The sequence below is a fragment of the Schistocerca piceifrons genome, chromosome 7, assembly GCF_021461385.2.
Source record: "Schistocerca piceifrons isolate TAMUIC-IGC-003096 chromosome 7, iqSchPice1.1, whole genome shotgun sequence".
Taxonomy (NCBI): domain Eukaryota; kingdom Metazoa; phylum Arthropoda; class Insecta; order Orthoptera; family Acrididae; genus Schistocerca; species Schistocerca piceifrons.
In genome coordinates this window covers 67,285,218-67,429,396 of record NC_060144.1, presented here as the reverse complement: position 1 = coordinate 67,429,396, position 144,179 = coordinate 67,285,218, and the positions used below count along the sequence as shown (strand labels likewise).

Sequence of the window (144,179 nt, the reverse complement as noted above, 5' to 3'; positions counted from 1 at the left end):
ATTAATGCAATAAATGCTCAAAATGATGTCCGTCAACCTCAATGCATTTGGCAATACGTGTAACGACATTCCTCTCAACAGTGAGTAATTCGCCTTCCGTAATGTTCGCACATGCATTGACAATGACTGATGCATGTTGTCAGGCATTGTTGGTGGATCACGACAGCAAATATCCTTCAACTTTCGCCACAGAAGGAAATTTTACCAATTCAACTGCACGTGAGCTATGTGCCGGACATCCATCATGTTGGAAGTACATTGCCATTCTGTCAAGCAGTGAAACATCTTGTAGTAACATCGGTAGAACATTATGTAGGAAATCAGCATACATTGCACCATTTAGATTGCCATCGATAAAATGGGGGCGAATTATCCTTCCTCCCGTATTGCCGCACCATACATTAACCCGCCAAGGTCACTGACGTTCCACTTGTCACTGCCATCATGGTTTTTCTGTTTCCCAATAGTGCATATTATTGGTTTACATTACCGCTGTTGGTGAATGACGCTTCGTCACTAAATAGAACATGTGCAAAAAAATCTGTCATCATCCCGTAATTTTTGTTGTGCCCAGTGGCAGAACTGTACATGATGTTCAAAGTCGTCACCATGCAATTCCTGGTACATAGAAATATGGTACGGGTGCAATCGATGTTGATGTAGCATTCTCAACACCGACGTTTTTCAGATTCCCAATTCTCACGCAATTTGTCCGCTACTGAAGTGCGGATTAGCCGTGACAGCAGCTAAAACACCTACTTGGGCATCATCATTTATTGGAGGTCATGGTTGATGTTTCACATGTGGCTGAACACTTCCTATTTCCTTAAGTAACGTGACTATCTGGCGAACGGTCCGGACACTTGGATGATGTCGTCCAGGATACCGAGCAGCATACATACCACACGCCCGTTGGGCATTTTGATCACAATAGCCATACATCAACACAATATTGACCTTTTCCGCAACTGGTAAACGGTCCATTTTAACACAGGTAATGTATCACAAAGCAAATACCTTCCACACTGGCAGAATGTTACATGATACCACGTACTTATACGTTTGATTACAGCACCATCTATCACAAAGCGAAAAAAGTGGTCCAACTAAAACATTCATATTTCTTTATGTACTACATGAATATGTAATAAAAACATGGGGGTTCCTATTTAAAAAATGCAGCTGATATCCATTTGACCCATGGCAGTGCCATCTAGCGGGCCAACCATAGTGCCATCTGGTTTCCCCCTTCAAGCTAGATGAGTTTCGTTCTTTGTAGTTTTTTCGTTTGATGCTTATTTCATGAGATTTTTGGCCCGGTCACTATCAATGGACCACCCTGTATATATACACGATAGTTTCTTTCTCGTACCTAGGCAATGTAGAGCCATTATAGTGAATGACAGTGTGTGCATATTTCCCTAAAATGTCCCCATGTAACCACGTGTGTGATCTAGAACCATCACAGTAAACGACAGTGTGTGCATCCTTTCTCAATTTCATCCTTTCTCAATGTACACATTCCTTTCCCCCTACAACCCTTTACGGTTCTCTCCTTTTGATGTGTAAGATCATTGTTTGCGTAATTGTATTTTTTGTGTGTATGCATAAGTGTGTTTGTGTAGCCTGATTCTTCAGCCTACTTACTAAAATAAGTTGAATTGATTGGAAACCATGGAAAATGAGAAGGACTTCTGTGATAGAAGTACATGAATATATAAAGAGGGAAAGATAGACAGGTACTAAAATGAGAAGTAAGAAAGGAAAAAGTAGAAATGGTTGCTAGGATCAAAGAAGAGAAAGAATACAGCCCCATAGACAAGAAACCCTTCCCACCCCTCTTCCCCAGGATCCCTACCTCGCCAGTACTTGAGAGAAAGGCCAGAGGAGGTATGGTGTTAATCGTCTCCTACAGAACGGACATTCTCACCTTCACCCTTGAGGTCCCTGAAGAAAAATCTTAGCAACACCTATGGAACGGCAAATGGTGAAGAATCAGTCACACTTGTTTGCAAGGGTCGTTTGGAAGGTGTGGTGTGTGTTCTGTGTTAGCCATATTTGTACTTACACTACCGACCCCTCGAAAAACTAATTTAAACCCTCCCCTATACATCACATCTCATAAAAGGTAGAAGAACATTCTGCATTACATACAAAATTATGTATCATATTTTCTATTAATCTAATATTCTGTGCAGTTTATTAATCTGCACCCAGGTTTGCATAGAGCAACTGGATAAGGGATTACTTTCAAAGAATAGCTTAGGCAAAAATAAGACCTACCTATACGTGGATGGCAGGAGGGACTGGCTGGCTAGGCAAAAATAATACCTAACTATACATGGAGAGCATCAGCTGCTGTCAGAAATACAATCAAGACCACTACTGACTAGAGCGGAGCATGAAGGCGACTTAAATACATATCAGGTGCGGTCCTCTAACAACCGAGGATGACTTCTTCCAAATACTTAGTGGACACACTCCTCCAGTGTCGGCTGCTGTTGACATTACAATCAAGACCACTGCTGACTAGAGCGGAGTGTGAAGATGACTTAGCAGGCACATAAGAAGTAGGGGGATAGTTTAAGAAGTTGGGGGAATTCGATGCAGGAAAATTTTATTGCAGAAGAAACATCGAAAACAACTAGGGATCCGACGGTCATCACTCCGCTCATTAACACAGAATGTTAACATCGCTGGGAGATACACAACTTTATATCCTTAACATTGTATTTTCCTTTTTCTGATCCTGTTATAGGATTTACTAAAAATAAGGCCTTGGGATGTATTAGCGCTTGTACTCGGTAAGGTCCTTCATACTTTTGGAAAAATTTGTGTCTCCTTCTTCAGGGCAGAGCTTTGAGGATGCTGTTTTATGAGAACTAGGTCATCAACCTTGTACTGAGGTTTGATAGCCTTCTCATTATGTCTACTTAGTCGTTGTTGTGCTTTGTCAACTAGATTCTTTGAGACTATTTCCTGTTTAAGTTGGTAATCGTCAGTAAGTTGTTCAGGCCAAATGAAACATTCAATAAGATATTCTGCTATAAAAGGTTTGCCTATTACTACTAAAGGTGTAAATCCAGTTGATAAATGTGGTAGTTCATTTAAAATAAGTTCAATGTCTTTGATCTTCATTGCCCATAATGTATGTCTTTCATGTCAGAAAGTGCGGCATAATTTCCCAATCTCTTTCATTACTCATTCACATGGATTTGACAATGGGTTATAGTTGGATATTAATACTTGACAAATATCCTCCTATGCTAGAAATCTTTAAATTTGTTACTGACAAATTGTGGCCCATGGTCGGATAGAAATCGTTTTGGTTTGTCTACCTTGAGAAAGTATTGTTGCAGACAGTGTATCATGGTTGGTGTATTTGTTTTTCTTAATGGGCTACTACTTAACATACTTCGACCAACACTCTATGAGTACAAAAATGTATGATACTCCTCCCTTTCCTTTTGAAAGTGCTCCAAAGAAATCCACTGCTGTAAGATCGTGTAATGTCTTAGGAGTGATTGGATACATTTTGTATTTAATACGAGTGTTACTCTCTTTCACATTCTGACAGATTTCACAAGCCCTAATTACAGATTTCACAAGCCCTAATTAAAGATGCTACCTTATGTCCTAGTTTCTTAAAATAGTAGAACTTATTCATATGGGCAATACATTTTTTTATCCCAAAATGTCCATATCCAGTATGAACATACCACACAATCTCATCCTCCATTAACTTCAGGATGCATAAGCACCAACTTTGCGATGTTATACTGTCTCTCCAAAACAAATTATTCCCTATAACCTTCCATTTCTCTGCTTGATTAGGAAGTAAAGACTTTCTAATACACATAGCAAATATTTCTGTAAAGTAGTGATCATGATGGATGTTTTCGGTTATTCTTCGAGCCATTTCTTGTACACTGTTATGTGGACATTCTACTGTCAAAAAGTTAATCACAAAAATTACACCGGGCCCTTCTGTACGTTTTAACTCTTTGTGGCCTACAGGTAACCTAGACAAAGTGCCAGGTACAATATTTTCAGAACCTTCTATATACTGTTTTTTAATGTCATATTCCTGTAGGAACAACATCCACCACATTAATCTACTATGTAATAACCAACTACTCATTAAAAAGGATAGAGCTTGGTGATCCATATATATGTGTATTTCTGACCCCCAACTAGTGTTTGGAATTTTGTATACCCCATACTATAGCTAATAGTTCTTTTCTGTGGCTGTATAGTTTAATTCATGTTTGTTGAGACTCTGCTAGCAAAAGCTATAAATCTGTGATTTGTACTTTCCAGACCCCACTCTCCTTGGAAAAGTTCTGCTGCTATACCATAGTCGGATGCATCTGTTGAAATTTTGAATGGCTTGCCCATAACCAGATGGTGTAATATGGGTGATTCGACCCGTGACCTTTTTATATTTTCAAACGCTGGGTCGTTCAGCTCATGACTTCATATATATCATCTGTAGTATGCGACCATCCCAATAAATCCCTTCAACTGTCTCATGTTTTTACGGGGTGGACACTCCTTAATGGCCTTTATATGTTCCAGATCTGGTTCTAATTCCTTGCACTCCTACAATATGCCCTAAAAACTTAAGCTCTTGCCTCACAAAGTGTGATTCAGACAATTTTACCATAATAACTTTTTCTTTAAAGCTTTTCAGAGCTTTACTCAAGGTCAGGCAATGCTCCTCCCAGGTAGATGAGATTACTATTATATCATCTACATATATTATTAAATTCTTTAAGAATTCCTTTCCTAACGCCTCATCCAGTGCATGTATAAACACGGATACTGAGATATTTAGTCTGAATGGTAACACATTAAAATGATACGATTTCTCATCAAACAGAAACGCTGTATATTTCTTTGATTCCGGATGTAACCGAATTTGACAATATCCATCAGTGAGGTCCATCATGCTAAACTACTTTGCTTTCTCAAATTTGGACAATAATTCATCAATGTTGATGGATATGTCTCGTTCCGTCTCTATATGCTTATTTAAAGTACGCACATCTAGTACTAACCACACACTTCCTGTAGCCTTTTTTACTACTACCAAGGGGTTATTTGTGATGCTAGAGCTACGTTCTATTATGTTATTGTCAATCATTTTGTCAATTGCTTCCTTAACTGATTCTTTTAAACTTACTGGTATTGGATAAGGCTTACAGAAAAATGGAGTACTATCTTTGATTTTAAATCTACATACATAGTCACTAATACTACCCGGACAACCAGAAAATACCATTTCATATTCCAGTAGAATTATAGATAAATCTAATTTTTGGTCATTGGTTAATATTGGAGATTTGTTTACTTTGTTTTGTATGTCAGCATGGTGTGATACATGACTTACATTATTAATTGCTGGTGACAATCTTGCTGTAGCAGTTAATCTCAGACAACAACTCCCAGTTGTTTAATACCAGTACAGCTGTATGTCACAAACTTTACACAGTATTTGTAGTCATCTTTTCCAAAATAAAGAAAATTCTGCTCGAAATTTAATATGATATCAAATACTGATAGCCAGTCTAGGCCAAATAACACATCCCTATTGATATTTTCTACTACTAAAAGTGTCTGACAAAATGGGATATTCCCAATGTTGCAGTTCACCTGGGTCTCATGTTTTACAGCTTTGCTCTTTGTTCCAGTAATACCAACTATGTACACACCCATTACTGGTAATATTGGTAAATGATATTTCATTCGTAATGTGTTAAAGAAAGAGCTAGAAATAAGTAACACTTCACTCCCGGAATCTATAAATATGTTAACTTCAAAATCCTCCACTTTTCCTGTCATTATTGGCTGTGGATTAATGGTAGCTAAGCTTGGTTCTTCCAGTAACAACCATTCTTTGGCTGGTATTTTATGCATGAAATTAACATACCTATTATAAACCAGGCCTCCTAATGTATTTTAATGACCTGGGCCCCGGCTCTGGATCCAGATCACTCTATGTTTTCCTCATTATTGGTGATCACTGGTTGGTTACCAAATTGGGGTATTACGTTATCATTTTGTGCTCCTACTACCGGGTACAATTTCTTGTGAAGTAACTGGATCTAAATTCGAAGGTGGATGCTTCTTCTGATAATCTTCATTACCCTTATTCCGGTTACACTGGTATAATATAGCTAAGTTGGCCTCATGTTTCTTAAAATTGCTATTACTGTTATTACTACCTCTTCTGAAATTCTGATTTTCATTTTGATGTATGTTCCCATTGTGGTCTTTGATTAAGGCATCAAGTGCGTCTACAAAGGACAATAATTCTTCTACAGTTTTCCACCCGCTACGTAATATATCCTTCCTTATGCAAATGGGAAATGTCTTATTAAAACTTGCACCAACCCTTCTTGCTCCATGGGCTTATCTAAGTACTGCACTCTCATTAAATGCCAGTCGAAATACTTTTGCATCATACCCCACAAAGTGTTATAATATTTTGGGTCGCAAAAGTTGGATATTAGTTTTTCCTGGGCACTTGCTGACCAATACTTCTCCGTAAGCTTTTTCTGGAAGTCGGCCCTAGATGAAAAATTCTCTATGTTCACTCTGCCCCACTCTGAAGCTTCTCCTAAAAGGTACCCCACTGCAAATTCAATCTTTTTTGAGTCTTCCCAAGTCTTGGGCAAGGCTTGATTGAACCTTTTCAAAAAATGAGTAGGATGTACTTCCCCATCTGGCTTAAACTTAGGGAACTGTCTAGATAACCCTGAATTTGGTCCCCATTGTAAATCTGTCATTACTTTACAAGTTAATACTATGTTGGGAGAAGTCACTCTATTATCTATTTTGTCCTGCATCAGTTTGAATTCTTTCCACAGTTCTTCTACATTTCACTTGGTATTACTAAGTTCAGAAGATAAAATTGGAGACACGTTGTCAGAGGATACTCTCATGGCAACTTTTCTGTCTATCATCTCTTCTACTTGTTTCTCCAGACTGTTTATATTTAGTGTGTGTGATGTTGTAATCTCTGCTTTACCGCATCAAATGTAACATTACATATACTTTGAAATGATGCTAATTTTTCACTGAATTCAGATTCTACATTATTACATTTATCTTCAATATCAAATTCTAGTTTTTTAGCTAAGTCCTGAAATTGGTTACTCTGGGTCTGACTAAAGTCAGTGAACAGTTGGTTTACATGGATGGTCAGGGAATTACTTAATTCATTCTTTAAATCTAATTGCAAACTCTCCACTTTATCATTTAAGGCACTGAACTTAGCATTTAAAACCTCACCCTGTGCTTCTAGTTTTTCACTTAAAGAAGCACTTAGTTCCTTTCTTATAGCAGCTGAATCTGCCTTCCGTTCATCTAATCTGTCATTTAACTGCGTATTTACCGAATCTAACTTAAGACTTAGTTCTTTCTTAAAGTAGCTGAATTTGCACTCTGTACATCTAATTTTTCACTTAAAGTTGCAATTTCAGCATTTGCAGCAGCACTTTGGTCATCTAATCTAGCATTTAGTTGAGTATTCACTGAGTCTAATTTAAGACTTAGTGCTTTAATTAAATTTGCTACCTCAATCCAGTCTGGCATTTCTTTTGTCACTGTCATGGCCATGGCTGGTTCTGATGTTTCCCCAGTTTTTTGAGTATTATCCATATTTTTCTTATTTTTAGATCCATTTATCATTTTAGAAAAATTCACCTCTGAGTATAATAACTATACTAGCAGTCTATTATTGAACAGCGTCCTACACTTCACACTCAGTTAATTGTCTTTCACTCACCCAGCTTAGAGTTTTAGGCTGCATCGGTAAGCAGGTGTGGAATTAGCACCGGTCAACAGCACAGGTGCCAGCAGCATCAAAGGTTGGTTTCAGCGTTGGTGTTGGTGAATGGATTTGTAGTCAGCACCGGTGAGCAGCAGCTGGCGTCGTTGGCATAGGCTGCTGTTTATGGGGTCCATGCCCCCACGATGTGAGTGAGGGCTGCTTACTCTCCACACTGGATCTTCATTGTTGAATAGATCTCATCGTAACTCTTCTTAGTTTAAACTGTTTGAGATTTTCCTTGTGTCCTTTCTTGTATAGTATTTATTAATTTTCATGCCTTTTTACCGTTTATGCAGAATCCAACTCTGCGAAACATTTCCCTGTCTTGTTACCATTTGTTGCTATGGCAACTCACAACATTTTTTTATCTTGATTTCGTTTGAAAATTCCTCTTTCTTTGAATCCTGATCTCGTCAGCCACCATGTTCCAATGGTTTCTGACAATAGAACGTGTGGAGTAAATATACAAACTTTATGTTTTCACCAATTAATGATGTATTGGATTATGCAGAATAACATTCTTGCAATTTCACATGTAAATATTTCTGTCTTCTCGTATTTCGAGCTTTTAACCACCAGCAATTCAAAAACAACCAAATAATTCATAGACGTCCCCTGTGTCTTGCTTCGTTCAGAGATAAGACATGAAGTAAGTTAAAAGTCTATAGTCAAAAGGTCTCTTTTTTTTTTTTTTTTTCCAACAATCACATTCACTAACACAGCAAAGAATAGCATTTAATTACTCCGTGTCCTCTCACACTGTATCTGTGGCTCTTGTGGCAAACACTTGTTGGCGTCGTTCGACTGCCCCCGCTTATCGTCTTCTCATTACAAACTTACAACTTGCACACAGAAACCATTGGCCCAGTAGATATGTTTCCGCTCTTTTACTTACTTTTAAAATATCGGGTGTTCAAGGCGTTGGAAGGCCGATTGTCTCTAGAATTTACACTGAAATTCTCTAGTCACTACAAAACGTAGTATGAATTTTGCACTACAAAACGTGGTATGAATTTTGCCCTGAAACAATGCATCTCAAGTTTTTCACTCAAAATTTGATGGCATGATGCTATGCTGATGTCCACCTTCTCAGCAACTTCCCAAACAGTTAAACAATGTTTTCTGCAAATCACAGCATGAACACTATACATATGGCTATCATCTGTTGATGTGGAAAGATGTGCAGACTTGGACTCATCACAGACCAACATTCTGCCCTGTTGAAAATGTTTAATCCACTCATACCAATACATGAGACACATACAGTCTTCCCTGTATGCTTGGCTAAGCATTTGAAATGTCTCTGTGAAAGTTTTGCCAGGTTTGTAGCAGAATTACTCCACACACATTGTTATTCAAGCTCCTTCATTGCACTAATCCAATAAGCAGGTTGTACACGCGTTTACTTCAGTTGTTGTGGTTCACTTGCTAATTGTTTGAGCAACATGAGGGAAATCTGCTGCTAGATGTGCCCTGGAGCTGCAGTGCACTCTCTCTTCTGGTTGGTGTGCTATTTCAAAAGTTCAGTTTCTTTTTGAATCCACCTCATAAACCTGACAGTGTATTGAATAATACAGAAATAAATTAAAATGTACATTAAATGTGTTCTGTCTCAGAAACCATTCAGAATAGGGCATATGCCAATATGAAGTTTTTTGCTTCAAATGATTGTACCTGTCTTATCGCCAAATATTGGCTATTCCTCATGGGACACCCTACATAAAGACCCGTGCTTCATTTTACATTTATTGTGCACTAGTCTTTTTCTTTAAAAATGTCTTTACGGTGAATGTGTACTATGGAAGGTCCCTCCAATGATAAACTGTTCTGCTAGAGACATATCTATCTAGTGTATGGTCAACTATCCTTCGGCCACAGTTCTTCTACATTTTCTCTACAGCCCTAAATGTTATAGGGTCCTCCCTGAGATATTACAATATGACCTAGTGACATATGCTGCACAATAAAATCACAGGGTCACTTTTTTTAAACCCCATCATTTTCTCCCATTGTGACACAGAAGTTCAAAATGTGGCGCGAAGGTGTCTACATAAACTTGATCTAAAATAGTTCAGAAGTGTGGGATCCTATGATTTCACACTTGAGATCAGTGATGACTTGAATAACAAGGCATTGACATGTGCTAAAAAGACTAGAGCTTAATAGTTTGTGTGAAGTTACTGGGGGTTAATTAAGTGAAATTTGCACCATATTCCACCCAACACCACCATGGACGTGTCATACCATCTGATCCCTTCTCTTGCTGACCGTGTGATAGTGGTCAGAACCCGGATGCCCAGCTTTGAAATCATGTAGTTTTCTTATGCGAACTGAGGGAAACATTTTGGACACACCACTGCTCAGATTGACACGGAAGGCATCTGGAGGTGTCATAAAGGGCATGAATGAAATCACCCATTCCCTTGGGGTGTTCATTTTCACACAATTTGCAGTCAAAAATAACAGTTTACAGTGCAATGTGCAAAGGACATTGTTCTTGACAACTTTTGGCACTGCTCATACCCTCCCACTCTTTGGAGTAAAGGAGTGTAGCTTGGCCACAATTTTTGCTCTGAAACACTACAGGGACTGTTCAAAACCATATGATGAAATCTGAATGTGAAACAAAGCAGAAAAGGGTGTTTATGCATTTTCATACCTCCATGTTGGCACACATGTGAATAAAAAAATGCAAAGGGTTCCTGTAAAAAAGCACAGTTTGGCAACACTCACAATGCCACCCTCATGTCCCTAATGGTCACCTTAAAAATGTCTCTGTACAGCCATATGCATTCAACATTCCTAGATGATGATGAGGTAGGCAACCTTTTGGCACCTCTCAGGTATCTGGCATGTAGCCAGCAGGTACTGGAGCCACAGGTTAGTGCCATATAGCTGAGGGGTCTCGAAAGGGTTGCTTGTCCCACTGGGAGTGAGTGTGTCTGTCCAGAGACATGTTCAAATGCCAAACAAAGCTACATGGGCGTCACCAAGGGTGTTGCCAAACTAGGAGCCTTATGGGACACTTTGCCATTTTTTTTGTACGCACGTCAATGTCGCACCCTCCCATACACCTGCCAAAGGAGGTCATGAAAAAGGCGGGGTGAAGAAAGCATAAACACCATTTTTTACATCAGATAATGTTCAGATTTTGTCAAATGGCTTGTAGTGGTTCCACCATGTATACGTAACAATGGGCATACAGTTAATGAAAATCCATCTGTAAAATTCCTGTGCAGTAACGTGGGTAATAAAATGAGGTGCTAGTTGATAAATTTATTAAACCTAGTTCTGCCTGCCATGTACTTGTAAATCTTTTTCATTGAGTTGATCTGCACATCAGTTAGTTAACATACTTTTACAAAATATTATCTGATGACATAATCTTCCAGGACATGTACTTTCACTCATTTGTGTGGCTATGGCACCGTAGCAAAATATGACACAGTTATTCTACAAAAGGGTTAGAGGTAATGGCAGATATGCAGTTTATCTAAAATTTGCATGCAGTGAGCACTACTGTCAACCAACAAATGTAAGAGTAGAAATACAGATACTTTGCACTGACCTTTATATGTTCTACTTTCAAATATCCTTTATGTTTATAAGTTATCATATGTTGTGTGTACATTCCATTTCAGAAGTTGTATGATAATTTTACAATCCAATAATTTAATTTCTGTTTCAGCTGAAGATGATACTTTTCTGTCTGGATCCCTTTTCCACATATCAGATGCTATAAATGTGCATCCTTTGGCAGGTATAGCATTCCTTTTATTTTAATGCTGCTAAGAAAGCAATAAGATTTGTTGATTTCATTATAATCTACAGAATTTTGTTTCATTAGAGCAGAAGTGTAAAGTATTTAATAAGTAGTAAAAAACACTCTCCACATATTAGAAATATTGAGCAGTGGACAGATACGACCACAAAAAGTTCAAAAAATGTGCTGAAGTTCAAAAGCAGAGCTCTTTTGTGACTCCTAATTGATTTGTATACAGATTGTAGATTATTGAACTATTCCTGTACTTTATGTACATTCTTCTCACAGTTGTGTAACTTTATTTCGCCTCACTTTAAAGGTTCTGTTGGGTCCACAAATGTGAATTAATAGTTTCATAATGTGCATATCTAAATTATTGATACTGGTACAAAAGACACTTCAAAACTTTGTAATAAAACTACAGCACAAATAGACATCATAATGCAGTTCTGTTACAGAAAAAGTTACTAAAAGTAAAGTGGTTCTGTCAAATAATCAGTTCATCATCTTTCAGTCCATCTACCAAATAATACAATAATATGTAAAGCATGAGAAAGAAAACTGGTGTTCTACAGATCGGAGCGTGGAATGTCAGATCCCTTAATCGGGCAGGTAGGTTAGAAAATTTAAAAAGGGAAAGGGATAGGTTAAAGTTAGATATAGTGGGAATTAGCGAAGTTCGGTGGCAGGAGGAGCAAGACTTTTGGTCAGGCGAATACAGGGTTATAAATACAAAGACAAATAGGGGTAATGCAGGAGTAGGTTTAATAATGAATAAAAAAATAGGAGTACGGGTAAGCTACTACAAACAGCATAGTGAACACATTATTGTGGCCAAGATAGACACGAAGCCCATGCCTACTACAGTAGTACAAGTTTATATGCCAACTAGCTCTGCAGATGGTGAAGAAATTGATGAAATGTATGAGGAGATAAAAGAAATTATTCAAATAGTGAAGGGAGACAAAAATTTAATAGTCATTGGTGACTGGAATTCAAGCGTAGGAAAAGGGAAAGAAGGAAACATAGTAGGTGAATATGGATTGGGGCTAAGAAATGAAAGAGGAAGCCATCTGGTAGAATTTTGCATAGAGCATAAATTAATCATAGCTAACACTTGGTTCAAGAATCATGAAAGAAGGTTGTATACATGGAAGAACCCTGTAGATAATAAAAGGTATCAGATAGATTATATAATGGTAAGATAGAGATTTAGGAACCAGGTTTTAAATTGTAAGACATTTCCAGGGGCAGATGTGGACTCTGACCACAATCTATTGGTTATGAACTGTGGACTAAAACTGAAGAAACTGCAAAAAGGTGGGAATTTAAGGAGATCGGGCCTGGATAAACTGAAAGAACCAGAGGTTGTACAGAGTTTCAGGGAGAGCATAAGGGAACAACTGACAGGAATGGGGGAAAGAAATACAATAGAAGAAGAATGGGTAACTTTGAGGGATGAAATAGTGAAGGCAGCAGAGGATCAAATAGGTAAAAAGACGAGGGCTATTAGAAAACCTTGGGTAACAGAAGAAATATTGAAATTAATTGATGAAAGGAGAAAATATAAAAATGCAGTAAATGAAGCAGGCAAAAAGGAATACAAACGTCTCAAAAATGAGATCGACAGGAAGTGCAAAATGGCTAAGCAGGTATGGCTAGAGGACAAATGTAAGGATGCAGAGGCTTATCTCACTAGGGGTAAGATAGATACTGCATATAGGAAAATTAAAGAGACCTTTGGAGAAAGGAGAACCACTTGCATGAATATCAAGAGCTTTGATGGAAACCCAGTTCTAAGCAAATAAGGGAAAGCAGAAAGGTGGAAGGAGTATATAGAGGGTCTATACAAGGGCGATGTACTTGACGACAATATTATGGAAATGGAAGAGGATGTAGATGAAGATGAAATGGGAGCTATGATACTATGTGAAGAGTTTGACAGAGCACTGAAAGACCTGAGTCCAAACAAGCCCCCGGAGTAGACAACATTCCATTAGAACTACTGACAGCCTTGGGAGAGCCACTCCTGACAAAACTGTACCATCTGGTGAGCAAGATGTATGAGACAGGCGAAATACCCGCAGACTTCAAGAAGAATATAATAATTCCAATCCCAAAGAAAGCAGGTGTTGACAGATGTGAAAATTACCGAACTATCAGTTTAATAAGTCACAGCTGCAAAATACTAACTCGAATTCTTTACAGACGAATGGAAAAACTGATAGAAACCAACCACAGGGAAGATCAGTTTGGATTCCGTAGAAATGTTGGAACACATGAGGCAATTCTGACCCTACGACTTATCTTCGAAGAAAGATTGAGGAAAGGCAAACCTACATTTCTAGCATTTGTAGACTTAGAGAAAGCTTTTGACAATATTGATTGGAATACTCTCTTTCAAATTCTGAAGGTGGCAGGGGTAAAATACAGGGAGCGAAAGGCTATTTACAATTTGTACAGAAAGAAGATGGCAGCTATAAGAGTCGAGGGACATGAAAGGGAAGCAGTGGTTGGGAAGGGAGTGAGACAGGGTTGTAGCCTATCCCCGATGTTATTCAATCTGTATATTGAGCAAGCAATAAAGGAAACAAATGAAAAGTTCGGAGTAGGAATTAAAATCCATGGAGAAGAAATAAAAACTTTGAGGTTCGCCGATGACATTGTAATTCTGTCAGAGACAGCAAAGGACTTGGAAGAGCAGTTGAACGGAATGGACAGTGTCTTGAAAGGAGGATATAAGATGAAGATCAACAAAAGCAAAACAAAGATAATGGAATGTAGTCGAATTAAGTCGGGTGATACTGAGGGAATTAGATTAGAAAATGAGACACTTAAAGTAGTAAAGGAGTTTTGCTATTTGGGGAGCAAAATAACTGATGATGGTCGAAGTAGAGAGGATATAAAATGTAGACAGGCAACGGCAAGGAAAGCGTTTCTGAAGAAGAAAAATTTGTTAACATCGAGTGTAGATTTAAGTGTCAGGAAGTCGTTTATGAAAGTATTTGTATGGAGTGTAGCCATGTATGGAAGTGAAACGTGGACGATAAATAGTTTAGACAAGAAGAGAATAGAAGCTTTCGAAATGTGGTGCTACACAAGAATGCTGAAGATTAGATGGGTAGACCACATAACTAATGAGGAGGTATTGAATAGAATTGGGGAGAAGAGGAGCTTGTGGCACAACTTGACTAGAAGAAGGGATCGGTTGGTAGGACATGTTCTGAGACATCGAGGGATCACCATTTTAGTATTGGAGGGCAGCGTGGAGGGTAAAAATCGTAGAGGGAGACCAAGAGATGAATACACTAAGCAGATTCAGAAGGATGTAGGCTGCAGTAGGTACTGGGAGATGAAGAAGCTTGCACAGGATAGAGTAGCATGGAGAGCTGCATCAAACCAGTCTCAGGACTGAAGGTCACAACAACAACAACATGTAAAGCATAGATCACCATTCACCGTATTTTTATTGAGGAGGCATTGAGTCTCTCTCCTGTCTCTCTCTCTCTCTCTCTCTCTCTCTCTCTCTCTCTCTCTCACACACACACACACACACACACACACACACACACACACACACAAAAGCACGACCACTGTCTCCAAACGCTAAGACCCAACTCTGCATCAGACGTAAGCAGCAATCTAGCTGAGGTGGAGAGAGGGGGCAAGGAGGGGGTATGAGCTGGAGAAGGGGAGGGATAACAGGGAATTTCAAGTTTCAGTGTAGAATGGGAGATAATCAAAACCCTGACGCAGAATGCGATTCAGCTATTCCACTTCTGCATGGTTCTAAGTACCAAGAGGAGTGCTCCTTTGTGCCCAGACTGTGGGTCTGTGGGGTTGGTAGGTGTCTGGTGAGACAAAGCACAGGAGATCTATCTCTGGACACTGTTGGGAGGATAATTACACCCTGTGAAGGCCTCAATGAGACCCTTGGCATATTTGGAGCTTGTCACTACATATGTGGCAATTGTGGGTAACCAGGCTGTATGGGAGGGACTTCTTGCCGTAGAATGGATGGCAGCTGTTGAAGTGGAGGAAAGATGGTTAGTAGTTTTGATGTGGACAGAGGTAGTGATGTAGGTGTCTGGCAGCTTGAATCACCATCTCCAGACTTTGGCCAAGAGACAGCTGGACCACTCACTTGCTGAACATGCCATCCAACATGGATGTGCTTCACTTTAGTGACTGCTCACAACCTGTGCCATCTGAATGTTTTCCATCAATACCAGCTTTACCCAGTTGCACATATTGGAACTCTTCCTGCAATATATACCCTTTGTTCTTGTAACCAACTCGGTATCAGCCTTCTCTAATCCCTGTCCTCCACCTGCTTTTTCCCGTCCCTGCTCCCATTCCAGTACACACATGCCTTCCACCTCACTGCCAGTATAACTGCAGCCCCACCCTACCTCCTCCTTGTACTTACACATCCCGAACCCATCCCAGACCACAGCTTTCTGATACTGCACTTAGCAGTCCTTTCCTATCCTTACCATCTCCCTGCTGCACTCTCTCCACCAGCAGCATTAGCATTTTCCCTTACCCTGCTATCCCTCCCTTTCTTTCCCCATGCCTTCTCCTTACCCCACTATGCACGCCAGCTAGCTTGCAGCTCACATCAGACACAGTCGCAGTTGGGCATGGAGACAATGCCCAAGTGTGTGTGAGTTGGAGTAATTGTTGTTTGAATGTGTGGAAGTTCTGCTTCTGAAGAAGGGATTTGTCTGAAAGTTGAAAAGTTTCTAGTACCTTTTCTTTGTGCCTGTCTGCTACTCTACACCTCCTCTATTGATGAGTAGCAATCGGTCCTTTCCATATTATTGTTTTTCATCCTTGACTTTCTGCTGAGTGATAGAATTTCTGTTAGAGCATGACCTGTCACCTTATTTTTAAGCAGTCTGGCTTGATAGTGTATTATAAATTTTTATTCCCATATACTGTGGAGTTTGTGCATACAATTTCAGTTTGGTTGGGAAACATAAAATTACCTTTCATATCTTGTGTTGTAAGTGTGGCTAAGATGATTTTCTTCAGATAATATTAGTTTTCCATGTAGAATAATTATAATTACTTAAAAGATAGGGAGGGACTGTTAAGATATGCAATTTAACCCATACTGTGTCTAACAATATTCTTATGCAGTTTTTGTGAACATCTTCAGAACGTGGGTTGGTTGGTGTGGTCTTCAGTCCTGAGACTGGTTTGATGCAGCTCTCCATGCTACTCTATCCTGTGCAAGCTTTTTCATCTCCCAGTACTTACTGCAACCTACATCCTTCTGAACTCAGAACGTTATATCATACTAATGACACATTAAAAATCTTTATTATAAGGTGTTTCTCATGTACTGATCTTGGTATCAATGTAAAATAGCTTAATTTATCAATCAACATGTGTACTGCAGCTTAAATTCTCATACAGATTTAACCCTAGGTATTTGTCCATGTCATCCTCTTCCATAAGTTGATTTCTGCAACTGATTTTAACCTCCTGGCATTTCAAATGTTTAGTTTTGAATTTTTGTGATGTTCATTTTCCACTCACTAACTGGAGTCAGCTATCTAGGATATTCCGGGAGTTCACAGTAGTGTTCGGGATATTTTCTGTATTATCATTTTCAGTTAATGCAGGTAAATCATCTGCAAACAGAACTGATGGAGATAAATCTATTAGATTTGTACACTGATTTTTCTTTACAATTTGTTCCATTATAAAGCAGAATCTCTTCTTTAGTATTGTACCCTTCTCTGTAATGAAACTGATCTTCATTCAGTATCTCTCTGATTTTTCTTCTTGTGTTTGAGTGTATTATTCTGGCAGTTTATAAGCATTGCATATCAGACTGATCAATCAGTGGTTTTCACTTTTATCTCCTCTTACCTTCTACAATGATAATGCTATTTGGAGATCTAGTGATAAGTAATTTATTTCATTAGTTTTTTATACCAGCTTAGTAATCTCCATAGGAGGAGTATCTACTTCCTGTTGATGAGGTCATTAGAGATGGAGCACAACATCAGACTGGACATATCCAGAATGGAAATAAGCAGTGTTCTTCACAAAAGTATGTCCAAGAAAAGAAAGGACCCTGTTCTAGATGGTTGGTTGGGGATTTGAACCTCATCCTCACAACTGCAAGACCAGTTTAGGTCAGATGTTACAGTGCTCCATCAAACTCTGAATTCATTACTTGAATGCCTATTTCTCATACTTCTCCTGTCTCCACCTCTCTTACCCTTTAAGGCAGTTCTTCCAGTCATACGGGTCTGAGATGTACTCCTCTTCATACGTGTTCTTTCAAACAGTTGAAATCCAGGTTGAAATATCAACTTAATGAAGAGGATAAATTCCCAATCACTGTAAGAAAGACACACTGAGTTGTGGACAGATACAACGACAAGACTGTTATACATTGAGCTTTCTTTAGAAAGGAAAACATACACATTCACACAAGCAAGCACATCTCTCGCACAAATGACTGTTATCTCCAACAGCTCCAGCCAGAATGCAAAGGTGTCATATCGAACAGGAGCAGCAATCAGGATGGGGGTGAAGAAGGGGAAGGAATAGAAGGGTGTGGGGGAGGGGAGAGGAGTCAGCACAACCTGACGGAGTATGCAGGGTCTTGATCAGGGCTGGGCAAATACTGTTTTGTGAGTGCGAACACTTGCAGATGCCCTCAAGGCCTGCCTGCAGCTCTCCCTCACTCTGCCAACCAGGAGTAACCCCACCACGCCTAGCCACACGTGTTATTGCATGGCACGGAGCCACTTGGTCTGTTTACTTCCTGTCTTTTCTACTGTCTGTGTAGACATTGTGTTCAGTGTTCATGATAAAACAGAACTAGTGGTTGGAAAATGGCTGAGGAGGAATTAAAATCATTGAAACGAAAGTCCTTTGAACCTATACTCATTAATCCACAGTGGGAAGAAGAGTACATTTTATTGGAACACAAAGCGGAGCTCAGTGTTTGATTTGCAATGCAGCATTGTCTTCACAGAAGAAGTACAATGTGAAGCAACATCATCAACTGCTTCACGAGAAGGATATAGTCAATTTGAATAATCAAGAAAGAAAAGCCAAACTTACCAAACTGAAGCAGAAAGAGAAGAAAGACATACGTATACATGTAGATAATTATGACATTGATTCACATTATTACTGTTACAAATAATATGTAATGTGCATTTTCCATCACTTTTACCTTCTCCTGTGTTATTTGCAGGATGAAAACCTCATCATCCACAACGATGCAGTGATGACAGTAAACTATCGTGTAGCTCTTAAAATAGTTAAAACAGCATGGGCCTTCGGCAATGGAGAATTTGTGAAAGACTGTTTTGTTGTTGCAGCAACAATTTTGGGCCCAGAAAGTCTTTTCTGTTTTTGAAACCGTTATTCTTTCACTGAGGACCGTTTGCGGGGGCATTGAAGAAATGACACACGATGTTGAAGCTCAATTGAGAAATAGGATCAAAGATTTGGTTTTCTTTTCATTAGCATTGGATGAAAGCACTGATTATGTTACGACACCACTTATGACCAGTCATTGTAGGAGCCCCATCTGTTGCAATCAATGAAAGTTTTTCCCAACATAGCTCGTATTTCTCTATTATATGTTCTATGCAAGAAAAAATATCATCGGCCATTGTTGTGTAATGCATTGGCACTAAGCATGAAACCCCCTCGGACATATGTGTGTTCCACCTGCACTACGTACATTAGCTTGTCCATACTCAGCGGTGTGCACAAAGTGCTCTCACAGCAGCACAGTTGCCCTCCGTGCAGTGTGCATACCCAAGCAGCCAGTCACATCGCACAGCTGTGCTACCCACACTACGTGCCCTCACAGCTGCTCAGCGTTGCCCTCGCGGCTCACGTTGCTCGTGGGCAACCATGTGGGCAGCTCTTGTGCCCACCCCTGGGCCAAATGGTGGCCAGACAAAGCTGCCAGGTGCAGTGTCAGTAGGCTGGGGAAGGAGAGAATCAAAAAGACTGGTGGTTGCATTGACAGAAAGCAGACCACAATGAGTGTTAGGGGACGTGAATTGGGAGGAGATGACATGACAGAAGTGGTGGAAACTCTGGGGTGGAGGGTGTGTTGACAGAAGGTTACTGCAGGTTGAGGCTGGAATGAACCTGGAAGCGGAGAATGTGTTGTAAAAATAACTCCCATATGTGAAGTTCACAAAAGCTGGTGGTGGAGGGGAGGATACAGATGACCCGAGTTGTGAAGGCCAATGAAATCAAGCATGCTATGTTCAGCTGCATGTTGTGCCATAGGGTGGTCCAATTTGCTCTTGGTCACAGTTTGGTGATGGCCATTCATCCTACTGGACAACTGGTTGGTTGTCATACCAATATAAAAAGCTGTGCAATGATTGAAGTGGAGCTGTTATGTGACATGGCTGCTATCACAGGTGGCCCACCCTCTGATTGAGTAGTATAAGCTTGTGACAGGATGGGAATAGGTAGTGCTGGGTGGATGGATTGAGCGGGTCTTGCACCTGCATAACGCCACAGTGATTTGATTGCTGTGGCAAGGAGTTGGGATTAGTAGTGGCAATGGTATTGACTAGCGTGTTATGGAGGGTTTGTGGTGATGGAACACTACTTTAGGAGTTATGGAAAGCATCCTGGGTAGAATCTCTCTCATTTGAGGGCATCATAATAGTCACTCAAAGATCTGTCAAAGGATGTGGTTCAGTTGCTGCTGCCTGGGGTGTTATTGGGTGATGAATGGGGCATTCTTTTGTAACTGGCTCTTGGGGGTGTTGGGAAGATAGAGGGGTGGGGGGGGGGGGGGGGGGGGGAGATATGATATGAGAAATCTGTTTGCGGGTTAGGTCTCAGAGCTAGTGTAGGCCTGTGAAGGCCTTTGTGAGACTTTCAGCAAGGGAGTTATTGTCAATGTAAATATGATGTCCATGGGTGGCCAGGCTTCATAGAATGGATTTTTTTGTGTGAAAGGGATGGCAGCCACTGAAACGTAAGTACTATTGGTGGTGGATCGAATACGGACAGAGGTGTGGATGAACCCATCAGAGAGGAGGAGGTCAACGTCCAGGAAGGTGGCACACTAGGTTGAGGAGGACCAGGTGAAGCAGATGGGAAAAAAAGTAGTGAGGTTGTGAAGGAATGAGGCTAGAGTGTTTTGGCCCTGAGACTAGATTATGAAGATATCATCAGTGAACCTTAGCCAGACCAGAAGTTGTGGTTGTGGGAGGCTATGAAGGTTTCCTCTTGATGGCCCATAAACTTGTTGGCATGGGAGGGTGCCATGTGGATACCCATGGCTGTGCTGGGGATGTGTTTGTATACCTTCATTTCAGAGAAGTAGTTGTGCAGTAGGATAAAATTAGCAAGATGTATTAGGAACGTGGTGGTGGGTTCGGAGTCTGAAGGACACTGGGAGAGTTCGTGTTCACTAGCAGCAAGACCATGGGTATGAGGGATGTTGGTGTACATGGAAGTGGTGGCAACAGTGATGATTAGGGATCCAGGAGTTATGGGGTGGGGATGGTGGAGAGTTGGTGAAGAAAGTCGTGGTTGGTATCCTTGATGTATCTTCCATACCAAAAAATTTATCCCATACAACCTGGCCACCTGGGGCCAGATTATTTGCAGTGAAACAAACTTTCTTGGCCAGTATGCTACTGATCTCACAAAGGCCCTTGCAGACAGGCACTAGCCATGAGACATAGTCCGCAAATGGATTTATTGTGCCATATGCACACAAACCCCCAATTCTCCCCCCCCCCCCCCCCACTCCTAAGAGCCATTTATAATTGAGCACCCCCTTTGACACCCCCCGTACCATCCTGGACTAGAGCAACTGAACCACATCCTTCATCAGGGCTTTGATTATATATCATTGTGCACTGAAATGAGGGACATCTTACCCAAGATCCTTCCCACCCCTCCTGAAACATTGTTCCTTTGCCACCAACCTTCACACAATCCTAGCTAATTCCAAAGCCACTCCCAATCCCAAATCCTTGCCACAGGGATCAAATCCCTGTGGAAGACCCAGGCGCAAGACCTGCTCAATCTGCCCACTCAGCACTTCTTATTTCAGTTCAGTCAAAGGCTTATCGTACCCCATCAGAGGGAGGGGGTGGAGGCAGGGGGGTGGAGATATGATATGAGAAATGTGTTTGCGGGTTAGGTCTCAGAGCTAGTGTAGGCCTGTGAAGGCCTTTGTGAGACTTTCAGCAAGGGAGTTATTGTCAATGTAAATATGATGTCCATGGGTGGCCAGGCTTTATAGAATGGATTTTATTGTGTGAAAGGGATGGCAGCCACTGAAATGTAGGTACTATTGGTGGTGGATCGAATACGGACAGAGGTGCGGATGAACCCATCAGAGAGGAGGAGGTCAACGACCAGGAAGGTGGCACACTAGGTTGAGGAGGACCAGGTGAAGCAGATGGGAGAAAAAGTAGTGAGGTTGTGAAGGAATGAGGATAGAGTGTTTTGGCCCTGAGACTAGATTATGAAGATATACCTGTGAAAGCAGCCATGTCATATACCAGCTCTGCTACAGTCATTGCACAGCTTTTTATATTGGTATAATTACCAACCATTTGTCCACTAGGATGAATGGCCACTGCCAAACTGTGGCCAAGAGCAGGTTTGATCACACTGTGGCACAACATGCAGCAGGCCATAACATGCTTGCTCGATTTCAATGGCTGTTTCACAATCCAGGCCACCTGTATCCTCCCTCCAACACCAACTTTTCTGATCTATGCAGATGTGAGTTATCCTTGCAACACAGTCTCATCCTGTGGTAATATGCTGTCCCTTCAACCTCCAACCAAGAGTTTCCACCCCCTGTCCTATCACATCCTCCCAATTCATGTTCCCTGACCCTCATTGTGCTCTACTCTCTGCCAATGTATTCTCCACCCCTCCCAGCCCGGCCTTTTCTCCCTCTCTGTTCCTCTTCTTTTTCGCTCACTATTCCTCACCCCTTCCTCCTCCATAGCCTCTCAATGCTGCATTTTGTAGGCTTGTCCAGCCACAATCTAGCTGCTGCATGCTCTGCCAGGCATAGCAGACTGCTATACTCCACCCATACCCTGCTACCCCTACCCCTGGACTGCTGCTTTCATTCGATGTGATACCATTGCATTCTGATGAGACCAGCCAGATAGCAGTCATGTGCGCATGAGATGTGGTTACTTGTGTGAATACATGTGTATGTGTGTGTTTTCATTTCTGAAGAAGGCTTTGGCAGAAAACTCATTGTATAGCAGTCCTTTTCTTGTGCCTGTCTGCAACTCAGCATGTCATCTTTACAGTGAGCAGCAATCTATCCTTTCAATAATATTATCTGTTCCCTGCTTGCTTCTCTGCTCCTTTTCTAAGGTTAGAGTAAATGTTTCTATATGTTATATAGATTTTTACTACATTTATATATTTATACCTTTTTCAGAGAAAAATTAGGAGTAGGTATTAAAATTCATGGAGAAGAAATAAAAACTTCGAGGTTCGCCGATGACATTGTAATTCTGTCAGAGACAGCAAAGGACTTGGAAGAGCAGTTGAATGGAATGGACAGTGTCTTGAAAGGAGGATATAAGATGAACATCAACAAAAGCAAAACAAGGATAATGGAATGTAGTCTAATTAAGTCGGGTGATGCTGAGGGAATTAGATTAGGAAATGAGGCATTTAAAGTAGTAAAGGAGTTTTGCTATTTGGGGAGCAAAATAACTGATGATGGTCGAAGTAGAGAGGATATAAAATGTAGGCTGGCAATGGCAAGGAAAGCGTTTCTGAAGAAGAGAAATTTGTTAACATCCAGTATTGATTTAAGTGTCAGGAAGTCATTTCTGAAAGTATTCGTATGGAGTGTAGCCATGTATGGAAGTGAAACATGCACGATAAATAGTTTGGACAAGAAGAGAATAGAAGCTTTCGAAATGTGGTGCTACAGAAGAATGCTGAAGATTAGATGGGTAGATCACATAACTAATGAGGAAGTATTGAATAGGATTGGGGAGAAGAGAAGTTTGTGGCACAACTTGACAAGAAGAAGGGATCGGTTGGTAGGACATGTTCTGAGGCATCAAGGGATCACCAATTTAGTATTGGAGGGCAGCGTGGAGGGTAAAAATCGTAGAGGGAGACCAAGAGATGAATACACTAAGCAGATTCAGAATGATGTAGGTTGCAGTAGGTACTGGGAGATGAAAAAGCTTGCACAGGATAGAGTAGCATGGAGAGTTGCATCAAACCAGTCTCAGGACTGAAGACCACAACAACAACAACAACCTTTTTCAGTTTATATACATATCTCTCTCTCTCTCTCTCTCTCTCCTCCCCCCCCCCCCCTTGATTCTGATGTAGCCTGTTTATATGTCTTGTAAATTCCATTCCTAAGCAACATGTACTTCTGGCTTCCTATCTCTCTCTGAGTTTTCTGATATTCATGTTTTGTTGCTAAACTAAATTATATATTTTATATCTAAAAACAATGATGATGTAACTTATCACTTCCAGCTCCACTCCCCCCAAAACCTCAAAATTCTAATCAACACAATCTGGAACCACCGTTTGGTAAGTTACATCATCTTTGTGTTTAGATATATTTTTCCCACGTGGAATGTTTCCCTCCATTATATTCAAATTATATATTTTGTTATTCATGGCTTCTGTGCCTCTGCCATAATAGTACCTATGGTGTCCTGTGCTGCCTTAACTACTTCCTTCTGTATTACATTCCACTTACCTTCTGTTGAATTGTACTTGATGTTTGTCCTAAGTCATTGGCAACTAAATTATACAATTTGTTATTCATTGCTTCTGCGCCTCTGCCATAATAGTACCTATGGTGTCCTGTGCTGCCTTAACTACTTCCTTCTATGTTATGTTCCATTTACCTTCTGTTGAATTGTACTTGATGTTTCTCCTAAGTCATTGGCCACTGCCTCATATAGTTTTAATTTTGTCTTGTGTTGCCCTAAACTTCCTGTATTCGACTCCATCTTACGCAGCTATTCAGCTATTCATCACTATAGATCATCTGTGTCCATATTCATGCCAGAATATGCTTTGCAGTCCATTATTTCACTGATAAAACTTAGCCTGACCATGATTTTGGGATTTTTTGTTCACCTCAACCATATGAATCCTGTTACAAAACTCTAGTGTCTTACTATTTTACTATTTATAATGATATCGACGTCTGTTACATAATACACTGATGCTATGATTATAACACTGTAATCATGTGACAAGTAATCTTGGCTTGTATTTTCATTTATTCTTATTAATGTCCAACAAATCCAATTTCAACCCATCAATCTTTTTCAGATTTTACAGTTCCCTTACAACAGGCAAACTTTCAGACATTTCATACTCTGATCTATAGATTGTTAGCTTTATTTCTCCTTTTATTGGTCATCCTACCGTAGACCTATTTCATTGTTGTTACCCAGTAAGTCCAGTAATTTGTGTAACCAATCACAGCTCTTAATGTTCCATTAGTTTTATGTTATTTTTATGCTTTTACAAACAGGAATGAACACTCAGTTTTAAAAAAATTGAATTTTAGAATGAAGCAGAATGAGCATTCTATGCAGTTTTTGAATGACTTTGATTGTGTATGTCATAAAGATCACTGGAAAAGTTCATATGATTTAACGATAAGAATGTGCTGTTTGCTTTGTTAGATCACTCAACTACATAGAACAAAAATGTTTTGATACTAGAAGCAAATGAATGTGTAATACTAAGTCCAAAATAGGGGGCACTAACTATAGTGTTAATTAATATTAAATTATTATTATATTTATTCTTTCACAATTACAGTCAATTATCTTGATAGTTAAAATAGACTTTACAGCACATACAGCTCTGGGCAGAAATTATGTACTTAAAAATATTGTTTCCTGTTACTCGCTAATATTACAAAAGCGGATATGTTGAGTCACAGGCAGACACAACAAAAAGACTGTCAAACAAAGCTTTTGGCCAAACAGGCCTTCATCAGAACCAAACAAAACACACACACACACACACACACACACACACACACACACACACACACACACACACACGCTGGCCTTGGCAGCCAGACACTGTGGTCATGTGTGTGTGAGTGCATTTGTATGACTGTGTGTATGTTGTCTAAGTTTGATGAAGGCCTGTATGACCAAAAGTTTTGTTTATCAGTCTTTCTGTTGTGCCTATCTGCAACTCAGCATCTCTGCCATATAGTGAGTAGCAACTATCCTTTTCATAATATTGTCATTATGTCATACTGATTTTGCATTGTTTAATATTGCAAAACTTTCCACATATCTGTGGTGTCAATTAACATTTAATATTTGTTGTGACTTGTCAAGACAGCCAAGCCACTAGGAGGTAGCCGAAAGGCACGCGTTTAAGCTCACGCAGGATGGCGTGAGGTCCAGAAAATGACAAGGTCTTTATAGTAGCAAAAATAGTACGTAGCTTCTGGAATACTTAACTTTAATCCATAATTGGTGAACATCGGTCTGACGGTACATGCATCACAAGATAAATAGCAATTGATAATGGCGCCTTGCTAGGTCGTAGCAAATGACGGAGCTGAAGGCTATGCTAAATATCGTCTCGGCAAATGAGAGCGTAATTTGTCAGTGAACCATCGCTAGCAAAGTCGGCTGTAGAACTGGGGTTGAGTGCTAGGAAGTGTCTCTAGACCTGCCGTGTGGCGGCGCTCGGTCTGCAATCACTGACAGTGGCGACATGCGGATCCGACGTATACTAACGGACCGCGGCCGATTTAAAGGCTACCACCAAGCAAGTGTGGTGTCTGGCGGTGACACCACAATATTTTATTGTTCTAATTACAAATGCACATTATTGCTCTCTGGTGGAAATAATAAAACATAACACTCTGACCAAGGCCATATTGATCAGACACTGAAAAAAATTAAGTTTCATTTGTTTCACCTTAAAAGCTGTTCCTCACTGTAGTGACCACAAAATAAAACTACTATTGTTTCTGGCTTTCTCCTCTTCTTGCTGCTCCACATGTCCATACATATGTAAAGGTTTTATTTACAACATTTTATGAAATAAAAATGAGCAATGAAAGTGCTTTGTTGTGTTAATACTTATCTATACCTATGTAAAAAAATTATTTATTAAATTTTATGATATAAAAATGAGCAATGGAAGTGCTTTGTTGTGTTATTCTATACAGTCCTCAAGAGAAACCTAGAAATAAAGGCTGATTACAAATTATTAAATGATTTTGTATAGTTAAAACACCAAACTGCCACTCTTTTAGAGTGAATACAAGTTTGATGTTTGTGAAAACACAACCATATGAAATTTGCCAGTAGTCTGTAATTGTTTTGTTATGTTCCTTATTTCCATTGTTGCTCTCAGAGAGAGTGTTAAAAAAGTTTAAAATGGACTACAAAATATTTACAAAGCTTGGTACCCCAGATATCCACGCACAAGAACATAGTACCAAACTCTTTCAGCCTTAATCATTTTACTTTGTGTGAAGCCACAGTCATATAAAACTTTCTGAGAAACATAAGCACCATTTGACTGTACAACTGGTTTTATTCCACAATCTAGATTTTGGCTTTAGGCCATTATCAATTGTTAAAAGTATAAAAATCATCAGACTTGAGTAGAACACAAGTCATCGTCAAAATATATACCTTCGGTTGTATAAACCACTTTTGTCCAAAGTAAATGCAAGAACATTTGTGTAATACGCTAATTTACTGGCAATTAGCATGACCTCTTCACTTTATGACTGGGATAAAATAGACGACCAAATCACAAATTTTAAACTTCATTACACTGAGTGGCTGCTCAGACACAGTGTAGCAAAGTTTAAAATCTGTGATTTGGTCATCTATTTTATTCCACAACCATATCAAGTGAAGAAGTTGCGCTAATTTCCAGTAAATTAGTCTATTACGCAAATGTTCTTACATTTACTTTTGACAAAATAGGTTTGTATATCCGAAGGTTCATATTTTGATGATAACTTGTGTTCTACTCTTGTCTAATGGTTTTTAATACTTGTAACACTTGATAATGGCCTAAGACTACAATCTAGATTGTGGAATAAAACTAGTTATACAGTCAAATGGCGGTTATATCTTTCTAAAGCTTTAAGATTTACCAGTTCAAAAATTCCATTGCACTAGCATAACAAAGATAAACACAGATATGACATACATTTGTAATTTTTCTTTTCTTTGTTAACAGTTGATCCAAAGAAAAATGTGGATCTAATCTTCTGTACTCCAGTTCCCTTGTGAAGAATGTTGAGTCAGACCCTTTCCCGTGGCTTGGTCAGTAGATCAGCTAACTGGTTAGTCCTGTCAGTGTGTTCTAATCCAAGTTCCCCATTCAAAAATCTTTCCATGATGTAGAAGTGACAGACATCTATGTGATTCAATTTTTGATGATACATTGGATTTTTAGACAACTGCACTGTACTTTATTGTCAATTTAGAGTGTAGGATTTTCACTTGTTTCAGTCACTTTATACAGCATGCTTTTCAGCAAAACCATCTCCTTTGCTCCTTAATTTGCTGGTATTATTTCTGCTTCCACACTGGAAACTGCCACAGTCTTTTGAAATTGACTGGCCCATGATTCAGCTCTATGAGTGAGAGTTGAAACAACACTTGTTGTTGAACATCTCAGGCCATTGCCACAAGTTGATCCTTAAAGCGAACTTTCTCATTTTCTACAGTTTTCTTATGTCAGACCCATCAGTTCTGCAAAATCTTTGCACCACTGTCCACCTGCTTGGCTGAGTGTTAACGTGCTTGCCTACCATATGTTGGGCCCAGGTTCAATTCCTGACTTGGTTGGAGATTTTCGCCATCAGTGGGCTGGGTGTTGTGTTACCTTATCATTATCTCATCATCACCAACATGCAATTCATCCAGTGTGGTATAGCCTGAAATAAGACTTGCACAGGTCTGTTACAGAGATACGAGCCATAAGACAAGGGGTATGGAGCAGAGGTTCTGTAGAGATGGACAAGGATATTGTGTAGGTTGAGTGGGTGGGATAGATGGTAAGGATAATGGGTAGGAAATTTCAGGGCATGACAAGAGTTACTCAAAACCCTGGCACAGAATGTGATTTCGGTTGCTGCAGTCCTGGGTGGTATTGAGTCATGGGGGAATGCTCCACTCTGGCTATATGGTGAGACTGGGAGGTGGTGAGTGACTCGAGGGATAAAGCACGGGAGATATGTTTCTGCACAACGTTGGAAGGGTAATTACAGTCTGTGAAGGCCTCAATGAGACTCTTGATATATTTCAAGAGGGACAGCTCATCACTACAGAGGTGGTGGCCACAGGTGGCTAGGCTGTGTGCAAGGAATTTCCTGGTATTGAATTGTTGGCAACTGTCAAAGTGGAGGTATTGCTGGTGGTTGATAGGTTTGATATGGACGGATGTGCTGATGTAGCCATCTTTGAGGTGGAGGTCTATAATGAAGAAGATGGCTTGTTTGGTTGAGAAGGACCAGGTTAAGCAAGTGGGGGAGAAGGTGTTGAGGTTCTGGAGGAATGCGGATATGGTGTTGGAACCCTCAATACAAATCACGAAGGAGGCATCAACAATTCTGCATCAGGTGAGAGGTTTGGGATTCTGGGTGGGCATTGAATAGGTTGACATAGAATGGTACTACGCAGGTGCTCATTGCCATAACCTCGATTTATTTGTAGGTGATGCCTTAAAAGGGGAGGTAATTGTGCATGAGTAGTAGTTGGTCCTCATCACCAGGAATGAGATTATAGGTTTGGAATCTGTAAGACATTGGGAAAGGTAGTGTTCAAAAGTGGCTAGGACATGGGCATTATGAATTTTAGTGCACAGGGAGGTGGCATCAGTAGTGACGACCAGGGCACCATGTGGTAAAGGAACAAGAATTGTGGAGAGCCCATAGAGGAAATGGTTGTTATCTTTTACATAGGAGGGTAGGTTGCGGGTAATAGGCTCAAGGTGTTCTTCTAAAAAGGCAGAGATTCTCTCAGTGGGGAGACAGTAACCAGGCACAATGGGCCATCCTGGGTGGTTGGGTGTATGGACTTTAGGAAGCTTGTAGAAGGCAGGAATGTGGGGAATGGAAGGGGTGAGGGGAGAGAGAGAGCGAGAGAGAGAGAGAGAGAGAGAGAGAGAGAGAGAGAGAGAGACTGACTAGGGAAATGTTTGGGATGGGCCTATGGATTTGAAGAGAGACTGGAGATCCTGCTGGATTTTTGGAATGGGGTCACTGTGGCTGGATTTGTAGGTGGATGAATCTGAAAGCTGGTGAAATTCTTCTGCCAAGTAATCCTTGCAGTTCAAAACAAAAGAGGTGGAGCCTTTGTCAGCATGTAGGATAATAAGGTCAGGATCAGATTTTAGGTAGTAGTTTGCAGTTCTCACTCCGGATGTAGCATTAGCTTGCATGTTGAGGGATTTGGGGAATGATGGTGAGGTAACGTTTGAAGTTAAGAAATTCTGGAAAGTCAACAGGGGGTGATTTGAGGGCGGTAGGTATGAATCACAGTTGGAAGGAGGACTGAACTGAGTGAGGCAGAGTTCAATGTTGGTGTTAGGTTGAATCTGATTGGTTTGGTTGGATAAAAAGTGTTTCCACTGTAGGGACTGGTAGATGGAGAAAAGGTCTTTAACAAGTTCAGCATGACTGAATTTTGGAATGGGGCAAAATAAGACCTTTGGAAAGGAATGATACTTGTGTGGGGCTAAGACTTTTGGGGGAAAGGTTCATGACTGTTTCAGGTCTGTTTAGGTAAATGTAGTAGGCCTGCAAGCTATGGTTTGTCATCTAAGAGGGGATGTGTAGAAGGTTTGGAGGCTGTTGTAGAGGTGGTGGAAAGTGGTACTCCAAGGCAGGTGTAGGAAGTGAACAGGTTGGAGAGTTTTTGAGGTAGCATTGTGCATGCTGCTCTTGTTCTTGGAGGGCAAGAGTTTCTGATAAGAACTGGCAGAACCTGAACAGATGGAGGTCATATTAAGGAGAGGTTGCAGCTGTAAATGGGTAATTTGATGATAAGGCCATGTGGGCGGTGCCATGCGCCAAGCAACAATTCAGGAACAGTTTGTGGGACTAGGTTCTGGCTAGGGATAAGAAAACTTTTCTCAACTGACACAGCTGGAAGATGCAAAGATCCATGGTGAAGGATAAAAATGCATAAAATACGTAAATAGCATAGAAATATGTGCAAAAATATCCACAAAAATACACCAAAACATGTGTGAAAAACCACATAAAGCACTGAACAGATGTAGTATGTGGAAACAAGATTAACCCCAATATGGAAGGGTGAAAACACAAGATGAAAATAAATAAAAAAGATTGTAATGTTGGTTGCAGCTCTGTGGGTGGATATGTATGGAGAAGGGTAACAGCACATGTGTCTAGACCAGACTAATGCATGCAAAGTGGAATAAGAGAGGAGAAAGAGTGGGGGATGGAGAGAGATCGGTAGAATGAGGTAAAAGTTCGTGTGGCATGGGAAGGTAGGGAAAATAACATGTGAAAATATGCGAGAGTGACGCGGGAAGAGGACTCCACCAGCTGTCAGATTCATCCACCTACAAACCCTGCCACAGTGACCCTATTCCAAAAATTCAGCATAATCTCCAGTCACTCCCCAAATCCTTACACCAATCCCAGAACTCTACTAAGAATATCTTTCTCTCCTTACTCTTGCCACTCCATGCTCTCCTGCCTTCTACAGTCTTCCTAAAGCCCATAAACCCAACCACCCAAGATGCCCCATTGTGGCTGTTTACTATGCACTAACGAGGGTATCCTTGTTCTCATACACCGACATTGTCAGCCTATTACCTGCAACCTACCCTCCTCTATAAAAGATAACAACCATTTACTCCACTCCTGTCGCAAGCATCATTTATCCCGTCAAAGATAGGGCTACATGTGAAATCAGTCATGTCATCTACAAATTAAACTGCAACCACCATGCTTCATTCTACAGAGACATTACAACCAACAAGCTGTTTGTCCGCATGAATGGCCACTAACAAACTGTGGCCAAGGAAAAACTGGACATCCAGTTGCTGAGTACGCTGCCCAACACAGTGTTCTTCATTTTAATGACTGCTTCACAGCCTGTGCCAATTGGATGCTTCCTACCAACACCAGCTTTTCCAAATTGCATAGGCAGGAACTCTCCCTGCAATATATCCTACAGTCCTGTAAGTGTCGTGGCTTCAACATTATTAATCATTATCTTTCACCCATGTACCCCCTTTCCTGTTCCCTCTCCAACACTAAACAGCCCTCTGTCCCACCAATGCACTCACACTGTATTTACTTCTCTCCCCTTTTCTGTGCCCTTCATCTAGCCTCCTGATAGCACCTAGCTACCCTACCCTCTCTCCATTTCATCCTTGTATGCTCCCACAAACATCACTTTACCATCTCCAGCCCGACTCTCATCTCCCTCCCCCTCCCCATCCCAGCCTCCTCCTTACCCCCACCACACATCTTACTTCCCCCATCATGTGCAGTTGCTCACAGTCTGGCCCAGCAGCCAGAGACAGTGATCATGTGTGTGTGAGCTGTGTTTGCATGAATGTGTGTGTGTATGTTGTCTATTTCAGAAGAAGGCCTTCCGACCAAAGACTTACATGTTTAGCAGACTTTTTGAAGTGAAATTGAAAGAAAACAAGGATATCTGGTCACATGACTATAGGGTAATTTCAACAGCAGCAGAAAATGGTATAACAGGGTTAGGATTCATTATGAAATGGAAAGTAGAGCAGAGAGTGTACCACAGTAAACAGTTCAGTGATAGGGTTGTTCTTATCAGAATCAACAATGATAGTTCAGGTATACAAGCTGACATGCTAAACTGAAGATGAAGAGGTAGAGAATGTATATGAGAATATCAAATGGCTAATGGAGTACATAAAAGGAGATGACAGTGTAATAGTCATGGAGGACTGGAATGTGGTTGTAGGGGAAGGAGTTAAAGAAAGGGTTACGGGAGAATATGGGCTTGGTATTGGGAATGAGAGAGGAGAAAGTCTAATTGAGTTCTGTAATAAATTTCACCTGGTAATAGTGAATACTCTGGACAAGAATCACAAGAGGAGGAGGTGTACTTGGAAAAGGCCAGGAGATATGGGAAGATTTGAGTTATATTACATCATAGTCAGACAGAGATTCTGAAATCAGATAGCCAGGGGAGATATAGACTCAGATCACAATGTAGTAGTGATGAAGAGTAGGCTGAAGTTTAAGAGAGTAGTCAGGAAGAATCAGTACCCAAAGAGATGGGATACAGAAGTACTAAGGAATGATGACATACGCTTGAAGTTCACTAATGCTATAGATACCACGTAAGGAATAGCTCAGTGGGCAGTACAGTTAAAGAGGAATGGATATCTCTAAACAGGACAATCACAGAAGTTGGAAAGAAAAACATATATATAAAGAAAGTAACTGCAAAGAAACCATGGGTAACATAAGAAATACTTCAGTTGATCGATCTACTAAACAACCATTTAAAAAACACTGCTACTAACCAAAACGGTGTCCAAGTGCAATCAAATGTCGAGAGCGTATTCATGCATGTCGGGACATTCTCTGTTTGACACAGCAGTGAGGCTGAAATCATTAGTGAATCTCGAAACTTGATTCGTACTGCCAAATCTTTGTATATTAACTCAAGACTGGTAATAAGTGGTATTTTGCACAGGAGATCAGTGAATGACTTACATAGATAAAATAAACAATGGAGTTAAGGACCAGTGTGATAAGCTTGGTGTGGTATTTATAAACCCAAACAAATTCATAAGTAACAAATGTCTGGGTATAGATGGTGTAAATTTCAATAGGCTATGCTCAGTGACTGAGTAAAATGTTTTTGGACGTTTGCAAAATCATCAGTAATCAGGGAAACTGACAAAGTATGGAAGGGATGAAACTTCCTGGCAGATTAAAACTGTGTGCCGGACTGAGACTCGAACTCAGGACCTTTGCCTTTCGTGGGCAAGTGCTCTACCAATTGAGCTATCCAAGCACGACTCACGACCTGTCGAACTGAAAATTAAAAATATAATTATATTTTAACAAATTATTTACTTAAAAGCATTCAAAAGAGCATAAACATTTTCTAATGCATTGAAATATAAATAGTATAGCCTCAGATTTTTGCAACCCAAGTTACTCTAAAATTGATGAACTTCAAGTTTTACTTTCAGAATGTTCAAATTTAAAAATTGGGTGTTTAAATGATCATTGGCTGACAAATGAAAGTATAGGGCTTCTAAACAAAAAATTGAACATTTTACAGTTGCCAGAAGTTTTTGTAGAGGTAACAGATCTCATGGGGGCTGCTACATCATCCCAAATGACTCAATAAATTTTAAAGAGAGAACTGAGTTCAATTGTTTGGCTGAGGAAGGTAATTTTGAAAGTTGTGCTGTGGAGCTAATTGATTTAAATGCTGTAATTGTATCTCTGTATAGAATTCCTGGAAGTGCTGTAACAAAATTCTTTTTATCCGAATTGGAGTGTTTATTAGAAGGACTTCAGAAAGACAGAAATAAAAAAAAAAATGTAATTGCAGCAGACTTTAATGTAAATGTATTAAATAATAATAATGACACTATACATTTTTGTGACTTAATTCAGAAATATGCTTTCACTTTAAATTTCACTGAATGTACTAGAAGAAATAGCCACTCTGAAACATGTATTGACAATATTCTGACAAATTATCAGTTTGAGGATGGAAGTAAATTCTGTTTAGATTTAGGCATATCAGATCATTCAGCACTGCTCATAGAGCTTCCAAAAATAGGGAAACCAAAATATGCGAAAACATGTTTTATAAGGAACTTTAGCAAAGAGGATGTAAATATATTTTGTAACAAACTAAGAACTACAAACTGGGCTCTAGATCATAGAGTGTCGAGTGAAAAAAATTTCAAAACATTCCTAAACTGTTTCCTAGATGTTTTCAACGAAACTTTTTCCCCCTCAAGCCTGACGACAAAGAGAGGCCAATAAAATAAATTGGATTACACCAGGAATAAAAATTTCTACTGCCAGGAAAAGTCAGCTTCACAATGAGTTAAAACATAACAAAAATACTAACTTTGTGGGGTATGTAAAGTGATATAAGAATACTTTCAAAAAGGTTGTACAGGCAGCAAAAAATTGGCTAACAACCAGTATATTGGTAAACAAGAAAATAAATCAAAGGCAATTTGTGGTGTCATTAAATCTGAGTTGGGAGTAAAGAACAAGTGCCAAGATTTTGTCCAAATAAAAATTAAAAATGATATATAATTATAGATCCTTTTCAAATGTCAAACTGTTTCAATGATTTCTTCATAAGTGTGGCAAAATCCAAAGTAGATATCACAGTCCACCAGGACAAGGTAGATGTCAACTTTGTAAATATAAAACAAAATGCAAGCCTTAAAACATTCAAAAGAATTATCCCAAAAAATGTAGAAGATGCTATAGTGTCTCTAAAAAACAAGAAATCAGCTGGATGGGACGAAATTCAAACCACTCTACTCAAGGCTGTTTATAACATTATTTCTCATCCATTAGCTAAAATTATAAATCAGTCATTTGAGGAAGACTATTTCCTGGATGTGTTAAAATATGCTGAAATAAGACTATTGTTCAAGAAAGGCCCACCAGATGACTTGGGAAATAACTGCCCTGTTTCCCTGCTGCCAGTTTTTGCTAAGGTGATAGAAAAGATTGTTACAAAACATCTAGAAAACTTTCTTCTAGAAAACGATATTATAGTTAAAAATCAATTTGGATTTCAAAAGGTAAAAATACAATAAATGTTATCAGGGAATTCAATGAAACGATAAACTCTGCTTTAGATAAGAGTGAAAAGGTCACAGGTATTTTTTAGTGATTTGACCAAAGCTTTTGACTTGGTCAATCACTTACTACTTCTACACAAGTTAGAGAGAGATGGGATTGTGGACAGGGCACTGCAGTGGTTCAAATCTTATTTGTCAGAAAGGAAACAGCGTTATTCTAAATTCAAATGGAAAAAAATCATTCTCGGACTGGAAAAAGATTTGTACAGGGGTCCCACAGGGCCCATTTTTAGGGCCTTATCATTTTCTGCTGTACATAAATGATTTACATTTAAGCATTAATGTTCACTCCATTTTATTTGCAGATTACACCTCAGTTTTAATTGAAAATGACAATTCAGCACACATACTGTGGAAAATATAATGGGAAACCTAGAATTACGGTTTCAGCATAAAGGATTAAAACTCAATGACACAAAAACACAATTAGTGCAGTTCAGTGCTGAAACAACATCAGCATCTCCCATAAAAATAGTGCACTGCGATCAGGAAATGACTGAAGCAAGTTATGTAAAATTTCTAGGTCTAAATCTTGACAAAAATTTAAATTGGAAGGCACATGTAGACTACTTAGCAAACAAACTAAACAGCCTAGCTTATGTGATGAATGTCTTATCTGGTTCCACTCTTGTGGACACCAGGAAGATAGTTTACCACAGCTACTTTGAGACTGTAATTCGATACAGAATATTTTTCTAGGGAAACTCAATGAACAGCCCGGGATTACTTACTCTTCAAAAGAGAAACATAAGAAACGTGTTTAGTCCAAAAAAGAACATCATATCGCCCATTATTTAAAAAATTAAAAATACTAACCATTCCTTCTCTGTACATCTACGAAATTTTTATTTTCATATATAACAATCTAAACTCACTTGACAATTTTCATTTCAACCACAAATACAGTACTCATCACAGACACAGTTTCAAACTTCCCTCTCATAATTTAAAACTTTATGCTCAAACGCCATTGTACATGGGATTAAAAATTTGCAATAAATTAAATAACACAAATCTGTTAAATATGGAGTTTGACCCGCTAAAAAGATAGTTATTTAATACTCTAGTGGAAAAATGTTATTATTCAATTGAAGAATTCATGCAGGACACTGGCATTTTGAAAAGAAAAGAAACAATAAAGATTATGTATTGTACCATAAGTTGTAAGTATATTGTATAAATTGTATTGAAAGCTGCAAAATGACCATAAGTGTTATATATGTTCTTGTAAATCATTCATGTCTAAAAATTCAGAAATGCCTGCCTGAATATGTTAATTATTATAACCTTATTTTTTAAAAAGTGATTTGACATGCCTCTAGTACAAAAATCTTGGATTTGTCACTGTACATTATGAGACGAATAAACTACATTCTAGATTCTACATGTTCAGGGACATTCAGGAATACAGAAATACAAATCACTGAGGAATGGAATACATTATGTTATCAAAAGTATCCGGACACTCGGTTGAAAATGACTTACACATTCGTAGCGCTCTCCATCGGTAATGCTGGAATTTAGTATGGTGTTGGCCCACCCTTAACCCTGATGAAGTTTCCACCCTCGCAGGCATACATTCAGTCAAGTGCCGGAAGGTTTCTTGGGATATGGCAGCCCATTCTTGATGGAGTGCTGCAATGAGGAGAGGTATCATCGATGTTGGTTGGTGAGCCCTGGCACTAAGTCAGCATTCCAAAGCATTCCAAAGGTGTTCTATAGAATTCACGTCAGGACTCTGTGCAGGCCAGTCCATTACAGGAATGTTATTGTCATGTAACCACTCCACCACAGGCCATGCATTATGAACAGGTGCTCAATTGTGTTGAAAGATGCAATCGCCATCCCCGAATTGCTCTTCAACAGTGGGAAGCAAGAAGGTGCTTAAAACATCAATGTAGACCTGTGCTGGGATAGTGCCATGCAAAACAACAAGGGGTGCTAGCCCCCTACCTGAAAAACATGACCACACCATAACACCACTGCCTCCAAATTTTACTGTTGGCACTACACACACTGGCAGATGACGTTCACGTTACCCACACCCTGCCATTGGATCACCATATTGTGTACCGTGATTCATCACACCACACAACGCTTTTCCACAGTTCAGTCATTCAATGTTTATGCTCCTTACAGGAAGAGAGGCATCATTTAGGATTTACCGGTGTGATGTGTGGTTTATGAGCAGCCATTTGACCATGAAATACAAATTTTCTCACCTCCCTCCTAACTGTACTTGCAGTGAATCCTGATGCAGTTTGGAATTCCTGTGTGATGGTCTCAATAGATGTCTGCGTGTTACACATTTCGACCCTCTTCAACTGTTGGTGGTCTCTGTCAGTCAACAGACAAGGTCAGCTTGTATGCTTTTGTGCTGTATGTGTCCCTTCATGTTTCCGCTTTACTATCACATCGGAAAGAGTGGACCTCTAGGGATGTTTAAGAGTGTTGAAATCTCGCATACAGACATATGACACAAGTGACACCCAATCAGCTGACCACGTTCAAAGTCTGTGAGTTCCGCGGAGTGACCCATTCTACTCTCTCACAATGTATAATGACTACTGAGATCGCTGATATAGAGTACCTGGCAGTAGGTGGCAGCACAATGCACCTGATATGAAAAATGTATGTTTTTGGGTGTGTCCGGATACTTTTGATCACATAGTGTTCATTGGAAGTTTAGGGAAGCTAAGAAGAAATGGCTGCATGAAAAATGTGAAGAAATCAAAAAAGAAATGATTGTCGGAAGGACTGACTGACCCATGTAAGAAAGTCTAAACAACTTTCAGTGAAATTAAAAGCAAGGGTGGTAACATTAAGAATGCAGTAGGAATTCCACTGTTTAATGCGGAGGAGAGAGCAGATAGGTAGAAAGAACCCACTGAAGGCCTGTATAAGGGGAAAGAGTTGTCTGATGTGGTAGAAGCAGAAACAGGAGTCGATTGAGAAGAGGTAAGGATGTATTAGAATCAGAATTTAAAAGAGCTTTGGACAACTTAAGATCAAATAAGGCAGAAGTGATAGATAACATTCCATCAGAATTTCTAAAATCATTGGAAGAGGTGGCAACAAAATGACTGTTCATGTTGGTGTGTAGAATGTATGAGTCTGGCAATATACTGTCTGACTTTTGCAAAAATGTCATCCACACAGTTCCAAAGACTGCAAGAACTGACAAGTGTGAGAATTATTGACAGCCAGCTTAACAGGCCATGCATCCAAGTTGCTGACAAAAATAATATACAGTAGAATGGAAAAGAAAATTGAGGATGTATTAAATGATGATCAGTTTGGCTGTAGGGAAGGTAAACAACAGGCAAGAAAACATCTCAGAACTTCTACAGCAGTTGGCAACACCTGGGGCACGGCAGCACTGAACTGCTGTGGCAGTAAGCCGTACCCAGGACATCGCATTGTCAGACGTAGCTGTCAGCCGCAGTGAAAACGTTAATACTGCCAGGGAAAGGACGTGAAGATTGACGGGACATGTGGTTGAGCAAATCGATTGCAGATTCATCAAGAAAGTTCTTTTCCAGATAAAAATGAGAGGATGATGTAATGGAAGTTGGATGGATGACATTAAAATATACAACAGCAGTATGAATATGTATCTCTAAACTCTGTAACATTTGACTGAGTGTGTAGGACACCTTCAGCCAGTAGTGGATATCAAATGAGTGTTGTTGTGATCTTTGGTCCAAAGAGTGATTTGTTGCAGCTCTCCCTGCAAGTCTGTCATATTGAAACCTCTTGATTTCTGCATGAAAATTGCAACCTATATCCTCTTGAAACTGTTACTATAATCAAGCCTTGATCTCCCCCTGCTAGTTTTACCATATACACTCTCCTCCACCATCAAACTGACTATTCTTTGATTCCCATCAACAGATCTCTTCCTTTAGTCACATTATGCCATAAATTTCTTTTCTCCTTAATTTGATCCAGCATCTCTTCATTATCTGTCAACAGCATTCTTCTATAGCATCACATTTCAAAAGCTCCTATTATCTTCTTGTCTGCACTGTTTCCATCCACATTTACACTCCAGATAACTTCCAGAAAATACTTCCTAGCACATAAATTTATATTAATTGTTAGCAGATTTCTATTTTTCAGAAAAAATTCTCTTCCTGTTGCAATTCTACATTTTATATCCTTGTGCTTTTACCCTCATCAGTTATTTTGCAACCCAAATACCAAAACTGATCTACAAATTTTAATGTCTCATTTCCTAATCTATCTCCTTCAGTACTGTCTGACTTTATCTGACAACATTCCAGACTGAAATTACAAGCCCTTTGCCAGGATTGCAATGTCTCTGAAAAATCTTAAAGTTTTTATTTCTTCTCCATGCACTTTAATTTGAGTTCCTAAATTATTATTTTTTTTATCACTTGCCCAATGTACAGACTGAATAACATCAGGCAGAGGCTATAAGCCTGTTCCACTCCCTTCTTAACAACTGCTTCCCTTCCTTTTACATCCTTCGACTCTTCTAACTCCAGTCTGGTTTCTGTAGAAGTTTTAAAAAACATTTTGCTTTTGTATTTTAACCTGTTGCCACCAGAATTTCAAAGAATGCATTCCAGTTGACATTATTAAAAGCTTTCCCTAAATCCACAAGAGCTATAAATATACATTTGCCTTTTTCCATCTGTCTTCTAAGATAGTGGCAGTATTTGTATTGCTTTACAGCTTTACTCATTTCTCCAAAACCAAAAAGATCTTCCCCTAGGTTCATTCTTTAGTGAACAACATGTATTAGTGTTCTGGAAATTTAACTCATTAAAATCTTGACCATATAATTTAACTGTTTGGATTTAAAAACATCTATTAACCAAGCGGCATCAGAGCACACACTTAGCGGACAGTAAATCTTCCCTGACCTGGGGTTCCAGGTGACTTCTGAACTCTACCCCTTTTCCTTCACCTCTCTTCCTTTCCCTTCAACCGTCTTGCTGGAAGAAGGAGCCACTGGCTCCAAAAGCTTGCATAAATTAAAACTTTTCTTAATGCATATTCTCCTGCCACCACTTGGTGAGTGGATTTCTTTTTTTATCTATCCAATTACATTACAACTCATTAAACTGATGATTTGATAATATTCACACCTGTCATCACTTGCTTCCTTTGAAATTAGGACTGTGGCAGCCACATCATAAAAATGCGTGAATGGACCAGAGCTGCTCATGGTTGGCCCAAGTTAGCTGCATCATATATCCGTCAGCGTGCATACCTTCCAATAGGGAAATCTGTGGCAACATATGGCATGCACAGATGTGGGTCAGCAGGAAAAGCAATGGCAGTGTGAACTGAGCCACTGTGCAGTACAGTTGCATTTGTTGAGTCTCAATCCACGAGCCATGTGGATCGAGCTTAACCCAAGCTGCCCACAGATGCATATGGAAGTTTGTTTAGTGCTTTCCGTTCATTTCCACCTTCGCTTCAACGCATCCACAAAATACAAGACACTCCACGATTGCAAGAAAGAGGTTCATTTTGTTCCAGACATGCATCCACTGCTCTCCAAGGCTCAAGTGATTTAACGATGATCTCATCACCAATAACTATACACCCTCCAGGATTGGTGTTTGAGTGGAACTGTTATACAAGCAAAGTTGTTGCAATTGCCAGTTAATGGATGTTGCAACCTTATTTCATTTTGTGGCTGAAAAAGCTAAAAAAACTATTCCAGTCAGGAAACAGGGTAGCATTTCCATTGGTACTGTGGTCTATGGAAGCTAACCTTAAATGGAGTGGATACACACACTTACAGTGAATGATAACAACATACTCTTTACTGAATTTTATAAACTAGGAAGCTATCATCTCAAAATTTTTATATGCGGTGTTGTGCATGGTAAAGCATGTAACAGAGTCTACAAAAACAGTGCAGCCTTTGACAACAAAAAGAAAAGAAAATATGGTATAATACAAATGGTGATTCGGCAAAGGTTTGTGCCAAAGTATTTTGTGATATCTAGGAAGTATTTATCTATTGCCGAAGGAGTATGAAGTACACAAACGTCTGACATTCATCACAAAATGCCAAATGCCACTGATTATGCTGGTGCTAAGTCTCACAATGCAGAAACATTAGAAAATGAAGTGTGAAATCTTCTTGTCATATTCATCAAAGAGGAAAACATGGCAAACAAAAGTCAAAGTTTATCAATTTAGAAAATGAAGTCATTGATAGCATAAAATGATTTCCTTTGTACAAGAATCGTTATAGTAGCAAGAGAAGGATTCAGAAATATGTATGTTCCATGAAATCTGTAGCTGAAATACACTGACTTTATAAAAATGAGAATGAAGGGAGTAGTTTGAAGGCATCAGACATAATACATAAAAAAGTAAAGCAGTAAACAAACATCGACATTCATCATGAAATGCCAAATTACACTGATTACCTTGGTGACAAGTCTCACAACGCAGGAACGTTAGAAAATGAATACATACATAATGATATTCACAAGAAAATTTAATATAAGTTTGAAGATGCCTCATACTGGTACATGTAAGGTGTATGACACATGGATACCCAAAATGACAGGATATAATATCATTGGATATTTGCCTACATCCATCTCAAGCCGTGGCTGCTTATAGTTTTCGGAGTCAGTGGCAAGGTGAATGACACAAAGAAGTATTAGTCTTTTGTTTATTAACTACTAGCTGCTTCAGTACATTGGACATTTGGATACTTCCTTCCAACACAAGTTTCCCTGAATTACACAGACAGGAATTGTCTCTCCAACATATCTTGGACTCTTGCAACCCCCCCTGTTCCCACTGCCTCACCTTACCTTTCCCCTTCACTCTTCTGTCCACACCACTCCTTCTCTGTCCAATCTGTGTACTGTCTTCTCCCACCACTACCCCATGTGTGCACTTGTGTGCATGCATGTGGGCCCAACCACCCACTCACCAACCCCCCCCCCCCCCCCCCACACACACACCCACACATTCTTCTTTTGAACCCCTCTCCCCTCCCTTCCTCACTGTTTGTCTTTACCTTTCTGCCCCCCTCCAGTTTTTCTCCTCATCCCTCTTCCTGCATTTCTTTGTGCTGTAATCTCTGTACTCTTTTCATCTTGTTGTACAGCCATTAAGTCATCTGTCCAAAAACCTGCCTCTTTCACACTACCCCTTGCCCATCTCCATCTGCTCACGCAACTGCTTTCAATAGTAGAGTGTCAATAATTAGTCTTGTAGTGGCCATGAGTGTGTGTGTTTTGGTGTCTGTGTGGTTTTGTGTGTAAATATATGTACTTTTGCTAGAAAATGAGCAAGTGCTTGAAAGCTCGTGTGAATGCTGTTTTCTGTTATATGTATCTGTGTTCCATGCATCAATCTGCTATAGGTGAGTGGTCGTTTTTCCCTTATTTTACAAATTGCTCCACCCAGGAATTTCCACTATTATCCTACTCCTGCATTACCTTTATTTGATTTTTGCAGAAAGCTTTTCCAACAACCAATATACATACTGAAGTTGTGTTCTATTTCAGGCTTTGGTATCCACATATGGAACAATGACAGTTGTGTCATGTGTATGTGGCCTGAGCACATAGCTTCAGGAGGTGCTTCAAAATTCACTTCTTGTATTACCTCTATTTGGTTTCTTGCCTCACTTGTCCACGAAACATGTTCTTCCTGTCACAATGCTTCACCAATTCCCATTACATATGACTTTAACCTTTCATTGTCCAAAAAATGGTTATTTTAAAAATGAAAGATATTTAGGCAAGACAATAAAATCTGCTGTACAAGTCATTGTGAATTTTCTTAAAGGACAAACTTTTTTTTTCCAGTTTATTCATTTCCATAAACATGTATCCAATTAAGGGGTTGGACATCCTACACTCTGATGTACAGAATGCCAAATTTGTATTAATTGGCAACTACATTCTCCTGAATTCTCCCTGCTCGGTGATCTAACTGGGGGACTGTTTTACTCCTGGAATATTTTACCCAAAAGGATCTTGTCATCATTATACTATACAGTATAGTGCAGGTTTTCTGGAAAAATATCCATTCATAGTGGTGACATAGCAAAGTCACAAGGCCAGATCAGTCAGTCCTTCAAGCCACTGCCCGGCCACAATAATTGTTTAAGAGTGTAAGTTATTGTTGGACACAGAGACTTAAGTGTCCGTGGCGAATCTGTACCTCTTGGGTAAGAGGAAATTGCAACCTCCACCTTATATGTTTTCCAGGGTAACATGAGAATATGTAAGTTTTGTCTGTGTAGGTGAAGGCTAATGAGCAATCTTGGGGTTTGATATCTTAAACAGACTTTATGCGAAAACTATTTTTCAATGGGACATTGTTCTGACTGGGGGTTACTGCTACCAGTGACATACTGTTGCAAACTTCTCCTGTCATGAGGGCATACCCAACCAAACTGCCTACAAAGTTGTTAAGATTCATTTCCCACGATGAAGACAAGGCACAGAGAAATTACTTTGTGTGAGCATCGATACAGATCAACTGACTAATATCTTGTGTTTGGTAGAGCTATTGGTGGATAGTGACAAATTAGATACATCGTGATGTTTTATATGACGGTGCATTGGACGCATATGGGAAGGGGATGAGGAACACATGATTCCTACCAGTATGGATAATTTCAGTGCTGATGAAGTGATTTTGGCAAAAGGATTGTTACTTGCCAATTTGGATCTGAGTCAGAATCATTTAGACATGTCAAGTAAGGTCCTCAGCCATCACTGAACCACCAGTACAGTTGCATTACATGCAAAAATTGAGCATTTGAAAGAACGCAGGATAACGATGGAAAAGCTATTAGTAGAATTTGTAGATTTATTCAGTCCTCATTGTCCATTGTCAACTAAACTCATAACAGAGCACAGGGTATTGATTATGGATGAATCTCTTGCATATAGGAAACCATATAGGGTAATCCCTCATTTACAGCCAATAACAAAAGAGTTTATTAATCAGTAATTGAATGATGGCATAATAGAAAAAAGTAATAGTCTCTGGGGAGCAGTGGTTGTTATTGTAACCAAAAAGTTGTCAGATGACACAAGGAAGTATAGGTTCTGTCGTGATTTTCGCTTTTTGAATGCTAGAATGGTTACGGATGCATGTCTGATATGAAATATTACAGAAACCCAGGGCAACTTGGGCCAGTGCAAATACTTTTCCACAATGGACCTACAGTGTGGCTACCATCAGTTGGAAGTAGTGTCAGAGGACCAGCTGAAGAATGTATTTACAGTCCCTTCAGCCATTACCAATATCGGCAAATTCCATGTGGTTTAAGGACTGCATCAGGCCACATTTCAACAATTTCTGGATGGAGTTTAAATATGTTTATAGCTGCTTTAGTACATATTTGAATGACATTAATGTGTAGTTGAAGGATATGAAAGAACATGGACAATGATTGAAAGAAGTTTTTAAGAGGTTGCATTCAGCACACTTGATACTGTGTACTGAGAACTGCCATTTTCTGTTAACAGCAGTAAATACTTAGGACATGTGATCAACCAGTACGGTGTAAAAACCAATCCAAGATTGATACATGCAGTGCTTAGTTTCATGCCACTGCCGACAAGTAAAGAGCTAAAGTCATTTTTAGAATTGGGTGATTACTATAGAACATTTGTGATATGATTTGCGGGTATTGCAAGAGCACTGATACAGTTTTTGAAGAAAGGTGTGAAGTTCCAGTGGATGGCTGAATGTCAAGCCATATTTGAGAAGAAACTTTCTGCAGATCAAAACTGTGTGCCGGACTGAGACTCGAACTCAGGACCTTTGCCTTTTTGGATAAGCACTCTACCCAAGAATGATTCATGATCTGCTCCATAGCTTTACTTCTGCCAGTACCTCATCTCCTACCCTTCAAAAGATTTGGAAGGTAGGACATGAGAAATTGGCAGAAGTAAAGTTGTGAGAACGGCTCATGAGTTGTGCTCGGGTAGCTAAGTTGGTAGAGCATTTGCCCACGGAAAGCAAAGTTTCTGATTTTGAATCTTGATCTTTTGACGGCCAGGAAGATTCATATCAGCACACACTTCAGTGCAGAGTTAAAAATTCATTCTGGGCACATTTGAGAAGTTGAAAGCAGCTCTAACAACTTATCCCTGTATAAGCATTCCCGAATTATTTATTTTGTTGCATGAAGCTTCCAAACATTTGCTAGTGCGTGTTCTAATCCAAGGGTGGAGAACACTCAGTGAGTTATGCATCAAGGCAATTGAATAAGACAGAAGAATTACTGAGCCATGGAAAAGGAAATGCAGAGTTTGATATATGGTGTCATGTTTCAGGTGTTACCTATACACTAAGAAATTCAAAGTATTAATAGACCATGCAATGTTAGAATTGTTGTTAGGTTTAAAAGTAGGAAATGAGGTACTGGCAGAAGTAAAGTTGTGGTGACAGATCATGAATCATTCTTGGGTAGAGCGCTTATCCAAAAAGGCAAAGGTCCTGAGTTCGAGTCTCAATCCGGAACATAATTTTGATCTGCAGAAAGTTTCCTCTCAAATGTGGCTTGACATTCAGCCATCCACTGGAACTTCACATCTTTCTTCAAAAACTGTATCACTGCTCTTGCAAAATCCGCAAATTAAGTGAATTAACTTCGAAGTGATTCAGAAACCGGGTAGGAGATATGGTAACACAGATGGGCTGAGCAAGAAGATTGGCATAATACGAGCACTTGGTTGTAGTCTTGTGGAATGGCAGAAGGCACAAATTGCTGATGCAGACTGAAAGCTATTCAAAACAAAGCCACACTTTGCCATTCACGATGTCTTGTTGTGTAGAACAACAAAACTTGAGCTGCACATTCTGGTGCCTGCTGCATTACAAGGGGAAGTATTAAAAGAAGCACATTGACCACATGCTATTTGGAAACAGAAGACGCAGGACATCAGATTGTAGAGTAGCCAGACATTATTCGTGCAGGATGCAGAAACAGTATGTGGATCAGTATGTGAGAAATTATGTACCATGAGTATCAACCAGCATCGCTTCAGAGGTTACCGGAGGCAACCAGACCATTTGAGATCACTGGGATGGACACCTTAGGTCTGTTTAGCCAGGTACCACTGGGTAACCACTACATTCTATTATCTATCATTTTGCACTGTATGTGGCAATGATTACCATTCCAAATCAGCAAATGAGTACAGTAGTGCAGGAAATGGTAGACAATTGGTTGTTGAAGTTTTAACGGTGTAGGAAAAGACAGATAGCTGCTTACTGTAAAGAAGACATGTTAAGTTGCAGACACACACAATTAAAAGACTCTTACATAAAGCTTTCGGTGACAGCCTTGATCAGAAAAATAGAAACACAAACCGTTCATACACACAAGCAAGGAAACCTCACGCACACATGACTGCCAACTCCAGCATCTTGGTCCGGAATAAAATTATCACGTGGGATGCAAGCAGCAATCTGGAGGGGGCGGGGAAGGTGAAGGGATAATAGTGTACTTGTGGGGAGAGAGATCAAATAAACGCTGTGAGAGATGAGACTCAGGAGGAGATGATAGGACAGAGAGGATGGAAACTTTTGGGTGGAGGGTGTGGAGACAGTACGTTATCGTAGGTTAGCAGCAGGAAAATTACGAGAGCAGAGAAAGTGTTATAAGAATAATTTCCATCTGTGCTGGTGGTGGATGGAAGGATCCAAATGGCTCAGGTAGTGAAGCAGCCATTTTCATCAAGTATGTTATATTCAGCTGCATGTTGTGCCACAGTGTGGTCTACTCTGCATTTTGCCACAGTTTTGTGGTGGCTGTTCTCCTGGTGGACAGCTGTTTGGTAGTCATATCAATATAAAAAGCTGTGCAATGACTGCAGCAGAGCTGGTAAATGACATGATTGCCCTCACAGATGGCTTGGCCCTTGATCTGGTAGGATAAACCTGTGACAGGACTGGAATATGAAATGCTGGGTGGATGGACGGGGCAGGTCTTGCACTTGGGCCTTCCATAAGGATATGACTGTTGTGGCAAGGGTTTGGGATTGGGAATGGTATAGGGATGGACTAGGATGATGTGGAGGTTGGGTGGGTGACAGAATATCGCTTTAGGAGGGGTGAGAAGTATCTTGGGTAGGATGTCCTCATTTCAGGGCATTATGATAGGTAACCAAAGCCCTGGCAGGGCTCAGTTGTTCCAGTCCAGGATGGTACTGGGTGATGAAAGGAACACTCCTTTGTGGCTGGTTCTAAGTGATGGTGGGAGGATTGGAGGTGTGAGGGGAAATGACATGGGAGATCTGTTTCTGGCTGGCCAGGCTGTACAGGAAGGATTTTTTGGTGTGAAAAGGATGACAGCTGTCAAAATGCTGGTGTGGTTGGTGTGTTTCATGTGGATAGAGGTGCGGATGGAGCCATCAGAGAGGAGTTGGTCAATATCTAAGAAGGTGGCACGCTGGCTAGAGAAGGACCACGTGAAGTGTATGGGAGAGAAGGTGTTGAGGTTGTGAGGGAACAAAGACCCTGAGTCCAGACCATGAAGGTATCATCAGTGAACCTGAACCAGACCAGGGGTTTGGTGTTTTGGGAGACTGCGATGGTCTTCTGTAGATGGCCCATAAAAAGGTTGACATAGGAAGGTGCCATGTGTGTGCCCATGCCTGTGCCGCTGATTTGTTTTTCTGTCTTCCCTTCAAAGGAGAAATAGCTGCATGTTAGGATAAAATTAGTAATAAGTATGGAGGAATGAGCTAGTGAGTCTGGAGTCTAAAGGACGTTGGGAAATGTAGTGAGTCTAGAGTCTGAAGGATGTTGGGAAAGGTAGTGTTCAGTAGCGGTAAGACTCCGGGCATAAGGTATGACGGTGTATTGGGAGGTGGTATCAACAGTGATGAGTAGGTATCCAAAAGTGGTGGAGATGGTGGAGAGTTGGTGAAGGAAGTAGTTGGTGTCTTTGACATGGAAGAGTAGATTACAGGCAATTGGCTGGATGTGTTGGTCAACGAGGGCTGAAATTCTTTCAGTGGTGGCACAATAACCAGCCATAATGGGGTGTCCAGGGTTGTTGGGTTTGTGGATTTTGGTGAGGATGTAGAAGGTGGATGTGTAGGGTGTCATATGGGGTCAGAAGAGAAATGGATTCAGGGGAGAGGTTTTGGGAAGGGCCTGGGGTGTTAAGCAAGGATTGGAGGTTGTGTTGGACTTCTGGGATGGGATCACTTTGGCAGAGTTTACAAGTGGAGGAGTGAGATAATTTATGAAGGGCTTCTGCCAGGTAGTCACTGTGATTCATAACAACAGTGGTGGAGCCTTTGTCTGCAGCTAAGGTGATTAGGTCAGGATTTGTTTTGAGGTTGTGTATAGCTATTCTCTCTTCTAATGAAAGATTGTTGTTCTGAGGAAGGGACCTGGGGAAGGGTGGTGAGGCTAAGTTGGAGATAAGGAATTCCTGGAAGGTGACCAGCAGGTGGTTAGGTGAGTGGGTTGGTGAGGGGGGGGGGGGGGGGGGGATAATGGCTGAATTGGAGGTACAAGCTGGTAGAGGCAGTGTTCTGAAATGGGTACTCTTTTATAAAGGTCAGGAAATATGGTTCCATTGAGCAAAAGGCGCTGGGCCAAAAATTTCAAAAATTAGATTTATTAAAAATTTCTTAATGACAGGTTTTTTTCATTCGTTGGTACTTACTCACTACAAACACAAAGGCACCTAATTTCTACTTAAATTTTACATCAGCCTCAATCACTCTAAAGGAATTCATCATTCCAATAATTAAGAAGGATTCACTTTGCATTATTAAAAAAATCATTTTAAGCAAATATATAAAAAACAGGCATTCAGTTTAACAATTAAAAAAAATTTTCAATAAAATCTGGCAGTGGGCTAAATTTCAAGGGAACCACTGTCATCCCAATAGAATGTTCAACACAAGTTACTCTTGAACATAGATAGCTTCACCAACACTGGTTGCCAATAGAATCTCATTAACTAGAACATATCAGGAGATTCTTAAAATGGCCAACAACAATTCGCAATTCATGACAAAATAAAACTAAATCAGTTATTACAAAATTATAGAAAAGATTACAGAGACCAACATATCCAGTTTACAAACAGCAATGGTTTTCCTTTTTTACATCCAGTACAGGCTTCTTTAGTGCACCCTTTACCCTTGGGCACGCAGCATGGTCAAGCCTGTCTCAGGTTACCTGCTGTCACAAAAAATCCGGCAGTCACACAGAAGGCAAATAAGCAGGCTTCTTGAACACAGGGAGATGTGACATTAGTTTAATAAACTTGGCACACACACACACACACACACACACACACACACACACTATTGGATAATTCAGAAAAACAGTCTTTGAGAAAAATTTCTGGGGCCACAATATTGTAATAACAGCTTCTCCCCTGTTGAACTCAAATACTTGACGGTTAAGCTAAAGGTTCCTGACCCATCAGCACACCCCACAATTACTATTTGAAGTTAATGGTAAAAATTTTAACTGCTGCAGTCAACATCCTGAATATGTTTAACAAAATTAGCATGTTGCTATAAGCCCACACAGTTCTCAAGTACAGCTCATCAAGTTATCAGTAGTCTGTATCCACAACGATGCCCTGCTGGATGACAAGGATGCACACACCCTTGTCTCATCCAAAAGTCCAAATATACCAAGACTGAACACAGTGCCCACTTTGTGGCCATATCTTGCTACTTCTGCACGCCACCGTCCAGAGCAGCTGCCAGCACCAGAGCATTCTACACCTCCTTGACAACAATCAACCGAAGTCGTCGTTAACCAATTTAAAGTCTGGTCCCACTTCCTTGGGGAGCCAGCATGATAGATGATCAATGTTAAATTGTGATTAATCCACTCTGCAAAAGACAGTTGTGGGTAATATGGCATGGTCTTTATGTTCCTAATTCCATATGCAAAACACAACGCAAGAAAATGCAGGCACATTGTCACTCACTAAATTGTGGGGTGGACCAAAGTTTGCAAAAATGGATGACACATGATGGATGCTCATGCCTGTTGTAGTACCTCTGCTTGGAATGAGCCAGACAAATCTGGTGAAGGCACCCACCATGACAAAGATAAATCTATTACCATTTTTTATATATATGAGCAGCCCTATATAATCAACAAACAGCCTATCAAAGGGATGAAACTCCCTAGTGGATTGCAAAAATCCTTTGACATTCCATCAGGTTTCCTTCATTTGTAATACTCACAACTACCCACCAACCTTTGAATTTCAGCTGCCATTCCTTTCCAAGTCACATGCCCCTTGATCTTTTAGAATGCATTGTCCACCACATACCGACTGATGGTAAAACTTAAAGACATCCGGCACTAGGCTCCTGAGTAAACAAATTTTCACTTTTTGGTCCTGCCACCCGATTACAGAGTACCCGTCTTTCCATAGACTATCCTTCCAAGACATGTCACTGCTTCAATTTCTTTTAAACTAAAGAAAATTTGGGGTGTCTTTCCCATTCCTCCTTTAAATTGCTGAATAATGCTGGGAAGTCTGTTAGAATTGTTGCAACCACTTGAGATTCAAGAGTCTCCACAAACTCCGCAGATAACAACACTTGTGAAACTTCTCCATCCTCGTCTTCCTCATCTCGCTGAAACATGTGGCTGAGCACGTCAGCAATCAGACTTAGAGAGGCGCGATTGTACACCACATCAAATTGGAAAGCCTAAATCCTAATCGCCCAGTGGGCTACCCTATCTGTCTTCCATGGGCATGCCAATACCTAACTTAATGCTTAATTATCAGTTTCAAGCCAAAACTGCTAATTTTCAAGGTAGAACTTGAATTTTTCATGAGCAAATAGTACAGCTAATACCTCTAGTTCATAGACAAAGTAATTCAGTTCAGGACTGGAAAGTGCCCTTGAAGCAAATGTCAATGGTCATCATTTGCCTGCCTGCTCTTGTAACAGAATGGCTGCAATGCCCACGTTTGACACATTGGTCTGTACAGTAAATGGCATGTTAAAATTGGGGATTCTCAATACCAGAACATTACTAACAGTTCTCTTCAAAACTTCAAAAGTGGCCTACTGGCTGTTACCCCAGTGAAATTTCTCCCCTTTCTTTCTCGGCTGATTGAGAGGGGTGGCCAGCCTACAAAATTTTGCACAAATTTGTGAAAAAAATTACACATTCCAATAAATCAGGCAACCTCATTTTCACTAAGGGGTACCGGAAACTTATGCATACTGCTGGTCCTCAACCGTTCAACTCTCACTCCCTTTTCTGACACAATGTGCCCCAAAAATTCTAGCTAATGTCACTTTGCCCAGTTTAACTGTAAGACCTGCCTCCCTAAGCCAAGTTACCACCTGCTTCAGATATTCAATATGCTGCTCAAAATTCTTGCTGTACACTACCACATCGTCAAGGAAATTGTACACAAACTTCAATTTAAATTCCCCTAACACAGAATCTAACACGTGGGACAACACTGCTGCTCCAGTGGACAATCCAAAAGGTACGGGGTTGAATTTGTACAAATTATAGTTTGTGCAGAAGGCTGTCAGTAAGCAGGATCTAATAGTATGCCTGATTTACATCTAATACAGAAAACACACGTGTACGAGCAAACCATGGAAACCAGTTGTATAAGCTGGGGAGAGGAACACCTGGAGGAGCATTCCAGACACCACCTCCGTAAGTTATCCAACCTGCTGACCTCCTACTGCCACCTCGGAGCACCACTATCCAATTTCTATCTTACCCACAATGTTCCTCCTCGTCCACCCCTCATAGCAATGAAACCCTGCCCCTAGCTGACCACCTCAACTTGCCACATCCCCCAAAACCACCTACCAATCTCCACGAGATCCACAGCCTAAACATTCCCGTAACAGTGTTGTTAACTCATCCAGCAAAATCCCCAGCTCCGCAGAAGTTTCAGTTCTATCAAAAGGCCTCACCTTTAGTCTTGCATCCAAATCTAACCATACTGGAACTGTCAAAGACTTATTTCACTTCTTCCAATCCCTGCAATGAAAGCAGTTCTTTGCCGTCAATCCCTCTAGCCAAAACCACCCTAAGTCCAACACGGAATTTTTTTATGAATAGCAGTGACTACCTGAGAGAAGGCCTCCACCAACTATCTGACTACTCCACCTATAAACTTTGCCAGAATGATTCAATCTCAGAAGTCCAACACAACTTCCAATTCCTGCTTACGGCCTTAGGCCCTTCCCAGGACATTTCCCTTGAAGCCACTTCCCTCTTCACCCCTATGACACCTCAGACACCCACCTTCTACTTGCTCTCCAAAAATCCACAAACCCAACAGTCCTGGACACACCATTCTGACTGGTTATTGTGCCCCCACTGAAAGAATTTTGGCCCTCATTGACCAACATCTACAACCAATTGCTCCTAATCTAATCTCCCATGTCGAAGACACCAAGCACCTCCTTCACTGACTCTCCACCATCCCACCCCTTTATCTCCTGGATCTATGCTAGTCACTGTTGACACCACCTCCCTATATGTCAACAGCCCTCATGCCCATGGTCTTACAGCTGCTGAACACTACCTTTCCCAACATCCTTCAGACTCCAAACCCACTTCCTCATTCCTCGTACACCTTAATAACTTCATGCTAACATATTCCTACATTGTAAGAGAGAATGGTTGGACACATGTGGTAGGTTGCTGATGAAGGCACTTGGGACCACAGATACTGATAATATTCTAGAATGGAAATAGCCAGCAGGAACAAAGCTGTAACTAAGTGACATACTACACAACTAAGAAATTTGAAACAGGGCATCTACTTCACGTGGCCCTCCTCAACCCAGCATGCCAACATTCCTAGATGTTGACCACCTCCTCTCTGATGACTCCATCTGCATCTCTGTCCACAATAAACACAGCAACAGTGCCTACATTTAACAGCTGTGATTCTTTTGACACCAAAAGATCCTTCCCACACAGCCCGACCACCCAGGGACTGTATATCTGCAGTGACAAGAAATCCCTCCCTCAGTATGGTGAGGGTATTGCCGAGGCTTTCACACACAGGCACTATCTCCCAGACCTAGTCCACAAACAGATTTCCCATGCCATTTTCTCTCACACCCCTAATCCTCCCACCACCACTGAGAACCAGCCACAAAGGAGTGTTCCTTTCGTCACCCAGTACCATCCTGGACTGGAACTACTGAACCACATTCCCCGCCAGGGCTTTGGTTACCTATCAGAATGCCCTGAAATGAGGATATCCTGCTCAAGATACTTCTCACCCCTCCTAAAGTGATATTCTGTCACCCAACCTCCACATCATCCTAGTCCATCCCTATGCCAATCCCAATCCCTTGCCACAAAAATCATATCCCTGTGGAACACCCAGGTGCAAGACCTACCCAATCCACCCACCCAGCACTTCCTATTCCAGTCCTGTCACAGGTTTATCCTACCCGATCAGCATTCAGGCTACTTGTGAGACAGCCATGACATTTACCAGCTCTGCTGCAATCATTACGCTTTATATACAGGGTGTTACAAAAAGGTACGGCCAAACTTTCAGGAAACATTCCTCACACACAAATAAAGAAAAGATGTTATGTGGACATGTGTCTGGAAACACTTAATTTCCATGTTAGAGCTCATTTTAGTTTCGTCAGTATGTACTGTACTTCCTCGATTCACCGCCAGTTGGCCCAATTAAAGGAAGGTAATGTTGGCTTCGGTGCTTGTGTTGACATGCGACTCATTGCTCTACAGTACTAGCATCAAGCACATCAGTACGTAGCATCAACAGGTTAGTGTTCATCACGAACGTGGTTTTGCAGTCAGTGCAATGCTTACAAATGTGGAGTTGGCAGATGCCCATTTGACGTATGGATTAGCACGGGGCAATAGCCGTGGCGCGGTACGTTCGTATCAAGACAGATTTCCAAAATGAAGGTGTCCCGACAGGAAGACGTTCGAAGCAATTGATCGGCGTCTTAGGGAGCACGGAACATTCCAGCCTATGACTCGCGACTAGGGAAGACCTAGAACGACAAGGACACCTGCAATGGATGAGGCAATTCTTCATGCAGTTGACGATAACCCTAATGTCAGCGTCAGAGAAGTTGCTGCTGTACAAGGTAACATTGACCACGTCACTGTATGGAGAGTGCTACGGGAGAACCAGTTGTTTCCGTACCATGTACAGCGTGTGCAGGCACTATAAGCAGCTGATTGGCCTCCACTTCTGTGAATGGTTCATCCAACAATGTGTCAATCCTCATTTCAGTGCAAATGTTCTCTTTACGGATAAGGCTTCATTCCAACGTGATCAAATTGTAAATTTTCACAATCAACATGTGTGGGCTGACGAGAATCCGCACGCAATTGTGCAATCACGTCATCAATACAGATTTTCTGTGAACGTTTGGGCAGGCATTGTTGGTGATGTCTTGATTGGGCCCCATGTTCTTCCACCTACACTCAATGGAGCACGTTATCATGATTTCACACGGGATACTCTACCTGTGCTGCTAGAGCATGTGCCTTTACAAGTACGACACAACACGTGGTTCATGCACAATGGTGCTCCTGCACGTTTCAGTCGGAGTGTTCGTACGCTTCTCAACAACAGATTCGGTGACCGATGGATTGGTAGAGGCGGACAAATTCCATGGCCTCCACGCTCTCCTGACCTCAACCCTCTTGACTTTCATTTATGGGGGCATTTGAAAGCTCTTGTCTACGCAACCCCGGTACCAAATGTAGAGACTGTTTGTGCTCATATTGTGGACGGCTGTGATACAATACGCCATTCTCCAGGGCTGCATCAGCGAATCAGGGATTCGATGCGACGGAGGGTGGATGCATGTATCCTCGCTAACGGAGGACATTTTGAACATTTCCTGTAACAAAGTGTTTGAAGTCATGCTTGTACGTTCTGTTGCTGTGTGTTTCCATTCCATGATTAATGTGATTTGAAGAGAAGTAATAAATTGGGCTCCAACATGGAAAGTAAGCATTTCCGGACACATGTCCACATAACATATTTTCTTTCTTTGTGTGTGAGGAATGTTTCCTAAAAGTTTGGCCGTACCTTTTTGTAACACCCTGTATATAAGAGACTACCAACCAAATGTCCCCCAGGATGAGCGGCCACTGCCAAACTGTGGCCAAAAGGAGAAAGTAGACCACTACAAGCAGCTAAATATAACACTTTATTTCAATGGCTGCTTCGCTAAGCAAGCCATCTGGATCCTTCCCTCCACCACCAGCTTTTCTGAACTGCACATAGTAATAATCCCGGCCTCAACCTACGGTAACATACTGTCCCCACACCTTCCACTCAGCAGTTTCCATCCTCTCTGTCCTATCATCTCCTCCCCATTCTCATCTCCTTCTCTGTTTATTTGCCGCCCCCTGGCAATACACCTGCTCGTCTTTCTCCATTCCTTTCCTTTTTTGCACCTTTTTTCCCCACCTAACTGCCCCACAACCTCACAACACTGCACTTATTGGCATTCTAGTCCCTGCACAGTCCACCAGTGTTCGCCTCTGTCCCCACCTGTACGCTACTATCCCTTCCCCTTCCCTGCGCTCTCCAGATTGCTGTTTGCATCCCATGTGATAGTTGCATTCTGGCCCAAGATGCTGGAGTTGATGGTCATGTGTGCATAAGATGTGCATGGTTGTGTTTATGAATGGAGTTTGTTTCTCTTTTGCTGATGGAGGCTGTGGCCAGAAGCTTAATGTAAGTGTCTTTTAATTGTGCCTGTCTGCAACTTACTGTATCTTCTTTATGTAAGCAGCAATCTGTATTTCCCTACATTGTTGATATTCCTACCTAGAGTTGTTTGGTTGTTTAAGTTCCACATCCTGGAAGTGACAGTCATGGATCAGGGCACCAACTTCAATGAGAGAGAATTAAATAACCATGTCACATGTGTCTGGAAACTTAAGAACTATTCCATCGCACATGCAGACTAAGAAGATGATTAAACACATTCATTAAAAGTTTGGGAAGATGCTGAGCTTTTACATCACGAGTCACTATAATGAATGGGATATTTACTGGAAATAATTTGTGGCTGTATGCGATTCAAATGTGCATGACAGCACTGGTCTCTTGCCATACAAGATAATGTAAGGAAAGGAGGTACTACTGTTTGACATTATTTAGCCAAAGGTAGGAAAAAAACAGGAAGAACTGTATGGATCTTTGCTAGAACATTAAAGGATGTGTGAACATCAGGAGAAAATGGAACAGTATAGTGGTAAGTTTCGAGTGTATAAGGTTGGCCAGTGGGTGAGTGGGTGATGTCAACTTGCCTACATACATCCATGGGTACGAGGAATAAATTTATTATGCTATGTCAGGGGCGGCAAGAAGTTGTGCAAATTACACAATCAGTAAATGTTAAATTGCAATTGCCAACACCGACTACTATTGTCCACATGAAGTGCACTCGATTTTTGAATGCACGCTGGATACTTTACCACAGGTACCAGCACCGCTACATGGGTAGAAGGTAGAGGGGCAAAAAGGGAATAAGGATATAGAAACTCATGCTCGAGACATCTTACACACTGAGATCAAGGAAGTAGATAGTTACATGTGCCTTTTTTATGGTTAATTATGTAGGAAATAAAGGTTCCATGGCAAACCTTGTGGAACATTATGTTTGTTCATTTTTCTTGTTTTGCTGTTTTACTGTTCATTATTACAGGCAGATTTTTTGTGATGTACTTTGTAATAGTAATAAGGATGGTAAGTGATTGTGTATGGAACTGGGTAAGACACGGATGTTTTGGCATAACAGGAGGATTTATATCATTCATGGTGGGTAATACGTCATGAGCATCCAGAATTTTCAAGAGTGGGGGGGATAGTGTTGTGGCTTGCTTTCCCCAGGTGGCGTTACAAACAAGGACAACAATGACATATGTCATAATTCCGGCAGTGCTACACTTTTTCAGTGAGGAAGTGGCAGAAACATTGCAGAACCAGCAACTGGAGTGAGGGTTACTGTTCTCCAGACAGGAGGATGTCATCCTAACCTGTCATCTTTGGCACTGAAGTTGACATACAACGTGTGGGAAGTAAGGAATGAGGTACAGAGGCTGGAGGAGATATTGCTACATTGAAAGAGAGGATGGCTGGATGCACGTCAGTAGGCTGCTGAAGGTATTCGGGACCAGAGATACTGATGATATTCGAGAATGGGAACAGCCAACAGGAACAAAGCTATAACTAAGTGGCATACGACACAACTGAGAAACTTGAAAGAAGCCATGCTGAATAACACTTGAATGTTGCAAGAACTAACAACAAAACTGATGGGGTGTGTGAAAGCAACCATGAGCATGGTGAATCAAGATCTGAATGTGATACAGACCTACCTACATCTGTTACAATACTAGAATGGCTAGAGGATGCTAGATGAAGGTAACAACATTACAGGTCATCCGCCATATAGTACGTGGGAAGTTGTCTCCCACATTGTTACCCCCAGAACAATTCATGGTTGGCCAATGGAAAGTTCACGAGAAACTAACAGTGGAACTGCAACATGTAGCTAAACTGAATGGGCAACGCTTGTTGTCATTTTATCCCATTGCAGCAACAGGAATCAGCATTAATAGAGCCCAACTCTATATAATAATTCAATTTGCCATGGCAAGTATTGATACATGGTACAAATTTTCACAGTCCCTTTCCAGCTCCTCCACTGTTATGAAATAAAGGACTAATTTAAACAGAATTATTTCCATGACAGTCCGCTGCCTGACACCAGCCACCAGCCTAATGAAGCCACACCCTCCCATATACCCTGACCTATCACAGTCAGCTTACCCGCCACGATAGAGGCCATACACTCCTAACTCTACATTAATTTAAAAAACCTTTCTTGATGTTGAGTAGCAAACTGAAATCTGCTCCTGTTATTGGCTCTGATATATATGCTACAGTAACTTTCCACTGACACTTCTTGCTCCTTGGGAATCATAAAGAAATAACTACTGGAGAATTTGTTGTTCCACTGATCTGGAACCAGAGATGCGCTCTAGCAAAACTACAGTTCGGTAGTTTTGGTGCAGTAGATAAATGACAGAGTAAATGGCAGGATTACTGGTAGTATTGGTAGGGAAAGAAACATAAATAAATGTTAAGATAGAATCGGGAGCTGACAACCTTCTCTCCCCCCCCCCCCCCCCCCCTTCCTCCTTTCTTCATGCAATTTGAACTGCACATCATTCAATGTTTGTCTATTGCGTACTTTATATCCTTACAGAATATACATTTCCTTTTGTGAATAATAAGAATTAGTTGATGCAAGTATAGTTTATATGCACAGTCATTAAAAGTACGTGCATCATGACCAAAGGCAAGAGTTTCTTGCTATTATTGATAAATGCAAAAGTTGTGTATGAATAACACAAACATGTTTTATATCAAGTCAAACAAAGTATTGAAGCAATGTTTGATATACCTTTTCAGTTTCTTTACAATAATATGTAAAGAAAGTAATAGTTATGAGGTACCCAGTAGGTATGCTATGCAACTAATGTATAGGTAATGTAATGTGGCAATGACCTTAATTGACTAAAGCTACTAGAAAAACTACCTTAGTCTATGCTTACTTATGGTGCTCTATGGTAGCCTGCAGTAGTTTTACTATTCTATCTGGAACCCATTGTATCAGTGCTACTTCAAGTGTTCATAACAACTGGAAGGTGGATGGAGCGACCTTGATATCTTGCATCATAGATCAAAGTTTTGATCAAGTTGGCTAATCACATATGTGAACTTTGTTTTATTGCTCATTATTCCACTACAGAAAAAAAAAAAATGCTATCAGTTGTGTTTTTTGGATTCTGTGGCCTAAAATCGGCAGTAAACGCAGGGCCACTTGCAAGATTAAACCTATGTGTGATCCAACCCTAATATGGACTGATGCGGATGAAAAGATCAAACCTATGTGAGATCGAAACCTGATGTGAGTGATGCAGATGAAATTTTGACTGGGGCGGCTTGTATGTTACTCTTTCCTTCTTCCTAGTATCTTTTAACTGTCTATAAATTCTTGTCTTCGATTGCCGACTTGATTTACACATATACACTTTATGATCATAAAACGGGGATCACCACTGAAGTTAATGCAGAATGCTAAACTGCTTTACCAATTATTGACATTTATAACGTAACTGAGATAATGAGAATATCTAATCAAATAATTTACATTCACAAAAAAGGAAAACAGACTAAATTAGAGTTGTCAGAAACACAACTGTATTTCCCTTCATTAGAACACCTTTACTTTCAGTGCCGCTACATCGGCTCACTGTCATCCATCACAAATGTAAACAGTCTGTGTTAAATTATCTATGTCTCATTTCATTTTAACTCTGTTTGCACTTTCAGTTGTCACATGATGAGCAAAGTAGCTCAAAGCCAGTTTGGTAGTTCATGACCAAATAAATATAATATTGCAGAACATTAGCAAGTATTTCCTATGTAATAATAAGTTCTCTTTGTAACATTAACTTGTCCCATACAAACAAGTGTAGCACAATTAAGAATGTTGTTGGCTGGATATTTCCTAACGTTTTTCATTTTGAAATTTGGTGGCCTAATGTGCGAGGGTCTTTATTGAAAAATTTCTGTTTCCAAGTATTTTTACTGACTGCAAAGTACCTGTTATTCCATACATAAATTTTTAAAATATGCCAGTCATGTCAGATGTTATGACCAACATTTTGCTCCCCGATCATGTGCGACTGCTGCTGAGCTTTCTCAGCTTGTCAAGTTATGCTTGAGCTCGATACACATTAAACAGCTGTATAGTCTGCATTGCAAGAAAGCAACCAACAGATACTTTCAATTTCACCACTGCAATGACAATCAATTTTAAAGGAGGAAGTTCGTAAGGCATATATTTAACTTCAGTTGTTGAGTATGGTGAGTGGTAGATAGTTTTAAGTGGAATAAAGTGATGGATAAAACATTTTAAGGGTAGAAATGCTGTTATTGTAGACTGGTTTCACACGGGTCATCTTGACCTACTACAAGAGACAAGAATGTCCAATGAGTGAATAAACTGAATACGAGAGAGAGACATATTTTTGTATGGGATATTGTGGACACTCTTCATATGGATGTAAAGTTGTTCAGCAGATAATATACTCAGCCAGTGCTAGTACAGTACTGTGAGGCACCCACCATCTGAAATAACCTGAACAGTCATGTTACTTTTTAAGCATTATTCTGAACAATGTGAGCATTATTCCACAAGAGAAAAATTGAACAGAGAGTAGTTGATTGTATTAATGTAGCACAAAGAGGACCAAATAGCAATAACAGGAAGACATGTAAATCATTGGAAGTAAAGTTGACAATATAAATACACCAACAAGAAGATACAATTCTGAAATTATTGTGTAACAGTATTGTCTTGAAAATTTTTAAAATTACAAAGCATTAATGTAGAGAGAGAGAGAGAGAGAGAGAGAGAGAGAGATAGATAGAGAGAGAGAGAGATAGATAGAGAGAGAGAGAGAGAATTCATTTGGCTGGTTGAAAAACTGTATTACAGATCAGTAATACTGATAAATGACTAACATGCCTGCTTGGACAAATGTGCATTAAAATGCAAAAGCATGTTTGCTGTTACCACGAAATCATGTTAACAAAAATTATGCATTGCTCTTGTTCCAGGCTATCTATTCTACTGTGAATGTAAAACAAAAGATTTTAGAAAGTTAGGACATCGGTGCAGGGTGTAATGTAAGAATACAGCAGTACTCATGAATACAGCAGTACTCATTTAGTTGGTTAAAGGATTGAATTAAACCAAATATTACGTAACGCTGTTGCATTTTGTTTGAACACTGCCTGCAGGAAATGTTCTTTTGGTCCTGCTCACTGGCATAGTTGTAGACCACAGGAGGTATGGATTTATGAAGTTTCACTTTAACGTAAATTACAAACTTTTCTCGTACAAATGCATTCTGATGTGTAGAGAGAGGGGCTTGAAACCACTTCAACATCCCCCCAATTGCCCACATAAGGCATGTTATTGACAAGTGATTCAACACAGAATTTCTTTCAGAACAATGATGAGATTGGAGTTCACAAACGGTGAAAGATGCTACTATTGGCCACCAGCTGCAGCCATGGCTAGTGCTATATGTCAAGCTATAGAATATAAAAATCTTGAATTACTGACAGAATTTATTGTCAAACATATTTGAAAAAAAAATATATGAAATTTCAGATTCCCAGCAGTTGGAAGCTTTCACAAAGCTTTAGTTTGGAGTATTACATTGTCCTCAGCACAACACACCTTAGAATTTTACTGTAACTTGATAAAATGGAATAAGAGTTAACATGAATAAATCTATTAATAACTGAATATTAACAGAAAGATAAAGTGAATGATACATTTGGTTAAAAAAGATAGTTGCTTCAAGAAACAGAGTTGGAAAAACTTAAAATTTGACTGCAAAATCTGTCTAAATAACAGTTACCTCACATTTTGAACAAGTTCCAAGTAGGTATGTTATCTACATGAACAGTTCCAATATCAATAACTTAAGGAGGGAGATATCCTTTGTCTACAAGAGATATGTTGTGGAACGGGTTCCGATTTTGCTTCCTGTAACACATACTTTAAACAAAGCCAGGGTCGTAATTGTGGCATTGTAAGCATCAAAAGTACATAAAAACTGGTGTACAGGTCTTTTCTGCACCAACTGAATGATCACGCTTGACTGAAATGTTGGCAATGTTTCCTCATTCGTGCAGTGGTGCTGCAACCCTACTAGGCTCTATGTACATTACCCACAAATACTTAACTTTCATATAGCATCCAGCATATTGCCTGGTTTGAGAAAGACATCAAAGCATGCTCATCTTTTTGAGAACAGCAAGAGGGGACACTTTATGAATATTGTTCAGAAATTTTTGAGATTCGAAGTAAGCACTCATTCCCATCCCTAGATTTGGAGCACTACACTGTCTTATCTATAAATGAATTAAACCATCAATATTGCAAAAAGCCACACCATAAGATGCAAATTAATTATTATACAGGGTGGTCCATCGATAGTGAACGGGCCAAGTATCTCACGAAATAAGTGTCAAACGAAAAAAACTACAAAGAACGAAACTTGTGTAGCTAAAAGGGGGAAATCAGATAGCGCTATGGTTGGCCCGCTAGATGGCGCTGCCATAGGTCAAAAAGATATCAACTGCATTTTTTAAAAATAGGAACCCCCATTTTTTATTACATATTCGTGTAGTACGTAAACAAATATGAATGTTTTAGTTGGACCACTTTTTCCACTTTGTGATAGATGGCATTGTAATAGTCACAAACGTATAAGTACGTGGTATCACTTAACATTTGCTTCGTGATACATTACCCGTGTTAAAATGGACCGTTTACCAATTGCGGAAAAGGTCGATATTGTGTTGATGTATGGCTATTGTGATCAAAATGCCCAATGGGCGTGTGGTATGTATGCTGCACGGTATCCTGGACGACATCATCCAAGTGTCCGGACCGTTCGCCAGATAGTTACTTTATTTAAGAGAAACAGGAAGTGTTCAGCCACATGAGAAATGTCAACCATGTCCTGCAACAAATGATGAAGTAGGTGTTTTAGCTGCTGTCGCAGCTAATCCGCACATCAGTAGCAGACAAATTGCGCGAGACTCGGGAATCTCAAAAACGTCGGTGTTGAGAATGCTACATCAACATCGATTGCACCCGTACCATATTTCTACGCACCTAGAATTGCATGACGATGACTTTGCTGGAATTGCATGACGATGACTTTGAACGTCGTGTTCAGTTCTGTCACTGGGCACAAGAGAAATTACAGGACAATGACAGATTTTTTGCACGCGTTCCATTTAGCGACAAAGCGTCATTCACCAACAGCGGTAAAGTAAACTGACATAATACGCACTATTGGGCAACGGAAAATCCACGGTGGCTGCGACAAGTAGTGACCTTGGCGGGTTAATGTATGGTGCGGCATTATGGGAGGAAGGATAATTGGCCCCCATTTTATCGATGGCAATCTAAATGGTGCAATGCATGCTGATTTCCTATGTAATGTTCTACCAATGTTACTACAAGATGTTTCACTGCATGACAGAATGGCGATGTACTTCCAACATGATGGATGTCCGGCACATAGCTGGCATGCGGTTGAAGCAGTACTGAATAGCATATTTCATGACAGGTTGATTGGTCATCGAAGCACCATACGATGGCCAACACGTTCACAGGATCTGACGCCCCCGGATTTCTTTCGGTTGGGAAAGTTGAAGGATATTTGCTATCGTGATCCACTGACAACGGCTGACAACATGCGTCAGCGCATTGTCAATGCATGTGCGAACATTACGGAAGGCGAACTACTCGCTGTTGAGAGGAATGTCGTTACACGTATTATCAAATGCACTGAGGTTGACGGACATCATTTTGAGCATTTATTGCATTAATGTGGTATTTACAGGTAATCACGCTGTAACAGCATGCATTCTCAGAAATGATAAGTTCACAAAGGTACATGTATCACATTGGAACAACCAAAATGAATTATTCAAACGTACCTATGTTCTGTATTTTAGTTTAAAAAACCTACCTGTTACCAACTGTTCGTCCAAAATTGAGAGCCATATGTTTGTGATTATTACAGCACCGTCTATCACAAAGCGAAAAAAGTGGTCCAACTAAAACATTAATATTTCTTTACATACTACTCAAACATGCAATAAAAAATGGGGGTTCCTATTTTTTTAAAAAATGAAGTTGATATCCTTTTGAGCTATGGCAGCGCCATCTAGTGGGCCAACCATAGCACTATCTGGTTTCCCCCCTCAAGCTAGACAAGTTTCGTTCTTTGTAGTTTTTTCATTTGACGCTTATTTTGTGAGATATTTGGCCCGGTCACAATCAATGGACCACCCTGTATATCTTGATCATGAAATATTTGCAACTTCCTTTTCAAATAAATCATGCCTTGTCCAGCAAGAGTAGCCCTAACAGGAAGGGTGATATTATGAAACTTACCAACTGATTTTGGCATATCAGCCAATTGTACAAGCTGTCTTTATACGAATGGTTAGTGTCATTCTACCACATCTGTCTGTTGCATGTGCTTTGGGGTGCACATTTAACTTTTATTGTTGATCATTTAACAAACCCGGGACTTACTGTTCATTCTTTTACTGTCTGCAGTTTTAGATCATCATCAAGGAACAGAAAAACATCTGAATGAGACAAGGAAAAGATTAACAGTAACTGAGGGTCCTGAATGATTTCCCTTACTCCCTAACATTCCTTTTTTGTCAAGTTATTTTCTCTTCTTTTGCGGGCTGGATTCAAAAGCGTGTTTCAGTTACCTTTTTCCTGTCAATCACTACAATCTGCCAACAAAAGTTATTCTGCCTTTAATTTATTTTGATTTACTTTGGATATTTTCTATGGGCTGTCAAGTAGTATGAATCAGCATTTATTCATGAAACAGTAAATGACTGTATTTTTACTACTGTCACTTTTATCTCACTCCTCATTTCTCAGAACGTGGCAAGAGTCTTCCAACTTAATTATTACCTGTTCTGAATTTTCATTATAGTTTAATTACAGTTCCTTACTAGGGTCAGCCTTCTTCACATTTTAACACATTCTACTCTCAATTTTTACATTTTTGTTTCTAGCAGTTATTAATGTTTACAGGTCTGAAAGTGACTTGCAACAACGTTCCAATTCTCAATCGGCCACAGATATCACAAAATGTCTATGCGGAGGAAAATGGAAAAGAAGGAGATATCCGTTCAACAAAGACTCAGGCAGTTCGTTGTCTGACTAATACATTCAGATTACAGGAACTTGAGAAAAGAGAGCACCACCAACATCAATGACTGAATGACGTAAAGTTCCATCTGTCTTTGACTCATTCCATTACCTTCAGCTGCAAAAACACAAAGTTGGTACAGGAATGGCGAAGTCTTGTGTTTTTGTTCACATGGAATGAAGTGTTAAATTTAATAAAGCTGTTCAAGAAATAATGAGAAAATTTCCTGTTTTGGATAGTACCTGATTTGTTTACATGCAACAAAAAAGGCAATAAAACCATTTTTAAAGTATAACAAATTTATTGCTAATATATTTTATTCACATGATAAAAAATAAACTATGCACTTCTTTCATTTCAGTTTCACATACTCAGGTAAATGTTTTTAAGTATGATGATATTTTCATAATTTTATACAAGATCATACAGAATTATACGCTGCTTAGTATTGACCAAGTTACAAACTTAAAACTTTCTCTGTGACCTCATTTTCAAGGAGACTCTTCCACTCATTTATCTTACATAGGAAGAAGAAACAAACCTTATTTCACAAAGAGTCCAACCATTCATCATTGTATGTACAAAAATTATCTCAAAATATATATATCAAAACAGTCAAGTATTTTTACCAATTCTGCAAAACAAAGTGTAATGTAACGTGAACACAATTTCATTATACATACAAATAGTCACCAATTTGATTGTGTTGTCACTTAGTAAAAAACTTGTTAGCTGCCTAAAAGCTAAGAAATAAAAACAACACACTTGTCAAAAGCACTGTTTGTTAAGTATTAACAGGAAAATATATTCAAAAGTCACAGACATAAAGGGAAAGAATGAATGGATTACAATTACTTTTGTGTCTTCAATAGTTTTTCAACCATACAGAGCACAATGCACACTCTCATTCAAACTTTTTTTAAAACAAAAAAGAACCTAGGTGGCAAATAGCATTTGCAGGCAGGAAACTCAAATTGTTGCTGATGTCTGTTATGGTTTGAATTTCACTAGTGGTATGTTTTTGGAAGTTAAGCACTTGTCACAAACCCACTCAGCATAAACTTCTGCTGTCAGGAGTTGGTAGGCAGTTTCAGTCAAACCTGTGCAAACCCTGCGAAGTACAGACAAGATATAATCACAAAATATAGTCCCAGTCCAAAATATAGCTCTAACAATATTTATTTCTCTTCCTCATTCATAAAGACTTTATACTACTGTCTTGTTTGGAAGCAGGGTGGTCACTGGCATTAAGTTAATTGTAAGAGATGGTCACAGTTAAGCTTCAATGTGCTATTGGTAAGAGTTTTCCAAGTTATAAAAATGTTGAATCAGTCACTTACCTATGAAACCAGAAGTTACAACCCGATTCACACAAAATTGCTTGGTCGTTGTCATGGACTTCCTTGTGGCATGTTCCACAGGGATAAATAGGAGGTGCATTGGGATTCTGGGGATTGAACACCATTGGCTGATCTGGAGGATATACCTGAAAATACAATCATGTATGTAACTATTATGATTAAAAATTTTCAATTCAAAGATATATATCATTTTCAAGCATGGAATGGATATATATCTTTACATAAGTTAACATCAATGTCCTGTAACATGATGAAGATGATAATAGTAACTGTCTTTTCCCCCTCTACAGCACGAGGAGGAAAGCATGACACTGTAGTAAGAAAAATTGATCAATATTTGCGAAGTACACTGGCTTCTTACCTAATCAAGATGATGTGGAATCTAGGGTGCCTACAGAATATTGCACATGTGGCGAAAGGTGGGGAGAGGGGAGCTCTTAAGCCGTGTGAATGATTTGCACCACACAACAGAAACACCTCTTACTGCAGTTTTACCCTATTATACTACAGGGTGATAAGGCAAACTATTAATGACCAATGATTAAGCTAATGACAAAAAAATACAAGCATCAAGTTATTTATTTGTATATTATTTTATCTGATTTTGCTTTTCTTACAGTACTGAAATCCTCTCTCATAAATTACCACTATTGCTGGAAAGATTGAAGGGATGGAATGAAAGAACAGATTTTATGCACAATATCTTCAGTTATCACAGGAATATAAATTTTGTGAATGAGATATGAATATTTCTAAATAATATGAGAGATTTGCTTTCTTTCATTAAAAATTTTGAGTTACACGAGAGGGAGAAAGGAGAGGGGAGTGTTAGAGATAGTCAACAGAGTGGTACTGTATTTAACGAAAATGTCTAATACTGCACATTCAAATAGCACTTTCCACATAGGAAGTGCACTACAGTTGGTAGTCATCTATGGAAGTTAAATCCATGTAATGTTTCTAACTGTCTTCAGGTTGAACAATAAACTCCTGTTTTGCCCCTTCTCACTTTCTGAATGTACAGAAAGTGAGTAATGCCCATCTTCAATGAAACAACTCATGCAAGACAGTTAGTTAATCAGAATTTGATTAAAAATCTTTCCTGTCTATGTGAGGATCATACTACAGAAATGCTTTTTCACAGAACAATTGTTCATCCAGATTTTTAAGAAGTGCTTCATAGTTACTGTCACAGATAACTCTCACCACATACTATTAACAAGAACAAAGCTTACCATTTATACGAGATAGAACGCTATGTGGAATAATGTATGACTTTCAAACTAAATATACTAGACAAACTCTACCCATTCAGATGAAGAAGCAATAATTTTATACGCTTCCCGTGATTCCCATTAAATGGTACTCAGGGATACAAGTTTACTACTCCCTAGAAAAATTTCAGTTCATGAGTGGACTGACTTCTAAATATAGTAGATCAAAACATTCAAGTAGAACAATTATCCGAGTCTTGCAGGTAGTGTCACAGCTGTTTTCATTTCTCTTTTGATTTTATAATGTCATTATCCTAATCCAAAAGAGCTTCTCTACCAAAGTTAAAAAAAAAATTGCTCTTTAGTTCTCCAGTTTTCGAATAGTCCACACTTTGCTTCAATATGCTTTAGATATTATTTTTGTCCTATGACCATATTCGATACTAGTACATGTGTTTCATTAGAGGAATCTTGCTTTACCTATGGCTTCTCTCATGCTTGTTCCTCCCACCACCCCTTTTGCCATCTTGATAATTCCTAGGAATTTCATACTGTTTAATCCACTTCTATAAAGTCACTGAAAAAGTCATTACATATAGTTCACAAAATAAAATCCGCTGTAGTGTGTCACATATGTAACTTTGCTACCTATAAAGCAGATTTGTTTTTCCGTTTTCTGTAGTGTCGTCATGAAGTTAGATGTTTGGCAAACTGAAATTTTGCTTTACATTACTGTCATCCCCTTCGCTTTCTTTTCATTTAACAGCGAGCAAAATTCTTTGTTAAGAAATATTTCCTTACTTTGTCCCAGAAGGACATACAGCATAATTATTTTTATATTTTCTTTTACATCATTCATTGCTACTTTGTTGTAATTGAAATAGCAATGAGTGTACATAGTAAACTCAACTTCCACAATTTGCATCATATATGTAACTTTCGGCTTTCATTGATCCTTAGTTCCAGTAACTTACTAAATTGTGTACATCTTCCCAATCCTCCTTGGGAGTCTAAATGTGTTATTCCACATATCACCTCAAAGGATTTCAGCAGATCCAGAAACATAATTCAGTTGCTTTGTTTTGTTTTGTTTTATGTTTTCCCCCTCCTCATAGGTCCTCCACACAAGTACTAAAAGATACCTATTAAATTTTGGTTACATGGTAAGTCACACAGATTTAAATTTGTTCTTTCAATACATAAGGATTACAGTTAAGAACAATTAAAATTGGAAACACGAAACAGAAGGCAAACTGAAGACTGCATTTCATTAGGACAATTCATAGACTATGTAACACATCTACTATAGGGACTGCTTACACATTATGCATGTCAGTCTTGTTCTGGAGTACTGCTGCATGGTATGGTCCTTACCATGTCGGACTGACAGAGGACGCTGAAAAAGTTCCAAGAAGGGCAGCTTCTTTTGGTATTATCATGTAAAAGGGGAAAGAGTGTCATAGATATGATATGCGAATTTGGGTGGCAAGCATTAAGGCTAAAGTGCTTTTCATTGTAAAGAGATCTTTTCACATAGTTTCAGTCACCCACTTTGTCGTCTGAATTTGGAAATATTTTGTCAACTCCCACCCACATATGGAGAAATTACCATTGTAGTAAAATGAGAAGTCAGAGCTTCCGCAGAAGGATTGAAGTGTCTGTTTTTCCCAAGTGCTAAATGTGGTTTGAAGCACCCACTGACAAGCACTGAAGTGAGAACTGTGGAGCAGTTATACACCAGCTGTCTCTCCTGAGAGTAATAAGGTGCATCTTCTCTCATGTTTTGGCACATATTTGCAATTTTGTTTTTGTATTGCATAGCTGGAGTCAGCCCAAACAATTACTACTCATCAGTGACAACAGGAAGTGCTGGTTTTCTTGCCATTAAAAACAAAGTTATTTTTACATTGGAATTTTACGAGCCCATTCGATAGAATGCCCCCAAGTTAGTTCGATATTCATTTTATCGATATGTATTAACAGAGACAGTGAAACACAAAGAATAAATAGCGATCCAGCAGAAACTCAGTAGTGCTGGATACTTGGCAGCAGCAGTCAGCATGGGCCAGGGCAGTGCTGCCATTGCTAGAGTACTGGTTATTCTTCATATTTAACTGTCCCTGTTAATACATATTGATAAAATGAATATCAGACTATACTAATCTGGGACCGCTACATCAAATTGGGACATAAAATTTCACTTTAAAAATAATTTTGTTTGTAACGGGGAAACAAATCAGCATGTCGCATGAAAAGCTTGTGTCCAGCTACACAAAGTAAAACCGAAATTGTAAATATCTACTGAAACACTAGAGAAAATGTACCTGAGAGCTCTTAAGTCAGACACCCTGTAGATGTAGACAGGGACTAGATTCCAGCCTGTTCTGTCTTCAGATTTTTCCTGCCTTCTGAATTACATAATGTCATTTTATTATCTATTTCATTACTAAATGAAGGACCAGAATCCCTTCACTAAAACATTTAGCTTGTCTGAAGAATAACATCTAATTAGTAAACTTCATTTTTTTTTATTTCTTTACATTATTCAGATTACTAATTTATAAATGTCAAATATGAGGTGATCATTTCAACGAATCAGACAATTATCTGCTCATACATTTGACATACATGCATAACACAGTTATGGAAATCTGATGGTGTGTCTACTGCTTTTATTTTTTAATTCTGTCATCATTTGGTTTTCATATTTCCCACTGTTTTTATAATGCTGAATATACATCACCAAATCTTGGTGAATTGTTCAAGCTATAATCATTTAGGGTTCTGATAAGTGTTGACTGTGTTACTGGAAGAACAACTACTTCCACACTGATCTCCTCCACATCTCTTAAAATGTTGTGAGAACTACTCACCATCAAACAAACTTTTGTGTAGATTGATGTAATTTCCCTAGATCCCTTCAAACCACTGCCACAGTACAGTTCCTCAGTGTGAAGGGTTCATTTCCTTCTTCAAGAATATCCTATTACAATTGTGATCTGTTTTTAATGACCTCACTCTTGAGGTGTTAAACTGTAGCCCGTTTTTCTTCCTCAACCAGACAGTCATGGTTTCAAACATTTTCCATTAAATCAACTTCCATTTGTTAGCATCCTAGTCCTGTGTTTGAGACCTTTTCCCTCATTATTTTCAGTTTCAGCCTACTTTGTATCACTATTAAACTATGGTTCAAATTATTTCAACACCATTAAATGCATTTGAAGTTCGAGACGTAGTTCTTAAATCTCTATCTAGACATGTTAAGTACTGAAACGACATGTAAATTCACTCTTCATAGGTAAAAATGATGAGTGATATATACCTTTATTTCTGGTAATTAAGGGTGGAGTATTCATGATGCAAGAAAATATTTTATTGCCACAGCATTTTTTGCTAACGGAATGCTGAAACTGCAATGGCCTCCTGAAGAGGTTTACAAAAGATGGTATTATATGGCGCGAGACATTGAAATATTTATAGAGCAATGTAACAGTCACACAATATTTTCTCCAAAGCCTTAATCTATATTACTACATAAAGACACACCATTTTTAACATTGTTACCAAAAATTTCAAGAAGTCCTTGACTGATTTACTTCAAAGTTTTACACGATGCTCTATAACATTCAGATGAGCATAGGCTATATATATTTTTGAACAGCAAAGAACTATGTGAAAGGATAGTTGCTACTCACCATACAGTGGAATGGCAAGTCGCAGAAAGGCACAACAGTGAGCGAGTGCCCGCACATTCACGCATACGCATGCGCGCGCATGCACAGACACGCGCAACACATGTAACACCCACACACATGACCACCGTCTCGGGCTGCTGAGCCCATTGTGGATTTTCCATTTTTAAACAGCAATACAAATGTTTTCTGTTAAAATTGACTGAGAAAGAAGATGCTACACTGTGCTGTAAAAATGTGCTGATTTGTTTTCTTACTCACAGTCAGTTTCAACAGTGGTAGTGGGGCGCATAAACCATTAGACAAATTGTTTCTACAATATATATTCTCTCTCTTCATGTATAATTTCAACCAAAAATTGTATACACAATGATGTACTGTTTTATTTTCTTCCTCGCTGTCAGTTTTATGGAAAACAGGCGTGGAATCTGAATCATCTGGAACTTCATAATCCTGCCCAGTCACAAATTACAACCACACGAAATATTTTCACAGCTCGAGTGGTCTTTTACCCTGTATACCCAGTGATCCCAACCAATTACCCATTAATTTTAAGTAGCTTCGATTCCATATTAACTTTTCATTTGCAATAACAATAAACAAGGCTCAAAGTCAGAGAGAGGTAGAAGAGGAGTTGGACAGAAGGGGGGGAGGGGGAGAATGAAATGGACAAAGAGAGGGGGGACGGGGCAGGAGGAGGAGATGGAGAAAGAGGGGTAGGAGGAGGACATGGGCAGAGAGAGGAGGAAAAAGTTTACACTTCCATTTTCCCCTTCTTTTCGATTTCTGAGAATTCTGCAATGAATTCATTGCATTTGTATGGACCAATAAAGATTGCATTTGTATGACCAATAAAGATGACATCTGCAACACTGAAGATGATTATTATTTGAGAGTTCTCTCATATGCATTTACAAAGCAGAACAATTACATAAACTGAATTCCACAATAGAAATAGTATTACAGACTAACAACAGAAACAAATTTAGTTCTGAGAAGTAGAAACACTTCCTAAAAGGAGGAGAGCCATATATCTTAAACAATAATAGCTCATATTTCTGGGTATAATAATGTAGCCCAGCCATCTTACTACAGAACTAAAAATGTTGACTAAGCCTTCCCATTTTTGAGCACATAATATAGGTAAATTGGAAAGGCTAGAACTTTTTCTCAAAAAAGTATATTTAGTCATCAAATTCGACATAAAACAATCTCTACTGTGAAGACCACCTTTACTGCTCACATACAAAGGCTTTGTACAAGTTGAAAAAATAAGGATGGTTAGGATAGATGCCATTTAGATCCATAATATTTCAGAATATTTGTAAATGTGTCCACTTTGCCATATCATTGATGAGGTCATGGTGAGAAAATCTGTGTAGCTTTGTAAAAACCCGAGAAACTAGCAAAAAATCAAAACTATGTCTTGTTTGAACCTCCTCATAAGGCAATGATAATAAAAAAATATTTCACAAGAACTAAATGATTAATGGAAAATCTCAAAGACAGATGTGAAACAAATACTAACAGAGAGAGGGGCTGGCCAGTACTAAGCTCAGTACAGCCGATAGTTACACGAAACAGAACAGAACAGAAAGTTCCCATCTCTGCGTGCAATCCCTCCTTCCACCAGTCTCTCCTGGACTTCCAGAACCTTCAATCCGTAGCCCTTACCCAACTTGTCCTGAATCTCTACACTACTTCGTGTAACCACCACTCCCAACAGCTCCTCTCTCTCTTCAAAGTCCTCCAGCTCTCACACCCCTGCTTGGAGAACACACTCAGGATCATCATCCTAGAAGCCAGCTGTAAACTTGAGTTCCATGCCACACATCACCTGAAAAAAACTGTCCACAGTGCTAGTGCAACACCTAAGAAGTGGGGTCCCTCTCCCTATCCCTCACAAACACCAACCATAGCAGCACCTTTAACAACCCCCCCCCCTCATAGCCAACAAACCTAGCCTAGCCACCCTACTCAATCTCCCAATCCCAGCACATACCCCACACAGACCAAATCTCAACTGTAACCACAGTCAAATGCCACATATCACCAGTTCCAATTCAGTTCTAAACCTCTCATCCAGATCCCTCTCCTCCAGAGAGATCTGTTCTATAAAAAGGCTTAACCTTTAGCCCCACACCTAAATTCAACCACACTGCTCTGGTTAAAGATCTCCTCTCATTCACCTGGAACCTCAACTGGAAATATCACTTTGTCACCCAAACACAGCCCCCAAATACTAAACCCAGTGTTGAACCCTGTCTAGAACAGTTCCGACCACCTTCCCAAAGGGATCCTCCTCCCCTCCCCCGAAACCATCCCTTGCAGACATTTCAGGAATTCCTCACATCCAGTGTTACCTCCCAGACCTTCTTGAAGAACATCCCGACAACCCCCAACATCACCCCAGCTGAATCCCGTGCCATTAAGGAGCTGAAAACAGACTGCTCTATTGTCATCCTCCCGGCGGATAAAGGCTCCACAACTGTGGAACTTGACTGTGTGGAGTATGTGGCAGAAGGCCTGCGTCAACTCTCCGACACCTCAACCTACAAAGCTGTTACCCAGGATCCCATTCCCTCCATCCAGACTGAGCTGCAGAAAATCCTAAAAATCCAAGGTCCCTCACAAGGCCTCACAACGGCCTTCATAGACCTACTCTCTCCACCTGAGCCACGTACCCCAAACTTCTACCTATTACCCAAAATCCACAAAGAGAACCATCCTGGCCGTCCAATTGTGGCAGGCTTCAAAGCCCCAACAAACGTATCTCAGCTCTGGTAGACCAACACCTCCAACCTATCACCTGCAGACTCCCATCCTACATCAAAGGCACAAACCACTTCCTAGAACGCCTCAAATCCATTCCCACTCCCCTCCCACCTGAAACTGTTCTTCTCACCATAGGTGCTACATCCCTTTACACAAACATCCCACATACCCATGGTCTCTCTGTCCTTGAATACTACCTCTCCCAACGCCCACCCGAATATCTTCCAAAAACCTCGTTCCTTATCACACTTACCAACTTCATCCTCACCCACAATTACTTCACTTTTGAAGGCCAGACCTACAAACAAATCAGGGGAACAGCCATGGGAACCAGGATGGTTCCGTCCTATGCCAACCTCTTCATGGGCTGCATGGAGGAGGCTTTCCTGAAGACCCAACAGCTGCTTCCCTTGGCCTGGTATAGGTTTATAGCTGACATCTTTGTGGTCTGGACTCGTGGTGAAGAAACACTCCTTAATTTCCTCCATAACCTCAACTCCTTTTCGAATCTGAATTTCACCTGGTCCTTCTCCAAAACCCAAGCCACCTTCCTGGATGTTGACCTTCATCTCGTTGAAGCTCACATCCACAACTCTGTCCACATCAAACCCACAAAGAAACAACAGTACCTTCACTTTGATAGCTGCCATCCATTCCACATCAAACGCTCCCTTCCCTACAGCCTAGGTATTCATGGCAAATGTATCTGCTTCAGTGACTAATCCCTCAACAATTACACCAATAACCTGACCAGTGCTTTCCTCTCCCGCAACTATCCTGCAGACCTTGTCCACAAACAGATCTCCCGAGCAATAAATTCCTCCCCGTCCAACAACAATGTTCCTACCCCCAGACCACACAGAAGCATTCCCCTTGTCACCCAGTATTATCCTGGCCTCGAATACATCAACAAATTACTCCGCCAGGGATATGACTTTCTCAAGTCAAGCCCTGAAATGAGATCATCCCTTGACAATATTCTCCCCACACCACCCAGAGTTGCCTTTCGTCGCCCCCCTAACCTCTGTAACATCCTTGTCAAACCCTACAATATTCTCAGACCACCACCTCTACCCAGCGGTTCCTACCCCTGTAACCGACCCCGCTGCAAAACCTGCCCCATGCATCCCCCCCACAACCACCTACTCCAGCCCTGCTACTGGTAAAACACACATAATTCAAGGCAGGGCCACATGTGAAACAACACGTCATTTATCAGCTGACATGCCTGCATTGCACAGCCTTTTACATCGATATGACGACAACTAAACTGGCTGAGCGCATGAACGGGCACAGACGAACTGTCCGCCTAGGAGATGTTCAATACCCAGGAGCAGAGCATGCCGTCCAACATAATTCTAGGGACCTGGGAACCTGCTACAATGTACGTGCCATTTGGCTTCTCTCACCCAACATCAGTCCCTCGGAACTGCGGAGATGGGAACTTGCACTCCAACACATCCTTTCATCCCGCAACCCCCTGGACTGAACCTACGTTAACCAACCTCACTCCCATTTACTCTTCAGTCTTCTTTTTCCCTCTCCTCTTTAGCTATTCACGCATCTTTTCATTCTGCATAGTTGTGTTTATCTTAATACTATATACCTCTTTACTTCTGTATGCATCCTCTTTGGTTTGAAGCTGGCACAGTACTTACAGTAGAATATCTTTGGCTTCCCTCTGACAACCATGCCTCCATCCTTGCTACCCTACCTGTTTACCTTTCCCTGTTGCTTCATAACCTGGGTTGTGAGTAACTGAATCCACTTTCCCTTCTTCCCTTTTTTCCCATCTCTCCTCCCTGATGAAGGAACAAAGTTCCGAAAGCTAGGAATGTAAATTTTCTGTTCTGTTTTGTGTGACTATCGGCTGTACTGAGCTAAGTACTGGGCAGCCCCTCTATCTCTTTGTTACTATTTATTTCACAAGAACTGTAAGAGAAATATAGTGGTTACCACAATCAATACAAAAAGAATCAAATTACGGATATATTATAATAAAGGGGAAAAAACTGATCAAACAGGCAAGACTGCAATAAGCAGAAGCAAATTATTGATTTACTGGAGCAATTAATTCAAATAATAAAGTATTGAACTAGAATAATACAGGAGAAATTCATTATTTCTACTGCTACATCTCTGAAAATAAAATCACCGTGAAAACCAACCAATCATGAGAAGCAAGAATGAACATTGAGAAGAGTTCAACTCTACCTAGTGTGAAGAACAAAACACCATCTCATTTGAAGGAAGGGGTAGGATGGATTTTTTGTTACCTTATTGTAGGTGCATTCAATTAAATAAGTGAGCAACTGAACTGGATTTTGAATGATGCTGAGACAAAATTAGATAACCAAAGAGGCAGCATACGTATGACCTGTGCAAAACGAGCTTGGGTGTCACACAGCAAAAACATTCCTACAGAAAACTTCAAACAATGCTTCATCTCAACAACCTCCTTAACTTCATCACGAGATTTCAGGAGTATGTTACTGTAATGGTTTTCTCTCAAGAGCATAATCTGTCAGCACCACAACATGCCAGTCCCAAAAACCACTTCCTATCACCTCACCTCCATATGTGGGACAAAAACAATACAATATTGAAAGTGGTTACATCTATTATCCAACACAAACAGAAAGATGTCATCTGATGCTATGAGATGACATTTTGTGCATGTGTCACCTAACAGTCATAACTATGTATAATACAGTATTGCTTTTGTTGCACGACATATGCACAAAAGTAAGACATATTCCTCCCCCACACATACCACCAATTACATATTACTCCCCATATGTACCAGCAATTGTACGCTTGGAAATGACCTGAGGTTCAAATTAGCTGATCGCACAGATAATAAAAAGAATACAACCTCCTTGAACCATGTTTTTGTTCTCATTTATATATACACCGATGGGAAAAATATCGCAACACCAAAAAGCAGTTGTGTAACATAAACAAAAGTTTCTACATCTAAAATATGATGTCTCTTCAAATTTTACACCAGTTGCATAAGAGTGGTGGAAATCAGGTTTGCTCTAAATACACACTGTACCAGTCATGAATAAGTGTTAGTTAGCATTGAGATTGGATCTGTGAGTTGATGTTAGTCAACAATACACTTATGGCAACAATGATGCAGTTATCAACGCCTCACTGAGTTTGAACAAGGTCGTGTAACAGGGCAACAGGAAGCTGTATGTTCCCTCTGCAATGCTGCAGAAAGACTTGGCAGGAATGTAGCCACTGCACACAAATTCTGGCAGTGGTAGTCACGAAAATGTACGGTCCCAAGAAGACACATGGCCCATGTGGCACTACCAAGAGGCAGGACCATCATGTTTGGCATATGGCTCTGCTACATTGTACTGCACCTGTATCAGCAATTGAGTAGCAGTTGGCACCACAGCAATGCAACAAACTGGTTACTTCAAGGACAGCTCCAAGCCAGACACTCTGCAGCATCCATTTCATTAACCCCAAACCATCACCATGTGTGACTAGTGGTATCAAGCAGAGCTCACTGGGTGGGGTGGGGGGGGGGGGGGGGGGCAGAGTGGAGGTCTGTTGTGTTTTCTGCTGATAGCTGGTTCTAGCTTAGTGCCACTGATGGCCATGTGTTGGTTAGGAGGAAGCCAGCTGAAGCCCTGCAACCAACCTGTCTGCATGCTACACACATTGGTTCTACACCTGGAGTTATGGTCTGGGGTGCAATTTCATGTGACAGTAGAAGCGCTCTCATTGTTATCCCATGCACCCTGATTGCAAATTTGTATGTCAATCTGGTGGTATGGTTTATAGAAAGTGAATTCAAAATGTAATCCATGCCAACACCATTATCACCTAATTTCATTAGTATTAATATCAACTAGTTATGCCTAGATGAGTAACTGTCTTTTCCTCTTTTCATATTATGCTCTGGCTTTCAGATCAGTGATTGCTTGAGGCCTGCATGGTAAAATGTGTTTTTATAAGAAACAAACTGATATGTAAAGGATAGATTAGTACTCACCACGTAGAGAAAGCAATGGGTCACAGACATGCACAATAAAAAAGAACACTAGAAATATTTCAGTTTTCAGACAAAGCCATTCTTCAGAAGTAGAAAACTAAACACACACACGGCAACTGTCTCCGTGCCTTAGCACCTGGAGACAGTGGATGAATCTCAGTTTTCTATTTCTGAAGGACTTTGTTCAAAGGCTGAAATATTTCTAGTATTCTTGGTCACTGAACCTATTCCAGCTCAACACCACCTCTATGTAGTGAGTAAGCAGTCTATCCTTTGCATATTGTTGTTATTCCATCCTGGATTTTCCATTGTTTGAATAATACACAGTCACATCAATATGAATCAAAATGTTTAATCCAAAATTAAACTGATCAGTTATGTTTTATACGTCTTCAAGCTCATCCTGGATGAAGGATTAGTTAACATCTTAGATAAAGAGACTTGCATATGCCGATTAATGACAATGGAAGACTATAACAAAAACTGGACAACTGCTTATCATGTGTCAGATACTATTGTATTTTCAGGACCATACAGACAGTAAGTAGCATAAACTCAGAGAAGCAAGAAGTTGATGAAATGTGTGACAATGATACAAGCTACCAGTGTAGTGAGTGCAAAATCACACACACTGAATTACAATGTGTCAACATTTATCATACAAGGTAGAAAACCTTTAGGAAAGGTTCTCAATGTGCTACCTGTACACAAGCCAATCTTTACACTTCATCATTTAATATTTTGTGCATTATGTGCACATGCCTTTGGCCAATTTATCTCTTTCCAAAAATAATGTTATGAAGAAATTACTTCATTAAAGAACATTTTAATACAAGAGCAAGACATTAACGAATCATTTTCAGTACTAAAACCAAAATACTTCATTAATGTGAATATTATTAATATGCTGTAAACATTTTAATATATATTTAAAAATGAAAATATTGTAAAAACTGTGAAGCTTTTATGCACAGATTTCCACATTACAGCTGCTCAGGACCCAAAGTGTTACCAACAAAATGACTAACGATATTTATCCACTTAAGATGAATGTGACAGAGATGGTATATTTCACAGTTTGTAAATGGGCTATCTGAGACCTCTTTGAAGATTTTAGTTCCCGCTCTGAAAGCTTGTGGAACTTTCACAGGTCTGTCAGTGGCATTGCCTTGAAGTACTTATGCTTGTCAGACCACCAGCTTGTTTTTTGTTCACCGGGTCACTAATCTTGCACTTTGAAGTGCCAGAGGAAGTTTATATTTTATATAAATCTTCAAGTTCTTCCTGAATGATGGAATAATGATCAACTTTTTAGATGAAGAGGCTAACAACTATGCGTATCAATGCAGTTCCAGTGTAGAACAGCAGGACCAATAAGTGAAGAAATATATATTTTTACAACTCTGAATTTCACAAATCTTGTATTAATTTGCACCATGCAACCAAATTATTGATGTTCCCTTCATGGAAAACACAATGTACTCCTGTAGATGCAGTCTACTGAAAAAATTCTTATACGTTTTTGCAAACAATGAGATGTGTAATCAAATCATTCCAATCCTGAATGGAACAACTGGACCACACTTCATAAACTACTACAAAAAAAGTATAAGAAGTTATATGGCCTGCAAAATGTCTTATCACAGATGAATTTCTGTTTTCATAAAAACAGTTAGCTGGGTAAATTATATGCTGCTAAAAAGAACCAGATCTCACATAAAATCAAATTATCTGAACTCAAATATGTGTCTGTAATATTGTACTTCAATATATACTGAGACAACACAAAGTTTGATGAAGAGTAAAAATATCTTCCTGTACCTCAAGCTGTTGTAATGACACTGTAAAAACTTTTTTTGGGTAAAGGATATTGCCTGACAAGAGACCTTTTACGCACCCACAGATATTTTGTTAACTTATTGAATGGACTGTTGTTATAGCACTATCAAGCTGAAGTGGGAAGGCGTGTCACCAGAGATAAAAAGCAAGAATTTGAGTACAGGAGACAATGACAAAATAACAGCTCTGTGTAGGAAAGATAAGATGGACATTGCACAGCTCAACTCAGACACAATGCTAAAATCGCAAGTCCAGTAATGCTGTAACAAGGCGATGAAATCAAAAACAGTTCAATGCAACAAAACTATTCATGTTTCAAAAAGAGCCCTGAAAACTCATATTTTCTGCTGTAAATGTAGCAATAAAGAGGAAGTATATGGTAGTTTATGATCTGCAACAAGTGGACAACTGGGAGAGGCCTCAACACATTGTGTTTTAACAAGAGATTTCACAGATCTTACCGTCTATAGAAAGGAAAAAGACTTGAAAAGGTAGTGCTCTTGTTTGTGTGATGCAAATGAGAAGGAAATACTGGGTTAGTGCATAAGTATCTAGCATTTTCCCCACAAGTTTAATAACAATACAGATACACACAATTGAGACTTTAGTCATCATCAATAATCTATTCTCCTTCACTATTTACAACAGTCTGTCAACATAGGAGTAACTTTTCACTTCCACAGCTGTAGAAATCACATGGTTTTTGTGCATTTTCATCTGGAAAGGAAGATCCTTGAAAGATGTTCGAGAGAGAGAGAGAGAGAGAGAGAGAGAGAGAGAGAGAGAGAGAGAGAGGGGGGGGGGGGGGGGGTGAATATCTGAGTGTACAAGATCAGGTGAATATGATGGGTGCAGAATGACTTCCCAACCCAACTTCCGTAATGTGTGTTTCATCAGTCTAACTGGGGGTGGGCATTATGATAGAGTACCATCAATTCACACACTCTTCCTGGTCATTGTTCTTGGACTGCAAATGGAAGACATCCCAGTTGTTGACAATAGGTGCCAACAGTGATGGTTACACCCAGGGAAAGCAATTCACAGTACACCATATCATCGCTATTTCAGCAGATGCATAACATTATCTTTTGTGGATGTGCGCAGGTCTCCGTACAGAGTAGCTGCTTTGTGTGCGCTCTACACTTCTTTTTTCCTTATGTTACCATAAAGACACCATTTCTCATCACCAGTAACACTGCAGGATAGGAATAGACAGTGTTGTTCATGAGCAAGCACAATGATGAGCCAGCAGAGATGCACATATAGCCACCTGCTGATTTTTATGGTTTTGGCTTAGGGCACACAATACCCATACACCTGATTTTTGAACATTTCCCATTGTATGAAAATATTACAATCCATCACATTTGCCAGTTATCGAGTACAATTACATGGATCATTGTGGGTTAATAAATTTAAATGATCTTCATCAAATCCCAAAGATCTTCCTAAATGTTGAAAGTCAGTAATGTCAAAACTATTCTCCTTAAAAAGAGAAAACCATTTCCTCAGTGTGCTCTGTCCAATGACATTGTCCCAATATATTAGTGCAAATGTTTTTGGCTGCCTCTGCTGCTGTCACTCTTCTACTGAACTCAAACAGAAGAACATTTTGGAAGTATTTCGATTTCTCCATTTTCTAGTTTCCACAGCTCCACCCACTATCTCGAAATGACAATATGTAAACTCAAATAGCCACAGTGAATTAGAAATAAAAAAATAACATCAATAAATAAACCCACAGCAACCAAAATACCAACATGCAAAGCAAAAACACTAGACCTATGTGCCAACCTAATACTCTGAGACGGCAATATGTACGTGTTTAATGCTATAGGTCCTTCTATAATACACATATTTTAATGTTTAACACACTACTGCAACCACAGAAATAAATATTTTGCATGTATAGAGTCAAAATTTGTACTAAGATAGTACAATACCTAATGAAGACTTAATTTCATCTGACTGTGTGAAACTTATGCTCAAGTTAACTTGAGGTAAAATTCTGCTACATTTTTTGAATCTGATTATACATGAAACTGTAACCAATAACACTCCATATTATGAATGATTCCACTTGTTTTTACACGTACTCCTCTAAATAGCTTAAAAAAGGAACAAATGATCATAAAATAATCAACCACAAAGATATCAGTTAATAGCCAGTTCCTCACTAATATAATTTTGGTAGATAATGCTAGTTACTGGTACTACTCTGAGTAACTGTTTTCACTACATAGCTATTGTTTTCTCAGTGCTTTTCCCTACCCACTATACTACGCTTTAATATAGGAGGTATTAATCTGGGTGTACTATTCTCCCCTGGCTAGTTCTGTTTGTCAGTAGCTGCTTCTCGTGCAAATGACAAGTGATTTGTTCCTCATAAAAAATCTTGTCAATGTGATCACCAATTAACTTTTTTATTGTTTTGAAGTAACACCATTCATTCAGTCTCATAATTAAGTATTATGAATGACTGATGTTTCAGGAGTCACTAGAGACTTCATTTTGTGAAGTCTACACATGTGCTCATTTCAGAAACTACATACGACAGCATTCTGGAAGCTACCCAGATAAGCAAGCAAGGAGCCCATATATGCAACATAACTAACACACTCATGCAGCGGACAATGCTATGTGACACCTTAATGCCCAATGACACGAATGAAACTGATTGTTTAAAGTATTAAAATTTCATGCTACTCTTCCTAACAAGTACAATACTTAAAAGTACAATCAAGAAGAGACGGCATCATAATATCAAGCTGTATCACTCGCACAGTTGACTGGTTTCCACTACAACAAGATTAGTGAATAGTATCATCCAAGGAGTAGTCATAATGGTGTGGTCTACTTAACTATGTGACTGTCATTGTTCAGTAAGTAGGGACAGAAAAATTTCATGTGAACAATAAAGCAAAAAAATAATATGAAATCTACAATTTTTAGCACAAAACACTAAACATTGGTTCTTACAAACTATCACGAAACTTGCATTTCCCCCATTCTTGTGTAAAACTGTAGTAAACTTGAGCGTAGAAGTTTACTGCTATGTGAGGCCATTCAAACTCCAGTGCCGTGGGCAGCTGCTCTGCGTTTCTCAGTTGAGGATCCACTGTGTGTACAGCCCGATCGATTGGGTTTAAATCTGTGAAGTCTGGTGGCCAAGGGAATGCGACAAACTCATCCTGATGCTGTTCAAACCACAGACATACAGTGCGAGCTCTGTCACACACTGCACTGTCCTGCTGGTAGATGCCATCATGCCAAGGAAGACGAAACTGCATGTAAGGGTGCATATGGCCCCCAAGAACAGATGTTTACTTTCATTGATAAGCTGTCTTTTCCAGAATGACAAGATCACCCAAGGAATGCCATGAAAACTGTCCCCAGACCATAAAGCTCCCTCCTACATCCTGGACCCTTTCAACTACCATCACAGGGTGTTTGCTTTCAGACGTTTCATGCTGTATATGCCAAGAGCCATCAGCCTGGTGGAGCAAGAACAGTTATTCATCTGAAAAAGCCACCTGTCGCCACTCAGTGGATGGCCAACTGTGGTATTGGCATGCAAATTCCAGCCTTCATCGCCAATGAACAGCAATCGGCACGTTGTTGACCCTTCATCTATGGCCCAAGGTGCACCACAGTTGCCTTGGCGCCTGTTTTGGATAGCACCATTTTGTTATTCACAATATACTTTAACCACGGTGACGTGCAAACAGTTTACAAACGCCATCATTTTGGAAATTCTCCCACCATTGGCCCGAAAACCAACAATCATACCCTTTTGGAAATCAGATAAATCAGTCCACTTCTGCATTATGACAACATCTACACCGTTTTCCACATTTTCATATTTACATTGCATAACACCGGCGTGTTGCACATAAGTACTGGGATATCTGATGTCGCTGGATAAAACCTTTACCTGTGTTCTAGGTTAAATGTGAATACTGCTTCATTATTGTGCAAAAATGGACTTCTATGAATTAAACCAAAATATTTTCATAAAATATGACGGGATGAATATCTACTTCATGCAGAGGTGGGGGAAACAATGAATGTTGCATCTTAAAATTATGTTAACAACTCTGATAGTCACATATCCACGTAAGTCTGTGTTCATAGCTCTATGTTCTTGTTCAAACCATGGGATGATAATGAACTCTATTAATTCAGACGTGACAGAGTATGTAGGTGTACCCAGAATGACAGATCTCAGCTGTTTAAGAAGTATAAATCCATAATTTAGTGGAAAAATAATGTTCTATGTCAGTGGAATACGTGGAGACTGTTAAATGACTGGTGGTGTGCTGAAAACAGTTTGTCTTATATGTTCATATCCAGACGGCAGTTTACACACTACAGTAATGTGTTGACTGCCTGGTGGCATAATGACTCAAAAGAGAACTCGTAAAGTTATGACAAAGCTTTCTTTCGAAAAACTTTCAACAGTGTATGGCTGCAAAGTATTATTATTCTTTTTTTTTGTGAATTAAATTCAATGAGTTTAATATCATAAATTTCTTTTTTTGGTATGTGAATAAATGTGATCTACAATGCCAAACAATATAATGTAACTGATAGGTACATTTTTTAATTTTCAACATAAAAACTTTGAAATAATATGAAAATAGAAGCATACAGTATTTCAAAATTAGCTCTCAGAAACTAGATCAAAAGCAGCCAAAATACAAAAAATTGGCAGGAAAGAAGGCTGAAACATGCAGAAAATACTACTAATATTGGCTATTAAATAAAATGATTTTTTCCTGTCCGCATCACTAAGTCAACAGAATGCTGTGCTTAATTTCTGCCAACAGGCAGTGAGTGAAAGTTGCTGATCTCAATACATTCCCACAGCAAGTACGAGGTTCTACAAAAGCATTCAGCCAACAAAGTAATATTCTTCTGCATGATTACATAATTCAGATTGCTCCAATATTGACAAACATCATAATCCTAAGTGGTCAAGTGAGCAACATGCTTGATAAGACAGATGAAGTGTGTTGAATAAAATGTAAACTGTTGTTTTCAAACAAAATCTCATTGCCAGTGGTAACTCTCTCTCTCTCTCTCTCTCTCTCTCTCTCTCTCTCTCTCTCTCTCTCACACACACACACACACACACACACACACACACACACACACACAGAGAGAGAGAGAGAGAGAGAGAGAGAGAGAGAGAGGAAATCAAAAATTTTCCTGAAAATTCCAAATATGGAATCATAAGGAGTTCCTGATAATTAACGCTGAGTGGGGGTTCTTTCCCCTTGGCTGAGACACTTTGAGACTGCAGATTAGCTTCAGGTTTTTACACAATATATATATTTCTAAACAACAAAGTTCGGGTTTTCTACTAAAATCGATAGTGAGAAAGTGTCGTGCTGTGAAAATACGCTGATTCCTTCCTCGTAGTCCGATTTCACTGAAAATAGGGAAGTTGTATTTCTACCTTATTGATGTATGATTAGAATACAGTTTAAGAGAGTTCAATTTCCAACCAAGGTTTTGTTTGCAACAACAATAAACAATGTTCCAAGTCAGAGAGAAGGGGAGAAGACGAGGTGGTCAGAGAGAAGGGGAGAAGACGAGGTGAACAGAGAGAAGGGGCGAGGAGGAGACTGACACACAGACAGATGTGGTGGTGTGAGAAGGAGGAGGAAGAGATGGACAAGGGGAGGGGGGGGGCAGGAAGATAAGGTGGATGAAGTGGACAAAGAGGGGGGGGGGGAGGAAGATGAGGTGGATGAAGTGGACAAAGAGGGAGGGGGGGGGAGGAGGAGGAGGAGGAGGAGGAGGAGGAGGAGGAGGAAGAAACAGGCCAAGAGGGTGAGGAGGAGATTAGGAGGTATATTCAATTTCCATAAATACTTAGCGACTGGAAAGCACTGCAACCTGTTTCTTTCAAGGTACTCTTGAACTCAATGATGATGTAATGAACCACAAAGAGGAAAACTGAATACAAGAGAACCTGAGTAGTTATTGAAACAGATGCACTACATTACTCACTTTTAAAGTCTTTTCTATATCACCCATATTAAAGCATGTGTACACTAGCATATAACTTTTGCAAGTAACTTTCACAAGTAACTTCAACAAGCACTTACTGAGCGGTTTACATTAGAACAAAGACTTGCACAAGTTTATTTCCACATGTCACTTGGTAAGTTAATTTCTTAATTTGCTGAAAATACTCGTGAAGTGTCTCCACTAGTTGTGTCACGAGATAGACAAGTGGAAGTTAAGAATGTCATGGAAAAAAATTGAGCATCCACCACTGTTGTTACATTGTTACTACTGAAGAAAAATCGTTATAAAAAAATACATCATCACACAAAGTTAAGAAAAAAACATTTGGGCAAAGAAATGGGTACAGAAGTGTACACAATTAAGGTATTAAGAAATGCTACTGAATGAAAAGAAAAAACAGAGGAATTTGCTCCGGTTAAAAACTTTTTGAGTATGCTAATTTGGAACATTTTTTGTTTACTGCACAATAGGACACAGGAATGGGACAAGCTACGCTGCCAAGAGATGCCTTCTAATAACTCTGACTTATGCAAACAGTATTTATTACCTTTATTACAAATATAATGCATTTATGTTTTTGCTAACATGAAAAATTGGTATAAATTTACAGATGTCGTGTATTGGCATTCTTCCTCTCCTTCTGATGAAAGGAAGTAGTCTGTAAATTAATTTCACATTTCCTTGGCTGTGGTGGCCAGTTATTTATGTTTAGGGGTTTCAATGGTAGATTCATTTTAGTCCATCTATCTTTGCACCAATCTCTTTTTGATGCTGATAGTTCTGCACCAGTACTGAACACACAAAGCTTCTGCAAGTTTGTGAAAAACTTCCAGGAACTGGGAAGTTTTGCAAGTACTTCCAGAAAGATGCATGCAAATGTTTCCACTAACTTGCTGCAGCTGTTTCCACATCAGACAACCCACAGAAGTAGCTTCTGCAAATTACTTGCTGAAGGTTACTTGGCAGTGGACACATGCCTTTAGTTCAAAGCAGTTGTAAGGGAGCACTGAAAAATATAAGTCTACAGATGAACAGGTCTCTTGTGTATCAGTAATCTTGAATCTGTTGCTCTGTCTTTTTTTAAATGTAATGTGGTTGTTCAGACACTTAAAATAACTTGTGAGAAAGTTAATAGCAAATTTATATTGTATCTGTGATTAGCACAGATATTTGTGTCATGTTAAACAAACATCACTGTGACAGAATTGTACATGTAGCTTAATGTTTGCGTGTAGCTATCACCTTCAAAGAAGCATGTAACTGTCAACAAATGAAATGAAATGATAAAAGCTAATATCTATACAGATATTTTAGAACCAAGAGTCAATCCAATGGCTGTCAGACTACGAAGTGGTTGAAAAGTAGCAAGCTGGTTCTATTCAGTCTATTCAATACTGATTTTAATTAACATACACATATTCAGTTTATTTAGTCTTTTTCCAAATTGTCAAAGTTTTAAGCCCATACACATTTCCGAAATTGACCTGATAGTCCAAAAGACTTGTATTTTGAACAAATGTACTCTGTTTACCTAGAAACTGCCATATATGGAAATTATGTACCATCAATATTTTAATATGTTTGAAATATTAAGTTTCAAGAGAACTTACTTTAAAAGAAGTTAGAGTCAAGTTTTAATGTAGTTCATGGAGAACAACATAAAATCAAAATGAACTTAAGAATATCATAAGAAATTTCAATGATATGAAAAAATTCCATGTTCTCAAACCTGTAATGCCCCATTGTACTCCTCAACTTACTTCGATAAAGATCTGAATTTTTTCCTGCCGTAATTAATACATCCCAACCAAGACAATTAATATAGCAGAACAGTTCCAACGGAGAGAGAATCATAAAGATTAGTGTTGTGGTGTTACATGGAACTCCACAATAGTGATGTGTATCCCTATATCTTCTTACCAAGAATGATACTGGTGACTGAAAACCATGAATTAAGAGGTCATGGAGGAGAGCACAAATATTGTGCAGATCTGTTATTTTATTTGCATGTGGAGAATCATAACAAGGTACAACGCATGTCCTCAAGATGAGAGAACAATTTCAATAACCGCAGAAGTTGTTGTTCACATTTACAGAACAACAATGTGTGTGTGTGTGTGTGTGTGTGTGTGTGTGTGTGTGTGTGTGTGTGTGTGTGTGTGTGTGTGAGAGAGAGAGAGAGAGAGAGAGAGAGAGAGAGAGAGATATATATTTACATTAACTTCTATTGACAGTAATTCACTCCAGTAGTGATGAATTGTTGAGATTAAATTAGCCAAGTGCTGGTGAGGGAAAGGGAAAGAGGAAGTATGTATAACTCTAAGCACATCAGGTCAGGGGATAAAGAGGCAGAAAAATGCTGGTGTCATGATTTAAAATGCTTAATTGTCTAATAAAATGTCGAAAAGCACATGTTGGAATATGACAAATACCAAGCACAGCCTGCGAAGTGGAAAACTTATTCCAACATAAGCAATTCAATGTTTTATTGGGAAATTAAGCATTTTAAATCATGACACTGGCAAATTTGTGCCACTTTATCAGCTGAGCATGTTCGTATCAAATGAAACCAATGGCTTAATAAATGCACATGAAATAATAGTCAAAGTGGTTTTCTTAGGACTTGTGAATGCCATCAGTCACTTCTATGTGACAAATTATGTACAGGCAGTAAATTTTTATAAAGCCACAGTAGCCACAGGGACTGTATCTTGCATTTACTCTTATGAGGCAAGCTAAGGGTAATGCAAAAATTGTTTCTTATTTTAAGGATTTTTATGGTCATAAAATTCAAGTGGGTCGAGATGCTACATTCTTTTTGAACAGATTACAAGACTTGTTGCTTGTGCTTATGACAACAAACAGTGAATGGCCTCTGTGCTACCTAAAGGTGAAAATGAGAAGTAAACCTTTTTTTTTTACCCGTCACTCCCTTGCCCCAACTCTTTCTTTTTCATAACTAGGAAGACCAGATAAATGACTGATAAAAACTTCATACTTTGTAAAGTATTGCCACTGGAAGAATATATGAAATGAAATGATCGTATAGCATTTATTGGTCGGGATATCCCCTTCAGGGTTTGGCTGCCATATTGCAAGTCTTTTTAGTCGAAGCCACTTCAGTGGCTTGCGTGTCAATGACGATGAAAATGATGATGAAGGACACACAACACCCATTCCCCTGCCGGGAATCGAACCCAGACCCCCTTCGTTGTAGGTGATAATGCTACCTCTGCGCTACGGAGGCGGACTGGAAGAATATATAGACTATAAGATGAAGAGCTGTGAAAATACTCAGATTGTACTGGAAAAGAATGTTTTGTTATTTCAGTTATGTCATTATTGCTTGGGAGAACTAGGTTATGTTGTTATGTCATTACTGTTTGGGAAAGTGTTAATACATAATTTTAGATGCTAAGAAGATTCCATATTGCAGTGCCTGTATTAATAAGTCAAAAATGAAAGGTCCAAAAACTTTTAACATGGGATTTTTCCATGCAAACAACTATTACTACACGTGTATAATAATTATCAAAATTGATGTGTCAAGAACCACACCACCAGTCGATTTCACATATACTGACACAAGAGGTAACATCAATAACAAATTTTCAATGTCATAAGGCCTGCAGCTGCAATTCTCTTTATTTCATGTGTGATCGGACAATCTCGATCTTAGGCCGTTTTCAGACATTTCAAACAAAAGCATTATACAATGGATATATTAGCGACACTTGTGATTTTGACATAGGAACAAGTCATATCTATAGATATACTAGGCACATTATAGCTTACTATGATTCTTGCTCCTATGAGTGCGTGTAATGCTCATAAAATAAATTAGAGAGGTTTTTCATTATTTTAGGAACATGTCGTTTTTCAGCAGTTGCTGCAAAGCACATATATAAGGGTCCAAGTTTTAACATAAGTAACACTAGAAAGATTATAATTATTTTACAGAAATTTGTTAATTAACCTACTACATATGCCTTTATTCTCAAATATATTTAATTATCATACATCATTGGTGCAAATATGACTGTATGTAATTTCTTTAAAGTAACTTGTAAATATTTTTCCTCTTATTGTGGGAGCACATCATTTTTGAATAGTTTTTATAAAGACGTTATAATAAAATCAATCAAACGAAGTACTCTAATGAAACCGCACTGAATATTATAAGAGTCGAGTAAAACAGCTTTATGGTTGTGCGATCTTTCGCATTACAGTAATATTTGTAATTTTACATTCTGTGATTCTGTAATGCTTCATCGTAGAACTGGTAAAAAGTCGTCTGGCAATTTCCCATTTCACAGGTCTTTTTGTTCATTGAAAATTCTGCCTGACTCTTTTAGATGGATGTAAATTACAATTTCTTGCATTACATTTATGTTTTTTTTTTCCTTTTTGTAACTTACATAACATTTTAAGTGATTCATCTATATTAGGTATTTTGTGGTTGGTGTCTTAAGTGGGCAGCAAAGATCGATGGGTTGCTGTTTCTTATTGCTGTGTGTGGTTTAAATTTTGTACAAACTTTCCTTACTGTATGTCCAATATAAAATTTTGAGCATGCTACATAGTTAATTTTGTAGATTCCAGATTGTGAAATCGGCTCTCATTTACATAGTATGTGTTCTCAATAATTGTTGTAGATGGTTAGTGCTTCTGTAGCTAGTGTATGATTTTGTATTCTTGAAACATCAAGTAATTTTGTTGGAAATAAAATCTAGATAAGGTCATAAAAGAAATTTGAGTTTCATTTGTTTGTCTGGTTAAAGTTATTTCATCTACGGGACTGGCATGTGTTTAATTGGTTTTAGCTTGTGTGCTCTCGAGTGGCATACGACAATACGCAACAGTAACCCATCCACTTTTGCAACAAACTTAAAAGACGTGAACCACAAAATACCTAATGTAGATGAATCACTTGAAATACTACATAATTTACAGAAAGAAAAAAGAAGAAATTGAAATTTACATCTATCTACAAAACCAGCCAGACAGTTTTAAATGAGCAGAAAGACCTGCGAAACTGGAAATTCCTGGACAACAGGCAGTTCTACAATGAAGTGTTACAGAACCATAAAATGTAAAGTTATCACTGCACTCATTAATAAATATGACTGTAATGCAAAGGATCACACAAGTGTAAAGCAGTTTTTACTCGACTCTCATAGTTTTCAGTATTGTTTCATTAGAATACTGTGGTTGATTTTACATATATGATCTTTGTAACAACTACTCAAAAATGATGTGCTCCCACAATAAGAGAAAAAATATTTACAAGTTATTTTAAAGAAATTACTTACAGTCATATTTACACCAATGATGAACCATACTTAAATATAACTGAGAACAAAGGCATATGTAGGTCAATTAAATAATTTCTGTAAAATTATTATAATCTTCCTAGTGTTAAATATGACAAAACACGGACCTTATATATTCGAGCTATGCAACAACTGCTCGAAAGTGATGCACTCCTAAAACGGCGAAAAATTTCTATTTTATGAGCATTACATGCAAGGTCATACGTGACATACGACTAAAAAATCACCTGTAAAGTCAGTCAGAATGCACCTAGTATATCTGCAGATGTAACTTGTTCCTCTGTCAAAATCACAAGTGTCTCTAATGTAGCCGATGTGTTGTGTTTCTATTTTAGACAGTTGAAAATGTCAGCTGAAGGCATCATGAAATAATTAAAAAGCGAATAATAAACTTCATAATTATATATTTTCATAAATGCAGGAATACCACCTGTGGCATGCTACTATTACTTCTACTCACAAGGGTTGCTCCAAAAATAATGTATATTAGTCCTTAGAAGACTACCTAAAACTGTTTTAGATGGGTACTTTGGATAAGTACCATGCACTTTTATAATCCTCTTTAAAGAACAAGAGTGGCAGGATGTTTACAGTGCTGATAACATAATAAATATAATGCTTTCCTCAACACACATTTCTCGTGGGCTTCGAAAGGTGCTTTTTACTTGAAAGTTGAAAATAGGGTAGTAGTACTAACGGGCAACCTGGGCGGCTTACAAATTGCATAAGGATATCACGTAGAACAGTGTAGGAATTTTATCAAAACGTTCACATTGGAGCTATAGTAGCCCATTACAAACAGTACTGTAAGGTTCTTAGAAATGTCATTAGGAAGGCTAAAAAGCACATGGTATGTGAACACAATAGCTGCAATATTGGCTGCTAATGGCAAAAGGGTGCGGGACTGGTGGTATCCAACTGCGAGCACACCATGATGCTATGGAGCATAGTTGAATTGCTTAGTCAACGAGTGACTCACAACAGTGCTACAGTGCTAGTGGTGGTGTTATAAAGCAGAGCAATGCAAAACAAAGCAAACATTGCATTATATTTACAACAGTTGCCGAAGTTGACATTTCATCAGAATGTAACACAAGGAATTTCGCAGACAGAGAAATTGGTGGCAGATGAAATGCTGGTGGTTCTGTAATATGAGTCATAGAAATGTGTGGTGGTGTACGTTCTCAACTGTGCGGACAATATACATGAGTACAAAGATAATGATATGTGCTTAACAATTGAAATGATACTGAAGCTGGTATCGAGCCATGTAATTCATCATCCTTATCGGACAGGGAGCCACAAATTCCCTCTTCAATGAAATGCAGAATAGGACAACTGTTGTCCAAGGAGTGGGTACTTAACATAATTACGTACATGGAAGATCATCCACAGCATATGAAAAAATAACAACACAATTATGCAAACAAATCTGCAGTAATGTGATCATGTAGTGCATAAGAAAAACTACAGATATTCAAGGTAGGACAAGACACACTTGTTACAAAAACTTGCATTTGCATTTTTCACGGATGCTCAACACAACTCTCACGATGAACACGACAGTGACCTACTACGTTGTGCACATCAAATTGCGCATGACTTGGATTACACTGATTTCCAGGGAAGCAGTGGATGGTCACATAACTTCAATCAGTACTACAATATTGGAAGACATAAGATAACAAAATTTCAACAAAGCATCAACTTGACTAATACCAAACTGCAGAATCAGCCAGAAAATTTGTAGATGAGATAAACTTGTCCCATCATTCGGGACTTGAAGAAAATCAAATGAAAGGGACCCAGGAAATTAGAGGTAACATGAAAGTTGTATCAAGATCAACATTATCAATGCCTGAAGGCATTCATATACAATTATGCCAACAGTTAATTTGGATGGTAAATTGGCGGGAAAGTTATTTGTTGTGCTGCGAGAAGTTGGAGGTGCTCTGCCCTCTACGATTCTTTCTTGTGTGCATGACGTTGTAAGGGCAGTAGAGAATACTTATGTCACAGCAAGAAAGATTGGGGAAAATGGACATAAGAGAATTACAAGTATGGTATGAACACTGAATTTGGCCAACAGCTAGTCAAAATAACTTGCTTTTGCTTGATTCACAGTTTGTGTGTAAAAATCATACTCCCTTAGAGCAAGCTATCCCTCCTGAAAAGTGAGAGAGATTGCAATTAACACTATCTGGAACCACTGGACAAATTCAACATCTGGATGTTCATTTTTTCTGTGCCTATAAAAGACTATCACACTATCTACAACTACACCTTAAAGAATAGCCAGTTTCACGATAAGCTCCACAACAGACTGTTTCGCAGCATCCCATCACATACCATTTGTTCTCACCACCCCTTTACACCAATATGATTCTACATGCATTCTTTAAGAGTGGATACCTTGCTGAATGTCCTGCACAGTTTGTGACTCCCAGGAGTTTCGCCTCCAATCTTGATGGAGTGAGCCTTTGTGAATACTGTGGCAAGCCATTTTTCATTCAATGTTCAAGGGGAAGTTAAAGGTTTGTTTTGAATATTTCTTGAATGTCGACGATGTCCATTTTGTGTAGTGGAACACATACATTCCATTGAATGCACCCTCCTGGACACTCATTTTCTGTAGCCCTCGTGATGCACTTGGTGAGTCATTAGCAGCTAATATTTTTCCTGTCATAATTGGTAACACAACACTTTCAAATGAGCCTTACGAAAGACTGAACTTGGGACCTTGAACTGAAGGCGTTCCTTATAAGAGAGAGGCAGAATGTCCGCAATTTGTGTGTGTGTGTGTGTGTGTGTGTGTGTGTGTGTGTGTGTGTGTGAGAGAGAGAGAGAGAGAGAGAGAGAGAGAGAGAGAGAGAGAGGGAGAGAGAGAGAGCAATCTAACTCAACAAAGGACTTATTTCAAAAGCTAGCAAATTTTCTTTCACCTTTGTGTGCGTCCGTTGACGACTCGATGCTTCTGGTATTTGATGACTGGTATTTTTTACTCTTAAATTATTTGTTACTGGTAGGTCAGATATTTAATAATTACTTTCTAAATATAGCAGGTAAGCTGAATAAGAACTTAGTTTCTACAGGAAATCGCACAACACTCCTAGAAAGTGGCATTCCAAGATTACTATCTGGAATGCACCTCCATGATACTAACGTGGTGGAATATGTCCATAGTTAAATCACTGAAGACTCTTGACTGATGGATATGTTGTGTATCTAGCACAACACCAATGCACTTTACTGCATATGTTAGCTCAGTACTTGCCAGATCTGTAATTCCTTTAGGAATGGTTAATTTCCTTAATGATTAAGACATTCAATAGTGAAATCACTTTACAAAAAAGAACAAAGGAATAATGTACAAGATTTTAAACCCATTGCATGTCATTGGTTTTTGTAAAAGCTATTGGAAAGGGTAATTGATCCTTTCAATTGACAATTTGCTGTCAAGTGTACAATTTAGTTTTGGAAATAATTTAAAAACTGCAAATGCGATATTCTCCCTTTTCTCTGAGGCACTGGGTGGATTAAGTTGTAAACATCAGGTGTCTTCTTTGATTTAACTACGGAATTTGATTGTGCTGATCACAAAGTATTACTGCAGAAGTTGGACCACTATGGAATAAAAGGAGCAGCTCACAACTGGTTCTTCTCATACTTTACAAATGGACAGCAAAATGTCATTGTCCTCAGTAATGAAAACGGCTATGAGCTGGCGTCTGATTGGAGTACAGTTAAGTGAGGGTGCCTCGGGGCTCAGTGCTGGAACCACTACTGTCCTCATACAGGGTGTCCCACCTAAACTTTTCACTGCCAATATCTCTGAAACTATAACAGATATTGACAAACAGCTGTCACAGGTATGAACGTACAGCAGGGGCTCACGAACATGGATACTATGAAACATTCTAAGCCATGTGCAAATATCGGTTTCAACAGAAACTACTCTTTTTTTCTAAATGGACTCCAAGAAATCACAATAATAATGACATAATTACATCCCAAGAAATTGGAACACGAAGCTGATGTCTGAAATGAATGAAACATGCTGCTACTGCACTTCGCGCTCCCATTTCTCAGGAGTAACTGACGTATTGTGATACAACCTGCACCATTATTATTGTGATTTCTCATGTTAGATTGTGTATAGAATAATATCGGGTGTCTATTTAAAGAAAACATAAGTTTGTGTTGAAACCAATATTTGCACACGATTTTGAATGTCTCATAGTATTTACTTTCGTGAGCGATTGTCATACATTCATACCTGTGAAAGCCGTTTGTCAAATTCAATTGTGGTTCTAGAGATATTGATGGTTAAAAGTTTATGTGGAACACCCGGTATGGCAGTTGGTTATAATTAAACTGATGATGTTCAGTGTGCTGCAGTGTGGGCTGTACAGATCACAGGACACTGAAACATTGTAGGTCTTAATCGGTGCACTTATGGAGTATGCTGAAAAAAGTAACAGTTCCACTTTCCTGCTGTACATTCATACCTGTGAAAGCTGTTTGTCAATATCTGTTATAGTTCCAGAGATATTGGCAGTCAAAAGTTTAGGTAGGACACCCTGTATAAGGACAGTAGTGGTTCCAGCACTGACCCCTGCGGCACCCTCACTTAACTGGCTCCAATCAGACGCCAGCTTATAGCTATTTTCATTACTGTGGAGAATGACATTTTGCTGCCGATTCGTAAAATATGAGAAGAACTAACTGTAAGCCACTCCTGTTATTCCACAGTACAAAGGTACGACTGTGCACTGCTGGTAAAGTTGTTTTATCAGAACGGCAGAAACAGCGGTGCTACATTGGGGAAATATTGCTCCCAGAAACAGCTGCAAAGAGGCCCTATGTCAATAAATGAGCTAAAGATTATCATCAAGAAATTTGAAGAACAAGTGGAGTAGATGGTGCAGCAGGGAGAGGGAGGTGGCCCTTACCCATGGCAGTTGATAAAGTTGCAGTACCTATAGCCAATCACACAGCACACGGCTTAAATTTTCCAGCCAGTGCTCAAGCTCTCAAGGGAATAGTATCCCTTCTGGTCAATGGTACGAAAGATTTTGTAGCGAATTTTACAGTGGTATCCTATATTACTACAAGATTCAGAATGTGCACCACACAGAGTCCCAAGATAGGCTACAACACTGATTACCCTTTGCTTTTTTGGCTCTAATGGATATTGGCAACCTGTGACCGGTGAATATTCTTTGGTCAGATGAGGCGTATTTCACTCTGCACAGTGCCGCGAATGTACAGAACTGTAACATGTTGCGTTCTAACCCACCACATGTTGTGCAGGAACATCCACTGCACTCAGCTTATGTGACTATGGTGGAGTGGTTTCACAAGCACCTTGATTCTTGGTTCATTGAGGAGATGACATCTCACAGGCCTGTTTGGTGTACAGTGACATCTGCATGTTATAAGGACCGTGTTGTACAATACATGACTCCAGCTTTGCAAGAACACTACTGTGTCCATACCAATATATTCTAGCAAGACGTGGTAACACCACACGTTGCTTGACAAGTAAAGATTTGCTTCAAGAAAGCATCGATACCGTATTTACTCGAATCTAAGCCGCACTTTTTTTCCGGTTTTTGTAATCCAAAAAACCGCCTGTGGCTTAGAATCGAGTGCAAAGCAAACGGAAGTTCAGAAAAGTATTGGTAGGTGCCGCCACAACTAACTTCTGCCGTCGAATATATGTAGCGCTACACAGGCATGCTTTGTAGGCACAAAGATAAAATACTGGCGCCAAAACCTCTGCGTCCTAAAAAAAAAAAAAAGGGGGGTGGGGGTGGAAGACGAGTTTCTTTTCTCCGCCCCAAGTTTCGATCACTGCATTTTCATACATTATCCAATGAAGTAAATACAAATTCCGTATTGTTCATCTTCCAATGTAGCAGAATTTCAATGTACTACGAAAATCCGACTGGCAAGACTGTTTGGGATGTTTGTCAATATGGCCAACTCTACGTTCTGAATTTTTTCCTACCTGTGAGAAGAGATGGTTGCTAATAGGAACCTGATGAAATGTGAATCACATGCAGTATTATCACAGTCTAACATTATCTTCACCATAAGAATAATACGAATATAAACATTTTGCCGTGTATTCTTTTTTCGTGTTTGCTGCTATCTCATTTAAATACTGTCTGCCCAATAAACTACGAAACTTGAGTGAGACAACAGCAAACGCGGAAGAATATACGTATCGTGTCATGTTTATATTCGTATTATTCTTATGCCTAATAGTGATACAGTCAGAAATGAAGCACGGCAACTGACTAGATTTTTAAATCTAAGATGACTAATTTCTGTGTGGCATTTGATGTACTAAAGAAGCGGCCGCAAAGATTTTCAAAGGGAGAAAAATTTTCGCCTAACTCTCGTTCAGAACATGTTCTATCATACACAGTCTATTATTTGGTTCTTGTTGACCATTATCAAAGAAAGCAGCAGTGTAAGTAACAACAAATACCAGTCTCTTGGCATTGTTTCGCTAATGAGATGATTGCTTTTTGTTTTTTGTTTTTTTTTATTGTAAGCGGCGGTAGCGCGCACAAAAGCAAGCCATGACGCGAGCGGCGACACGCCGTAAACATGCACTATCAGAATGCGACAAACAATGCATGACGCAGTACAGTAATGCATTTTCAGCTTAGAGTGTCGTAAACACCTGTAACAAAGAAAACGGCACTTATCAGATCAAAACAAAATAAGCAATCGATTCAAACCAGACGAAGCACGTGAAAAAGGAAGGGTATCCGTATAAATACGGACGGAGTGCCTGACGCATAGCAATGGCTACCTGGTAAAGCTGAACTGCTAAGATTACGACTCGAACCAAACTACTGTATCGTCTTTCATTCGACCTAAATGGGGTCTCATATTACAATGGACCAACTTTTTTTCGATTTGGAGGTGCGGCCTAAAACTTTTCTCTCCCCTTGAATTTCGAGTCTCAAACTTCTGGTGCGGCTTAGATTTGGGAAATTTTTTTTTCCTTTATTTCGAGTCTCATTTTACAGGTGCGGCTTAGATTCGAGTGCAGCTTAGATTTGAGTGCGGCTTAGATTCGAGTAAATAGGTAACAACTGTGTCATCTCTAGGCAATTCTGACATGGTAAGCTCTCATGGAAAGCCCATGTTCACAATCTTGTTGAAAAACTTAAAGCTGCTACATTTACCACCAGAATAGTTTCTGCATTAAGTGTCCAACATGAAATTTAGTCTACTTTGCTTATTTTCATTCACTTACAACATATGGCATTATATTCTGAGCAACCTTCCCATTCACAAAGACCATTTTTGGCTCATAAATGGGCAGGTTAACCTGAATGTGGTTCAAGTTCATGGACCTCTTGCCAAACCTTGTTCAAGAGTATGGGAATTTTGACACTGGCATGTTTAGTCTAAACTTGTGCAGAAAGGCGTGCAATGTATCACTGCATCCATTTTCAATACACTACCACAATAGTTAAAAACTTTTAGCAGTAGTCATCAAATTTTTAGTTCCAAACTTAAGAATTTGCTCATGCCTCACTCTGTCGAGCAGTCCCTGGCAGAATTACAATGTCATCGGCGAACCTCAAAGTTTTTATTTCTTCTCCATGAATTTTAATACCTACTCCTAATTTTTCTTTTGTTTCCTTTACTGCTTGCTCAATATACAGATTGAACAACATCGGGGAGAGGCTACAACCCTGTCTTACTTCCTTCCCAACCACTGCTTCCCTTTCATGTCCCTCGACTCTTATAACTGCCATCTGGTTTCTGTACAAATCTCTTCAACTGTTCTGCTATTAAGTTGACATAACACGAATATTTGTTCAAATTTCCGCATGAAGTCTTCATAGGTTTGTAAGCTGTTTCTTGTGAGTTTTCCTACTTCAAGACTTATCTTATTCATTACAGTAACATGATAAGAAACTTTTTATCTAATACTTAGCAATCAGAGCATCACACATGAAATTTTTATTCAAATAATCTTCAGAAGTGGCATTCCATATGAATTCTTTGTCTGCAATCATCTACAATTTCAGTATGCTGTCTTTGGAGTCAACAGACATCACTGTATGTGAATCACCTGAAAGCACAGCCTTAACATACACCACAAGAAGACACAAGGGTCCTAGTTGTCTGTCCTTTGCTAAACAGCACAAGCGATTCCTACTTACAAATGGGAAGCAATGCACAATTATGCATGGCCTCCATTTTGAGACAATTACATTTAGACAAATGCCGGTGCACAGTTGTGCTGTTGGAAATAGAAGCCCATGCATAAAGGTGACCAGAAAAAAAGGCATCGTGCAGATGCACCTTAAGTGTTTCTCAATTTAAAAAAGAAAGTGTATAAAAGGAGGAAGTATTCTTTTACAGACTGAATAGTGTCCCCAAATCCATGTAACGTGGTAGTAAAGTGTGGAAGGAAATAAGGTAAGTGTACTGAGAAAGAAGGACCTACACCTGTGTTGAGATAGAGGAAGAATACTGTATGTAGAAGCACTAAATCTGCGGAGAAATGGAGGAAAGTGTAATGAGATTAGAGAAATATGCTTCGAGCAAGAGATGTGCAGTTTAATTTTAGTAAGAACTCAGTAGGGAACATTACACTTGCTCAAATGTTGTGCGGAATGCAACTACCTAAGCAGTAGAAGCTTGAGAAACTTTAACAAACAGGAAAATATTAAAGATAGGGAGTATGTCCAAATCTGTACAGTGCAAGCAATATATGCCTAAAAGACAATGAAACTACACCACAAAGGTCATATGAAAATTTACGACTGCTGTATCCTCAGAAGGTAAGTCCATCAATACAGTTATTAAGACGAAACTGTAAAACCAATATAGAATTAAAAGTTAGTCATGATGTGTTTTCCCATGAAAACTACACTACATAAAAAGTTTCTCTTCAACACATTATTACATCTATACTCCTATGAAAAATTAAAATAGTGTAATGTTATAATAGCATTATACTGAAAACGTACAGCCAGTTTATTACAGGTAACCAGCAGTTGCCATTAAAGCTCAAAATACTTTTCAGAAGAAAAATAGTAGATGCAATTTTAAAAGCATTTGCTTTAAATTGCAACAATGTTTTAAGGGTAATGTGGTAGCAGAGTGTGGAAGGAAATAGGGAAGATGTACCAAGGAGGAAGGACATACACCTGTGTTGAGATAAGGAAAGAATATTATGTATAGGAGCACTATCTCTGCAGAAGAATGGAGAAAAGCGTAAGGAGATTAGAGACCATACAGAAGTGCAAAATGAGAAGCACCTTAACTCTACTTACAATATAATGGTTATTAACTATATGTATACATAATTATAATAGAAGGAAACATTCCACGTGGGAAAAATTATATATAAAAACAAAGATGAGGTGACTTACCGAACGAAAGCTCTGGCAGGTCGATAGACACACAAACAAACACAAACATACACACAAAATTCAAGCTTTCGCAACAAACTGTTGCCTCATCAGGAAAGAGGGAAGGAGAGGGGAAGACGAAAGGAAGTGGGTTTTAAGGGAGAGGGTAAGGAGTCATTCCAATCCCAGGAGCGGAAAGACTTACCTTAGGGGGAAAAAAAGGACAGGTATACACTCGCACACACGCACATATCCATCCACACATACAGACACAAGCAGACATGAAATATGTCTGCTTGTGTCTGTATGTGTGGATGGATATGTGCGTGTGTGCGAGTGTATACCTGTCCATTTTTCCCCCCTAAGGTAAGTCTTTCCGCTCCCGGGATTGGAATGACTCCTTACCCTCTCCCTTAAAACCCACTTCCTTTCGTCTTCCCCTCTCCTTCCCTCTTTCCTGATGAGGCAACAGTTTGTTGCGAAAGCTTGAAATTTGTGTGTATGTTTGTGTGTCTATCGACCTGCCAGCGCTTTCGTTCGGTAAGTCACCTCATCTTTGTTTTTATATATAATTTTTCCCACGTGGAATGTTTCCTTCTATTATATTGATATCATTAATTTGAATCCAACAATTACGTTTGTTATTGTCACTGTTGCATTTCGAAATCTTTTCTGTCGTCTTATTTTCCTCTTTCTGTTTTTGCCAGTAGTTTCACTTTGTATTCACCTTCTCCTTTTTACCGTAATCTGCTATACTATTTTATCCCGCCTATATATATACTAAATAATACGTAACCCACTTCCAAACCATAACCAAAAAAATTTTTTTTGCCGCTTTCAGCACTACCGCCGCTATAATATCCACCGTTTCTAGTTCACAAACAGCTCCTTTCACCTTTTAAACAACCATTTCGGCCAGTTCTAATAACTTTCGCTTTATTTCCATTTCCGTTTTTCCCACATCACTTATAATTTTTAGCCGCTTCTCACAGGTTTTAACGTCATTATTTCTTCGTCAGACAATTGTTAGCCCCATTTTCATAATCTGCCACCACAATACCACTCCTTTTAATATACTACACGCAGTTTTTTCGAAATTTTCCCGACTTTCTCCGTCCTTTAACGTGTTTTGGCGGCAACACAACCACCTAACCTTTATGCACAACGTTGTCTACCAACCCAAGTCCAACATAGCCCAGCTGTAACCAACACCTTTTCGCCTTTTTTCATTCCAGATCTCCAGTTACTTGGTCTTTAAATATGTCTGCTTGTGTCTGTATGTGTGGATGGATATGTGCGTGTGTGCGAGTGAATACCTGTCCTTTTTTCCCCCTAAGGTAAGTCTTTCCGCTCCCGGGATTGGAATGACTCCTTACCCTCTCCCTTAAAACCCACTTCCTTTCGTCTTCCCCTCTCCTTCCCTCTTTCCTGATGAGGCAACAGTTTGTTGCGAAAGCTTGAATTTTGTGTGTATGTTTGTGTTTGTTTGTGTGTCTATCGACCTTGTATACATAATTAGACAGACTTATCAAAAGATTTTGTTGATGATTGCCTGAACTGTAGAATACCGACATAAGAATTTAGAAAAGTGGCTATATTTGCTGCAAGATTATCCATCTACATGGCGGAGTGTGTGGTGATATGCTACTCCAAAGGAGTGATGTGTATCCCTTACATATTCTTCCCGCCAAATAATACTTGAAAAGAAAACCATAAATCTGCCACAGGCAGCCAGAGACTACTGTTGTTGTTGTTGTTGGTGGTGGTGGTGGTGGGTAATTCCAATGAAGGCCCTTTTGGCTCAAAGCTTACTTGTTTGACAGTGGTAGGTAGCAATCTACCCATTTTATAATATTGTTATTGACCTTTGTGTATTATTCAAGAACAGTTAGAGTAGTAATAAAGAGGCCCTTTACTGCAATTATGAAGCATTTCAAACATTTCCGGTAATTCAGCCAGGTAACACTTTCAGCGACCGCCAACATTTCGGCGGGAGAACACCCCGCAATTTTCAAGGCAAACTGCAATAGACAGGCGACGCACATGCAAATTTAAAACCTCAGTTCTCGAACTGATGCTGGGAAGATAACACACACACTGAACACCAGTGCCACCAAAGATGACCAAAGTCAGAGATACTGATAGTGGAGCGACGAACTCACAGGTGAGGTAGTGTTGACTCTGTTCCTCTGTTTTTTAACAAGGGAGAGAGCCGGATTCCACACAGAGTTTAAACAAAAACCTCCATCCCTGTTAACGAGTTTGCTCGCTAATTTAATCTCAACTGCCTTCTTAATAACACTGTCCCAATAACTGGACGTGCATGCCAATATCTCGGTGTTATTATATAACATGGGGTGACCAGTATCCAAGCAATGATCGGCAATAGCAGTTCTACTTGGCTGCTGTAATCGTGTGTGCCATTTATGCTCACTACATTGGTCCTCAACGGTCCTGACCGTGGAGGACCGATGCACTGAGCATAAATGGCACACACGATTACAGCAGCCACATAGATCTGCTATTGCCGAACATTGCTTGGATACTGGTCACCCCATGTTGTATAATAACACTGAGATATTGGCATGGCCGTCCAGCTATTGGGACTGTGTTATTAAGGAGGCAGTTAAGATTAAATTAGCGAGCAACCTCATTAACAGGGATGGAGGTTTTTGTTTAAACTCTGTTTGGAATCAGGCTCTCCCCCTTGCTAAAAAAACAGAGGGACAGAGTCGATGCTACCTCACTTGCGAGTTCGTAGTCTCACTATCAATATCTCTGACTTTGATCATCTTTCGTGGCACTAGTGTGTGTGTGTGTGTGTGTGTGTGTGTGTGTGTGTGTAGTCCGAGAACTGAGTTTTTAAATTTGCATGTACGTCACCTGTCTGTTGTAGTTTGCCTTGAAAATGGTGGGGTGTTCTCCCGCCGACATATCGGCGGTCGCTGAAAGTGTTACCTGGCTGAATTCCCGGAAGTTACTTGAAAGTTGTATACACTAGGAGAAACTCTGGTCTCAAATTATAAAGCAGCCTGTGCCAAATTCTCTCTCACGCTTTCAAGAAGAGCATGGCCAAAAAATAAACAGAGGTAATAAAAATATCTAGGGACCAACACACTGAATGAAGTAGAAAACATGTAGCATTTGACATGTCATAAAAACTAAGTTCATTTGAGGTATAACAAGCTCAAACTGGACAGGGTCGGAAAGTAAATCCGATGTGTAGTCTTCAAAAGCACCAGCCTGGCATTTGTCTTCATTGATTTAGGAGTCCTCCTGAATGCATATCCAGTGTGTTACCACTGTGTCATCTCTTTCGATAAAAGAAACATTTAGCATGAGAAACTAGTTCACTTTTCACTCCTTGTGGTATGAAAACTGGCATTTTTCTTTTGGAAAAACTTTATTCCCCCAAGTCCTTTATGCAACCTTTAGAAGAGTTTAGTACTGTTAATTCTGTGCCATTTAGCTGTATTTCATCAAAATGGTACAGGAATATTAATGCATTGTTAAAATGACATGTATAAAAAGACAGTATTTAAAATTAGTAAAAGCTAACACAAAAAGCACAAAAATAACCTGCACTGCCAAAATTTTGTGATACAGAAATTACAACTGACAAAAATCATTAAATAATGAGTAATGTATATCTGGTTCTGATGCAAAATAACAATATAGTAACTGAAACTGCATAGTACTATGATAGTAATTACTGAAATTACTTCATAACTAATTAGATCAAGGGGACTAGGTGATAATTTTTACCATACTTCAATTAACTTAAACAAGTTTAAAGATTTGACCAAATTTTTACAATAAACAGTGGTCTGAGCTGAAGAATTAGAGGGCCGAATGTGTCTTTTAGACAGACTGATAAAGACTTGTTTTGAAAAGACATTACATTATTTCACATACCTGGGGGTGCTGTAGTACATTTACTATGGCAACTGTTCACAGTCATTCACTGCCTTTTTGGCGTGAGTGGCATTATTACATACACAATCTCCATTTAATTTGCTTGAAAAAGTTATTTGAAGCATATCAAGTACCAGTGTATATTTATGCTAAATCAAACAGTGTAACATCCACGATGGAACAATTTATTTATCACGAGCAGACGTATGCTTCAGTACAGCATAACAACTATTTTGTGTTTCATGGGGAGAAACTCAGATCTTCCACAAAGAAGGCTCACTCTTACAGAAAGATATATAAAATAAGCATCAGAAAATCAATAAAATGTTTAACAAGCATCTGTTAATGGAACAGAAAAGTCCGAGCACAGAATTATTCACTTCCATACAAACAAGTAAACTGAAGAGCTCCACAACCAAAAGTAACCTTATGAGAAACAAGCTAACAAACAAAACAGGGTAGTGTGATGAAATGTATTAGCAATAACTCATTAATGAGGTACACCAGAACACAGAAGGAGTTTTTTGGGTTCAAAAGGAGAGTTTTCAGTGCTTTGGTCGAAGACAAGAAGTAACAGCTCAAGATGAAAGGCACAGAAGTTGTTGGTAAACACGTTAATACCAATAATAACTATTTTGCGTGGAAAAATTGTATTTTTATATGGGGTTGCAATACTTGCCAATAGGCAAAAAAGAATTTTGGATTTATGTAAGTGAAAAAGCAATAATTACTTGAACGGATTGTGAATTGCTCTGGTATTAGCTCCACAAAAAAAAAATCTATGACCTCCTGCCATGAAATATCAATTGCAGACCCATTTGATAAGCCGATTTGCACGATAAAAATAGATGTTATATCTTTAGTAAAATTATGTCAAAGTGAACGAAGTCCATCATTCAGTACCGACACCTAAAGCTTCCCAGTTTATTAATATAACAAACAATTAAGTAATACATTATGTAAATGGAGCTTTATTACAGTAATATTGCTATGCTTTCACATCATATCAATCAAAATGCTATGGAGAGCGTAACTTTTAAATTAATGTAATAAAGAAACAAATTTATGAACACAATTTTATTTACAGATGACCAGGTTCTCCCAGCAGATAGTGAAACGCTTTACAATAAATTATGTTTAATTTGAATAATGTTTTATTAAGTTTTCACATGGTTATACCTGTAAATAAAACAAAAGTAATGGCAATGGAAGGGAAACACAAAAAGAGCAAAAATATTGATAATAAGTAAGATAACAAACAGTTGAATTTGTTTAAATATCTCAGAACAGAAATATCAAATGTGGTTCAATATACAAACAAATATAATGCTATAAACGGCTGTATAAGGAGGTATCTTGGTAGAACTACAAGGACAGAGGTAACAGACTGTACTAGGTAGTGGCTAAGCCTGCCCTCGTGCATGATAGCGAAAACTGGATTCTAAGAAAAGGACAGAATCGAAGATTGAAACATCCGCGATGAGGTTTCTGAGGTCACTTCTTGTACTAACACAAGGACATAAATAGCAGTTAGATGTGAAAACAACAACAATAAAAGAAATTAGACACTATCACAAAAAATGGTATGACCACATCAAAGGCTGCCACCTGAGCACCTGCCACGGCAAGCATTACATTTCAAGCAAACTGGAAGACAGAATAGAGCATGGTCAATAACGAGACACAGAAAACAAAATTGTTGAATTCCTTTCATTTTGAAATGGGCCTACATCCTCTCCTTGAAATGGAAGAAGAAGAAGAAGAAGAAGATGGTGTCATCTTTACAGTAAGTAGCAATCTATCTTTTCCTACACTGTAAATAGTGAGGTACTGCAAAACTGAATAAAAGACATAAAATTCCGGTGTAGCCAGAAGTACAGAATGATGAGTGTCAACCATATCCTTCTTAAGGGAACCATACCAGCTTCTATCTACAACATTTTAGGAAAACCACAGATTACCTATACCTGGATGGCCAGCTACGTATTTGAACTGCAGTACTGCAGAATGCCAAGTGCAGTGTTTTACCACTACATGTGCCTTACTCCAACTTACAAGCAGGATGAAAACAACCTCTGAGTACTGGAAGAAACCTAAATAACTGTAAAATATATCTTGTGTTTTTCATATGCTTTCAATGCAGTTTTGTTTAACACACTAAATTTAGTTTAACACACTAGATCTGTCAGAAACATGTTACACACCTGAACACTTAGGTTTGTGACTTTTGTCAATAACGCAACATCAGGAAGTCTTACTTTTTGCATTAATATAGTCTAACATTCTGAATCAGTGTTTGTGAACCTCACATGCCGAGCGACAGGAGTGAAGCTAGGAATCTAAAACTGTTGTGGTCTGCATGTTGTCAGTATTAAAACTCGTGAGAAGTTAAGGGAAGAGAGTCTGGATACCAAGGAAAGATGTGGGTTTATAAATGACAATTTTAACATGTTGGTACCCCCCTCCTCCTCCCCCCCCCCCCTCCCATGAACCATGGACCTTGCCGTTGGTGGGGTGGTGGGGAGGCTTGCGTGCCTCAGCGATACAGATGGCCGTACCATAGGTGCAACCACAACAGAGGGGTATCTGTTGAGAGGCCAGACAAACGTGTGGTTCCTGAAGAGGGGCAGCAGCCTTTTCAGTAGTTGCAGGGGCAACAGTCTGGATGATTGACTGATCTGGCCTTGTAACACTAACCAAAACGGCCTTGCTGTGCTGGTACTGCGAACGGCTGAAAGCAAGGGGGAAACTACAGCCATAATCTTTCCCCGAGGGCATGCAGCTTTACAGTATGGTCAAATGATGATGGCATCCTCTTGAGTAAAATATGCCGGAGGTAAAATAGTCTCCCATTTGGATCTCCAGGTGGGGACTACTCAAGAGGACGTCGTTATCAGGAGAAAGAAAACTGGCGTTCTATGGATCGATGTGTGGAATGTCAGATCCCTTAATCGGGCAGGTAGGTTAGAAAATTTAAAAAGGGAAACGGATAGGTTAAACTTAGATATAGTGGGAATTAGTAAAGTTTTGTGGCAGGAGGAACAAGACTTTTGGTCAGGTGAATACAGGGTTATAAATACAAAATCAAATAGGGGTAATGCAGGAGTAGGTTTCATAATGAATAAAAAAATAGGAGTGTGGGTAAGCTACTACCAACAGCATAATGAATGCATTATTGTGGCCAAGATAGACACGAAGCCCATGCCTACTACAGTAGTACAAGTTTATATGCCAACTAGCTCTGCAGATGATGATGAAACTGATGACATGTATGACGAGATAAAAGAAATTATTCAGGTAGTGAAGGGAGACGAAAATTTAATAGTCATGGGTGACTGGAATTCGAGAGTAGGAAAAGGAAGAGGAGGAAACGTAGTAGGTGAATATGGATTGGAGGTAAGAAATGAAAGAGGAAGCCGCCTGGTAGAATTTTGCACAGAGCACAACTTAATCATAGCTAATACTTGGTTCAAGAATCATAAAAGGAGGTTGTATACATGGAAGAAGCCTGGGGATACTGACAGGTTTCAGATAGATTATATAATGGTAAGACAGGGATTTAGGAACCAGGTTTTAAATTGTAAGACATTTCCAGGAGCAGATGTGGACTCTGGCCACAATCTATTGGTTATGAACTGTAGATTAAAACTGAAGAAACTGCAAAAAGGTGGGAATTTAAGGAGATGGGGCCTGGATAAACTGACTAAACCAGAGGCTGTACAGAGTCTCAGGGAGAGCATAAGGGAACAATTGTCACGAATGGGGGGGAAAAATACAGTAGAAGAAGAACGGGTAGCTCTGAGAGATGAAGTAGTGAAGGCAGCAGAGGATCAAGTAGGTAAAAAGACAAGGCTAGTAGAAATCCTTGGGTAACAGAAGAAATATTGAATTTAATTGATGAAAGGAGAGAATATAAAAACGCAGTAAATGAAGCAGGCAAAAAGGAATACAAACGTCTCAAAAATGAGATCTACAGGAAGTTCCAGAGGTTGCCCCTCAGTCTGCAAGATCCGGGCAGTTGCAGAGGGTGGGCTTACTGGTAGTTGGGAGCTCCAACGTCAGGTGCGTAATGGGGCCCCTTAGGGAAATGGCAGCAAGAGAGGGGAAGAAAACCAATGTGCACTCCGTGTGCATACCGGGGGGAGTCATTCCAGATGTGGAAAGGGTCCTTCCGGATGCCATGAAGGATACAGGGTGCACCCATCTGCAGGTGGTCGCTCATGTCGGCACCAATGATGTGTGTCGCTATGGATCGGAGGAAATCCTCTCTGGCTTCCGGCGGCTATCTGATTTGGTGAAGACTGCCAGTCTCGCTAGCGGGATGAAAGCAGAGCTCACTATCTGCAGCATCGTCGACAGGACTGACTGCGGACCTTTGGTACAGAGCTGAGTGGAGGGTCTGAATCAGAGGCTGAGACGGTTCTGCGACCGTGTGGGCTGCAGATTCCTCGACTTGCGCCATAGGGTGGTGGGGTTTCGGGTTCCGCTGGATAGGTCAGGAGTCCACTACACGCAACATGCGGCTACACGGGTAGCAGGGGTTGTGTGGCGTGGGCTGGGCGGTTTTTTAGGTTAGATGGCCTTGGGCAAGTACAGAAAGGGCAACAGCCTCAACGGGTGCGGGGCAAAGTCAGGACATGCGGGGACCAAGTAGCAATCGGTATTGTAATTGTCAACTGTCGAAGCTGCGTTGGTAAAGTACCGGAACTTCAAGCGCTGATAGAAAGCACCGAAGCTGAAATTGTTATAGGTACAGAAGGCTGGCTTAAGCCAGAGATAAATTCTGCCGAAATTTTTACATAGGTACAGACGGTGTTTAGAAAGGATAGATTGCATGCAACCGGTGGTGGAGTGTTCGTCGCTGTTAGTAGTAGTTTATCCTGTAGTGAAGTAGAAGTGGATAGTTCCTGTGAATTATTATGGGTGGAGGTTACACTAAACAACCGAACTAGGTTAATAATTGGCTCCTTTTACCGACCTCCCGACTCAGCAGCATTAGTGGCAGAACAACTGAGAGAAAATTTGGAATACATTTCACATAAATTTTCTCAGCATGTTATAGTCTTAAGTGGAGATTTCAATTTACCAGATATAGACTGGGACACTCAGATGTTTAGGACGGGTGGTAGGGACAGAGCATCGAGTGACATTATACTGAGTGCACTATCCGAAAATTACCTCGAGCAATTAAACAGAGAACCGACTCGTGGAGATAACATCTTGGACCTACTGATAACAAACAGACCCGAACTTTTCGACTCTGTATGTACAGAACAGGGAGTCAGTGATCATAAGGCCATTGCAGCATCCCTGAATATGGAAGTTAATAGGAATATAAAAAAAGGGGAGGAAGGTTTATCTGTTTAGCAAGAGTAATAGAAGGCAGATTTCAGACTACCTAACAGATCAAAACGAAAATTTCTGTTCCGACACTGACAATGTTGAGTGTTTATGGAAAAAGTTCAAGGCAATCGTAAAATGCGTTTTAGACAGGTACGTGCCGAGTAAAACTGTGAGGGACGGGAAAAACCCACCGTGGTACAACAACAAAGTTAGGAAACTACTGCGAAAGCAAAGAGAGCTCCACTCCAAGTTTAAACGCAGCCAAAACCTCTCAGACAAACAGAAGCTAAACGATGTCAAAGTTAGCGTAAGGAGGGCTATGCGTGAAGCGTTCATTGAATTCGAAAGTGAAATTCTATGTACCGACTTGACAGAAAATCCTAGGAAGTTCTGGTCTTACGTTAAATCAGTAAGTGGCTCGAAACAGCATATCCAGACACTACGGGATGATGATGGCATTGAAACAGAGGATGACACGCGTAAAGCTGAAATACTAAACACCTTTTTCCAAAGCTGTTTCACAGAGGAAGACCGCACTGCAGTTCCTTCTCTAAATCCTCGCACAAATGAAAAAATGGCTGACATCGAAATAAGTGTCCAAGGAATAGAAAAGCAACTGGAATCACTCAATAGAGGAAAGTCCACTGGACCTGACGGGATACCAATTCGATTCTACACAGAGTACGCGAAAGAACTTGCCCCCCTTCTAACAGCCGTGTACCGCAAGTCGCTAGAGGAACGGAGGGTTCCAAATGATTGGAAAAGAGCACAGATAGTCCCAGTCTTCAAGAAGGGTCGTCGAGCAGATGCGCAAAACTATAGACCTATATCTCTTACGTCGATCTCTTGTAGAATTTTAGAACATGTTTTTTGCTCGCGTATCATGTCATTTCTGGAAACCCAGAATCTACTATGTAGGAATCAACATGGATTCCGGAAACAGCGATCGTGTGAGACCCAACTCGCCTTATTTGTTCATGAGACCCAGAAAATATTAGATACAGGCTCCCAGGTAGATGCTATTTTTCTTGACTTCCGGAAGGCGTTCAATACAGTTCCGCACAGTCGCCTGATAAACAAAGTAAGAGCCTACGGAATATCAGACCAGCTGTGTGGCTGGATTGTAGAGTTTTTAGCAAACAGAACACAGCATGATGTTATCAATGGAGAGACGTCTACAGACGTTAAAGTAGCCTCTGGCGTGCCACAGGGGAGTGTTATGGGACCATTGCTTTTCACAATATATATAAATGACTTAGTAGATAGTGTCGGAAGTTCCATGCGGCTTTTCGCGGATGATGCTGTAGTATACAGAGAAGTTGCAGCATTAGAAAATCGTAGCGAAATGCAGGAAGATCTGCAGCGGATAGGCACTTGCTGCAGGGAGTGGCAACTGACCCTTAACATAGACAAATGTAATGTATTGCGAATACATTGAAAGAAGGATCCTTTATTGTATGATTATATGATAGCGGAACAAACACTGGTAGCAGTTACTTCTGTAAAATATCTGGGAGTATGCGTGCGGAACGATTTGAAGTGGAATGATCATATAAAATTAATTGTTGGTAAGGCGGGTACCAGGTTGAGATTCATTGGGAGAGTGCTTAGAAAATGTAGTCCATCAACAAAGGAGGTGGCTTACAAAACACTCGTTCGACCTATACTTGAGTATTGCTCATCAGTGTAGGATCCGTACCAGATCGGTCTGACGGAGGAGATAGAGAAGATCCAAAGAAGAACGGCGCGTTTCGTCACAGGGTTATTTGGTAACCGTGATAGCGTTACGGAGATGTTTAATAAACTCAAGTGGCAGACTCTGCAAGAGAGGCGCTCTGCATCGCGGTGTAGCTTGCTCGCCAGGTTTCGAGAGGGTGCGTTTCTGGATGAGGTATCTAATATATTGCTTCCCCCTACTTATACCTCCCGAGGAGATCAAGAATGTAAACCTAGAGAGATTAGAGCACGCACGGAGGCTTTCAGACAGTCGTTCTTCCCGCGAACCATACGCGACTGGAACAGGAAAGGGAGGTAATGACAGTGGCACGTAAAGTGCCCTCCGCCACACACCGTTGGGTGGCTTGCGGAGTATCAATGTAGATGTAGATGTAGATGTAGAAGTGCAAAATGGCTAAGCAGGGATGGCTAGAGGAAAAATGTAAGGCTGTATAGGCTTATCTCACTAGGGGTAAGATAGATACTGCCTACAGGAAAATTAAGAAAGACCTTTGGAGAAAAGAGAACCACTTGTATGAATATCAACGGCTCAGATGGAAACCCAGTTCTAAGCAAAGAAGGGATAGCAGAAAGGTGGAAGGAGTATATAGAGGGTCTATACAAGCGTGATGTATTTGAGGACAATATTATGGAAATGGAAGAGGATGTAGATGAAGATGAATTGGGAGATACGATACTACGTGAAGAGTTTGACAGGGCTCTGAAAGACCTGAGTCAAAACAAGGCCACGGGAGTAGACAACATTCCATTAGAACTACTGACAGCCTTGGGAGAGCTAGTCCTGACAAAACTCTACCATCTGGTGAGCAAGATGTATGAGACAGGTGAAATACCCTCAGACTTCAAGAAGAATATAATAATTCCAATCCCAAAGAAAGCAGGTGTTGACAGATGTGAAAATTACCAAACTATCAGTTTAATAAGTCACAGCTGCAAAATACTAATGCGAATTCTTTACAGATGAATGGAAAAACTGGTAGAAGCCTACCTCGGGGAAGATCAGTTTGGACTCCGTAGAAATATTGGAACACGTGAGGCAATAGTGACCTTACGACTTATCTTAGAAGAAAGACTAAGGAAAGCAAACCTACGTTTCTAGCATTTGTAGACTTAGAGAAAGCTTTTGACAATGTTGACTGGAATACTCTATTCCAAATTCTAAAGTTGGCAGGGGTAAAATACAGGGAGCGAAAGGCTATTTACAATTTGTACATAAACCAGATGGCAGTTATAAGAGTCGAGGGGCATGCAAGGGAGGCAGTGGTTGGGAAGGGAGTGAGACAGGACGTAGCCTCTCCCTGATGTTATTCAATCTGTATTTTGAGCAAGCAGTGAAGGAAACAAAAGAAAAATTTGGAGTAGGTATTAAAATCCATGGAGAACAAATAAAAACTCTGAGGTTTGCCGATGACATTGTAATTCTGTCAGAGACAGCAAAGGACTTGGAAGAGCAGTTGAACGGAATGGACAGTGTCTTGAAAGGAGGATATAAGATGAACAACAACAAAAGCAAAACGAGGATAATGGAATGTAGTCGAATTAAGATGGGTGATGCTGAGGGAATCAGATTAGGAAATGAGACACTTAAAGTAGTAAAGGAGTTTTGCTATTTGGGGAGTAAAATAACTGATGATGGTCGAAGTACAGAGGATATAAAATGTAGACTGGAAATGGCAAAGAAAGCGTTTCTGAAGAAGAGAAATTTGTTAACATCGAGTATAGATTTAAGTGTCAAGAAGTTGTTTCTGAAAGTATTTGTATGGAGTGTAGCCATGTATGGAAGTGAAACGTGGACAATAAATGGTTTGGACAAGAAGAGAATAGAAGCTTTCAAAATGTGGTGCTACAGAAGAATGCTGAAGATTAGGTGGGTATATCACGTAACTAATGAGGAGGTATTGAATAGAATTGGGGAGAAGAGGAGTTTGTGGCACAACTTGACTAGAAGAAGGGATCGGTTGGTAGGACATGTTCTGAGGCATCAAGGGAGCACCGATTTAGTATTGGAGGGCAGCGTGGAGGGTAAAAATCGTAGCGGGAGACCAAGAGATGAATACACTAAGCAGATTCAGAAGGATGTAGGTTGCAGTAGGTACTGGGAGATAAAGCAGCTTGCCCAGGATAGAGTAGCATGGAGAGCTGCATCAAACCAGTCTCAGGACTGAAGACCACAACCACAACAATCAAATTATGTAACATTATTCATATTCATCCAGCAGTAAAATGAGGATTTGACTGAGACATCTGAGAATGAGAATATTCACTGCCTAACACATGTCAATGCAACTACACACACACACACACACACACACACACACACACACACACCACTAGCGGTTATGTAAATGATTAGAATTGCAATTATCAGTGATACGTAGAATGCCCACCAAAGCACATATGGCTCTTTGTTGGTTGGTTTAGAAAGGGAGGGGGGGGGGGGGGGGGTGACCAAACTGCTAGGTCATCAGTCCCTAGTTCCAATTAAAATAATTCCACAAAGGTGGAAGCAAAATAATCAAGACATACAAAACACAGCTGGAAGAAAGGAGAAAACCACAAGAATGACAGAAGGGCAACAAACACTGAAATGGACAAAATCAGACAAGAAAACCACAGAGATGCTAGAAACATGTAGAAGAGATCAAAACAAGAGAGCAGATTACCATGGCTGGCTGACCATGAGTATAAAAAGAAGAAGCCAGCCACTCTGCAACACATTAAAACCTCCATACTAAAAGCACTAGGGTGGAGGATACAGGACAAAGGACATGTGCTACAACTACGCTCAAATGATAACATCAACCCTCGCGAATAAAACCTAAAACCAAAGCAGCTGTTGAGGCATTGTCATCCAACACCAAAGGTAGGGTGCTGGGAAAAGTAAAAGACCGTCGCAGGGCGGCTAAAAGTGGGCAGTCCAGCAAGAGGTGGATGACCATCATTTGTGAGCCACCGCAACACCGAAGTGGGTCCTCGCGACGGAGGAGGTAACCACGCGTCAGCCATGTGAGGCCAATGCGGAGTCGGCAGAGGACAACTGACTCTGTCTCCCAAAGCCAAAAAACCCTGCGGCGTAAGACAGAATGCAAGTCAGTTTTGGAGATGCTCATCTCCAGAAGCAGTTTCCACGTAGCCTGTTTGGCCAGCCTGTCCTGGGGTCCACACAAACACCACTGAATGACGGGATCGTCCCAGGACATAGATGGACTCCTGAATGGATGTCACCAAAGGATGGCGAGGGTAGCATTGGTCGATAGCTTGTAGGCTACTCAAGGAGTCAGTGCACAGGAGAAATATGACTCACCAGGGCATGAGCAGATGTGTTCAAGAGCACGACATATGGCCACCAGCTCTGCAGTTACAACACTGCAGTCATCTGACAAGGAGTGCTGTACAATATGTCCTCCATGAACAAACGCAGTCTATGTGACCATCAGCCATCAAGCCTTCGGTGTAAACCACTTCATGTCCACAGTACATGTCAAGAATCGAGAGGAAATGATATCGGAGAGCCGCAAGGTTAACAGAGTCCTTAGGGCCATGTGAAAGGTCCAGAAGAATCTGCAGCCTCGGTGTACACCGTGGAGGTGTACGTGAATGGACCTGGAGGAGAAGTAGTAACGGTAAGGACTCCAGTTCCGACAGAAAGGACTGGAAGCGAACCGCAATCAAAAGCCCTGACCTGGGATGCCGATGTGATAGATGAACTGCCATGGTTGGGAAAAGCAGACAGTAATTCAGATGCGCAGGAGAACTATGAACATGTGCAATGTAACTGGCGAGCAGTTGTGCACGACTAACCTTAAATGGACGGACTCCGGCCTCCACCAGGACACTGGACTCATTCTAAAAGCTCCCGTCGCTAGACGAACGCCACAGTGGTGCACTGGGTCAAGTAAACGCAATACCGAGGGCGCCGCAGAACCATAAACCAGACTCCCATAGTCAAGAGGGGATTGAACAAGGGCTCTGTAGAGCTACAGCAGCGTAGAGCGATCTGCACCCCAGTTGGTGTTGCTCAGGCAGTGGAGGGCACTGAAGTGTTGTCAGCACTTCTGCGTAAGCTGATGAAGGTGAGGTAGCCAAGTCAATCGGGCACTGAAAACCAGAGGTAAAGTTCTGGTTCTGGATGAACGGTACGACGCCGACAGAAATGTATGAGACATGTTTCGCGGCTGAAAACTGGAAACAGTGGGCTAGAGCCTATGACTGCACCTTGTGAATGGCTCCCTGTAGGTGCCGCTCAGCAACACCAGTACTGGAGGAGCAGTACAAAATGTAGAAGTCATCTGCATACAGAGAAGGTGAGCGACAGCCCTACAGCTGCTGCTAGACTTAATAGCCACTAAAAATAGAGACACTCAATACGGAGCCCTATGGAATGCCATTCTCCTGTATATTGGGGGAACTGTGGGAGGCACCGATTTGGACACGGAAAGTAACGGAGCGGCAGGAAGTTTTCGATAAAAATCGGGAGCGGGCCCAAGAGACCTCACTCGTACAATGTGGCAAAGATACGATGCCGTCAGGTTGTGTCATATGCTTTACATAAGTAAAAAAAGATGTTGGCATCTGGAAAAGGCTGTTCAGATGGCAGACTCGAGGGACACAAGATCATCAGTGGTAGAGTGTCCCTGGCAAAGCCGCCCTGACATGGAGCCAGTAGCCCAAGTGACTCCAGGACCCAACCCAACTGCCGACACACCATACATTCCAGCAGCTTACAAAGAAAGTTGGTGAGGCTGATCAGCCGGTAGCTATCCACATTATGCAGGTTTTGACCAGGTTTGTGCACCAGAATTATGGCGCTCTCCCGCCATTGTGAGGGAAAGACGCCATTGCACCAGATCCGGTTGAAGATGACTAGGAGATGTCACTTGTAGTCAGATGAGAGATGTTTAATCATCCGACTGTGGATCTGATCCGGCCTAAGAGCTGTGTCAGAGCTATGTGCAAGGGTGCTGAGAAGCTCCCACTCTGTAAATAGGCTGTTATAGGGTTCACTGTGGTGTGTAGTGAACGAGACGATTTTCCTTTTCATCCGCCGTTTGAGTGTGTGAAAGGCTGCAGGGTACTTCTCCAACGCAGAGGCTCGAGCATAGCGCTTAGCAAAGTGCTCAGCAATCACATTTGCGTCAGTAGATAACACGTCATTGATGTTAATGGTGGGGATTCCTGTTGGGGTCTGGTACCCAAAAAGATGTGTCTAATCTTCATCCAGACTTGGGAAGGTGACGTATGGCACCCAATGGTCGACACATACCTCTCCTGACACTCCTGTTTCTGTCATTTTATAAGGTGGGGAATGTGGGCTTTGAGCTGCTTAAAAGTTATTAGGTGCTCTAGGGAAGAGTGCCGCTAACGTCTCTGTAGAGCTTGCTGATGCTGTTCAATTGCCTCAGAGCCTTCCGGCAACCACCAAGTGTCTGTCTTTCGCCGAGGGCACCCTAAAGAACGAGAGATTGCATTTTCTGCCGCAGAAACGATTGTTGTAGTGACCTGCTCAACAACAATATCCATGGCACCATGTGGGGGAGATTCTGCAGTGACAGCAGAGGTAAAGGCTTCCCAGTCTGCCTTGTTTAAAGCCCATCTGGGTAGGCATCTGTGGGCATGACGTCAGGGGAATGACAAGAAGATGGGGAAGTGGTCATTACCAAACAGGTCGTCAAGTATTCTCCAATAGATAGATGGGAGAAGGCCAGGACTGCAAACCGAGAGATCAATGGCCAAATATTTGGCATGTGCCACACTGAAATGTGTGGGGGCACCTGTATTTTAAGAGGCAGAGGTTGAGTTGTGACAGTAAATTTTCGACCTCCCTACCTTGGCCGTTAAGCATGGCGCCACCACACAAAATGTTATGCACGTTAAAATCTCCCAAAAGTAGGGAAAGTTTAGGGAGTTGATCAATTAGTGCAGCCAATACATTCAGCGGTACTGCACCATCTGGAGGAAGATACACATTGCAGACAGTTATTTCCTGCATCATCCTTATCCTGACAGCCACAGCTTCAAGAGGGGTTTGAAGCGGCACAGGTTCACTACATACTGAGTTCAGGACATAGATGCAAACTCCACCTGAGACTTCATTCTAGTCGCTACAGTTCCTATAACATCCCTTATGGCTGCAGAGGGCAGGGGTCCGCATTGCTGGGAACCAGGTTTCCTGGAAGGCACTGGAGACAGCAGGTGTAAAAATTAACAGTTGCCGTAGCTAAGTCAGGTGGTGGAAAAAACCACCGCAATTCCACTGGAGGATTACATGATCGTGAGACTGGGAAGGCATGAAACACTTGATGAGGCAGTCTACGCCTCAGGGTCACCTGCTGCCACCATATGAGTACCTATGTGATCGACATCCATTGTGTTTGAGGGCCCAGCGAGATCTAGATCCTCAAGCGGATGCCAGAATCTCCACCTCATCCTGACACAGAGCTTGTAGGTAGTGGTGGTGTGGGTGCCATCTCAGTGCCTTGGTTCTTGGGGGTCTTTTTCTCTTTAGGTTTCTCTCACTGCTCCTTAGGTTTGCCCGGCTTGGAGGGCTTCACTGATTCAGTCTCAGGAACTGAGGAGGACTGTGAAGCCGCCAACCAGCTACCTGTGGTTGCTTCAGTCACTGACAGGTGTCAGCTTTGCCACTGGTAGGAACCTGGGAAGGGAGTGACCCAAGGGATCCCTTCCTGGCAAGAGGATCCAAAGACGACTTACGTTTCTCCAGCTGAGAAGTGGGGACTGACATCCACGATGGTTGTGTGGGTGGGTGGGCGAGGGGGGGAGGGGGGCTGGGGTTGCTCCTGGAGAAGGTTGTGCAGGAGCAACAGGGAGAGAACTGACCCCCACCATCAAGGGGGCAGGTGGAAACTGATGGCTCAGAGCCAACTGTTCCTAATGGAATGGAAGATGGTAGAACCACTGTCATAGCGGCGGCGTAGGTTGAAATCCAGTGTCTTGTCTTCCATTATTTTTCTTTCTTTCTGGAGACTCCTGCAGTCTGGCGAGCAAGGCAAATGGTACTCTTCGCAGTTGACACAAATGGAAGGCGGGGCACAGGGAGTATCGGGATTTGAAGGATGTCCACAATGCCAACAAGTGATGCTGGAAGTACAGCTGGAAGACATACGGCCAAACTACCAGCACTTAAAGCACCACATCGGGGAGGGATATATGGCTTTACGTCACAGAGGTAGACCATCACCTTGACCTTCTTGGGTAATGTGTCACCCTCACCCTCAAAGGCCAAAACGAAGGCACCGGTGGCAACCTGATTATCTGTCGGACCCCAGTGGACGCGCCGGATGAAATGGACACCTCGCCGCTCTAAGTTGGCACACAGCTTATCGTCAGACTGCAAAAGAAGGTCCCTGTGAAATATGATACCCTGGACCATATTTAAGCTCTAAAGGCAAGTGATGGAAACAGAAACATCCTCCAGCTTGTCACAGGCAAGTAGTGCCCGTGACTGGGCAGCGGATGCTGTTTTGATGTAGACCGACCCTGACTGCATTTTGGACAAGCCCTCCTCCTTCCCAAACTTGTCCTCTAAATGATCCACAAAAAACTGAGATTTCATTGACAAGAAAGATTCCCCACCAACTCTCATACGAGGTATCGGGGTGAATAAGCTTCGCTGCCATCCTTAGCCTGGCGTTCCTTCCATGATGCGGCCGTGGGTGGGGGGTGGGGGACGATTTGGGGTCGTATTTCTTAGCATTGAAGTTAGGACTAGACCACTTAGAGACTGCTGGTGTTTGACCACCAGCTACAGATGACATACAACACTTCACTTCACGGCGTGTCATCTGCCCTGATGCCACCCACTCCGACCAGGGGCCCTCCCCACAGGCGCCACCCAGCCGCAGCAAAGGCCACCTGACAGGATGGCCATTGCTGGGATTCCCGATGCCACAGGGTGATGGGCATCTCCTCCTTGGCATACATGGGGAGTTAATGGTGCAGGCATCAGTAGAGCAGATCCCTGTGTGGCCAGCGGGCTACAACCAACAGGGTACATGGTGGCCCCACCACAACAGTCTGACTAACGTGCTGGATATCAGGCGCAAACAAGCTAAGAAGTCCATTATCATAAACAGTGCAGAAAGCGATACTGCACAGAGGATGGAGGAAAATGCACCCAGGAGGGTGACAACGCCCAACAGCTGGAGAATGAGCGGAAGTGCAGATCCATGCCAAAGAAGCACGCAAGAGGTCTCAGCGCATGATGGACACTGTGCACTATGTAAAGCGCCCTTCCCCAATTGGCTCGCTCTTCGGGAAAATTTTGAAAAATGGAGGTCAAACCCAACAGGGGACCATCACATAAAGGCTGATACATGTGGGACTCCTTTTAGTCGCCTCTTACGACAGGCAGGAATACCTCCGGCCTATTCTAACACCCGGGATTGCTGTTTGTCTACAGGGGCATGAGCAGCACTAGATATTGAGTGATCACTGTGAAGGGCATGCAGATACCTCATACTCATGTGAGACAGTGTTATCAGCAAGTGACTGTCATTGTATGTGTCCATTTCGTTGGCTGGTCGAATCATGGAATATCCAGATTTGTAGGGCACTTGGCTGCAACAGTGTCCTGATGTTAGATTAGATGGGATCACAAGGGCATTATACTTGTCAAGGTTCTGATCAATACAGTCTAACCACATCAGACAGAGTTATTATTCACCAAACACATAATAACCTGTTCCCACCTGTGGACTCCTGACAAATAGCATCGCATTGTGATCAGTAAAGAATAGCAGTTCTGCACTACTGAGGACGACTCTAGTCAGTGAACACGGTGGCAACCAGCAAAGACGTCCCATTCTTTCAATGAATTGGAGAAACACAGCAATTTTACTCCTGCCATCACAGCGTGGTGACCCATTGGGTATGAGGATGATGATAAGTGAGGGAACTCTGATGGCACAACTGTACGTCACAGACATCCTACATCTTGTGTTACCTCTCATGTGATTGTATTGAAATGTCAGTTTACTACAGGACAACATTCTTCTACATGACATGTCTATGAACTGTTGACGTACTCCTGTGGCCAAAAAGAAACCCAGATTTGGCTCCAATGTAATGCATGCGGTACCTGTTCTGACGTCAACTCGGTCCAGTATATCAAGGACCTGTTACAAAATTTGTGGGCCACCTTGCCTCAGGGGATGATGCAAAAACTTTACGGTGCTTTTTCAGACTGAATGGGGGCATACATCAAGGTCAGAGGGAAAGCAACATTATAAGACAAGTGGGCTCATGCTGCTAAGTTCCTTGTAAGTTTTACTCGCTTTGGTAATCACTGAAATAGCATCACAATAACCTCCAAACCTGGCTGCATCAATTTTACCATTCAGTGTGGAAAATGCTAAACAAAAGGAGAATGTATTTCTATGGACAAATTTAACTAAAGACTAGAAATACAGCCATATGCACTGCTTTCTGAAGAAGCTAAGGAACAAGTCCCAACAGTAAATTTAAGTCACACAATGACTTAAAAAATTTTAAACCAGGGAAGACAATGTGGGAAATAATACATCTGTGACAGACATTAAGGTAACAGGAAAATTCTACTTTTCCAGACCTTCCTAAGAAAATAATGGATATCAGAAGTTGTGGAGACGCCCTTTTAAGCATTTCTATGTCATTTAAGAGAAAAACATGTTACTGCAGCAAGCAATTATTTGGACACTTTTCATATGGCACATCTTGTACCAAGTTTTATCATTAATCTGATTCTTTCAGCTCTATACAAGACCACCTAATTTATTACTAATTAAAAAGCTCCAAATACATGAACACACATGTTGACAAGTGGATACCTAACTGTGTTCAGCCAGGAGTCTACTCCTGTCATCCAAGTACTGTCCGTTGGATACGGAACCGGCCTCACCCCAGGTTTTCCCAAACAAAAAACTGTCACCTGCACAAGGTTCACAGACTGGTTCAGTAATTCAGTCTGCCAGTAGCTCACATTATTTTCTGAAACTAGCCTTGGAAATTACTTTTACAAATATTTGAATCACACTCTGCGAAAGAGTGAGGTTTCCTAACTGTAATATTTATACAACTATAGCACTCCGTTCCTTCTCAAGTTTGAAGGGGAAAAAAATAGATGAATCAATAAATAAATACCTACGATCAATATAACTCGCATGTTGTTAAATCAACACACACACACACACACACACACACACACACACACACACACACACACACACACGCACGCACGCACACCTCTGCAGTCCATCTAGGCAGAATAAACCTGCACCAAGCATTATTAAGAAAGAACAACAGATCAAAATGAAAAACACAATTAAAATATCCATTTAATTACAATAAAATTTAGATATCTCTGTACTTACCTTTCCCGCTGAGACTGGCATTGGCTTTGGCCCCATACCAGGTCCAGGGAAGCCATGCGGTGGATGTGATGGTCCATGCATCCCCATGGGATGCATGTTAGGGGCCATGTTACCACTCATAGCACCCATAGGTCCCATGTTTCCCATAGGATGAGGGTGCGGAGAATGGTGGTGATTCATAGGACTCATTGAGCCCATGTTGTTCATCGGTGTGACGTTCATGCCACCTCCCATATGACCACTGTTCATTGGCGGACCACACAAACTGTTCATAGATGGGCCACCCATTGGTCCATTGTTCATTGGAGGTCCCCCCATAGGACTATTGCTCATTGCTGGGCCACCCATGGGACTACTGTTCATTGGAGGACCACTTAACGGACTACTGTTCATTGGTGGACCACCTATTGGACCACCCATGTTGTTCATGGAAGGACCTCCTAAGTGACTGCTGTTCAATGGTCCACCCATTGGACCATTATTCATATGACTACTGTTCATTGTAGGACCACCCATACCACTCATTGGGCTTCCCATTGGGCCACCCATTGGACTGCCCATTGAACTTCCACTCATCATTGTGCTACCCATGTTGTTCATTGGACTACCAATAGGACCACTCGTACTCATGGGACCACCCATAGTTCCGCTGTTCAGGGGGCTTCCCATAGGAGGACAGCTGTTCATAGGACTGCCCATCGGAGGACCGCTGCTCATGGGTGGACCTCCCATCTGGCCACTGCTGATGGGTCCTCCCATGGTGTGGCTGCCCATGTTGTTCATCGGTGGGCCACTCATGTGACTACTGCTGCCCATAGGTGGCCCACCCATGTTGCCCATGGGACTCATGCCTCCCATAGGAGGACCACCCATGTGATGGTGGTGGTGGTGGTGATTCATGTGGACGTGATGGCTGTGACTCATGCTCATCGACGACATCTGGGGTGGAGTGTCATCGAAAGGATTGGACGCCACAATGGTATCACCATAACCTGTAAAACACATTATTTTGATCTGTAAATCAAGGCAATATAATCATATATTGATTCTATGATAAAGAGTTTGGGACAAATACACAAAATTTTAACATGATATACATCTTTAGAAACAAACTGTTGTATCTTCACTGATCAACACAATGTCGGCAACTACCCCCTGATGAGACCTTAGCACATACCTTTCACTCTTCTACTTTAATATATTTGAGTGGTTGGAAGGAGCATATGTGTTAAATAGCCAATTGAATGAAACACAAAAGGGCACTCATGCTAAAACAGTATGTGTTCACTGTCAAGTGTTGTGAGAAGCACAATTCATACAGAATATGTAGTGAACTGTTCGGTCAAGAGTTTAAGACTGGAAGTGTTCTGTCAAAACCTCCAGGGAAGTTTACAAAAACTTTAGTGCCAAAATGGCACAAAAGAGTGGCCATTTACATCATCATCTGCAATGCTCATTAACAAGGGCCGATCATCCATCACGCTTATGGAACAATCTGGAGTGCAATTTATTTCTGCAATGCACATCCATCAGATTGCCAAACTGTCACCATTTTTAAATATTTCATATGCTACCATGTATGCAACCAAATTCTATTAATAACTAGAGTTCACTATATACACAAAACCTTCACAGAAATAACACTACACATAAATGGAATTGAATAACATATTCAAAGTCTTCGTTGTACACAGTTTGCAAATTATTATCCCATGAAGCATCTGATATCACACCCATAGTTACTTTTATTCTGGAAAATAGTTATCATTACCATATTACAGGCACAAATTTTTTGAAAAAAATTATTACCTTATTTTTGTTTCATAATATCATAAAAATCAGTCTATATTCACTCATTCTGATGATTATGTAACTGATTATACATGCACAATGCCCGCTGCCTATCAAGGAAGTTTTTGATCAATTAGCTCAGTCCTAAGGGAGGAAAGAGGTACAGGTTCAAGAAGATTGGCCTGGAATAACAATACAAATAAGGGACAAAAAATGTTGTGACAAATGATTTTAGATGCCTCCATAGCCTTAAAAAAAATGGACTAGAGAATACAGAGAATAAGCAATACTCCCTTCATTAGATGTATTACACACACAAACACACACACACACACACACACACACACACACACAACCAGTGGTGTACATGTTCCGCTTTTAACCCGCCCATGCTTGCCTGGTGGCCAGGCGGGCAGGCCGCCGCGCGTTGTCAACAGAACGGGCAAGCTGCTTCACTCCCAGCCAAGCCAAGCAGAACCCAACCCAGGCAGGCTGCGGAAAACTTGCTTGCCTGCCCATATTACTGCTGAGCTGCGCTAGGCAGCCGTTTAGTCGGCGCGCGTCATTGTCATATTATGAACGTTAATTAAAAGTTTTTATTTTACCTGAGCACCAAAAGAGAAACCCCAACATTATATATATAAAAACAAAGATGAGGTGACTTACCGAACGAAAGTGCTGGCAGGTCGATAGACACACAAACAAACACAAACATACACACAAAATTCAAGCTTTCGCAACAAACTGTTGCTTCATCAGGAAAGAGGGAAGGAGAGGGGAAGACGAAAGGAAGTGGGTTTTAAGGGAGAGGGTAAGGAGTCATTCCAATCCCGGGAGCGGAAAGACTTACCTTAGGGGGAAAAAAGGACAGGTATACACTCGCACACACGCACATATCCATCCACACATACAGACACAAGCAGACATATTTCATGTCTGCTTGTGTCTGTATGTGTGGATGGATATGTTCGTGTGTGCGAGTGTATACCTGTCCTTTTTTCCCCCTAAGGTAAGTCTTTCCGCTCCTGGGATTGGAATGACTCCTTACCCTCTCCCTTAAAACCCACTTCCTTTCGTCTTCCCCTCTCCTTCCCTCTTTCCTGATGAGGCAACAGTTTGTTGCGAAAGCTTGAATTTTGTGTGTATGTTTGTGTGTCTATCGACCTGCCAGCGCTTTCGTTCAGTAAGTCACCTCATCTTTGTTTTTATATATAATTTTTCCCCCGTGGAATGTTTCATATATATATTTTTTTTTTTTTTTTTCAGGTCAAAAAATATTGGGTTTTATTTGTACATTCTTCCTTTACGCGTATATTTCGGGCTTACTATCTATATAAATAAAATCGAATTGCCAAATGTGTTGATAAGCGTAAAACTCGAGAACGGCTGGACCAATTCGGCTAATTTTTTTCTTTTTTTTGCTGTGTTCGTAATTCTCAGGACAAGGTTTTTAAGAAATAAATTTTTTGGAAAATCGACCGAAAAATTGGAAAATTTGGGGAAAACTGAAAGTGCGTTATCATTGTGTCCGTGTGTTTGTATTGCATACAATCTTGATGAAGTTTTGCACACTATACTTTGAAATCAAGAGGAAGGTCACAGACTACATAAAATTTCGTAGGGTGTATGGCAGAGGTTACTTTGCCTAACGGAATTCGACAAATTGTACGTTTTTATTCCGATCTTGATGAAATTTGACACACTTGATATTCAAAACAGGATGAAGGGCGCTGTCTGCTTAAAATTCTGAACGGTGCATGGCGGAGGGTACTTTACTTACATACTTCTACACCAACCTACATTTTTATTCCGATCTTGAAGAAATTTTGCATACTTGACCTTCAAGAGGAACATCACTGTCTACATAATATTTCGGACAGTGCATGGAATAGAGTACCTTACAAAAGATTTTGAAATCATTTGCGGGTTACCATGAAAGTTGGCTCATTTACGCATGTTTCCATGTAGAAGGTTTTTGAATATTTCCATGAGCATCTTAAACCTAACTAACCTAAGGACATCACACACATCCATGCTCGAGGCAGGATTCGAACCTTCGAACGCAGCGGTCGCGCGGTTCCAGACTGTAGCGCCTAGAACTGCTCGACCATCCCCGCCGGCCACATTCACAGTCATTGTGTTTGACAATTTGCGCACAGCAAATGTCGTTTAACAGTTCCAAACCAATTTTGGTTGAGCGAACGTGTTATATTGGCTGCAAAAAACCTTCATGTTAACGAAATTAATTTTCAGATTCAAAATATGATACCTGGCGAACTGATGACATACAAGTCTGTTTATTCCGTTACTAACCAAGATGATGTAGTCAACTATCCTACGGAATTTTTAAATTCGCTGGATTTGCCCGGATTACCGCCTCCCAATCTGCAATTAAGTCGGATCGGCAATCATTATGTTGCAAAAGGTAAACCAGCCACATCTTTGTAATGGCACCTGGCTTGCGTTTAGAATATTCGAGCCAGTTTTTGGGCAGTCAGGAAACGCAGAGCACATCAGTACATATTTATTCAAACGCCAGTCTGAATTTATGCAATGCATTGTCATGGATATTAATGCACCCCTTTGTAATTGTCTGTCCATAGATCAATTGAACTGGCACATATACCAGAACGAATTGCATGCACTATATCTGGGAGCATTTTGCTGCGCTCTTTATCAGCTAAGGTTTGAACTTTCCTAGCTACTGTCACTCGGGAAGGCATAATATTTTTAATATCAACTGAGCCATATTTCTTACCTATGTCGATCAGAGTGTGCCCTAAATTAAGAAATCCATCTCCCTCTATACTGCTAAATGGTCTCAGGTCCTTAGCACACATTTCGACGCACTTTTCGGTCACTAAATCTTTGTCCTCTTTCAAGATATTTATGGAGTGAGGGAACCGCTTGTCAAATTTGCTCATATGTCGTAACATACTCGAGGTTCCCGAACAAGTACTTACGAGCTTTTTGCATAGTCTGCATTGAGACATACCTACCGATTTATTTGAAGCGGCCTCATAAACACACGAAAACGCTTCCCATGCGGCACTTGTGCTGTTTCGTTACCAGCATGTATTCGCCAGTTGTCATTTTTTTTTTCAATCTCACTAAAGTTCGACCTATTCATTGTGCTACCCCCAACGTTGCGATAAATGGACTGCGGGCTAACTACCTGGCTACTCTAGTCGCGTAGTCGCGGTAGCTTGACAGCGCAACCTGTTGTCAGGCGCAGCAAGCTGAGCAGGTCCCGTGAAGCTTGGCAGGCCTGCGGGAACCCAGGTAGCCCGGGCTTGCGGGAGCCCAAGTCGGCCGCATTACCCACTATGCCTCAGTACACGCGCACTCTTGTGTTTACGTCGTGACAGGCTGACCTGCATGAAAGGTTGCAGAGGAGCTAGGGGCAAGCAGGCTGCAAGGGGAATTTGTACACCTCTGACACACACACACACACACACACACACACACACTAGTAAAGCCTACAACGTAATGATGCTTTTGATTCGATATCAAGAGAAATAATAACAAACTAACATTGGAATTATTTACATTTTCAGGATGACATTTTCTTCACATTCCGGTATTGCCACACATTCATATCTGGTAATAATCAGTGTACTTGTGTAACATTTTTGTGCCTTTTGTGGTGAAATTTATTAATGATACATTATGTGGATGGCCCTTTCTGCATTTTCCAATTTTACTGCTTAAAGGCACCTCTTTTATTGGGATATACAGCATGTTTGCACTATCTATGTTGAAATATTAGTAATGTGATCATCTCAAGGCCAAAAGCCATTTTGGTGAGTGACTAATTTGTATGCAATATGTCGTCTGGGTTTTCTGTTTACTTGCCACCAGTCTCGCAGTGTATGTACATGAACATCAGAAATGACAAATGCAGCTACAGAAAAAAAAAAAAAAAAAACCTATGTGTGTTACATTATTTATAATGAGTATGTGTGTTTGTCCCTGCAGATGAAACTTTGAACTTTTTTCTGTGAAAATTCAGTTTATCACTCCAGTGCCTGGTACTTTAAGTGTTGTTAGATTACTAACTGTTCAGGGATGGAACAGAAGAGACAGTGCAAAAGTGGTTCGATGAACCTTCGACCAGGAAGTTGACAGTGATTGGCAGAGTATACATGTAAACAGATGTAGATCTGTTAGCTTGGTCACATACTTACTCAGAGTCTAGTTACAGTAAAGATGAGTTAGGAAGGGACAGTGGGTTGACAATCTGAATCAGGCGTATTGAGAAACAACACAAATGATATGGGTGATGACTACAGAGGTACAAGTGTCAACAATTTTAAGGTTTTACATTTTTCCAAATGATTTTGGGTGACATTCAGTAGTAACTTTAAATTTTCTGACTTTAGTGATTCCACAGATTGTAGAGTTCAGCCTGAGGACTCTTAAGTCAGATAACAATCTTAATAATGGTCCAACAAGAAAGAACTGACAGACATGAACACACAGAAAATTGTAAATGCAAAGAACTGTCAGATTCTGTCATACTGTAACAGCTGTCAAGACTCATTCTTCACAAGCTATTAAAATTCTCAACTGACATTTTTGAAAAGAAGCTCCTAAGGAGGAGACCTTCATACATCAGTTATCCACAACTTTCACAAGACAAAGATTCACATGCTATACCCAATACATGGTAATAGCAAGAACTGACAGAATGCAAACGTTAGGAGAAGAGTCACTGACAACACATAAATGGCTAGTGTTCCACCTGGGGTGTGCGGGGGGGTGGGGGGTGGGGGAACGAGGTGACTCCAGTATATAAGAATGGTAAAAGAAAGGATTCACAGAATTACAGACCAATACCCCCAACTTTTGTTTGCTGCACAATCCTTGAACATATTCTCAGTTCAAATATATTAAACTTTCTTGAGACAGAGACATTTATGTCCATGAGTCAGCGTGGTTTTAGAAAGCTTCATTCATGAAAAACTTAGCTTGTCCTTTTCTCACAAAATACACCGTGAACTCTGGATGAAGGGCAACAGGAAGATTTCATACTTCTAGATTTCCAGAAAGCACCTGACACAGTGCCTCATTGAAGGCTGTTAAAGAAGGTATGAGAATGTGGCATAAGCTCACAGATATGCGAGTGGTTCGAAGACTTCATAATTAATAGAACTCAGTAAGTTGCCCTCAACGGTGAGTGTTCATCAAAGTCAAGGGTATCGGCAGAAGTGCCCCAGGGAAGTGTGATAAGACCACTGTTGTTCCCCACATACACAAATAATTTGCAGACAGTGTGGGCAGCAATCTACAGTTCAGTTGTTTGCTGATGATTCTGTGGTGTATAGTTAAGATTTTGAAGTTGAGTTACTGTAGGAAGATACAAGACAACTTAGACAAAATTTCTAGTTGGCTTGATGAATGACAGCTAACTCTAAATGTGGAAAAAAGTAAGTTAATGCAGATTAGATGGAAGAGCAAACCTGTAAAGTTCAGATACAGTATTACTAGTGTCCTGCTTGGTGTAGTCAAGTCTTTTAAATATCTGAATGTGACATTGCAAAACAATATGAAATGGAACAAGCATCTGAGAACTGTGGTAGGGAAGCGGAATGGTTGACTTTGGTTTGTTGGGAGAATTTTAGAAAAGAGTGGTTCACCTGTAAAGGGGACTGCATATAGGACACTGGTGTGACCTATTCTGAGTACCGCTCGAATGTTTGGGATCCATACCGGGTCGGACTGTAGGAAGACACTGAAGCAATTCAGAGGCGGGCTACTAGATTTGTTACGGTAGGTTTGAAAAAACATGTTACGAATGTGCTTCAGGGGAAAAGGAGATGTTCTTTTTGGGAAACACCACTGAGAAAATTTTGAGAACCAGCATCTGAAGCTGACTGCCACACGATTCTACTGCCAACAACATACATTGCTCGTAGACCCCAAAGATAATATGCGAGAGATTAGGGCTCATATGGAGGCAAATAGTTATTTTCCCCTTGATCTATTCCCCAGTGGAACAGGAAAGGAAATGACTAGTAATGGTACAAGGTACCCTCAGCAAAGCACTGTACAGTGGCTTGTGGAGTATCGATGTAGATATTAGTCACTGGTGACTCTTAGTATGATCAAATGGAAATCATTAAAGAATTTTGGAACATTACTTAAGATGAAAAAAAAAAAACGTAGAAATATTGAAATACAGTAATGGCACGGTCTGACAGACTGAGAGAAGACGAACTGAGTCCCTGACAGCACATACTCATAAATAAGGCTGAAAACTTCAATAGCTTATGGGCAAATCCCCCTCCCCCCTCTCCCTCCCCTCCCCCCCCCCCCCCCCTCTCTCTCTCTCTCTCTCTCTCTCTCTCTCTCTCTCTCTCTCTCTCTCTCTCTCTATGTGTGTGTGTGTGTGTGTGTGTGTGTGGGGGGGGGGGGGGGTTCTGGCAGAGTGGGAGAGAGGAGAAAGAAAGGACGCGGTGGGGAGCAGGGAGCGAGGGTTGGAGAAGGATGGTTGATGGCTCCGAGGCATGCAGCAGATGCACAAGACAGTTATGCGACACATAGGCAATAGCACCAGTGACTGTGCCGCACATGACAACAGTGATGTGGAGTGGCTGGCACAATGTAACTGTACTAGGTTTTGAGTAGGGTAGGGGGGGGGGGGGGGGGGGAATTGTGTAAACAGGTGCATGCTCTAGCTTGAAAAAAAATTCATGTGAAAGCTAGTACAATTTCAGTCTTCCTTGTGTGCCCACTGAAGTCTCAACACCCTTACTATTCGGTGAGCTGTAATCTTTATTCCTAAATTATTTACAGGAATTATTTCAAAATTAACAAATGGCAGTTAAATATGGACATTCAGCTATAGTGCACACAAACTAAGTCGACACTCGGTGGGTGGCTGTTGGGATTCACTGTAAATGGGAAATGCCTTTACAGTCGCTCCCAACAGCCACTGTGCCGAGTGTCAATTTAGTTTATGCACCAGCACATTGATCCTTTCAGATCCACTGTTGGACTATGTCCGACATGTTAAATGATGTCAGACACATTTCTGTTATTGTGCCTCAGTCTACTCTCTTGTTGGAATTCACAAGACGCATGGCAGCACTTTGTACAAAGATCTGACAACTCAAAGTGTGCTGCATTCGCATGCTTGTAGTAAGGTAAAAGCCAACTGAAAACATTTAAGTGATGACATTGCCAAGTGGCTTCTGGAAGATACTGAGCACTAAGGAGAATTTAGTGATGAAATGATCTGGGAGAAACTTCTGCCGTGCGCAGTGATGTAAGTTCTATCGGATCAGAATCTACAGACAGAGAGTAAATTGATTGAGAGAGACAACCTGTATGTGGAAGGTTTATCATGATAGAGATGCTGATCTAGTGAAATTTCCTTTTTCTGTCACACAGCAAGTTTTCACCATCCAACATGGTGTTCAACCAAAATCCAAACTTGCATATTTCCAACTCTTCTTCATTGACAATCTTAGTGAAATTATGCATGCTACAAACATGTATGCTAAAGAAAGGACACAAAGTTACTCCACTTACAAAACATTCAATCTGGCAATCATAGAGGGAGGTTTCATTAGAAGAATTGAAGGCTTTCCTATATGTAATATTGGGCACAGCCATGAATTTGAATGCAAAGTTAATTAGTTATTTTACAGGAGACTAGCAAGAACGAACTCCATATTTCAACCATGTTCTCTCTTGTCTCCATTTCCAATCCCCGTCCCCAAATATTCTGGATGTTGCATTTAGTTCCACCTGTCACAGCTCATGGGTGTCAACATATGAGAGGGTGCAAGGTGAAGAACATTAGTGAGTACATTAACAGTCAATGCAAAGAACTTTATGCACCAAAAAGGAATTTGGCTATAGTATTCAAAGGGAGTATCCAATTCAAGTGCTACAATCCAAGGACATCTAAGATGTGAGGTTTATGAGTTTTCTGGCTGTGCGATTCAGCAAACTGTTACATTTTTCTCATATTCCACATTATGGAACGACAACTACAGGAAGTCCAATTTGTCTTCATTTATCTTTTGCAACCCAAACAGTGGTTCATTTGGACAGCAATTGCTAGATTGTGCTGGTGTTCCTGGCTGTCACATCTTTACTGACAGGTTCTACACAATCCTTAAACTTCCTGGGGAATAGCACAAAATGAAATTTCATCTAACAGGTACAGCTATGATTTCTAGGAAGCATTTCCCATGCTCTTCGAAGATGACGAAACTTTCTGAATATGAGTTCTGTCTCGTTCATCCTGTGACAAGAGGTTAGTGACATTTTTGAATACATTCTTTGGTCCTCAAACCCAACTGATCACTGGTTATAGGAAGAAATATCCTGTGAAATTCCTGAAAGCCACTGTTACTTTGGAATACACAAGCCACCGTTGCTTTGGAATACACTAAGTTTATGGGAGAAGTCAACATGGCTGATCAGTACTGTTGCTGCTTTGGTTTTACAAGACAGTCATAAGTGGTGAAAAAATTATTCTTTTGGCTGTCTGAAGTTGCTATAGTGAACAGTTATCTCCTCTGCTCAATAGGAAAATATGAATGTGGAGAACATCTACATACTCATCTTTACAGTAAAGGAAATATAATCAGACAGCTAGTCGACCAGGAGAGAAATACAAATTCAAAGAAGAGAGGAAGATCTTCATTGTCTGACATCAAGGAGAATGGGGAAAAAAAAATTGTGATGTGACGTCATATTGCATTATGTTTTCTTAAAACAGTAGTGTAATAACCGGTGATCCCTTACATCTTTACCCGCATAAAATAAATGAGTTGGGGAGAACACAATGAGTACAAAAATTGGATTAGAGAGAGTTAAAGTTTTTGAGTAAAAACCAGAGAGCCAAAGGTGAGCAGGAGTGTAATGTCTTGCTACATACTTGTAGCCAGGCCAGTAACAAAACTCTTCTCACAGCAAGTCCATTAGTGTCAGTTTAAATGATACTTCAGATGACATACTGGAAATAAGATGAACAAAATTGAAAAAGACAGTATTTTAGGCACTGCGAAATTCAGACAGCAGAATGTACCAACGTACCACCCTGCAGGATTGGTGCTACCCATTCGAACTTTCAGAAGAACCTTTGCCCTTTCGTCATCCACGCTATGCCGTACAAAGATTTTTTTAAACTTAAAAAATTATCAGAAAGGTGTCTCCAAAATTCCAATGCAATTCCACAAAGAAAGAAATCCAGGTTTACGACAAGTTTCCCCAAATGAAATTCCCTGATTTCCAGGAAAGTTTTAGCCTATTTCCCTGACAAATGTTGAGATCTCAAAGGTAAATGAAAACATTAAGTTGACAAAAAAGTGTAAGCAGTTCTGTATTTCTCCCCTGTGTGAGCAAAAATCTTAAGTAGTAGCATCAATGTCTTTTGTAATTAACTGTTGTTAGATAGAGAAAGCAATCCAAATGGTATGTATGTTTCATTAAGACCACTGATGTTATTTTATTTCAATAAAACGAAACATATCTGGTGCCAAAAATATGCATTTCCTTGGGGTCACAAGACAGATTTCAAATATCTTCACTGATTTCAGAAATAACCTCATGAAAGTGCAGGCCTCTTGAAAGAGGTGGATAAGGCAGGAATGACTTGTGTAGACCAACCAAGAAAATGCTGGTTCGTTATTGTTGGTTATCATCCATTGTGTTATCTCTATTACCTTACAAGTATTGTGCGAGTTTTATTTCGAGAAATATATGGGTATATAGCACACAAATCGCCAGCGACACAATTTTCTTCTTCTTATTGTCCACACTTTCTAATATATAAACTACTTTCGAAGTTTAAAAATGTACTACAATAAATAGGATGTCTATAAAATGCCACACTGTTGCAATTCCTGAAGTCCATCACCCGTGGCCTCCGCCCGCCAACGAGGACCTGGGTCCTAGGTCCATGGATAAACCACGAAAATCTGCCGCATTATGCCACACACAAGACCCAGCCTGCAGGTAGGTCGGTGAGACTAGATCCAATGGGCAAGGCCTGCACATTAGTGGGAAACGATGGGCTTCAGATCGACAAGCTCAATCCGCTAGAGATACCTGCAGAAATGACATGCGGTTTTGGCCCATTGCAATAATCCACTCATATGGTCAGATATTCATGTGTCAAGAGCCAGCAAGTTGATGAAATGAGACCGAGTTGATCAATCCATGCAATAGATAACGTACACAAAAACTCTGAGAATCAATACTAATGGGGATAGGTAGCAACTCACCATAAACGTGATCACTGAGCTACAGACAGGCTTGTAGAGAAGACAATTGCAGTCTCACAACTAAATTTTCGGCCATTGCCTTCATCAGAAAATGAGAACAGATACACATTCACACAATAACTCACACACAACTTGTGCACACATAACCACTGTCTCTGGCTGCTGCATCAACAATTTGTGACAATCGGATACAAACAAAGCACTCCTCATGCCTCAGTGCCTCTTGTTGGCAGCTGCTAGGCTAGGGGAAAGAAGTGGTGGCAGCACTGACTGCAAGCTGAGAGGAGTGGTAGAAAGGGGAGAAGCAGTACGAATGAGGGAGTAGGGAAGTGGTGCACGATCTCAGCTGCGCCCAGCCAGCGGTGATGCATGACATCTCAGTAAATGAACCATTTCATCTACTGAGACAAAAAATGAGATTTTTCCAGTTTTTTTCCGAATTTCCCTGACAAGTTCAAAATTCCCTGATATCCAGCACTTTGCAATCCTGAATTCTCTTTCAGTATTCTATGAAACAAAAGAAATGACATTTAGTGACAATTTTTGTTAGAAAGGGATGCCGTTTGGTAAATGTGTGTTTTCAAGGTATACAAGAAAAAACTTCAACAGCAGCAACAAAACTTATGGATCCACTCATAATGCGTGAAAAGAGATGATTATGCAGAAATATCATGAATATTACTGCAGTCAGTTGAGAGATGAAGCTGTGCATGACATACTACACGAAACATCTTAGTTTGTTTACAGTTTTATTGTTGTTACTATCTTTGATTCATTGCTTCTCTTGTTTATCTTGAAGCAATAAAATTTGAACTGACACCTGATATGATTGATTTACTTTCAGTCAGTATGTACGCACAAAATCTGTATGTCTTGGTACAATTCCAGAAGAACGAATATATAATTCCTTGCATCCTCCCCCAAGGAGAGGCAGGTATGATTATAAATCTCATTTCCAAACACCTGTGGTAACAATAAATCAGACAAACTGATTTCTTTACTTTCTGCAGTTGATTTTTAAGATTCTGTGAAATGTTCACAGTTGCCTGAATCACAAATTCATGATAATGCACATTCTTTGTTTTGGCATAAAGAGGGAAGATTCTTGGAAGAAACAGGGGGCACAGCAAACGAAAATAAGTCATAAGGAGGGAGTAATCCTATTATTGAAGGCCTCATTGAAAGAATACTCTAAAGAGAATACAAATGTACGGGACTAGTGTAGCAGGGGATACAACCCGTTGGCTTTGGACAATGACGTCACAAGTGGCCAATCGAGAAGCGATTTTTCTAAGTGTTGTAGCTCCCTTCAGTGGCTGATAAGTGTTTTTTGGCTTAAAAAAAAATCTCACGAGATAGAATAAACAGATCCACTTTATTAAGCAATCAGTAAAAAAACGAAACTGAAACATAACAGCAAAAGCGAAAATGGTAAACTGCTCTCTGGCGACTTGTGACGTCATTGTCCAAAGCCGACGGGTTGTATCCCCTGCTGCACTAGACCCAAACGTACAAACTGACACTTTCATAAAGATATCCTGGCCCTGCCTGCTTGCAAATCCAAATTTTTGTCACTGTCCCATCATGATATATCATCATTTGTACTACTGTGGGGAGATGAAGTCCACCCATTGACTATGAGCAATTTACAATGTATTTTCACATAATTTACACAGACAAGTAAAGATAAACACTGCTCCATTTCCATACACGACACGACAACTATTTCACACACTTAGTGCTGGGATTGAAAACTGAATATGTGGGTTAGATTCTAACGCAATGTCAACAGTGAGGTCATTAATGCAAAGGCGTAGCTCATAATGAACCTACAGCCAGTCAAAGATTTGAACACTATTCCTACTAAATGTGTGGCAATAGAAGTCCCATATCTTGTGCATGGTGCCATCTCACCTGGCAACTGCACGTCTGATTAGTAATTAAAATTATCCCATGTTCAAAACAAGGAATTCATTCAAGCATTGACAGGTCAATTTTATATGCAGTAGAGCACAAAACAGGCACTCTACAGCAAAGTATAATACCAACATGACAACAATGATCACAATATTATTTTAACAGAAAAGAAAAGTGTTAAACTGCATTTGTGATGCATAGCAATTGGCATAAGCCACATGATCAAATGGTGGGAACTTTTATTTTATCAACACATTTGTGATTGTATTTGTTTCCAAGTTTATGTCATGTAACTCATTAAGAAGTCTTGAACTGTTTATTTTATGAAAATGGCATTAAATACTATTCTTTCTGTTATTTTTTCTGTTATATTGCATAGTGTTTGTAACTGCTACATTCAAAATAATAATAAAACAGTGCAATATCAGTAACTGAGAAACATGTGAAATCATAAAAATCTAAAATTTATGTCTGATTACCAGTAAGAGGTGGTGGAAGGAGATCTTGCATTGGAGGAGGCGCCTGTACAACAGGGGTGGTGTTCGCATTTGATGATCGCCGCTTCTTTTTTGGAGGTGGAGGATCAGGGACAGTTCCCACCACAGGTGGTTTGAATTCTGGTCCAAGTCCTCCAAGTGGCATTCTGCAAAATTTTCATAAAAATGGTAATAGTACCAAACATAGACCATCACACACCAAGCTAATGCTTAAGAACACTTCTGACTACAAGCTAAAAAAGGTCCACAACATATTAGAACACATGATCACAGGTGTTTTATTCAGCTGACAAAAGAACCATGATACAGTACATACATAAATTTTTAAAAGTCAAAAACTAATACCATGCAAGCTCATCTAATTTTCAATGTTGAACACTGTCTTGAATAACATTTTGTTACGTTTACTTCTACAAACATATTCTATACACACTGAAGTGCATGGAAACTATTTCATTCCACAAGAGAATGACTGACGAAACAACACAGAACATTAATGCCTTAATAGAGCAATGAATAGTGATGATTTTGGTTGGGCAAGCCATGAAACAATAACAAAATATACTTTCATTCAATACTGAAATATATCCAGTTACAATTTTATTTATCTTATTAAAGGAGGAACTGTTATGTGGGGCTCATTATTTTAACTGTATTTACTAAGCAATTGTTGCAGTGCAAAGAAAGTTTATTTGTATCTGAAATTTGCATTCCTATTAACGAAATGGCATACAACTTACTTCTTCATCTACAGACACTCAAACTATACCCCTAATACAGAAGTTTAACAAACAGTCAGAAGGCGCAATAATTAGTACCCCATACAATTTTATGGGCTTCATGTGAATTCTTCCTCTGTATAACGGAATTGCTGAAACATAACTAAAATATACAAACAAATTTGGCACTGAAATGGCTACTAAACTTGGATTGTTCAAAACTTATGGTGCGCTTCGAAATAAGTACAATACACTTCCACAAGAAGCTTGAGATGAGAACCTTCTAAAAGATATTCCACACGTTTTCTTTCTCTTCATTTCCTTTTTGATACTCTACAACCTCACTACTGCAACACTTCATGCACTAGTCCATTATATTCTCTCTTTTACTGCAGAGATTCCCAATATATGATGGGATAGTAACTTATTTTGACTCCTTAGCTGCTACCAAACTCAATATTTACATCATCCTGTATCAACTGCCACAAAAACACATTTTTTTGGGGGAAAGTGAACATTCTATAATTTACTTGTCTTTCTACATTTAATGGCAAGGTCTTGAAGTGTATAAAAGCTACAAAAAATTTAGTACCAGAGACAAATGAAAGTTATATTTTCCATTCTGTCCCATTGTTGATAACAGAACTACACAAAAACTTGAGTACAACAGCAACTGGTGACTTACCCACATGCATTCGGCAGATGTTTATCATTCCTTTCATCATGAAAACAGGGTCCTCGCTGAATGTGTTGCGGCTCTCCCCCAGGGCCCTGGAAATACATGTGGTTCCTCCCCCTTGGCATGCTGAAACAGTTGGTTGTGACAATCTGCAACCTCTCTAAAGACAGCAATAAAATAATTAAGAAATAAGTAGTATTCAATAGCTCGTCATACCTCACAAAGGGCGCCATCCCTGCAATGTTATGGCTCATGTCCCTTCACTTTACCATCCCTCTGATATTCCTTAACCTCCTCTGTCTGTTCTCAAATTATAAATAAACGTTATCCTGCAACAAGAAGATTATGAGCTACAATGTAAACACTGCTGCAACGTCCACTGATTGAACATGACATGAATGAAGTAGAAGTAGCGTACGTCCGCTAGCACCTAACCTTTCAATCTGTCTTGCACGAACTTGACGCAAACATGAAACTGCATCAACACTTTCAACACGGAGCATATTGTCTATAATACAATGGCAACATAAGTAAGATCGACTTACTTTAACATTTTAGTTCCAACACTGTGTCTCAATCAGTTGCATTTGTCACTTTTCGGGTGCGGGCCTGTAGCTTGGACACAAATACCTTTACTCTTCACAAGTTCTTATACAGAACTTGCATTCGTTTCAACCGTGATAGCGTCCCTTGATATCGTTGTGAGATGATAGGGGCAACAGGAAAGTAAAAACGCAAAGATGCAACAGACATAAAGGATTATTTAAACTTTGCCACAGCCAAACACACGCCACTTGCTTGTCGCCATTGTCTATTTTCTCCAAGCAGGCAGGCAAGCACGAATCAGAGAGATTGCACAGACCGAAGTGATATGTTTCATACCGCCTCTGCTGAACAACAGAAATGACAGTATTCAATCTCTTTGCTTAATTTAGCTATAATCGGAAGTGTTGCGGCTCACTGGTGGTGTTTATTGCTAATCGCGTATGTGAATTTATGGATAAAGTTGCCGGAATACAGTCAGCGTGAATACGATGAACGCTAGATACATAGCTCGTTTATGTTAAAAATTGAAGTATTATAGCTGGGTCTTCGGCCGTCAATGCCAGTAGAAGATTGCCTCAAAGGTGTAGTAACGTAGAAGTCTATTCTACGATTCATTTGTCTTGAATGTGGCGCTTTTCTTGGTCGTCTTACGAGCTCGACAGTAATCTATCAAAATATGTAACTTGGAACATATGCACGAAAGGTTAACACAAAAAACTGAATGATGAATCGTACAAGGTGGTGCATGTAATGCTTATTAATGGACAATAGAAGTTAAGAGTATGGGACGGCAATGTTCATTAATCCAAGAATGATTCTTGTAGTGGTAGATATCGGATAAAAGAAATAAAGGCTTTTGTTGTGATTTCGGTTTTTTGTTTTTTTTTTTCTCCGAGTTTTTTGAATAGTCCAATCCGTATCAAAAGCCAGTGATCATAGACGGAAATACGGTTTGTATTGGAGCTTCAAACAACAGAAAATATAAAGTGGAGATTGAAAATGGGTGCTAAAGTCAGTTGCCTGTCTCAACAAGTTGAATATACTGTTTGTTACACGAGTTACAGAACTTTGATGTGACAGGATGAATGGTACCATCGTCTTCCCGTTGTCTTTTTGCACATCATTGTTGTTAATCGTTTATGACATAATTATTAACCAATCAATCTCTTTATTCATCCGTTAACAATATACATTGTATGGGTGTCGTCAATTACAATATAATTTCTTGTATTTAATTTGTTTCAAAACTTGGATAATAAAGACAACTATTTTATTCTTCAGTGTTATAAAAATTGTGTGTTAGTAAACCTTGAATTTATGAAATTCTTTAATTTTCTGTATTGTAGCAGGCAATGCACTAAAAAGTATTTTGGGCTGGTAGTTTACACTTTTTTGGTAGAGTGCTCCTTTCTGGGTGTCTATGTGAAAATCATCTCTCTTCTTGTCAACCACCACCGCTATGACCTTGCCTAGTAGGCAGTGTGGGTCTCGCGCACCGCCTCCTACGTTCCTCGGGAGTATGGGACATCTTCGTCTCATCCTTGTTTCAAACATTCATAGATGTATAATCTAGGAAGAGTAATTATTTTAAATTATTTCATTATTCTAATAGCGCTTTTTGGAGGTTTGAAAGCTTGTTTTGCCATACCTGGATTTCCCTAGAAGATCACACCATAAGCACACTGTTCATATAAGCATGATAGGCACACAGCAATGATTCACTGTTGCAACAGCCCCGAAGCATTCTTAGCACATAGCAGCATTTATGTAGTTTTCTACTCAAAACTTCTAGATACTTTTCCCATCTCAAGTGCTCGTCCACCCATATACCTAAGAATTTTATGTATGGAGCTGGAGCAATAACATAGTTCCCTAAATGTGCTTTTACTCTTCATCTAGCTTTACTTTTAATATTACTGAAATTCATCAATACCGTTTTATCCTTATTTATGATCAAAGCAGTATCGCTAAACCATTTTCCTGTCTCATTTATTGTCCTAGAGACACTGCTGTAGATTATCCACGGTGTATCCTTTTATGAAAATGCTAGTGTCATCTCATCAGCAAACACCACCGTTTCTGCAAATGTCAGTTTGTATCCTCTGTTGTCTATAAGAAATATAAGACTTTAACCATTTGAAGGCGAGTCCCCCGACCCCATGAAATTCTAGTTTCATAAGCAATAAGTCATGGCTGATTAAATTAAACCCATTAGATAAATCTAAGAATATCCCACAGCTTATTCATTCTTGTACAAGGCATTTTTAATCAGGAAGACAGCTAGCCTTTCAATTTAGAAAAACCTGACAATAATGACGCATTTCTTTTAATTTCACTAATTGTTTGTATTTTCAGTTTACAGTTCTCTGGAAAGGTGAGTTGTAATGGTATTAACATTTGAAGTTAACATTCATTGGAACAACAAAAAAAGGTATTGCTTCATGTATCATACATGATTGGCATACCTTATGCCGTGAAACGTATTGCAATGCATTCAGATACAGTAGAAGTGCTCTGTAAATGCTTCTGTAGCTATGTGTGGAATGTAAATGAATTTTGCTGTTTGGCCAGCAGAATAACTAATGATGGCCAAAGTAGAAAGTATATAAAACATAGATTGACAATGGAAAGAAAAGCATTTCTGAAGAGGAGAAATTCCTTAACATCAAATATAGATTTAAGTGTTAGGAAGTAAAATGTGTATGATAAGCAGTTCAGATACAAAGACAATAGAAGCTTTTGAAATGTTGTGCTACAGAAGAATGCTGAAGATCAGGTGGGTAGGTCATATAACCAATGAGGAGGTACTGAATGGAACTGGTGAACAAAGAAATTTTTTGCATTATTTGAGTAAAGGAAGTGATTGGTTGTAGGAATCATTATGAAACATAAAGGAATTATCAATCTGGAATTGGGGGAGGGGGAACTGTAGTAGGGCACCGAGAGGTGAATACAGTAAGGAGGTTAAGAAGGCTGTAAGTTGCAGTAGTTGTTCAGAGATGAAGAGGCTTGCACAGGACAGAGTTGCATCAAACCAGTCTTGGGACTGAAGGCCACAACAGCAACATATTAATCAGAACTTAATTTGGAAATTATGTATTATAGGTGCTCTGAAACACTTGGTTTATCAAAATTGGACACATTTGCTTCGGGAAAGCTATCCACAATCTTTATTTATACAAAATAGGCTTATTTTTTTGTATTAAGATTAGATAGAATTTTTCGTCATAGTGTGAACACTGGATTAAAATCCAATTGATGTTTATTTTTATTGTTTAACAGACCTGCCGATGGGTGACATTGCCCAAAACCAGTCAGTGTGAAATAAAAATATCAATTGACAAGCAGAAAATAAGCCTCTTTTGTCAAACATTTGGGCTTTGCAACATTTACTCTATACATGATTGCCAATTTCGATCATAAAAACTTTAAAAAAATATGTTACTTTTCATATTTCCATTCGTAATCTTTGTTGCACAGAAATGTGCTGTAAGGGTAATAAATACCAGGTGTCTATCCTCTGATGTCGGTGGATAACAGTTTAAAAAAATTAGGCATACTAATAGCAGCCACAAAATACATTTTCTCCATTACGAATAAGCAGGCACTGTTTAAAAAGTAGCGTCATAAATAATTACTATGACCAAAAACAGTCTCCATTATCCACATCTTAAAGTTACTCTTTCACAGAAAGGAGCAAAGTGTGCAGCTATAAAAATATTTGACCACTTCCCTTGTGAATCAAAGTCAGGCAATGGAAGTTTCACAAACAAACTCAAGTCATTTCTACTTGACGACTGCTACTCTGTAGCTGAATTTCCAAGTAGATATTATGTAAATGCCCAGCACGTGCCCATGTTTTCACATATGCAGTGTATGTTATTTTTAAACCTACAAACACGTTCAGCATCATACTGACTTCTTGTAAGGGGAAGGAAAAAAAACACACACACCAGACATAGTTTTGTGGTTTTTGCTCTGAGAATCATTTTGAAGGTTTGCCCCCGAAACATGTTAGAATGACATACTTTGTTCACTTCCAGTCCTGTGTAGCGTATGGGGTGATATTCTGGAGTAAAACTGCTTGTCTACTAAAAGCTATTTCTACATTACAGAGTAAGGACTGTATGTATCATGTCATACAGCTCTACAATAACACATCCTCCCATACATATAAAAATGTATTCATGATAGACTTCAACTGGAAAATCTATGAACTAACAGTGATGGTCATAGCTAACTTTGTTTCAGATAAAGCGCATTTTAAACAAAGTTTGAAAGACTTTTTGATAGGCAACTCCTCCTACTCTATAGATGAATATCTGTACAGGAACTGTTAGACCAGCTTAAGTAAAAATGTGTGTTAGACTTCAGTTTTGACAGCAGTTGGTCGCAACATTCAAGATTAGGTATTTTGTGTATGATAAATGTATAATTAGTACATAATAATGTTTCATTCTGGCAGTGTATTAATTCTGTAAATATTAGCAATTCCAGTTTACTGTAGTGTATTCACCTATTTTGACAATCTTGACAAATGACAAAGATAGTAAGTATTGTATTCAAATGTTTTGTTATTCTTTCTGACATGTTTTACACCCAAGAGAATCATCTTATTTTTGGGTCAATGGAACGAAAACTGAATCTAATCAACTGTGGGTCCCTCTACATGGGGTGTTTCACAGTTCCCATTGTTGGCTTCTTGGAGTTATAGAGAGGGACGTAGTCGATAAAGTTGTGAAAGAAACCCATGTTCATTTGGATGTAAAATAAGTTTGAAGATCACATCATTTTCAGAACTCCTGCTTCACAGTGCACACACAACAATTACAATGGACTCTGACCTGCATGCCCTATAGGAGCCTATGGCAAGGGGAATGTTCAAAGTACCACTCGTCAGGTTCTCATGTATCATTGTATTAAATAAATTACAAGAAATGAAAGTCATTGTTAGTGCCAGTTATTGTACATTAATTTTATTGTGTGTATAATAAGAACACATTTAATTTTCTCCTGTTAAACTATTAACAGCATATGAATTATTAATAGTAAATAAAAGAAATAGGGCTGTAATTAAGTCTTGCCAACACATTCCTTTCCAAGAACTGTGTTGCTCTTACAATTTTCCTTCCCATTTCCTTATTTTGAGTGCAGCACACTCAGTTTTGATAATGTCATTGAAACTAAATTTATCAGTCATGTCACATTCTGTTGACAAGATAGCCATATTTGAGTCTGGTTTTCCTATACTTGATCTTAACTAGTTGTTGATCATCTTTAATTTGCTGAAATCATGTTGAAATTGTCGTAAGTATCCTCTAAGTGATATTGATGTCTGGATAAGCATTTTGCAACCTGTACTATGAAAACAAGTAAAAAATCTGTGTCAGTACTCATCACCACCTTTTTTTCTACTGGAATTTGACAGTAGCGGTTTTTTTAACTA

General features: G+C 40.0%; 1 protein-coding gene across 2 annotated transcripts; it reads right to left on the bottom strand.

Moving 5' to 3' along the window:
- Nucleotides 1-65,596: 65,596 nt before the first annotated feature.
- Nucleotides 65,597-139,033, bottom strand: LOC124804957 (protein pygopus). Of its 2 annotated transcripts, none has more exons than XM_047265348.1 (7): nt 138,623-139,033; nt 138,404-138,516; nt 138,194-138,313; nt 136,772-136,935; nt 122,341-123,332; nt 66,656-66,801; nt 65,597-66,426 (listed from the first exon to the last, which is right to left on the bottom strand). In XM_047265348.1, the coding sequence occupies exons 2-7, from the start codon at nt 138,439-138,441 to the stop codon at nt 66,306-66,308; spliced, it is 1,581 nt and encodes a 526-aa protein (XP_047121304.1). In that variant the 5' UTR covers nt 138,442-138,516; nt 138,623-139,033; the 3' UTR covers nt 65,597-66,305. The 2 variants fall into 2 exon arrangements, with proteins under 2 accessions (XP_047121304.1, XP_047121305.1); XM_047265349.1 differs by having other exon boundaries at nt 138,733-139,033.
- Nucleotides 139,034-144,179: the final 5,146 nt, after the last annotated feature.

Excerpts from the sequence above, each read along its gene's own strand:
- LOC124804957 (XM_047265348.1), bottom strand. The coding sequence starts at position 138,441 with ATGAGCCATAACATTGCAGGGATGGCGCCCTTTGTGAG. Across the intron at positions 123,333-136,771 it reads CCTTCCACCACCTCTTACTG|GTTATGGTGATACCATTGTG; the intron begins GTAATCAGACAT and ends TGTGTTTTACAG. Across the intron at positions 66,802-122,340 it reads TGCCAGTCTCAGCGGGAAAG|GTATATCCTCCAGATCAGCC; the intron begins GTAAGTACAGAG and ends TTGTATTTTCAG.